Source organism: Thermobia domestica, chromosome 13 (assembly GCF_964235325.1).
Source record: "Thermobia domestica chromosome 13, izTheDome1.hap1.1, whole genome shotgun sequence".
Taxonomy (NCBI): Eukaryota; Metazoa; Arthropoda; class Insecta; order Zygentoma; family Lepismatidae; genus Thermobia; species Thermobia domestica.
Window position 1 is genome coordinate 119,918,654 of NC_137466.1, and position 144,179 is coordinate 120,062,832.

Here is a 144,179-nt window from a genome sequence, read left to right on the forward strand (position 1 = left end):
GTTTCTTTGTTCTAAAAGTTTTAGAAGTTTTCTGCCAGATGACAATGAAATTTTATGTACTTATTTCGTTCGGATCAAGGATGTTATAAATAGAGGATCTGCTCATATGTATCGTCATTCTATTAAATCGATGAAGCCAAAAAACAACCGAGGATCGGCACATGTGATTGGCTACTCTCGTTTCCGCCATCGTCTGATTGGCTACTTTCGTTTCCGCCATGATTGTTGGCTCAAAACATTGCGATCCTATTGGGCGGAGTGGGCAGAGTAGGGGTGGCGAAACTGTGACGTATGGCTTCAAGATTTTGTTGTAAGAGCAGATCCTCTATTTTTTAAGATCCTTGGTTCGGATTTTGTAGCTAACACAATTTCTTCTGTTTTCTCTTCTCTGCTACTTTAGTACATTTCTGGTTGAACCATGGTTTGTTCCTACGTATTTCTGCGTGCTCGAATATTTCTTTTGCTGAAATTTTTATGTTATCTCTAATTTCAACCAAGTATCTTGAACATTAGTGCACTCCGAACCTTCTAAAACCGAGAATCTATTCGACACTTCAATCCGGCTCCCCTCTCACCTGACTGTCCTCTATTTAAAAAAAAATAAACCGCTCCGTTTTCAGATATTGAATATTTCCTTTATTCAATGATAGTCTCTCTCTTACTACCACAATCAACTCCTCTGAACGACCGAAGCTCAGTTGTGCGAGACTGTTCTTTTCTGTCTACTAAAACATGATCAGTTTGAATATGTGTTTTTCCATCTGATGAAGTCCAAGTATATTTATGAATGTCGCGATGTTGGAATTTTGTAATCTTCACGATAAGGTTTCTGGATATTGCACAGTTCACGAGTCTAACGCCGTTGTCACAACCTTTCTTATGCAAACATTTATTCCCTATAATCGGTTTGAAAATACCCTCCGGTCCTACCTTCGCATTGAAACCGCTTAACAGAATTTTCATATGGTATTGCAGGAGATGATCAAATACCCGTTCTATTCTTTCGTAAAAACTGTATTTTTTAAATCGCCATCTTTATTTTCTGTTGGGGTATGTGCATTTAAAACAATATTACACCACCGACCCTTAAGAGAAGTAAAAGAAAATCTATCATTAACAAATTCAACCTATGTAATTGCTGATATTACGTATTCGTTTGTGAACGGAAAGCCCTGTTTCTAGTTGGTAATTTTTAATTTGTTCCCCGTAAAAGAACGTAAAATTTTCCGACTTGACTCCTTCGTTTCCTTCTCATCTAACTTCCTGATATCCTACTAGGTACAACCTCTATTTCTAAACTCACTTTTTTACAAATTTTAACGCGCCTGCCCTATAGAGACTTCTTATATTTCATGCTCCAAATCTCACGTCGATTTTACTTTGCTGAGTTCGTGTCAAGTTATCAGTTCTGATCCGAGGATTCTGCGAACTTATCTGAACATTTTCTTTTTTTTTTTTTTATACAGGATGAGGTTGTTAGCCTCACACCCAATTCTCGAGCTGGATTATCACTCCTTGTCTGTCCGCGACTGCTTACTCAGTATATTCGCAGCTAACCTCTATATCCCAGAGGCCTTCTCCTCTATCCACAACCTGAGGACGCGCCGTGCCGTGGTGACAGGAAGACTACATTTTACGGAAATTAATACAGCTATATTTCAGAAATACAACAGGTACTGATTATCCGAACACTGCTTTAAAACACACAGAAACAATCAATATGCTCGGATATATGGATGCATATTAAGACTGTGAAAGCTTCGATGCCGTAAAAATCGTAAATTAGAGACTAGTGTCAGTGTAGTATTACATAAATGCATCGTACGTTTAACTATCCGAACTATTCTTGATGTATCACATTGTTTCGCTTTATAGCTATATAACTTTATAATATTTTTGTAAGTGATTATACTCTTTACCTGTTCTCTGCCAATAGCAACTGTATGAATTTATAATACAAAACTGAAATACAGAAGAATAAAATTTTAAAAAAATAATGTGATATTTCGCAGGGCATCTTATGTAAAGGGCGCCTTGTATTCTTCACAGGTTCTGTACTACCAGTCAGTATTTGAATTTATTAAACAAAGCTGTTATACAGGATAACTAAAACCACTTATCTATAATGTGATGTTTCGTAGGGCGCCTTATGTAAAGGGTGCACTGTACCTTTCACGGGTTCTTCGCCAACAGTAACTGTGTGTATTTATTGTACAGAACTGTGCTATGCAGAAGAGTAAATAAAATCGTTCACTTTGATGTGGTCTCGGAAGGGCGCCTAATGCAAAGGGCGCACTGCTCCTTTCACGGGTTCTTTACCAATAAAAACTATAAGAATTTATTACTAAAAACTTGTACCTTTATTTAGACTGTGATATTTGGGAGGGCGCACCGGGACACGTCCCGGTGTCCCGGTGGGCCAGCACGGGCCTGGTCCAGGTTGTTCTATTACTAGTACTTGGCTGTTTGTTTTCAAAAGGTTTTCAATGATTTTTTCTTTCTTCTTCTTCTTCTTGTACTACAACATCTACCACAGAATAACTAGTCCAGAAAGGGCCATTTATACAATGGAATAACTTATTATTTTTCAAGTACAGTCTTATGTATATAATCGGTTAAATTTGTGTTTTAATTTCACTCATGAAAAAATAGTTAGCAGCTCATCTTTAATATATAGGCTAGTTATTCCCTAATTGTATGATGATAGCCAAAAAATAAAACTTGATTTTAGTAATACTGTTTGCCAGTAATTCCTTAACAATGTTATGTACTCATTTCTGATTAAAAAAATCTATGTAATTTTCTCCTTAAACTTTGTTTATATTAAATAAATTGCAGTTGTTATGGTTTGAATTTGTTGCATATATTGCTTATAACAAGTGATGAGCAGTGGATGGGAAAATTTAGAAAAATAAGGTGCGGAATTCAAATAGGTTTGTGTTATTCAGCTAATTATTTACATTTTCAACGATTCGCCGTACGTGCAGTCGTCTGCGGGGAAGAAGGGGGATCCAACACCGATTGTTCCGTCCTGGTTTTTTCTTAAGAAAAGTTGGCAACTCTGCGTTTCCCCATCAACTATATTCAGTTCAAATTCTAACCAGTGGTTCTTTTTTGTGCAGCATTCGAAAAAGGGACTTTAATTATAATCACCCTGTACAACTACACGGAATGAATTTGAACGTTAACCATTTCAGTGGCCTTCTAAGCTTAACTCAATTATGGATTAATCCAACGGGATGAATGTACTCCCGAATTAACTTTTAATCTCCTGAGAAAGTAATAAACTACCCCTCCTTCATTGTTAATGCTTTGTCGCAGCTCCAGTACGCGAGCGAAACGTACTTTATAATTTCAACTTCAGGATTAACAGTATGCAAGCGGTCACACGTGAATAAACAACAAACATATGAAGTCTCACTTAATCTTTAGCTGCAGACAGATCCGGGGGTGCAAATACACTTTGAATAATAGAGACGAATTATCTTGCCCAGTTTATTGTTAAAAAGAAAAAGTAAAGTTACAGTTGAAGTCCGTCGGTTAATTAGATTTACAATTGCCGAAAAAGAGATTTACCGACGACTCCCGAGCTACACAGTACGACGTGTGTCTACGAAGTTATATCAGTTTTTGGAGACACATCACATTTATAGTAAATGTTAAAAACGTGACAAGTTTCTGCAACTTACGTCAGATCTTATGACTATTTTGTACTTTGGTCACCAATGTTAACTTTCCATATACACCCTTTTGTTCACCCAACACTATAGCTGCGTGCGCACATAGACTCTAAGTATTTTCCCTTTTCATACACATTTTTTGTTATATTAAAAAAAATGACACATTGATATTCAGTGCTTAAGTCCTCATCACGTGTAAGGCCTGGTGACCATTTCCTAACAAACATCTCCAAAAATCTCTTTCATATCCTGTCCTGAATTACCTCTTTGACTTTGTCTCATCCTTGAAGTCTCTCCTACGATATCCAATGTTAATAGGAATTTTTCCATTGAGAATATTCTATCATTGGGATTTAAGAATATACAAAACACACATATTAAACAGACGAAATAACGAAACAGACATATATATATATATATATATATATATATATATATATATATATATATATATATATATATATATATATATATATATATATATATATATATACAGATGGTGATCAGAAAAATGGAAACACCTGAACGAAATTGCAACTTACCAGATTAACATGGTGTCGGGCCACCTTTCGCCTTCAGAACAGCCTTGATGTGGCGTAGGATGGAGGCATAGAGGTCGTAAATGGTAGCAAGTGGAATTTTACACCATTCCTCGTGCAGGGCATCGGCCAGTTCTGTGAGAGAGGATGGAGGTGGAAATCGTCGCCGGAGTCGTGTTTCCAAGACGGACCACAGATGTTCAATTATGTTGGGCGGGCCAGGGGACGTGTTGAACTTCATCCCGATGTTCCTCAAACCACGCTGCAACAACGCCAGCTGTGTGAATGGGTGCATTATCATAATGGAAGATGGCGTCATTGTCCGGGAACAACATCCGGACCATAGGATGCAAGTGGTCTCCTAAAATTGCGACATAATCGTTGGCAGTGATTCGTCCGCTAAGTGTGACCACAGGACCCAATGAAAACCATGGTATTGTGGCCCACAGAATCACCGAGCCGCCGCCATGTTTCACAGTTGGGCGGAGAAACTGCAGATCATAAGCTTCTTTGGGCGTTCTCCACACATAAACACGGCCCGTGGTTGGGAATAGGGTGAAGGATGACTCATCCGACCATATCACACGTTTCCAGTCCTCAACGGTCCAAGTTGCATGGTCGCGGCACCATTTGCGGCGTTCGAAAGCATTATGGTCCCTGATGAGCGGTTTGGCCCGTGCAACACGACCCCGTAAGTTCATGTCATGTAATTCACGGCGGACTGTGATTGTCGAAACACGGTGGGGGAGGTGCTGATTGAGTTCCTCCGTCACTTGCTCCGCAGTGGCACGACGGTTCTGCGTGACAATGCGCTTTAATACCTGGCGTGACCTGTCACTCATGATTTTCTTCCGCCCACTGTTCCGCTTCCCCAATGTGGTTTTCCCGTGTGTTGTGTAGGTCGTCATCACCTTCGACACTGTCCCACGCGACACACCTAACACAGTAGCCACTGCCGTCACACTCACTCCACATAACCGCGCACCAACAATTTGCCCTCTTTGAAAATCTGAGAGGTCTCCCATTTAACACTATCTCCGTCTGCTGCAGCCATTGGACACTGCTGTTCCACTGCGCCTGACGTAGTATGGAGACCGACCTAACACACCACCACTAGCGGTCCGGCGCTGCGGGCGCCACGACACCACTGCCAACCCATACATCTGACGTGTTGCCAACTGCAGGTGTTTCCATTTTTCTGATCACCATCTGTATATATATATATATATATATATATATATATATATATATATATATATATATATATATATATATATACAATATAAACAATTGGTAACTTCTCAATTAAGAAGGGGAGATCGGCAGTCCTTTTAACATCCCATAGCATAATTAAATATAATTATCCAACAACAACAATCACATAATATTCAATTAAAGAAAAGAAAAAGAAAAATACAATAATAAGATGTACGGCTGTGACAGCTTTTTGTGTTTTTAAGTTAGAAGTTTCTAAGTTACATTTCCTAGAATTTCAGATACAAAGAAATATCTCTTGGCTTATCTTTTCTCTTAAAGTTCGTGAAGAAAAGCACAGGTATCCCATATGTGCACCATTGTAAGTGTTCATAGATCTTACATTAAGATGCTTCGATTGATGTAAGGCCTTGAATAATGTTGTTAGTTAAAGCTGGTACGTGAAATGAAATCTCCAGTTTAACGCCTCATGATTATGTACCGAGTGTAAGGGGAAAGAGTGATGATAATAACGAATGAAATAGTAGAATGAAGAAAGCGGAAGGAAACGAGAGAACCCCGAAAAAAACGACGCACCCCGAAGTTCACTTGGCTTGAAACTGGAATTGAACCAGGGACACCACGCACCACAGATGAGCTCTTCATCATTGGCTCATAGCGACCCAAAACTGGAATGTGCCTTGTTAGTGGTGTGGTTAGAATGATTGGTGATACAATAAGGAATAGCTCTGATTAGAGCAGAGAACATAGAACGAATCTTTCCGTTTAAACTTGAACTTTCTTAATAAATAAACAAGTAAGTTGTATTTAATTAGTTGTATGTATATGGCACCGTACAATTTGTTCTTTCTATTCATATCGATTCATATTACTTTATTATTACGTTGTGTTATCCGAAAATGAAGGGAAACTCCCGTTTTCGGCATTTTTATATAGTGGCAGATCTAGGCCACGGCCCTCCCAGTTTTTTTCAGTGACAAAATAATTTAAGCTATTATCTATATATTTTTGAAAGTTTATATCTATCTATCATAGTCTGGGTACTGGCTGCCTCCCCCCTTTAGTTTTTATCTTCTAGATCCCCCACTGTTTTTAAGTATCCAGTCATGAATGTTCGCACCATTTAATTCCCTAACATGCGTATTTATAGCAGATACAAGACAACCTTGACTACAGCCTGCTAGAGTCATTCGCTCTCCTCTCGCTATACAGAATCGAGCGGGCGGTGACCTTGATTATTTAAATAAAAAATGCAGGAAAGAAGAGAAAGACATGTGATAACATGTTTTCTTGTGCGTTACATTGAATGCCAGACGGGAAAGTCCCGCTTGTTACATAGAAAATCCATACTATATGACGGACGGTCGTTGAGCTGCAGTTGCAGCATTGAAAATGAAGTGAAGAGAAACATACAAATCAAGTAGCTACAGAAAAAGTTTCAGGGAACACAACTTCAAGAAACAAAGAGCCAGATTGAAGACGAAACAATTTCCGTTAAATTGACAGGTAATTTTCTTTTAAGTATTTTTTCTTTATTTTGCCAAACATTAAGAATGAGTATAACCATGTTGTGTACACGGCATCAATGTTTTTAAATCATTTATTAACTTAGGAGTTTTTGTTTTCATTCAAATTAAGTCTTTCAAATGTACGTCCCAGTCCTTTTGGCTAAGGGAGACGCTTGATTAAGGCAAGTGAGTGATAATGGAATAATTAGTGGAATGTGGATGTGGGAGAAAACGGGGACACCTGAGGAAATCTACGGACACAACGTTGTCCACCACAGATTATTGGCCGGGGATCGAACTAGAGACATTACACATTACAGGTAAGCGCTCTACCATTGAGCCACTTTGTCCTCTCTTCTTTGAAATGGACTGCGATTTAAATGTTGTGATTGTACTAGTTTCTTCCTTAAGTCAACTAATATTCGTTGCTTTCTTTCAAAATGAATTTTTATTATATATATAAATTTAACATTACTTCAATTAAATTTCGTAATTAGATGTTGAAATTATTTAACACAAAATTTAATTTTCTCGAAGCAAAGGCCATTTAAATAGACTTGAAGAAGAAATGAATTGTATGAAACGAATAAAAATGTCAGTTAATTTTAAAGAGAAAGAAAAAAGGGAGAAAGGAAATAAAAATAATTCCGCATATACAACATTTTGACTGTAAAATAGAATGTAATTGAATGCCTCCGCCCTGACTTAACAACTGAAGGAGCTTTGCCAAATTGGAAAGCCAAAATTTCTATAGAAATCCATATTTTTTAAAATGAAAATGCCTGAGTAATTACGTAACGTAATAATAATTTGTGTAACTTTCAACTGCTTCTTCCACACAGAAGGCCTATTCAAGATGATAATGCTGTAACAGAGTAAATGGAATAATTTGTTCTTCCAGCATTCAGAAGCTTCAGAAATCTCAATAACATTAACAATATTCATAGTTTTTATCAATCCGGTAGTTTAGCGCTTTGCAGTCCTTGTCGATTGAGACCACAGAAAGGAAGTGATACTGACATTTAATCTTGCTCATTCCCTTCTGATGGTCACGCTATGCGTTTTATGTGGTTGATTTTCTCCCAGGGTTGAGTGTTTGTTGATTTTTTTTATTTGGTATTATATTTGTTGGGCAATAATAAAACCAGTATTTTCATACTTGTTTTCATGGATGACATTAATGTGGTAAGCTTTAACTTTTAAAAAAATAGCTTTCAGATTAAAAATATGGAAGCCACTTCATAGTATTGTTTTACGTAACTTTTCTTGCTTTGAATGATACTCCAATACAATCTTGAGTAATATTTTCTTGGTATGTGTTCAAATAACTCCGTAGCCTATGGTTAATCTGGCAGCAAACAAATATGCCACAAAATAATTATTGTCGCGAAAAATACTAAACTCTTGCTATAGTTTAACTTTATTTTTTTAAATTTTTATTTATTTATTTTTGTCAAAATGGTTAAATTATTCGCCAAGACCTTCTACGGGATTTATTTGATGCATTCACGTAGATAATTTGTCACCAAAAAAAAAAAAAAAAGGCTTTACAAAGACATGCGTAAAGAAAACCTTACTTCCTATAATCTCTATTCTTAACCATTCACAAGATTTTAGCAGATTAGTTATATATATTGTGTTTTTCAGATGTAAAGCATCACGGGCAGTAGCCAATGCTGTGGGATATTCCGCGCGGTGTTGCCGGATTTCGGACTCCCCTTTCCCTTCTCGCTCTTCCTCTAGTTGAGATTATTACACATACATTGGCAACATTATTCACAATGTAAATATACTATTCCAGCAAACTCAAAGATTTTGGCTGTGTATCCTAGAAGTATATATAGCAACTGAATAACCTACCTATTAACTTATTCCAGTGGAACTGCTAAACGTTCGTCTTCAACACTACTTTCACTATCGTCTATGTCAATTAATATTTCGCCATTGTCTGAATCTGACTCTTGTAAATTTTTTTATTATGAGTTCCAAAAATTATAAACACAAAAAAATAATTCTTCGAGCTTCACTTCGTAGCACTTTTTTTTTTAAAGAAAATTCCGCACTTGTACTCGGTTTCCTTAAAGACACTGTCAACTATAATTTTGGAGAACAAATGAACTACCACGAAAAAAAGCAATCTAGACACTGATGAATTCTGTTTATGCTAGAAGAGAAGTTGCGTTCTTACACACACAATCAGCTCCTTTGCTTCCATGTCTGTTCCTATAATAACATACTCTTATACTTGATGTAGGTCTCACAACAACAATCCATCTGATTCGTAAGCAACGCGATATGGTCGAGTTTGTTTTGGGTTACAATAATTTATGACACCACTCAGACGCCTGGTGCTTTTGCATCCCTGCTAGAGGAGAAAAGAAGGATTACGTAATTGGCCACACATACGTAAGGTATTGAAACGAAGAAAAAAAATCATACTGCGTTTCTTCTGTCGAATAAGGAAGAATCTTGCATGAAGGCAATTTCAAAACAATATTACGAATGTCCCATACCTTCTGTTCTTCCACATGAGCTCCCGCCGGGAATCGAATATATATAAATGAATCAAATTGCAGAGGCTTGTTATTTAATTCGATCGCTTACTATTCTCAAGGGTGTAGAAACGGGGGAAAAGAGGGCCTTGACTTTCCAAACTATTTCCAGCCCCGAAATGAGGTTCATCTAGTATATGTTTAGTAAACTTATTTAATAGTTAATGCAAATTAGGAACGTTTATAATAAAATACGATTTTTAAAAAAAGAAAAAGGAAAACATCATCAATACAGTTTCTGTACCTAATTACAAGGACGCTGATTTCTCTGTAAATTGGTGGGGGGGGGTGCATTCAGATGCAGAAAGCATATATGATGATTTTGTGACAAATTGCATTCAAATTATGCCTAATATTGCACATTTACAAATAAAATGAGGGCCCTGGCTCCCTCAGTCCCCCCAGGACCCACCCAACCAGGTACATTCTAGGAACGTGCCATTTAAGTTCCATATGTATCGTTTACGTACCTGGTACTTGAGAAATGTACATTTCATATGCATAGCATGTGTCGCTAGGTACGTGCCTTTCGAGGAATTTCTGACACTTGAAAGGTACTTTTACATACTTCACTGGAATGTGAGGAATGTGAATGGCACATACCCCATGTACCATGGCATGGTTGTGCGTAAGTTGCTTCGTCTTGCGACTAGGGTTGCCAATTTAGCCACTTTGTGACGAGATCTGGCCATTTTGAGAACGTCGTTAGTCACATAATTTCCAAAGAGCCAATAGTGGCTTTTTAGCCATATGCTTTTCACTTCTATAGCCATTTTCTGAGTTTAGCCACATCGTAATATATTGTGTGTGTCATTTTGCAATTTTCTGACGTTTGATGCGTTCTCTAGGTTGTAACATTCTAAACCCCACTCTCAGAATTGTCCTCATAAAATTAGCATTGATGGTTATATTGTGACGTTACACAGCAGAGAATTAGTTCAAAACCTGTACGTTAAAACTAGACGTTAAATAAAATTTTCGGGAAGACGTAAGTTTAAGTATAAACTAACTCCTTAAATAAATTCAGCCTGATAATATAGACATCCTTCAGGAAATGTCACTTTTCAGTGGCAATAAGCTTGAAACCGGTGAAACATCTTTTACTGATTTAGCTTCTTCTTTCACCTTCTGTGGAATTTGAAGATAATATCGACAAAATTGAAAATCAGTGGCGATTAAAAAATCTTCGATTGAAGAATTTTTGCAAGAAACTAGCTGAACCTGCGCTCTCTACACAGCGCATTATTCGCATATGGGCATAAATCGCCTTATCATTCCTTACAACATCTGTACATGTCTCTTTACAGACACAAGTTAAAGACGTATTGATTTAAAAATAGCCAAGGGGTATCATAAAGGGGAGATTTTTCGATTATTTTTCTGAATATCTCGCACCGTTTGCAAGATTTGAGCCTACTTCCGGTTGGAGTTTCTAATTCATGTACGACCAGTGTTTTCTTTCTTCTTGCATGCAGTATGTAATAAGCAAATACATTACATACAAAATTAATATATTGTCAGTTATATATGGTGCTTATTGGGAAAAACACTCCCCAAAAAAGTTCATCTTAGACTGGAGAAATGGTTATCCTTCCTTTTCCATTATTATTTGGCTATGAAACAAATGCCGGAGACATATACAACCCCTATATACAACAGTGTGGTGTTGGAATGTGTAATGATTAGGATGTGATGTTTTATTTTATTTTTTTGAAATTTCAACACTTCCAATGTACCCGTAAAAATGTACTAAAGAAATAGTGCCCATGTTTTTTAAATATTCAATTAGAACTGGACAATCTACATGAAATTTGCAATCGATCAGTGAAAACGTCATCTTTCTAGAGCCTGTAGTTTCTGAGATCTCATTGTCGAGAAACATATATGCGTATTTTAAAAGAGCTCCAAAGATGGCAGCACAATTCATTTGCATTTATTTCGGAGAAGGCTTACTAAAGGCAAAGGCCTTTGAACAATAATTTAAAAGGATAAACTTTGTGAAAAATATTTCTTTTAGTAATTTATTTAAACTACACTCTTTTAAAAATATTTGTCTTTGTTATAAACGTGAAATCACAAATAACCGTAAATCAAAGGTTTGAATGCTAAGATTATAGGTTAGAGCTCGGTGGCCCTATCACATCACTTCCCAGAGCTCTGTTTAGCATTGCTCTGAAGCGCCACTAGAGCTTAGTGACGATTTTTGTTATATCCTATCCTCACTCCTGGTCACTGAAGCTTGATTCCTGTGTGTATCGGTTGAGAGACTTATCTAGCCCAACTCATCAGATACCTACGCAGGTTGATAGCATCTTTGGCCCACCTAGACCACTATCCAAACGGGTGGTCTTCTTCAAACCTGTAACCTTGTAGACGACTTTCGCTATGGCTTCTGGACAACTCTCTGGTCATACCGGTCTACCTTCTGTTGTTGCTCAGGGTCCATCTCTGACGGCGGCAAAAATCGACAAACGGAAAGCCCGCCAAGAGTCAGAACCGAGTAGTCCAACGGCTCACTCTACAACCGCTGCTAGTTTTGCTGCTGCGCTTCAGATGACACCACCAACCAAACGTCATCATACTTTAAGTGAGTCCTCAGCAACATCTAGTAACATGGAGACCGAGACCGCTGATAAAGTGCCACCATCTAAACCAGTTGTTCACTCTTTTCTACTTACGAATTACGACGCGAAGTACCATGATCTAAAGCAAATCTACCTACGTCTGCTTAAGTATGTTCCACGCTCAGACGTTAAACAGCTCATACCTACCAAGAATGGTATTATTATTCGCTCGACCGATCCAAACATGGCCTCTACACTCCGAAACACCTACTCTTTCGAGATCTTCGGCGCCTCTGCTAACATTCAGAAGCTTACATCGAATCAGGCAAAGCAGCCTCCACCTCCTCGCAAGTCTCCTGCTCTGTCTGTTGTCATCCGTGGAGTCGATCCACAATATACAGATGCCGAGATAGCTGACGAACTAAAACTTGATGGCCATTCAATCATTAAATGCATTCGCATTAAGAACACATCCGGATCAACTTACATGGTCCGTGTTCTCACTAATAGTCAAGAGACAGTAGACGACCTTCTTCATAATGGTGCATTTATTTTCTTAAAAAGACATCGAGTAGAACCTTCTCGCTCACCTCCTCCCCTTCCTGTGCGCTGTGAGCGCTGCCAGGCCTATAATTCGCACCATACTAACGATTGCAGGAACCCCTTCAAATGCGGATATTGTGCTGGCCCCCATTCAACTAAGTCTTGCACTAATTTACAGAATGCACCTCAATGTTCAACCTGCCCAGACCAGCATCCCACATACAGTTACAAATGTAAGGCTAAACCCGCGGCAGACTTACTCAAACCTGAACTCACTGTTCCAATCCGGATACATAATACTGATTCTACCACACCACCTCCCAGCTCAGCCCACCAACCGATTACCATCGATCAATTTCTTTCATTTCTTACAGTCACCTTACAGAATATTCATCCTTTCCTCCGTCAGCACATTCTCCAACAAGTACAACTCGCCGCTAAAACCATTCTGCATGTTAATTTCACTGGCACCTATTCCAACAACTATGCTCACTTTTGTTCTACTATTCATGAATCTGCAGTGTAATCTCTCTTACCATCTACCATCATTTCTCTTCACTATGGCCGTTCACTTTTTATTTCTGAACATTCGCTCCCTCCATAAACATAAGCCTTTGTTCGAACAGCTGCTCCTTGAGGAACACATCCATTGTTTTATGCTTAATGAGACCTTCCTCACGCCGAAACTTCCCTGTAAAGTTCTATCCTATCATCTTCTTCGCCATGATAATGCAGTCCCAGCTCGCCGTGCCAATGGCGGTGTGGCTATTGGTTTTCCCCCATCTATTTCTCATCGCTTACATACTACTGGTGACCGAACGCTGCCTGAACATATCATCTCCACTTTATATTTCAAACAATGCTATATCACTGTTGCTACCATCTATATCCGACCCGGCCAACCTATTCCTTTAAGTTTTTTTCAATATATATCAGACCGCTTTCGCAGTTACATTATCATGGCCGACATTAACTACCACAGCCGTTCTGATCACCAAAAGCGCACTTTTCTTCATTATATTCAGACCCACACGACAGGATTCTTTCACACTCTCCCTAAGCCGACACGACCATCCTCCAATACAACCCCAGATATAGTCATAACTTCGCCCAATCTTCTTACTAAGCTTACCCTGACTGTACTTGATCCTTTGGGGAGCGATCATGTCCCTGTCAAACTTACTCTTCAACTTAAAGAACCTCCTCAATTACCTCAACCAGCTTCTCCCCGCTCAGTAGCACGTTTCGATCGTGCAAATTGGCCACAATATAGAGAATTTCTTTCCAATAGGCTTGAATCTGTACCAGCTCCTACCACAGAAACAGAACTCTATCATACCCTGCATACCATCACCGACAGTATACACCAGGCATCCTCTAAATTTATTCCTCAGACCCCAATTACTTCCTATAGACCAAAGCTGCCTCCACAATATCTACCTTTAATACGCCGCTCCCGCCAGTTCTACCGAGATTTCACTCACACAGGAAACCTGGAATCGCTTCGGCAACATCGCCAATACCAACGGGCAGTCCATAATTACATCATTGCATACAAGACCAGAAACTGGATAAAAGCTTGCAATAATCTATCTGATACAGCACACCCCACACAATACTGGAAAAGATTTCATCAGCTCACCGGCAAAAACACCCGCACATCTTATCCACTAATTGTTAACGATACGCCCTTACTCACTGACGAAGACAAAGCCAATGCTTTTGCTACCCAACTCCAAGACGTCTTCACGCCCCTTGGACCTACTCTCTCACTCCGTCCTCATCCTACAGCTCGACTAAATCTTGACTCGCCCTCACTTCAACCAAATGTTCAACATGTTCTGCCAGACGATTCGCCGTTGACAGTTCCTATCACCGTCACAGAAATTACCACTATCGTTGCCCGTAAACGTAATACAGCTCCCGGACTGGACTCAATCACATATCGCCATATCAAAGAGGGACCGTATATTCTCCACTATCTTTTATCTCTCATTTTCACATTTATTCTTCGCACTGGGTTTATCCCTAACGATTGGAAAACATCCAAAACCTTAATGTTCCTGAAACCGAACAAACCAGCACCATCTGTGTCCTCCTATCGACCTATTCAACTCACCCTTGTTTTCAGTAAGATGCTTGAACGAATTCTAGTCTCACGTCTCCACATACATCTCGCCGATCACAACCTCATTCCCATACATCAAGCAGGATTCCGACCGAATTATAGCATTAATGATCAACTCCTACGTCTTACCACATTCATCACTGCTCAGTTTAACCAATCCAAGCCTTCCTGTCTCGTCCTTTTCGATTTAGAAAAGGCTTTTGATAAAGTCTGGCATCTAGGCCTTCTATACAAACTATTTTCCTTCAGATTTCCATTCTGCTATATTCGCTTCGTGTACCATTTTCTCTCTAGCCGTCTCACTTATGTTTCCATTAATAATACTCTCTCTCACCCTGTATTTATCCACTCTGGTGTTCCCCAAGGCTCTGCCCTCTCGCCGCTGCTTTACTTACTGTATGTTGCAGACTTTCCTGCCCTTCCTCCACATGTCAGTATATTTCAGTATGCAGACGATACGGCTTTCTTGGCGATAGGTAATACTATTCAAGATATTAACCGCATCCTTCAAGCGGCCATAAATGATTTCCTTCAATGGTGTGAAACGTGGCGTCTCAAACTTAATGCAAGCAAGACCCAAGCAATAGTCTTTCTGCCACCAGGCAAACGCAGTCGTGTACATCGAAATCCATCCAACCTCCACGTCACGATTGACGGTACACCCCTTGCCGCTAGTCCCACGGTGACGTATCTTGGTATTACCTTCGACTCTCATCTCAAATGGTCTGCACATCTCAAAGGTATCATTCTCAAAGCTACCAACCGCCTGAACCTCCTCCGTCGCCTCACTGGGACAACCTGGGGTTTGAAATCTCGCATTCTTCTAAACACATACAAAACTTTTCTCCGGCCCGTTTTAACCTATGGTTTTACAGCTTGGCTCTCCGCACCTGAGTCTTATTACCGCCGACTCCAGATTCTTGAGCGTCACGCCCTACGCCTTGCGTTTCGCATTAAATTACCAAGTCCCACCAGAGACTTATACGACAGAACGCCCTTTCGCCACATACTTTATCATCTCGAAGATCTCCGGCTCAGGTACGTTGCGAAGCGATTCCAGAACCACCATTCACTACTCTTTGATGCAATGCACCACGAAGCCACTCTTCGTAAGCCATCTGTTACTCTCCGACATTCTCCACTCTCCCTGCTCTTTACTTTGTATCATCATGTTCTTCCGCCAAATAGTCCCGATCTACTACTTCTAGAAGATTTTATCGTTCCTACTCCACCCCCATACATCACTCCATCATATGTTGCACTGTGACCTTCCAATACTAATAGGGCTCCCCCTCGTCTTCATTGCGTCCAGAGTAGCCCCTGGACAGAAGATAACCTACATTCGTCTCTCTAATCCTGTTTATGTTGTGTTGTGTTGTCTAGTGCACCTCATGGTTTCATCCTGCATCACTGTCTTGTTACCACTAATGTCATAATGAATTAAAAGACAGTATTCTCAACCTTTCCTGATGATTATGGTTAACGGCCATAATGACCTGTACTGAAATACACCTAATAATAATAAAGATTATATAGAATCTCCTTGCCCCTCGAAAATACCCCCAAATCAAAAATGAATAGTAACTTCACATCCCAAATAAAGGGCGTAACCCTTTGGGTGGGTGCTAGCTGCGGCTAGCAAAAAAAAAAAAAAAAAAAAAATGGCCCTATCAGCCTGCTCTCGCATACCAGCAAGGTGTTTGAGAGAGTACTGCAGAGCAGACTTCAGCAATTCATAGAAGATCATGACATCATCCCGGACCACCAGTTCGGCTTCAGGAAAGGACACTGCGCGGATCAGCAGCTGGTACGGGTGGTAGAGAAGATATGTGACAGATTCAACGAGGGAGGCCACACCTTGGGGCTTTTTCTCGACATAGAAAAAGCATTCGACAAGGTGTGGCACGAAGGCCTCTTTCACAAGATGATGCTCCAAGGCACTCCGCACTACCTTCTGAGAATCATCAAATCCTTTCTTCAAGGAAGAACCTTTCGTGTTGCCCATGCAGGACACCTAACACCCTCCAGACCTATCCTAGCAGGAGTCCCCCAAGGATCCTGCCTATCCCCAACCCTCTACGCCATGTACACGGCGGACATTCCCACAACCCCCAACACAGCGGTAGCAACATTCGCAGACGACACGGCAATCTTTGCCAGCCATGGAAACATCAGATACGCTGAACTATACCTCAGACGACACGCCGAACTTCTCCACCGATGGTCTGAAGAGTGGAAGATCAAAGTCAGCGAACAGAAGACCTCAGTAGTAAACTTCACACGAAACAGAAGAAGAGTTCACGTCAGGATCACCATGGCTGGAACACCCCTCCAGAACCGAGATGATGCCAAATACCTCGGAATAATACTGGACAGGAAACTTACATTTGCTCACCACATACATTCCATCGCCAAGAAAGCCAGTCAACGCCATCAAGCCTTGCTACCGCTACTCCTCTCCCCATCCCTCACCCTGAAAACCAAACGCCATATATATCAGATGAGCATTCGTCCCATCCTGATGTATGCCCACCCTGCATGGCAACACGCAGCAAAAACGCACCTCAGCCAACTACAAGTCATCCAGAACAGAGTAGCCAGGGCTATCACTGGACACTCGAGAGACACTCGCCTCGAGCAAATACATGAAGATTTGGAACTCCCATTTCTACATGACTACAGAATTCACAGATCAGCCAACTTCTGGAGGACAATCAGAGCCTCACCACACCAACACATAGCCACCATAGGAACGGCCAACCCAAGAAGACGAACTTACAAGATGCCGCACCCCTAAAACGCACAACCACTAAACTGACATAGGAACAGCAAAAGAGGAGCGCGACAGTTGCGTCCTCTCTCACAACAAATACGCACGCAAAACAAAAGACAGTCAACAACACAAATGGAAGGCAAGGGCCCAAGCCCGGTACTTAAATCAACCACAAAAACCGCCAAGAAATCTCTGCTCTGCTCTGCTCTGCTCTGCTCGTAAATGTTACTGTAGTATTTTAATAGATAGTTAAATTGCCATACAGATGCCGGAGGAGGGTATCTATTTTCAGAGTTAGTTGCTTGGCTTTTTTTAAAAGTACAAGTTTCTACATTCGAACGTAAAAATGAAGCGTTAAGGTTTTAGTATTTAAATACTCGCACCCCCAGTTGCATAGCACTGCCCTAAGGAACATTACTGACATGCGTAGTACATACACGGTACGTGATATACACATAATAGGTACATTCCACGGTATGTGTCATGCACGTACTTTTGGGCGGAAGTAACCTTATTCCTTACATGTGTATTTCACATGATTGCTCTATTCACGTACCTATCATGTACATTCCAATGTACCTCGAGGAACATTCTTTACACATGACCAGTATGTACTTGTGTTGGGTGGGGATCTTTCACTACTATATTATTGCATAATAATATCTGAGTTGATATTTTTTCGAGTTTTTTCCCTTTAGTATTTTAACCTACATAAACACAAAGTCGGATAAACAGACGGCTAGAAACAGCATTTGTTTTCTTATGAATAGCTTGTTGATTTATCTCTTACAATCCGCTTTTCAACTTCAGTACTGTCAAGATCCGTCTTTTGTTAAGGTAGCATCGAGAAAACATAATATGTGTATAGTATACATGGTGAGTTAAAATGCTTTCATATCCTGAAAGAGGTCATTTGTTCTGATTTTAATGCGTGAAAAGCTTTCCTCCCCCTGAAAGTAATGTTCCCCTAGAACAACCTGTTGGTTACACCCCTGATTATCCTTTAATAAAAGTTGAGTTCCATTTCCAAATCGAAGAAAAATCCATTGGAAATTAGACGGGACTCAACGCTCGTTTTACTAATTGTTTTATATGGAAACCTTTCAAAGCGTGTATCATGACAACCAGTTATCATAAAAAGATGTAGTTTTCACGTATGTGTTCGTAATTCTTTTCTCTACTTCGTAAAGTGAGCAGTTAATGTGCTAATACAATATTTCTAATAAGCGCCTCTGCTATTGTCAAGATTCGCAGTAGCGCGAGAAGTCAGCGTGCAGAACTGCTTGTCGCGAATTGTCAACACCGCTCAAAGCCAATTGGACGCCGCGTAAAGCCAACTCAAGGCCATGCCGCTTCCCATCTGAAAAATGCTGTAGTATTCTTAATTTTTTTAAAACTATTTTTCGTTACCATAGGCGTCAAAATTTACCATCCGAGGATGTGAATAGAGAGCATTATAAAGGAAAGTGGCTGTTAAATTTTATTATTTTAGTTATGATTATTTAGTTTCGGTTTAGCTGCATTGTTAGCATGCTTGACCTCGGTGTGCATTGTCCCTGGTTGTATTCTCGCTGGGAGCACTAAAAGTTTCTGGTATTGAATCAGCATCATGGCGCAATTGGAATTAAGAAGTAGCGAGCTCTGATCCAGAAAACCAGAAACAACAGTGTCCAGTGTTTCTTTCAGAAAAAATGTTTCGGGAGGGGGGGGGCACGCTGCTGGTCTATTCTATTTGTTATTATACTGTAGATGTATTATTTTGGTATCCTGCGGCGGGGAGCACTCTCAGAGGTCCGAGGAGGCGGGGGGTGCACTCCCAAGAAACATTTCTGGAAGAAATACTGATGGCGTCTGGGAACCGATTTACTGGCCACTCATCACCCAGCTGACCGTAAGGCATCTAGCTGGTCATAGTCCTTCACGGCTGTAGTGTCAGGAAGTTTAATTTATTACTTCATAGGAAATTTCATCGCTATTTTAATAGCTACTGTATAACTTTAAAAAAAATTAAAGGAGTTTAACTTCCTCCTTATCTGTGTAACCTACAATTCGCCTCATTTCTATATACTGAAATAAAATACTAAGCTTCCATTCGTGTCACAAAAGCCCATAAAGTAATCTGACCAACCAATGGCCCACTTTCAGCCGGTGACGCCACTTAATGTTTGATGTATACGAATATGTTTATATATGCACATTTCTTAGTTGCGGCAATTATAAGTGTTTTCCATGATACTTTTCTGGCTATTCCTCTAATCTGTATTGCACTAATTATAATTATAATTATTATGCGTTGACGCTGTTTAAAATTTTCTCTTTTCATATCTATATTACTATGTAACAGTGATCCACTCTTCAACACAACGATCATATTACTATAGCTAGAAATATGAAATTTGGGCCGGAAACTCTCTTGCCATGAAATCAGATGATAAGGAATTGATTTTAAAAATACCTATCCTAAGGGAGGTTACAGGAGGTTTATTTATTTAACTTTTTTTTCCAAGAATAAAATATCTCACATTAGGAAGATTGTAATACTCCTGGATGGAAATTACCAAATTTATGTAATACTCTCTTTTGTAACTTCTATCTGAGTATTATCCTTATGGATTAAGCTCCAAAACTGTTATGCACTAACTTCCAACCTTGTCGCTGAAAGTCGCTAAATTATAACTGTAATGTTCTTACTTTATGGCGTTGCTGAAACTAAATATTTAAATCTAAATAAAGAGCTCGTTACATGAATCGTTAAACGAAATGATAGCACTATACTCAAATTTTAAGTAACCTGTTACTTAAGCGGTATGCATGTTGCGCGTCGACGCATAAAGACGTCATCAGGTACCTTTAAATTCCTTGGCAATACATCCACATCAAGCAACAGTTCTAGATTACAAACAGTGATAACATTTTACATTATAGGCTGAGTTATACGATGGAAAATCATTTAATATTTACTTACGTGAATTCAGGTAAGAATTTTGGCCCCTCACAGCGGAATCGCCACCCATTCACTCTTGGGAACGGGAAAGATCAGAAGAAATCAAGATTCAGGGCAACGTGGAGAGTAACACCAGGAGGAAATTTCGTAAATTATCCTAACGAATTGTAGTAAACAGAAAAATCTTACTGTAACATTATACCAGAACATCTAGGACATTAGTTTATTAGAAATATTCCAGATAAATAGAATAATTTCCGTGGTAATGTTTATTTTATTATAATATTTATAGCTTACGCAATAATATTTCATATTTTATAACGATAATATAGCAATAACATATGATGATTCAATTGATGGATTCTTCTTCATACATGAATTCAGTTAGGCTAAATTTATTTTATTAGTTGTTTTCATACAATTATGTAGATATACGTATATTGTATATAAGTTTTCTTGTTTCCTTCGTTTTCTGATCCTAGGCACAGATTCTTTTACGTAAAACCAGTGGTGCTATTCTAATTTTTTAACAACCGGTTCTCTCTCTCTCTCTCTCTCTCTCTCTCTCTCTATATATATATATATATATATATATATATATATATATATATGTGTGTGTGTGTGTGTGTGTGTGTGTGTGTGTGTGTGTGTGTGTGTATGTGTGTGTGTGTATGATATATATAGTAGACGGATAGGAGGAAAGATAAATATAATTCTCGTGTGACATGCAGCGACCTACACAGCATACAAATAGTGTGACAAAATTATGTAGCACTGCGGATATCTTGGAAAAGAATTGTCCAAGATAGATGTTGTCGAGAAGTATTGGAAAATCTTTATCCAGCAATGGATCGACAACTGTTGATAATGGTCTGTATGTGTTTCAAATATAAATAACCCTTACTACTTCACTCATATGATCCCACTTCTCATTCTTGATATCTGAGCATTTGAGATTAAGGAATAAACGTCTATACTTCTACATACAATAAATGTCGAGAAATTGAATTTTAGTCGTTTTTTTATATATTTAGAACATAGTTAAGAAATAATCTAGGTATTCACTGTTGCCAATTAGCCATTAAATGAAAGCAAATCAACTTGGAACTTTCGATACCTTTTATTGTAGTAAATTATTGTTCTTTTCAGAGTTAATTACAAAGGATCATAACAAAGGTAGTATCAAGTATTAAAGATCCTGTGTTCTAGGATCGTGCTGTCCAAATCATAAAACATTCCAGCCTAGATTGACAACACTAATATGTAAAATAAACATTACACAATGTAATTATAAGTGTATCCAAAGAGTCATTCGCCATGAACACGAATTTCGAGAGAAAGCGATATTAAGCTCCCTATCTACTCCAGAATACACCTGGCCAACGTCATAATGAGACCTAGTTAACTCTATCTTAATTAATCAGTTATGCATACTTGTAATATACGACTTATTGTACTTACATAATTACAACCATTCCTACACTATGAAACAAAATGTAACGACGGGTAAAATTCGCGATTACACAAAGTGACTTAAACACAAGTACACTTTGGCCGTAAGTTAATTCATCTAGGTGAGATAAGTCTCGGAGCTGATTATTTACTTGCCCTACAGACCACGGATGGGTCTTCGCGGGTTATGAAGCGCGATAGATTGTGAAGAGTGATCCAGCTCACGCATGGGTCTGAATTAGGGATGGCCAGATCCGGATATTTTTGGATCCGGATATCCGGATCCACTTGGGTCCGGATATCCGGTATCCGGATATCCGGCCACTGGATCCGGATCCGAAAAACCGGATCTTGGATCCGGATCCGAAATTTCGGATCTTGGATCCGGATCCGAAAAAACGGATCTTGGATCCGGATCCGAAAAACCGGATCTTGGATCCGGGTCCGAAAAAACGGATCTTGGATCCGGATCCGAAAAAACGGATCTTGGATCCGGATCCGAAAAACGGATCTTGGATCCGGATCCGAAATTTCGGATCTTGGATCCGGATCCGAAAAACCGGATCTTGGATCCGGATTCGAAAAAACGGATCTTGGATCCGGATCCGAAAAAACGGATCTTGGATCCGGATTCGAAATTTCGGATCTTGGATCCGGATCCGAAATTTCGGATCGAAACTCCGTGTCAGAAAATTCGGGTGTTCCGAATCAGCAAAATTTTCGAAATTATTGACAAAGTGATTTTCATTCCTATGCTTAAAATAAGATTTTAAGACACTTCTGGTATCTGATCGTGTGACAGCCTTGCGTTCTCTTCATTCCAAATTTGATTGAGTAAAACTGTCGACTTAGGTGAGAGCAATCTCATTGTCAGATTCGATTCTAGTGGAAATACTTGACCGAAAAGGTAGTAAATCTTTTTTAAAGCGGTCGTCCTGATGGAAATTTGTCCTTTGTTTTCTGTAACACTAGTCAAATGCTGGGATGAAACCTTAGTCTCAAGCCCAAGCTTCATTAGACTCAGGCTGCTTACTTTTCTAATTCTTTCTGAGTTATTGTGGTCACTGAATGAGGCCATTTCCTAGTCGTGATGGGCTAGGCCATTGCTAATGGAACAGCCCATAAAATATAGATCAAATCAAATTAAGGAGCAACTTCCTTTTCTTGCTCTTGATGAGCTTTTTTTTTTCTTTCTTTAAAAATACGTTTCTCTGTGACCGTACCACTCCAGTTAGAATTAAGAATTGTAGTAGAGATGAAGTTCTAAATGGCAATTAATGTATCAAAATCAATGTATTAATGTACTGTATGTGTATACAAAATACCATATGGAGGCACGAGCAGTAACACGTATCTTTCTAATTAGTAATCCAGTACTTTAACTCTGCATAGGTTGTATAAGGAGCTATATCATTCATGTAAGCACATAGGCGGATGCAGGGGGAGGGCGAAAAGTCGTTCGCCCCTACCCAGCGCCACCATTAACAGTGTACTTTAGTAGTAATTTGTGGCAATTTCAGATCATCTAAGTAATTTTTCACTGATAGCATCCCCAACCGCCCCCTCCAGGAGTCCGTTCTGGATTCGCCCCTGCGCAAATATAATATACAACTCATTCAAAAGTACATTTTGGTAGCTTTTTAAAATTTTTATCTTAAAGGATTGTCATTTCTCGTGGCTACTTATGCAATTTTGTCCACAGGCATACATGCAATTTCCAGTCATTACGCAAATACATTTTTATACTTAATAGACCTCGGCTAGTTGGGGGTTTCGCCACTAGACCCCCGTTACTAGGGCCTCGCACCACAAAAGCCTCTAATCATAATCAATTTAAAAAGAAATGTCTGGGGATTTGCCCTTAGACCCTCTGATATGTCATTTGATCGGCCTATGACCTCGTACCTCGTAAACCTACAACCATACCGAATCTCAGTTCAAATATCAAATTATATGTAATAACATTCTGGTATCCCGAGACATACCGAATTTCAGTGCGAGTACATGGGGGCTTTCCCCCCAGCCCACACATTTGCTCGGTCTACGGCCTCGCACATCATACGCCTGCAAACATAACGAATTTTTAAGGGGCCGCGGTGGCTCAGTGGTAGAGCGTTCACCTCCGGAGCTTGGGGTCTCTGGTTCGATCCCAGATCGCGCCGTGTGGACTTTGTGGTGGACAAACACCGTGCTCGTGGGTTTTCTCGGGGTTTTCCCGTTTCCTCCCACTTTCTTCATTTCATTTATTTCTCATAATCACCGTCTCCTTTAGCCTAACCGGCATAAACGTGGGACGTAAAACTCAAGGATTTCATTTCATAACGAATTTTTGTTCAAATAACAACTTTCATTTCTCTAACATTCCAGGATTCCGAGATATAAAAGTATTTTCTCCCCGCCCCTTTTCTTCTCCTCTAAGACATACATCAAAAAACGCTTAAGTACATACCTAATTATTTCAAATGTAAAGTCCAAATTCTATGCTCCTAACCTTCAGAGGTTCCCAGAAATCGACATGTTATTATAATAATTACAATCCCCACTCTCTTTCCTTTCCATCTCTTTTCTTTTCCTTTTTACTAAAACGTCAAAAAACACTGAAACACACGTCAAATTATTTTCAATGAGAAATGCAAATACCAAATTTCAAGTCTCTAACCTTAAAGGATATAACATATTAATACAGTAATTGTAATCCCCACTTAATTTTCTTCTCGCCCTTTTTCTTCCCTTCTGGGCCATATATATATATATATATATATATATATATATATATATATATATATATATATAAAACGTTGAAATGCGTATCTAATTATTTTAAGTGAGAAGTCCAAATACCAAATTCCATGTTTCTAACCCTTTAAGTTTCCGAGATATAGGCATATTATTATACTAGTTGCAATAATTGCAATTACCACCCGCTCTTTTACTTCCTATATCTTCCCTGCCCCTTCTAATTTAAGTATCAAAAAGCACTTAAACAAGTATCAAATTATTTTCAATGAGAAACCCAAGTATCAAATTTGAAGTATCTAACGTCAAGAATCATCAATATTTTCCACCCCATTTCCCCCCTTCCTCGTCGAATTTCCCAAAGTCCTTCCTTAGTGGTATCCTACGTCACAAAGCCTATAAACTGTCCAAATTTCAAGTTTGTAGCTTAAGCGATTTCTCCTGTACGGTGATCTGTCACTCACTCACTCAGTCACTCAGGACTGCCCTTTTTATATAGAGAGATTTAAGATTTTATGGGAAAGGCATGGATTTTGTCCTAACGCCGCCAGTGTCTTAGAAATGTAATAGCTTTGCTATAAACTTTAAGCAATCAACTGACTGATCTGCGTCTATATGTATTATGTAAAATACCGCTTATGATATTTATTTTGCTCGTAATTAAAAAAAAATAGAAATGATGAAAATTCAAAGACATCCATGATTTTAGCGTAATGCTGCAGGAGTTCAGATCATTGAATTAATCATAAGAGCCGACTGTATAAGATAGACTACATTAAATTCCAATGTGGCACAAAGAAAATATGCAGCATTACTATGCAGTTTTTCAACGTTATAACTCATTCTGAAAATATTATCATAGGTCTCACAAACAATCGAATTTTAATCCTAACTCGATTAATATATAACAAAAGGCAGATCTATACAACTACTGACTTGAGATGAAAGTGGCATACTTGTAGTACGTTTAAAGATATACTAAAGGCTAAATGATGGGGTGTGCGCAACAATGGTCTACACCCCGAAAAATGTGAAAATGACATTTTGATGTAATCTTTTGTCATTTAAATTGAATTGTCTTCCCACTGAGTTAGATAAAATTCACCTAGTAAATTTTATACATATGGATATTTTAGTTCTGGGTCATTCTAAGGCCTAAAATATTCAAAACAGGAGTCCGAATCTGAACTTTGAAACTTCGGATCCGGATCCAAGATCCGATATTCAGGATCCGGATCCAAGATCCGAAACTTCGGATCCGGATCCAAGATCCGAAACTTCGGATCCGGATCCAAGATCCGAAATTCCGGATCCGGATCCAAGATCCGAAATTTCGGATCCGGATCCGAGATCCGGATCTTCTAGGATCCGGATATCCGAGATCCGGATCCGTCTGGCCATCCCTAGTCTGAATCGCACTGAACCTCGAATGAAGCGAAACAAGTCGTTATAAACCATCTCAATTCTCTTTCACATTACAAACCGTAACTTTGATCCAACTACGTCATAGCCCTGTATCCTATTCCACTTTGGCCAAACTATTATTTTTGATATTTCTAAACTTGGTCATCGCTTTCCATCCACCTTGTAATGTGGACGCTTAGATATGTTTCCGTCGAAGAACCTATTTTTTCTGTTTCTTTTTACTGTGACGTCACTCAAAGACTGTTGTATTTTCTGTGCAGTGGCTGTTAATAGTTTTGCGAAGAATTCTCTTCCTTGTTAAAGACAGTTATTGTTTTTGCTTTGTATTCTCTCTGTTGTTCACTTAAGTTTTTAATGCCTCTCTTTTAGAATTTTTTGAATAAAAAAGGAAAATAAATTTTTCTGGATGTCGTCCCTTTTCTCCACCCTATAGTTGTAAGAATTTCTAAGAACAAAGACATTTCGCCGTTCCTCTCGCCCTAAATTAATCTTCTCGTATGTACAGAGCAAAGTAATGTTCTTCAAATAGGTCAATTCATTTTGGCTGTGAAAAATTTGTATTCTACAAGCTCTCCCTTTCAGCTGAAATTTGCAATGCACACACTTGCCTATGCTAATAGAAATTACAAAATATATTGAAATCTTATCTGCATGGTTTATTTTCGATTTCCGAAAATGGGTTCTGCTACGTGAAGTTGCCATCGCCCATTTTGTTTTTGGTATAAATTGTTTATAAATCAAGAACAAACAAAAAGTTTATGAAAACAGACATGAACAAACAATCTGCAAGGTTTAATTTTCGAATTCTGAAAATGAGTTCTGCCAGGTTTAAACAGATATTTTGTTTGACTTCTTTCTTTCACGCTTGGCTTTGTGATATATATATATATATATATATATATATATATATATATATATATATATATATATATATATATGTGTGTGTGTGTGTGTGTGTGTGTCTGTCTGTCTGTCTGTCTGTGTGTGTGTAGGTTTGTTTATCTCGGTATAACAAACTTTTCTGCGAACTCGAAATATTTTAACAACCGGTTCGCCCAAACCGGCTGAATAGCACCACTGCTTAAAACTCTTAATGGTATTTCATTGTGTGGTGAGTACAAATAATATATTAGTTTCCATTATATTTCTATTATTTAAATCTATTTATAATTAAATTTCTTATTTACCATATATAATTATTTTCATTTCTTCTATATATTTAATAAAACTCACCAAGGTTAACTAAACTCCCACCACAATGATCAACAACTAACTTTTCTGCAATTAATGTATCACGTACTTAACATGCAACATCTGTAACTTATTATGATTCTAGGATCATGTTTCCTTAGGATCATACTTCTTGAAGTTTTATATAATATATTCTAAGAAAACATTATAAATATATGACTTTGAGTTCATGGAATACCCTTATAAAACATCTATAACGGTATTACAGAATCGTCATTTTGTAGGTATGTTACGTTAATTTATCATAGTATACTAAAAGAATATGCCAGGGTTAAGATGATTGTTTATAACACCATCGGTTTTTAATTTATGCTTCAATTTATATTATTAATTATTTCATTTCTTTTCTAGCAATTTGGTGGACGATGATGGTAGGGAGAGGGAGTCTCCCCCGAAAGCATTTCATTGATATATATTTCTCTCCTCCTCAGTGAAATTCACAATTATCTTCTAAATTACCTGTATTTATTTATTTATTTTAATCTCCCATTCACTGAAAATAAACTACGTTGAATATATATATACACGGTGGACAATTTATCTGGAACATCCGTGATAACGGAGAAACCAGAAGAGGGAGAAAAGCGAAACTTTACGTGAATCAACTATAAAAAGGGGCACACCGTTTTACGTATTAAACACCACCAACCAGTGAACAGTGTTGCCATCCCAATATAAAGTTATATTTTTTTTCAAATGGCACTACGTCAGATTATTACATATTTCAAATTAACATGTTAAATGAAAACTTAAAATATCACATTTATTATTCAGTGTTGCAAACTAAGGATGTTATAATATCAGAAACATCCAAAGTTTGGAAGCCTCTATCACACATACAGCACAACCGAGATGGGCAAGACAATGCACATTGGAAGCACCTTAGCGTTAGATACTATGGTCATGGTATGACTTGTTTTGAATGAGTAGCAACGAAGTTACAAGGACTTGAAAATTTGATTTTTTTAAAAGGCTTTATTTCGAAAAAAATGCCTAGATAAGTATCATATCTAGTTACTTGTGTGGTTTGCAATTGACAAACAAATAATTTTGCCGTTTACAGCACTTCGATATCTCAAACCGTTCTGGAGATATGATAAACATTGATGAAGTTTGCAACACTGGTTAAATCATGTAATTGTTGTAGTTAAAGATACTAAAAAAGTTATTCTTGCAATGCTATAAAAGACAAGGAAAACTACAATCAATTTAAATATTGTCCAGAAATATGCCATTTTCAGTGGTGTTGCGAACTTCATCAATGTTTGTCATATCTCCGGAACGGTTTGAGATATCGAATTGCTGTGAACGGCAAAATTATTTGTTTGTTAATTGCAAACCACACAAGTAACTAGATATGATACTTATCTAAGTATTTCTTCGAAATAAAGCTTTTTGAAAAAATTCAAATTTGACAAGCCGTTGTAACTTCGTTGCTATTCATTCAAAACAAGTCATACCATGACCATAGTATCCAACGCTAAAGTGCTTCCAATGTGCATTGTCTTGCCCATCTCCGTTGTGCTGTATGTGTGATAGAGGCTTTCAAACTTACGGATGTTCCAGAGAGAGAGAGAGCGAGAGCGAGAGACCTTGGTTGTAGAAGCTGATAACCCTCATATCACAAAATTTTAGTTCTGTGAGTGAACAATGCGACAAGCTTCTTCTCCGTCTGTTCAAAGTGAAACATTTTTTATTTTCATGTGTGTTTACAAAATCACTAAACTTGCTAATCTTCAAATTAAAATTATTTGTTTATCTTTTTGATTCCAAAAATACTAATTTGCTGTTGAATTTTAATTTCTGCATCTTTGGTTACAGATCGAAGTCCTCATTACTGCTCCCCAAATATCTGTAATGCGCTGAAGTGCAGGTACAATTTAGCGGTGCATTACAAGATAGAACATGACATAAAAGCTTCCCATTAAAAATAACTGAAAATTCCAAATTTCTATTCTTTATTATGAAACTGCCAAATGTAAAAAATCAGTCAAGCTAGAGGAGTTAAATTCGGTATTAAAACTGTTAATTAAAAATACCAAAATAGCGTTACATCCTTTGATAATTCAGCTTCTAATTAAAAAAAAAAGTTTCTATAGAATTCAAATTTCCTTTTCTTTGCTCAGAAAAAACAACTTTAGATGAGTAGTAGGGGTACGTGAATTTGTAATTTCAATTAATCGAAAATTCGCCCTTTTCAGAAGGGTTTCATAAAGGGAAGAAATTCCAGTATTAAAAATTTCCATTATTTATTCCAAAATGTGAGTGTTTGTTTACGTTGGGGACGTGAAATTCGATAGATAAACTTATAATTAAAAATGAGTAAATAGGGACAATAGAAGCAATTCTGTTTTTAAAAGGAAAAGTAGGGACATTTTTACAATATTCAAATTTCCAGTGTTATATTCATTTAAACCTTTTTCTTCCCGTGTGAAGAATGGGCACTTCTATTTGTTCTATTATAAGTATTCGTCATGAACACCTAACAGTCAACTCTATTTGGAGATTGCCGAGAAAGTCATTTAGAAGTCAATCCTGTATTTACTCGCCCAATCCCGTAGGTACAACCCAGAATAGTCCTCATGCAAATGCACCCTGTGATTTCAACAGTAAAATCACCAGAAAGTAGCCTGTATATTCTTACTTTGCACCAGAAATCATTATACAACGAACACTACATTTGAAAAATTAATCTAGATCGGTTCATACAAACTTGAGAAACATAATGGGATCGCAAAGTGTTACGTTCATATAGCTATTTGTTATATAATAATAATAATACAAAACTGGAAAATAATACAAAAGCAAGAGAATTTAATTTCACTTGTGAAATTACGGTAGACTTCTAAACTATGCGAATTCAATTTTGAAACAGATCTGTAACTTCAGTCTGCAAAAGAAGGATAAAATGTGGAATGGAACTTGTTCCTTTGACGCTGAATTCGTATATTACTATACCGAAATCGATACTGAAACCGAAAGTTTATTATCTATTCTCAGCATCTATTCCTCAGATATTAATTCCACATGTGTTGTCTTCTATTATTGTTTCCACTCTATAGAAAATCATATTACACCGGAATTAGTAATTTATTAACATTTCCGGTTGCGATAGAGAAGTACAATCGGAGATGGACACTATTCCTGCGATATTGAATTCACATTAAAAATCTCTACTTCTCATCATTATCTGTTACTGTTTTCCATTATGCTGATCAGCGTTCAAATCGGAAATTCTTGATTTCCACCTCTTCTGGTTTCAGAAGGATAAGGTTAGAAGGATAAAGGTAGAGCTAAACTTATCCTTGGGGCTCTAAACCGAAATGTGGAAGCTATTACTCACTATATTTAGTAGTATATGATCAAGATTGAAACCGAAATTATGAATGTATTTCTACCACTTTCGATTGCAATAGAGAAATAAACTCAGAGATGAAACCATTGCTTGCATTACTAACTCCATAGTTGCAGTACTGCATGTATTCAATCTACTGAGGAACATAAAGTGGGATACACCGTATCATCAGCAAACTGAAGTACATAAATTGGTGGTTCTGGTATTGGCATATCAGATATCAGCAACATACAATTATTATGTGTCTCATCACGCTAGTAATATCATAGGCGTTTATCATGTAGAGAAAAAAACTTTCAACATAAATTCAAGTCCTAAGAAAGAAATTTCTAAAGTTAATCATTATAATTTTTTTTGTATAATTACTAGGTTATAGGAAATGTAATTTTCTAGTTGTTAGACCATTTAAGTTGTAATTATTATTTTACAGAAATATGAGTTCCAATAAATCTCAATATTGGCAAGACCATAAAGCAAACTGGAATGATCGACTACATTACATGTTGCAAAATGGATTGTACACAGATTGCACATTTCTTGTTGGGGACGAAAACACCAACCAAGAGGTAAGTCACGTTTTTCTAGATATTCGCTATGTATATGAGCTAACCTTTTCATTCTGCATACTTTAGCTATATATTTAGAATCATAATAACATAAGAATATTCTATTTGCCTGCAAATTACAGGGTACAATTTCCTCAGGCAGAATAGGAATGTGCCTAAGAGAGAAAATACTATTGTAATATTTTAAGATGGCATCTGCCTCCTTTTATAGGGTATGTAGCTGTTATTTTTTTTTAAACCAGATTCTTGATATTTGCAAGCGTTCACCTCCGGTGCTTGGGGTCCCTGGTTCGATCCCAGCTCGTGCCGTTTGGACTTTGTAGTGGACAAACACCGTGCTCGTCGGTTTTCTCGGGGTTCTCCCGTTTCCTTCCACTTTCTTCATTCCACCATTTCATTCATTTCTCATAATCACCGTCTGCTTTAGCCTAACCGGCATAACCGTTGGACGTAAAACTTAAAGATTTCATTTTTTCTTGATATCTGCAACTATTAGACTTACAATATTCGATTATGAGTTTTCTTTTATATATATATATATATATATTTCTGACAATTTAACGCTGCAAAGTTTTAGATCGATACAGCAAATATGTTTTAAAGGATTATTTAAAATAGTAGCCTATGAGTTCTGGTTGAGATTTCGTAGTGCTTTTTTACATGTTTAGAAATCTTGACTTAGTAAGAAATAGTTGGGTTCGAATCATTGTGTGCTCCTCCAATTCGGTTTGGGTTCCGTGTTAGATTGTAGGTCGGTAATCCAAATAGTTTCGGTGTCAAGAGCATAGATCACCCGTATTGCGAACCTCCAGACCCTCCCTCGGCCTAATTCTGTGTAATATGTCTGCGCCTGGTTCATTACGAATGAGGACCAATTCTCTTTAAGCTTGTATTTGGGTCTTTTGAAATATTTTCTCCCATTATACATTTAAAAAATATAAAAATACAATATTTTATTTTACAAAACGAATTATTTTACAAAACGAAACCCGACCTTGCCTACGAATGTAAAATATGAAGAGGATAGAATATATTAAATGCCAGTCGATCTGCTGCACAGAAATAAAGTGTTAATTCCGGAGTATTAAAAAAATATTTTCTAGGAAAATAATATTTGTTAAATTGTTATAAATGTCAATATGTAACAATCAAATATTGTTAGAATTTAAAGTTTAAATGAAATATAAAACTTAAACGTTTTCTGTAGCATAATATTATTATTATTAGTTTAGCCTCCCAGAACTAGGCACCAAGGCTAAAGGAGACGGTGGTGATGAAATGGATCATAATGATAGAATGAAGAAAGTGGAAAGAAATGGAAGAACCCTGAAAAAAACCCACGCAAACGGGGTTTGTTCACCACAAAATTTGCTTGATGCTTGCTGGAATCGAACCAAGGACCTATTACCAGAGGTGAGCGCGCTGAAACTTAATCACCTCGGCTTCTATTATTATTAGTAGTAGTAGTAGTAGTACCTCTATCAGTATTGAGGTCCATCCCGTTCCCTTTTATGGGTAAACAAATTGCCAAAAATTCTAATTTCGGGTTTTTTTTGATCTTATTTATTCCCTTTGATGAGGTCCTATTACCTTATAGGGTTATATGGGTGTGTACAGGTGTTTATTCCCTTTCATAAGACATTGGTACATTGATGCACCCCCTTAAAATTTTGGGAGATCTACCTTGGCCCGCCCCCTCAATTTTGGAAATTGACGAATTTAAGCATTCGGTATCATAATACAGGAATTCAATATGTACCATTATAAATTTGGGTGATCCACCTCGTTCCCTTTCATGTGTAAAAAATTGCCAAAATATAAACGTAAGCAACACGTTGTACCACGTGTTCGGTTTTTTGGTCCAATTTATTCCTATTTATGAGACTCTATTACCTTATATGGTTAAATGGACATATACAGGGGTCGATTCCCTGTCACAAGACATTGGCACATTGGTGCACCCTTTAAAAATTTGGGAGGGGTACCTTGGCCCACTCCTTCAATTTTGGAAATCGTCCAATTTAAGCATTTGGTATAATAGTATAGTATCTAAAATGTACCACTATAAATTTGGATGGTCCACCTCGTTCCCTTTTATGGGTAAAAAATTGCCAAAATATAAACGTAAGCAATACATTATAATACGTGTTTAGTTTTTGACCTAATTTCTCCCCTTTTATGAGGTCCTTTTTATCTTCTTTGGTTATTGGGGGCCGCGGTGGCTCCGTGGTAGAGCGTTCACCTCTGGTGCTAGGGGTCTCGGGTTCAAACCCTGCTCCCGCCAAGTGAACTTTATGGTGGACAAACACCGTGTGCGTGGGTTTTCTCGGGGTTCTCCCGTTTCCTCCCACTTTCTTCATTCCACCATTTCATTCATTACTCATTATCACCGTCTCCTTTAGCCTAACCGGCATAACCGTGGGACGTAAAACTCAAAATTTCATTTCATTCATTTCACTTCTTTGGTTATATGGGTATGTATAGGGGTCAATTATCTTACATAAGACATAGGTATATTAGTGCACCCTTCTTAAAATTTGGGAGGGATACTTTGGCCTACCCATTACGTTTTGGAACTTGTTTAATTTACAAATTCGGTATCATAGTATAGGACCCCAATGTGTACTGCTATAAATTTGGGTGATCCATCACGTTCCCTTTTATGGGTGAAAAAATTGCTAAAAAAACAAATTTCGGAGGTTATTGGCTCCATTTTGTTCCATTTGATGAGGTCTTTTTACCTTGTATGATTATATGGGCATGTATAGATGTCTGTTCTATTCCTTAAGATATAGGTAGGTACATTGGTGCATCCTTTGAAAAAATTGAAGCAGTACATTGGCCCCCACCTTAAATATTGGAAATTGCCAAATTTAAACATTTAATATAGCACTATAGAACCCTAATATGTATTAGTATAAATTTGGGTGGTCTATTTCGTTCCCTTTTATGGCTGAAAAAATTGATAAATTTCAAATTTGGGAGGTTATTGACCCATTTTATTTCCTTTGATGCGGTTTTATTACCTTATATGAATATATGAATGTGTTCAGGGGTCTATTTTCTTTTATAAGGCATGAGTACATCGATGCTTTTATCTTAAAATTTGGTAGAGGTACATTGGCTCACTCTTAAATTAGGAAATTGCCCAATTTGGTATAATAATATAGGTTCTTAATACATACCACTATAAAATTTGGTGGTCCATATCGCTCCCTTTCATGGGCAAAATTTACAAATTAGTATGACTACGTGTTCGATTATTGACTCAATTTATTCCCTTTGATAAGGATTTAGCACGTTATATGGGTATGTACAGAGTTTTATTACCTTTATATTTTTATGTTCCCTTTTAAATTTTGTTGGGGTACATACAACCAGTCCTTAAATTTGGAAATTATCAAATAACAAAATTCGGTAAACGTTTTCTAGGACCCGTTGTAACTGTTGGTGTCTCATTTGTTCCCTCTTATGGTCAAATATTCAAATTTCAAGGGTTATTGACCTATTTTATCTTTTCTGATACGGCTTTATTATTGAATGAGAACAGGGTTTATTACTCTTTTTGTAAGACGCAGGTATATTTGTGCACCAATCTTAAATTTTGGGAGGGGTACATTTCTTTTTGTTAAATCAATAATTGATAATTGTTCTTAGAATTGGGTGGTTTCTTTGGGTACATCATTATCAAATATTAGTATGGTCACGTGATCAATTATTGATCTATGATGGAATTATGAGTCCAGGACATTGGTACATTGATACGTTTCTCTTAAACTTTGGGAGGATAATTTGAGAATTGTTAAAATGAAATTAAGTCATTGGTCTTGATTATTCCATCTATGGGCCAAATATAAACGTGAGCAATACGATGCACCACGTGGAAGGTGTTATTGACCTTGATGAGGTAGTGCACAAGGATTCATTTCCTTTTCAAAATTTGTGAGTTATCAAATAACGCGTTTCTAGACAACAGCTGGTTTTGTTTTGAAAACATTTTTGTTTCAAAAATTTTGTTTGTAAAATCTTTGAAATTTTTCGTTTCAAAATCGTTTGAAATTTTTTGTTTGAACTTTTTCTAAATTTTTTCGTTTCAAAATTTTTTGTAAAAGTTTTCGTTTAAATTTTTTTTGTTTGAATTTCTTTTGAAAAACTAAAAATTTTGTTTGAAAAGTTTTTCGCTTCAAAATTTTGTTATTTTTTACCGATAAAAGGGAACGGGATAGACGCCAATACTGATAGAGGTACATACCCTGGTCCTAGGCTAACATACCAAATTTTTAGATTTGGCAATTTCTAAAATTTAAAGTTGATTAGTCCTATGTACCCCCGCCAAAAATTAGAGAGTGGGGCAAGGTGTCCCTCCCAAAATCTAGAGAGGGTGGTCCTAGGTACCACTCGGTCATTGACTCCGGGCCAAGGTCATTGACCTTTGACCTATGACGTCACTAAAAATTTTGTGACTCAGTTGGACCAACGGGGACCAGTACTATTATGTTGTATTATTTCTTGATATATTTGACATATTCAGTATTTATCATTTTGTGTTGTGATGTTTTCCAGGATATTTGTTGTAGCATTTGCAATTATTACCTGGTCTTGTATATTTTGCATGATGAATTCTGTTTCTAGGTATAAATCTCCTACTTCCATCCACTAAAATGTCGTGTCTGTATCTAAATGTTCCTAGTTCTCTTGCAGTGGGAATCTCGTAGTAAATTTTCTCTCCATTGTTTCCGTATGTGCTGTGTTGTTTGTAATGTTGGTATTACCTTTGATTCCTCCCCCTGTCTTAGGTGAAGTCGTGATATTTGCGGTTTGCTGTTACTATTGCTCTCTGTATGTTTGAATTTTCCTGTTTTCCACAGAAATATTTCTTTAATATTTTAATTTGTCTCTAATGTATATATTGAATATTGATTAGTCTTCGTCCTCTTTTGTTTGTAGGTAATGACCAGGCTGGAAAAAAAATCATCTTTGTTGTCGTTTTTTATTTAAATCGATTTTTTTCATTTAAATCAAATCTTTCTTCTCATATAATACAAGTGGGAAATTGAAGAAAAATATTAGGAATTAGTATTAAATGTTAATTATACCATTTAAGTCAAAGTATTGGGGTTGAATTTTGAATTAATCCCCAATCATTAACCAACTTCAATTCCAAACTATGTTTCTTAAGCATTAAGGAAAAAGTACAGCAACATTTACCAACATGACACTTTTTTTCACACAAGTTACTGATATTTGGCAGCGGCATATTTAGAAAAAATTGTACTAGCGTGCGGCACGAAATAGTATAAAATACAAAAATTTCGCCTAACTAACTTTTTGACAGGGAGATTTACAATTTGAATGGCTGGAAACTGAGAATTCACTCTGGATTGAATTACTAAAATTTCAGCTTTAGAAAAAGATTTATTCGTTCGGTTGCAGAATATTTTTTGTACAAACGGAATCGTTAAATTTACGAATACTCATAGAAATACTTGATTTCGGTAGTACAGTTACGGATTTCGCCATAAATAAGCTTGCATAAGGTTCACAGTTTTGTCCGACACTGTACTAATGGCATGGCTCTGGGGTAATAAAAATTCAGTAGATTTTCTAAAACATAACTATATGAACAACATGAATATCCTGATTAATCGTAATATGCTGAGGAAGTAACCAATCATTTCCTGAAAGAACGGAAGATGTAAATTCCAATTGGATTTTAATGCCGTTAAGATATTAGTTTCAATGCTATTCCCTGAAACTTCACGGATTATAGTTCATCTGTTAATAAGACAGACATTGGGAGGAAAAACTTCTCTGGTACAAGTCGAAATTCGAGTCTAATAAAGCGTTATATTCTTTATGTTTAATCTGAATTTTGATACTTGCTAAAATACTGTCTCGAACGATAGGTATCGTAATATTGTGTGTCCTAGACACATCTCTTCCAGACCATTTTTCCGTTGTTCTCAGAACATTTTTCTACATTTAAATCCTTACAATTATTTCCCAGTGATTTTGATTGAACCATGTTGCATTCTAATGTTTTTGGGAGGGCAGTGTAAGAAAGAGAGCAGGCATTATAGCAGAATTTCATCTTGTTTATACAGCGGGTAGCCGTGCAAGAGCATTAATGCATCCTAACATACTAGTTCAGGCCGGTTTAGGCCCCCAGAGAGCTTTCCCAGGTTGGACCAAAAGGTCAATGGTCAAATTCTGCTATAATGTCTGATCTCTACTGTGTATAACATTGTCGGTTTGCATCGTTCTTTGATCATGACTACAAATGTCTCGCTTTTTTATAAACAGTGGAAGTGAAACCTTTGGATATCGTTCTGTTAGTGTTATGTGAGTTATTATCTAAGTCACTCATACATGATGATGCGTGGGGGGCGCGGTGGCTCAGTGGTAGAGAGTTCACCTCCGGTGCTTGGGGTCCCTGGTTCGATCCTAGCTCGCGCCGTATGGACTTTGTGGTAGATAAACACCATGCTCGTGAGTTTTCTCGGGGTTTTCCCGTTTCTTCCCACTTTCTTTATTCCACGATTGCATTCATTTCTCATCATCACCGCCTCCTTTAGCCTAACCGGCATAACCATGGGACGTAAAACTTAAAGATTTCATTTCATTTCATTTCATGATTATGCCTGAGAGGGAAGAAACTGTTGATTACAATTCTCAGGTTTGTTGGCATCCTGTGGCACACAACGATGCGTATTATTTTCTTTCACATTGCATAATATTGCATTAATATTGAGTAATTCTAGCCTCTTGCTTTTTACTTCGTGCGAAAAAAGATATGGAATGTGAGAATTTAAATCAGGAATGCAAATAAGCAACAAAATTTTACTCCCCCAAGACAAGAGCTACTAGCTCCATCTCACAATAGATATCATTTACTTACCTTCGGTATGATATTAAATGCTCGCCAGCACGGACTCAGCTATCTTATTGTTAGAGATGACACCGGCAAACTAAGTTTTAATATCCCATCTTTCGATTTCGCTTTGACCAAAGTATTATAGGTAACAACTAATTCAGCAGTTTGTTCTTGCAACAAAAACTCACTACTCGTCTACAGAAGCAAAAGATATTAAAGATAATTTTAAAGTAATGTGGTAATATACTGTCAATCAAAAAATAATTTACTGCAGAACAGGTATCGTTTTGTCAAAACTGAGTATCAAAATCTAACTTTTCCTAAATATACGACATACTGTGTCCATCAATGCTCTGGTCGCGCAACCTTATTGCATTTTATGTTACCTTCTTTACAATGAATCCACCAAACATAGTAATCATTCATGTCATTATATGACAAGTTCAAAAATTTATTTATCTAAGTGAGAGCTAAAAACATGTTAAAGCAGCATCACTTAGCATATATTGGAGGAAATGTCGTTTCTTTACCGCATATAACATAAATTACACTGTATAATTTAAAAAATTCAAAACATATAAAAGTATCATCCCCATTATTTCTATGAAAAAGGACAGGATGTACACTGAGTAGAAACGTATGTGGCGCACATAAAAACATAGGTTACATGTGTAAATTCTGTAGTCTTTAGATTTAACGTAGAGCAAACGTATAAATGAAAAAGTATATTTTATACGTCTATATAAGAATTCGGAATAAACGTTCTTTCCGTAAAAAAAACTGTATATAGGCAGTCAGGATCTCACATACAGATGGACGTATTAACATATAGCTGACGTATATAACGTACATGTACATGTGTAACATACGGAAGATTGTTAGATGTCACACATCCTGCAACGGCATGATGTAATATCTGAGCAAGAAAAAAGGACAGTGCGTATGTAGCATGAATAACGTATGATTCGTACTGATTTCTGTAGTAAACATAAGGATTCCGTATATTGTACAATCCGGATAACGGATTTTTCCGTGTACAGTCGAATCTAGCGACATGAGTGTGCCTGACAAATTACACGCATAATCAACATTTTCATTAACTATAACTACAAATAAATGTCCAATATACACAAATAAAACAAATACTCACTTCAAATATGAATGTCGCCATCTCTATGACCCAAAAATATATATAAATTGCAACGAAAAGCGTTGAAACAGTGGTCCTGCAGAATTTTTGGGTGAGTTTGGTAAATTTTAAAATTCTTTTACCATCAAGAGCTCACAAAGCAAAATCGCAAAAACTTGTCTTTACTAGAGGAGCGAGACTCAAAATTCAATGGCAAAATTACCACTGAAAACAGACTTAAATTTGAAAACGAATTGGGTTGGGATTAAAATTTGAATCATGAATAACATTAGCATGGGCATGCAAAAAATAAACCAGACAACCAAGAGGCTGGTGGGCAGAGAAAAATATAAGAGGGAGGTATACTTCATACTGTCGTGTGAGCAACATAAGTAGAAATTCAATAACACACTAGCGTAAAATTATTCTGTAATTGGAATCGTAACAAAGGTGTAAGCCTCACACCATTTTTCGCTATGTGCAGCGACGCACATTAGTAGAGGGTTGGAAAACTAAATCCACAGCATATTCAGTTACGTCTCGTGAGTTCTTGTAGCTCAGATCATCTAAAGTAAATTTGAGTGTTGGGGATTTAAAACTGATAAGCCGTACAAGATTTTGTAAACTAAAATTTGGAGAGCAAAAGTAACTAGATCATACCTGGGTTCATTTGTCAGTGAAACAGAACACATTTAAAATGAAGCAGATTGTAATGTTACTGGGGATGCAAAAGGGTGAAAGAAAGTAAGGATATGTTTAGGATAGGATTGATCTACTGGGCACTTGCCTGACGTCAGTGGCGGCTAATATTAGTGTTGCAGCGTTGCGCAACGACCAAAGTATTTCAAGAAAAAATATTATTAACAATAGTAGTAAAGAACAGAAGGAAATACTCTCTAATACTCCCATATATACTTCAAATAACAGATTTTTTATTTCTGTAACTGTCCGTTCCGTTAATCCGTTTTAAAAACCGAAAAATAATCCGTCAGAGTCTCTAATTTATATTGCGTTGCAGCGAGTATACAACGACCAGATTCCTTCAGCGTGGCAATTCGAGCGAATGTTAAGTCTCCTTTCCCCTATCTCAGAAGTTAAAGGCTCTGGTCGTTGCAGTGCTTCTGCAACACACCACAGCTTCCAGTGAACGAGAAGGTTTTTCGCGCTAAATAAGATTTCTGAATTTTATTTCACTAGCAATTAACAAATGGAATTTGTTTTTATGCATTCATATTTTTAAATTACAGGACTATGCTGAAGCAAATCAATATAATGACAATTAAAAAAGGTGATTGTACAATTACAAAATAACAGGGTGGATTGATTTAAATCAGTCTGATTTAAATCACGATTTATATCAAGATTTAAATCACTTGATTTTTTAAATAAAAATCGTTGATTTAAATCAAATTCCAAAGTACTTTAAAGTGAAAACAAGTAAAGTCCCATTTCTGTTCTGTTATTCCGATTATGGAAGATGATAATCATAATACAATGAGACTCAAATGTACAGTATGTATAGCATAGTATGAAAACAAGTGTCATGCAGAGGATGATTAGGGAAAATCCCGTTTTGAACGGGTAACAGGGCAATCCCGGTTTCTTCTCTTCGTAACATAGGGTTTATATTGTAAATCGTTAACTATTCCAACGGGGATATCACCATCGACATTTAAGACGAAGATTCTTTTGTGTGCGCGTCTATATATTTATTCCCAGATAATAGGGCGTATTTAGAAGTGTCCTATCCCTTTTTTCTTTCTTTCTTTCTTTCTTTTTTTTTAGATTTTATAACTTTAGGCAAAATTTATGTATTTCATGCCGCAAGCTAGTTACAATTTCCTTAAAAATATGCCCCTGCCAAATATCAGTAACTTTTGTGGAAAAAAAAAGTGTCACTTTGATAAGCGTTGCTGTACTTTTTTCCTTAACGCTTAACCTTTTAAATTATATCACCTATTTTTAGGTGATAGGATAAAATATTCATTATTCGATTTAAAAAGTACCAATAAAGCTTTTTACTTCGGTTTTTTTTTCAGGACTGAAGGCATTGTAGAGCACGTTACATGTGCTTTCACGCCTCTCTGCGTCGAGACATAAGATGTGATGACGTCATAAATTTTAAAAAAAAAATTGTTGTGCCTATTTTTACTATTTTTTGGCGGGCATTCAGAAGACTACATTTTGCATTCAGAAGACTGAAATTCTGCACACTCGTTCAGTGCACCCTTAGTATTTTTCAGATGATTTCAGATCTCTACGTGGAAACTATCGGGTCCAGAAGGGTTAAAAAAAATGCCTTCTTCGCCACTTTCATGCCTAAGATGGAGACAAATGAGTGGTACCATCTGAAAGGTTGTTCTATTCTGAAGAGAATGATGTATGAACCATAATCTTAGGATAAATATTAATGTTTCAGGAAACTGTTACCTGAGATCCTGTTTTATACGGGAATCTGGGATATTTGGGGATATTATTTTTCGCGGGCTTACTTTTGCATCTAGAAGTTTGAAATTTTGGACACTGATTCACTGCACCCCTTAGTATTTTTTCAGATTTGTTTCAGATCCTTGCCTTTAAACAGAGGCGGTACAGAGGGGTAAAAAGTAAAAAAGGGGATATTTCTTAACAGAAAATCCCTTTTTTCGTGATTTTCCAGCCCCAGATATCCTACAGGATGGAGACATTTGAATGGTACCGTTTGAAACTCTGTTTTATTGTGAAGAGAATAATGTACAAATCATGATTCTAGGATAAATAGGGATGTCTGAGGAAATTTTTATATTACATCCGGGTCATCTGTGGTATTGTGGGTATGTTCGTAGCTTATTGTTAAATATTTTTCCAGCCCTTAGTATTCAAGATAGAAGCTTGAAATTTTGTACATACATTTAGAACACCCTTAGTATTTCCCAGTTGATTTTGAGATCTGTGAGTTAACATAGGGGAGTCCAGAAGGGATCCAATTTTTTTAAAAAAAATTAGAAAAAATCCCGACTTGTCTCAAAATTTTCCGCTTCAGGGACATGATAGGGAAAATGTGAATGTTACCGTTTTAAAGGCTGTTTTATTCTGAAGAGAAGGAGGTATGAATAATGATCCTAGGATAAATAGGGATGATGCTTGACTAAAAGTCTATAATTTACCAAAAAAAAGCCATAATTTAAAATTCTTAAGGAACATTGTTTGGGATTGATATAGGTTAACAATTGGGGATTAATTCAAAATTCAACCCCAATACTTTCACTTAAATGGCATAGCTGGCATTTAATACTAATTCGTAATGCTTTTTCTTCAGTTCGCGACTTGTATTATACGAGGAGAAAGATTTGATTTAAATCAAAAAAATCGATTTAAATCAAAAAATCATCAAAAATGATTTTTTAAAAAAGCATGATTTTTTCACCCTGCAAAATAAGAAAGAAAATATGTAGTAGAGCAGAAAACAAATGAAAGTAGACCCGCATTTAAAGTTAATTCTTAGCTTATTAGATAATGAAGGCTTCTACTACAGTAATTTGTTAACCAAATGTTAATAAATCAACATATAGAGTCCTCCCTCCGTGGATAGTATTTTAGTATATACATATTTCTTTTATAAAACAAATGTATTTTATGTTCTTGATAACTTTCCACATAAAAGTCTATGATATGGAACACCAGATTGAATTTGGGACTAGTTAGAAATGCTCAGGGGCGTAACCACGAGGGGGGTCGACCGGGTCCAGACCTCCCAAAAATTTCAAATTTGACTAACATGTGTGGATTTCCCTAACGCACTATACTTGTTTAACAGAGAAATGATTGATGTAGGCTAAATATTTTATTTTACGCCTCGACATGTACTCTTTCTTTTCTCATAAAAATAATCGTTCTATCATTTTTTCTAAAAATACAGGTGACAGTAATTAAGAATTACTTATCGTCTTTTCGGGTGCAGTATAAGACAGGTTCGATATTACATAGACGTATTGGACCTCCCTCAAATACTTCGGACACCTCCCAGCTAACATTTTCTGGGTCTAGAACTGGCACTGCTGTTTGTTTTGACGTTCTTTGATTTTTGGCTTCTGTTACATGCTGATCTACATCTGGCGTGTTTCAAGGTTTGCTTTCCAGAACGTATCACATTGATAAGCAGTTTCCTCTCGTGTGGAAGTATATTGTGTTCATCGTGCATTGCGTAACAACCAAGATGGATGATTTGGAATGTAGTTCTTTCTTTTACGCACATATGTGTGTGTTGATGTATGAATCTGTGATATTCGGAATTCATATACCAGTACCTCTTTTGTATTAGTTGTTTTGGTTATTAATTGAATTTAATTTTATTGTATGTGTTTTATTTCTGTAAATAACTTACAAATTCTGAATGAATTGTATACCATGACCTCTGTAAATAACTTACAAAACATGCCCAGCTTTCAACTAAGAAAAAACTTGCAATTAAGGCTTAGACAAAACAACCAAAGGGCAATTCAGGAGAGTGTTCGAAAAAAATCCGGTTTAAATTTACAGGACATTATACGGCAGTGATGTTGTTTGCACTAGATACATTCCCGCAATTTATTTTAAATTTTCATAGATAAATTGTTAATACAGTGTGTTCAATGTACATTTTTTATAACTGTAATCTCTGCTACGAACGCTGCAGTCTACTCTGAAGAGGAATTCAGATCACTGTCAGGGACTGAGTTTGCTAGAATGAATTGATTGTTCGCAATAATCTAGAAAAAATATTTAGTGAATCTAGAAAGCTTCTGAAATTAATATTAACTCTACCTACGGCGTCAACGAAAGAAGAAAGTTTTTTTTTTTTTTTACATCAAAAAGAATTGATACTTTCAAGGAATTGAATGTCCCAAGAACGGTTATCACCATTTGTTATGCTGTCCATCGAAAAGACCTGGCAATAAGAATACCGGAGTTCAATCAGCATGTATTAGGCAGATTTGCTCCAATCAAAGAGAGGAGGATGAACTTATTAATTAAATAAGGTGATTAATCAGATAAAATGTTCTGCATTTTTTATTTTTTAAAAACAGAATTTTATTTAATTTCACATGTCACATAGCATTTGCATCTAAAGTTATGCTAATTAGTCAATGAGTCCATTTTATATCTTCTGTCTCCGATCGTTCGTACTGCAACACCAGAAACCACAATCCACCGCCCGCCATTGCCTGACGTTCTCGGTGGTCTTCCAGCCATGACTCCTCTGATGAATTGTTGTCCTCTCATTGATGTCTGTTCTAGATGATCGGTGGTCAGATGGTTCAAACAGAAGTCCGGTGCGGATATACAGAGAAACTAGCGTTTCAGCGACGATGTACTTTGTCAAAATAAGAACGTTCTCTCAAATGTTGAGACATCCTCGTCAGATATTCAACAATGTAATGAATAAAGATTATCCTTTTTTGACTAGGGTAAGATTCGAACTTCCAGACTGAAAATCGTCGCCCGCTCGTTTATATCCGCGTCATATCGAATCTAGGCTTCAACTCACTCATGTCCACAACATTCAGTCGCTTTTATTCGCGTCTTCGGCCATTCGCTCCGCAGTTTAATGTATTACCACGTTGATAATTAAAATGCAAGCTATTTAAATTAATCTCAAGGATTGTTCGAACATGGATAAAGGAAACAATCTGCAGTATTGTTAAGTGAGAAATACACGTACAGAAACAAGTCAACAGAAAATAGTTTTTTTTTCTGTGTCTCAAATGTAATTGAGCTGTTAATGCACTGAAAAGAAATTAAATATAACTTGGATAATGGTGATAATTAAGAGTTCATAATTTCAAATAAGTAATATTTATCACTTTCGGAGAATTGAGTCCAATAGTTGTATCCAAAGTTTGTTGTTGTTGTTGTTATTATTATTATTATTATTATTATTATTATTATTATTATTATTATTATTATTATTATTATTATTATTATTATACATAATTCATCGTGAGGGCACGATACCTGCACAGTCTTGCAATATCATCGAGGTATAGCACATCCTTCCGATTAATCAACGTTGCCTCCCTCAGCTGGAAGGTATGTTGCACTCGTTGCAACTGCTGCGAATACAAATCTGCAGTGATGATGTGGCTTAGGAGTAGAAGTTTGTAAAGTATCACTTGTCAGCTAGTCAAACAAACACAGATAATGATTTTGTATTGATGCAAAGGTGATCTTGGAAGTGTGAGGTACAGGGCCAAGTATTAACAACCAATGTCAGGTACGCTTGGGAATTTCATACTAGACCCACTTGTCGTCACTCATGAACACTTAAAGAAATGTGGGTGTATTGCTTTGCCGAGATAGTAAAGACATACAAGCTGTCATCACTCATTACTCCTTATCGTACGCTGTCAATGTGAATCGTTCTCACTTGCGAAATTTGTGCTCCTTCCCTACGTGGAGAAGGTGAAGTCTGACAATTTCCTCGAAACCCTGGAAGGTCAACAAATTTACCACACGTTTGACAGCTGTCCTGTATCGCTGCATTCATGGGCTCGTCCTCCAACCCTGTGTATGACCAACGAGAAGTTCATGAAGACTCAGGTTTCCCATTTGAATTTCTAGAAGCAATGACTGCTGTCAGTGCGTTCATTCGCAGCATTCTTCTCCAAATGCAAGGCGTATTCCACGTCTTGATGCAGGTGCTCACAGAACCACCTTAAAGTCATATAGCAAACAATCGCGAACCAGCCACTTAGATCGCTTCCATTTCTCTTCAACATTGGATGAGATGGATAACTGTGTGTGCGAAGCATGCTTGGATCGGCAGAGATCAATTATCACACTAACCCACTGCTTTTTCATAAGACACTTGTACCCTTTGTGTGAGTGTTTTATGCAATGGGATGTAAACAAACGACAAGAACATTTTCAGCTACTTTGTATTTAGGTAAATAGAAAATTCTACTAAATTGCCTCTTCCATATGAAAGCTAATGGAAATGGAAGTCATTCAGTTACATGTTTCAGTGCTAAATGACTGTAACTACAAAAGTGTAATTCAAATCTATATATAAAAAACTGCTTTGCAGACAGTTGAGACTACAGCCATACACTAACAAGACATCATATTACATGATTAATTATGAACTTACCCCTATTTCGCTCATTATTCCGATAACAGCTCAAGTCCTGATAGTTTTCAGACACGTCGCATGTCACTTTTCTGGGATAAAAATCCGGCAGGGATAGTTTGTCGTTGGGGTGAGCTCTTTTCGGACGATTTTCTGAAAAATCGCTCAGGTGATTTTGTTCTTGGGTCATTCCATGTCAAGCGGACCAGTTTTGAAAAAGTTCCCACTCCAGCATCTCCGATTTGTTTCAAATTTTGCACAAATGTTACCTGACACCAACAATGAAGAATGATCAAATTTGAGTTGAAGATCTGTATTGGTCGCGATAGTAGGGCGTTTTCAAAATGGCCCCTGTCTCAGCAACAACGAGTAGCAAACGTCTTCTCCCATTTTGGAGTGCCTGCCATTTTGAACTGAAAGCTCTTATAACCTTCAAAATTTGTTTCCTAGGAGAACTTTTAGAGTAGATGAAGGTTAGTTTTTCACAAATTCCCTTGGGTATTCAGAAGTTGTACAATAAATTAACAAAGTTGGCTAAAAAGTGTGTGCACGTTTCATGTGTGCCATATTTAGACCCCCATAAAGTTGGATGAAGTCAAGTCAGTAAATTGATATTTGAAAGAGATAAACCATAATATACATACTTTAGAATATATAAAATATTTAGTCTTTTGCGCATATGGTTTAAGGGATATGTGGCCTTAGAAATAGGAAAAAAATGAAATTATGTGAAAAATGGACCTTTTTGGTACCCAAAAATGGTCATGTTGCCAACCTTACACCAACTTGTGACCATAACCAATGCAAAGAGCATGTTCTGATATAGTTAGGAATGAATTTTGGTGTTGGTGCCTTGTTCGGTTTTTGGATGATTGTAAGTTATATTCTAGTTCAGTTTACAAAATCACCACAGACTTAATTTCTACAGTATATCTATGCAAGTAGTAATTTTATTGAACATTTGCTCTTTGTTATCAAGTTACATTAAGATTTTTTCTTACAGATAATATGGCCACATCAAGAGATATCGGTCTACGAGATTGTACTATATAGGCAAAAATGCATGTCACAGAAAAAGTTTTCTACAAGTTGTGCGTTTAAAATGTGTGCAGACTTTACAGAACAGAAATAATTATTATTTATGCGAACAGAGTATGAAATACCACCAGATGATGCATTTATGTGTCTTCACCATGAACACCTGCTACTGGTTAAATACGAAGACCTACAACTCCACTTTTGCAACCCGTTCGATTACCATAAATCAACACTACCAAAAAAATCACTTCGAGTCATTGATAAAAAAGAAGTGGCTAAGATATTAAACCGGGACAAGCTGTGTGTAGGTTGTAGGGTAAAAAAAACTTTCAATAGAGAAATCAACTGTAGGGTCAGCCAATGATAGAAACACATCTGGATTCAATCCTCCTGAGTCTCAAAGGAGGAGACTTGACACAAATGTTGTCGAACTAGATATTTCTCCCCTAAAACCTAAAAGAGTAAGTAGAAGAGATTTGCTCTGATATGTCAAGAGGAAAATATGCGAAGCACAAAAGTCCCTTTGTCAAGAAATGCATCCGTTACTGACGTTAACGTAGAAGAAGGATCTAGCACAAGTCAACAGAAGTGTATTCATTGGAAAGATTACCGGAAACTGCTGGAAGAATTGAAAACCAAAGCCGCAACATCTGACAAACAAACGAAACTTCAAATTCTAACTCTTATCCCATGTAGTTGGTCTATAGAAAAAACAACAAATATATTTAGAGTTTCTAAATGAATGGTTAAAACAGCTAAAAATTTGAAACCACAGCAAGGTATTCTTGCAATAACAACAAAGATGGTAAGAAAATGATTGCCTTCTGAAGTATCAATAAGAGTACATCAATTTTATGAGGAAGATGAATTCAGCAGGATACGTCTTGGCAAAAAGGGGTGTATGCCGGTAAGAATTAATGGATAAAAGGTTTAGAAACATAAACGGCTGTTGGAATATAACTTGAAAGAAATGTAGAGTGCCTACAAAATGAGATATAGACCTGAAGTAGGTTTTCCCAAGTTCTGTGAACTTTGACCAAAATGGTGTGTCACAGTTGGCGTTACAGCTTCACACAGTATTTGCGTCTGTACTTATCATCAGAAATATCAAGTTCTAGAAGACTTGTGTTGAGTTTCCTCCTTTGAGACTCAGGTGGATTGAATTCAGGTATCTCTATCACTCGCTGATCCTACAGGTGATTTCTCTATTGAAAGTTTTATTTACCCTACAACCTGCACACAGCTTCTGTCCTGGTTTACTATCCCTCCCACTTCTTTCTTTTAACATAACAGCTGTTTTTGTATCAATGACTCGTAGTGATTTTGTTGCTAATGTTGATTTATGATAATCGAACGGGTCGCAACAGTAGAGTTGCAGGTCTTCGTATTTAACCAGTAGCAGGTGTTCATGGTAAAGACATATAAATGCATCATCTTGTAGTACTTTTTACCTTTTCGCATAAGTAATAATTATTTATGTCCTTCTGTAAAGTCTCTACACTTTATAAACCCACAACTTGTAGAAAACTTTTTCTGTGGCATGCAGAGCCTTCATTTTTGCATATATAGTACAATCTAGTAGACCGATATCTCTTGATGTGGCCATATCTGTAAGAGAAAATTTATTAACGTAACTGGATAGCAAAGAGCAAATGTTCAATAAAATTACTACTTGCATAGATATACTGTAGAAATTAAGTCTGTGGTGATTTTGTAAACTGAACTAGAATATAACTTACAATCATCCAAAAACCAAACAAGTCACCAACTCCAGAATTCATTCCTAACTATATCAGAACATGCTCTTTGCATTGGTTATGATCACAAGTTGGTGTAAGGTTGGCAACATGTCCATTTTTGGGTACCAAAAAGGTCCATTTTTCACATAATTTCATTTTTTCCTATTTCTAAGGCCACATATCCCTTAAACCATATGCGCAAAAGACTAAATATTTTATATATTCTAAAGTATGTATATTATGGTTTATCTCTTTCAAATATCAATTTACTGACTTGACTTCATCCAACTTTATGGGGGTCTAAATATGGCACACATGAAACGTGCACACACTTTTTTAGTCAACTTTGTTAATTTATTGTACAACTTCTGAATACCCAAGGGAATTTGTGAAAAACTAACCTTCATCTACTCTAAAAGTTCTCCTAGGAAACATATTTTGAAGGTTATAAGAGCTTTCAGTTCAAAATGGCAGGCACTTCAAATGGGAGAAGACATTTGCTACTCGTCGTTGCTGAGACAGGGACCATTTTGAAAACGCCCTACTACCACAACAAATACAGATCTTCAACTCAAATTTGACCATTCTTCATTGTTGGTGTCAGGTAACATTTGTGCAAAATTTGAAACAAATCGGAGATAATGAAGTGGGGACCATTGGTCCACTTGATATGGAGTGACCCTCTTACTTAATTAATAATGCTATAATGTTGCGTAAGTAAATTCTCATATTACAATCTAGGAGTACTGTACTCTTGCAGGCGATATTTTTTCAGACAAAGTTTACAACAACGGATTACAACTTCCCTCTGTATTATTAAGTATTTCCATGTTAGCTAAGTCATAGCTTAATTTAATTTAAGGAAAGGAAGCAAGAAATTTCAGTGTGATGGTCCGTAAGTTTTATTCGCATGTTAACTTATCGCAGGTTTTGACAATCTCAAACTTTCTTTAAAAAAATGACCTTTTAGTGATAAAGGGATTTATTATACTATTATTTGAGAGCTTATTTTTGAACATGTAAAATTGCGTATGGAGGGTTCTTTTTACGCACAAAACAAATATTTCATTCACTTTTCCTAATTTCCTATGAAGCTCACCTTTTAACATAGTTATTTCCAACTGAATTCTATGTGATGTCACACTTTACTGCTCGTATTCTTTCTTAGAGTGAAGGAAGCTGGCAGGTAACCTGGAGTTGATTTAAAAAACAATAATGACAACCAATCAAGATCATCAATAACATAGTTGATTTTCCACGTATGCCACTCATGAGTTCATGACTACGTGCAGTACAGTACATTTTTATTCAATTCTCCTTCCCTCTTTCCTTCATTGTGTTTCTCTCTGCTCTTCTGAGAATGTAAAACCGTACTTATAGGCACTCAGTTGGAAATTATTGTGTTAGCGAGATAGGGTTACTTTTATTCGAATCATTTTCCTTTTACATGTGAATCGTTCTTCAAGAAGATAAGAATTTGTTGTAACGGAATATTTTTATAGGCTATTCGAATATAATTATCATTTAGTGCGGTGATAATCAATTAATAATGTAATGCAGGCCAGGAAAAATCGAGAATAATATTTGCTGACCGTTTCCCATTTTCTTGCTCTCTGAGGTGATGGTTCACTAAATGTATGTAAGTCTTAAGTCTACTGAAAATTTATTATATTCTAGGTATCCTTTTTGCTTCATGTGTCTAGGCCAACTAGGGCTTGACTTAAGAATATTTACAAGCAACTATGAAACCTGCATTATTCTAACCAATGCCTTATTTTGCAGATTGCACCTGCTAACCATGGTTTAAAAAGATATTAGGTTGCCGCGAATGAAAAGATCGCTTTGGCATCTGGTAGGAAACTTATCTCAGATATAGATTATGGTTGTGCATCTAACGTTACAAACTCTTTACATATCCAGAAAACAGGCTGGGGTGTACACACATTCAAGATGAAATGCATTGTTGAATAGTGCCGTATGAAACTGTTCTTTAAAGAACGTATGAAGAACGTCAGTGATGTTTCTTTGCGACTTCAAACTGGAGGCATTCTACATACCAAGACTCAAAAATCGTTTACAGTGTATTTAAACCAGTAATAGCGAATGAGCGCATCATTTGACGTTGTTTGTCTAGTTTCATTCCAGTAACACAGCATTGTAAAATGAGCCACGTGGGCACCGACCAATATCCTATTTAAATGAGATTCTCAAAATCACTGACGAAGCAGACCCTCCAGATAGTGTTCATGCTGTTGTAAACGAGTTAGGCGTACACCATACAAGTTCGATGGTTCCGTACAATCGGTAAGGTGAAAGAGGTAACTGCCACATAAATTTGTTACCAAACGGTTATAATCGAAATTACAGTCACTCTTTTCTTAATAAAATGCTGGTTCCCTTACGAAGCTATTCATATACGTATCAATTTATAATATTTATTTTCTACATCCACTGGATATAGTTAACCTGAACCTAAATTATTTTAGATTTCCGGGGAAAGTTTTAAAATTAAATTATGAACTGACCGTGAAGAGTGAATTTTTCGTGGGTAAGGTACCTTTAGGTTATATGTAGAGGGACATTTAATCTATAACCAGTGTTTTTTCTTGAATCTTCAGCATTTGCGATCGTATGGTCCGGGTTGATGGTTTTTGTACTTCTTTTTTCGATCAATAATTTTTTTATAAGCGCCAAATCTCGTTTCCTCATCGGGAGCTATAAGGATCCACAATGTTGCATTATATTTTACAGATTACTGATTTTCGAACTTCAAGTATATTATTTGAAAAAAATCTTCATCTCTTGAAAGTCTTAAATGAGATTTTTTAAAATGTATTCTTTTCTTGTGTATCTATCGACCAGCTACTAAAGTTTTATGACAGAAAAGTATTTTAGAGTATGCGCTTGTTGATATAACGCGGTCGTCTTCTGGTAGGGACTCATATAATATTGAGACTTCAGTAGTGATATTAACAGTATGTGGATTGGGTGCGCGTTAGCAACCCAATGATACATATACTTACACACACACACACACACACACACACATATATATATATATATATATATATATATATATATATATATATATATATACGTTAATTTATTATAATATACTAAAAGGATATGCCAGTATTAAGAAGATTGTTTATAACACCATCGATTTGAATTGTATTGCTTCAATTTATATTATTTATTATTTCATTTCTTTTCGAGCAATTTGGTGGACGATGATGGTAGGGAGAAGGAGTTTTCCCTTAATAAATTTTATTCTAGCACTTCATTGTTATATATTTCTCTCCTCCTCAGTAAAATTCACAATTATCTTCTAAATTACCTGGATTTATTTATTTATTTTATTTTAATCCCTCATTCACTGAAGATAAACTACGTTGAATATATATATATATATATATATATATATATATATATATATATATGTGTGTGTGTGTGTGTGTGTGTGTGTGTGAAAATTTATTGACACAAATATTAATATGAATAACTTGAGGTGTATTTATTAATGGATTGATATATGATACGACGTGCTTTGCTATACCTACTCTTGTTTACCCCGACTATGTTATATGGTGTCATATTTTATTATACCGCAAATATCAGTGCATGCTGATTGTGTTTGAAGTATCTTTTTGTAAACTTGCGTTCAATGGTACTTACTAACTTGCATGTATGGGAATATAAGTAACGTAGCAGGCTACGGTGAAATATTTTTGAACCAATTAATCAAATCGTGATCCAATGAAATATTCAACTTTCTAATTTACCCCACTTATTATGTAATAAATATCCGAAATATAAGTGATTTTCAGTAGGACAATGTGAAAAGTGGAGATACGTAAACCAATTAAATTCAGTAGCTTTCTTACTACGGAATCCAATTACATTTCGACTTACTCAAGGAATTTAGTGGATACTGTTCAATTCAACTGGTGCTTATTCTTGAAATTCCCTAAAGTTCCCTGGATATGTATGACACCTATATACATAACTACTTCCCTGGAAATAAATTAATCAAATATCTTGAACGTGAAGTTAATATCCGGAAGTGACGTATATTACCTGATTTGTGATAGTATAGGCTACCTTGCCTTTTTAATTAATGTTGACGTTTGAAACTAAATTGTGACGATTTAAATTAAGACTGGAGGAAAATTTTAAAGTAAAATCCTAAATGCAAGTATGCAAACGGACGCTATGTTAGCAGAAACTATATATTATTAGTTTTACCCAGTAACATGAGCGTTAAAGACTCAAATAAAAGATTTTTTATTGGACGATGATTTGCTCTGTAAACACCCATATTTAATTTAAGAGCAAAGGAGAATTCTCCCTATCATTTTAGATTATAAACGTTAGGGTTCTAGCTACCTTCAGTAGCTCAAATTTATTTTGTATTTTATTAATAATTCCACTCATTTACTGTGTCGAAGTTCGATTTAACTTAATTACTTATTCAAATATGTTTAATTATCTTGCCAATTTTGTACTCTAGTCATATGTAAAATACTCATAATAATAACATTCCCATGTGTTGTTTGCAACTAATGTGAATATTACTTCAATTGTCGGAATTCTCATGCGTAAAGTTTGAATTCTAGAGATTCGTTTAAATTATGTTGTTATTCAATTATTGGAAACAATCTGTTCAAATTAAAATGCTTGTAAATTACTATATTTTCGTGAAATATTTTAAGGATTATAACTTGATATTGTTGAAAGTTAAATTGTCACTTATAAATGGACTTTCTTCTTTCTTTTTTCTTTCTTTCTCCTTTTCCTTCTAATTGTATTAAATTATTTGTTCAACTGTAGTTAGTACGTCTTCTTTAAGAAACGTTTGAATAATATACCTAAATATCTGTTGTTTTGCGGAGTGAATGGTGGTATAAATGAGGTTTAGTTTTAAGTTTGGGAACCTAAGATAACATTGAATGACCAAATCTATTTATTGTGTGAATATAAATCAGAGATAATACACGTATTCTCACGAGTTAAAGGTTAACAGAAATAACTACCAGTCATGCACGAAATCTCCAATGTTTCTTTAATACATGTTGATCAATTGTGACTCTTAGTTTCTAATGGAGGTAAATAAATAATAATTTATTTACCTCCATGGAAACTAGGGACAATAGCTACCAAACTGTGGAACTCTACTAAGAACTTATGGTGAGTCATATCTTGTAATATTCAGTTGTGGAAACTACTTTAAGATTTGCTATTTTAACTTAGAATACTTCGTTAAACTCTGTTGAAGAGAGTGCAAAATTGTTATCCTAAACAATCTGTTTATGCAAAACCACTACGAAGAGTGATGTAGTTTCTCATCGATTGAACTAGATCAAAGCAAGCATTTTTGTGGATTGGTTTTGATCTGGGTCAGTGTTGTATGTGTTACTATGTGTCTTGTTGTGACAGGTTTATGGATGATATCTTTTTACCCTTTTGATACTCTACAGAAAGACTGATAAGTCTACACCACATATAACGTGTTACATTCTTTTAACTATATTTTAATAATCATCTCGATATCTCTTCTTTATTTTCTTCAATCTTCCCTTTTCTTTAATATTTCTTCCTTTCACATTTTTCTTGTAATTCTTTCTGTTACCGTTTTCTTTACCTACTAAATGGACTATCCTTTTAAATGGACTATTCTTCAACAAGTCATTCTAGTCTTTTCTTTTCCCTTCTTCTTTCCTTCTTCTAATTAGCTTTACTTTCTTTTTCAATTTTCTTATGTATATCTGTAGTTGTTGCCGTTATGGTCGTGTATCTTGTACACGGTCTAACATTTAACAAAATAAAAATCTTCGGAAGTCTGATGGCTACTGTAGACAAAAAGATTAGTGACCTTTCACCTGTCACAGAGTAGATGAAGCTATAGAAAACAGTTACTAACAGATATAAAATTGGCGACGAGTTCTTCATCATTGGTACACGACTCCAAATAACGACAACACACAATAGATTACAAATTAACACCAGATAAGAATCACTGTCTAGTGGTGTACAATAGTATAGGCGTAGAGAATAACAGGAATAGTTTCATTACGTTGGATGTTACTTCAGGATTTTAAAAAGATGGCTATGCTATGACAATCATAACAGTAAGGACGATTGAGTCGTGATCAACGTCCAGAATTATTTCTAAAATCCCCAGATGGTATAGTTGCTAGTATGTTCTTAAATGATGGAAGTAGTCCATCATGATATTTCTCAAGCCGAGAAGCAATCATTAATGCGAATCATTCAAGTGCTGAACTCAACTTAATACACTGCAAATGTTTCTGCAAGCATCCATCTATATCCGCAAATTGGCGTTAAGTTGCGCGAAAGTGCTTGCCCGTCTTGCTGGTGCGAAAATTTCATTCGCATCATCCTTATATTTACACAGTAAAAGTTAAATCTCGTTTCTAATTAATTAAGAAGACCTTTTTTCTGTTATGCAAAGAAATAAGGGAATAAATCATACATATTTCCATTTTTATTTTGAGCCGGATGAAATATGCTCATGAGTTAATGGGGAACACGTGTCACCATTTGACCATCACTGATTTAGTGCAATAATTCATATGAATTTTATTTGAAATGGTATACGAATAGACACGAAGTTTGATATTTTGTTACTATTGCTTAAGAGAAACTAGATGTGATTCACTTGCACCAACTCAAGTGAGGCACGCAAAAGGAACGGTTTTAAATTATTTACTAAAACCGTTATTAGAAAGCGTTTACTATTATCTCATAGTTATTGAAAGTTTATTGTTCATTAAAGTCATACAAAATTAAATTCCCAGTAAAAAGTAGCTATGTTCGTATTCCAAAAATCTGTATCTTTCTAAAATTGCAGAAGATAAATATTTCTGGTAGACTACAGTATTACCAACACATCAAGCCTTATGTCTTTGAGTATCTAAAAATATATTTTTCTATATTTTCAGGTTATAAAGGCACATAAGCTTCTACTAACGGCGTCAAGTCCAGTGTTTGAAACCATGTTCTTTGGATCTCTTCCTGAAACAAAAGAAATCAAAGTAGTGGATATTGAACCCTGTATTTTCAAGAAGATGCTGCAGTATGTTCGACACTTCTTTAAAGTATACATTTTTAATTCTTTAAAAGGCAAAAGAAAGATGAATATGTTAAAAGTACATATTTTTGTAAATGCTCAGTTACAGAAACCACCTTAACTTATTCCTGCTTTACCTAACATATTGCAATAACTAAGACATAATCAACTTACCAGATATAATGAGTTCGTACTAATTTTACAGTTTATAAAGAAGATTCAACTAAGATTGTGGTTCATCCTATACTAAAACCATTACAGATATATAATATTATATAACCTGACTTGGGAAACGTCAAATTCAACAAAGAAAACAGACTCAGTTTCGGTAATTTAAGACAATATTTGTTATTTCAATCGCAACAGACAGACTATAACTGATCAGATTTCAGCTACAAGTGAATTTTTAGAACAGTCAGCAAAAGAAAATTTGTTACTTTTTATCTATAATAAGAAAATTAACTTCTTAGTCTTCAAGTCAATATTCCTCACAAAATTATGTTATTACCACAATTATAGTAAGAGAGAAAACTGAATCTACTTATTTTATTTTTTCATTAGAGGTCAAGAATGAGATGTTAAGTTCTAAAACGTTCTCCTGCGCACTTCAAACACATAAATCACACACTTTGATAAAATTATATCACTCACGAAAAGAGGGTCTATTGTTTTGTCTGAGTCTGTCCACACTCCTTATAAGGCACAATAGGTACGTTCATTCTTCGTAAATAGTTGCGAGTGTGATTGCCAATTTTCAGCCTATGGGATGGCGAGCCGATTGAATTTAGTTGACTTGAAATAATGCTGCATCTGTTGTGTAGCAATTACTTTCCTAGCTCAAATAAGCTAAGCGTTATCCTGAAGTCGAACTCTGTGCTTTTTCATTGGGAAGATCTTAATGTCCAATGCGTCTTATCACATATTCTGCTTAACGCTATTATTATTAGTTAAAATATGCTTTGGTCAGAATTTGTCTTTTATTGTATACAAGAAGTTCCAAAGCTAAAATGATTGTTTTTCAGATAATTCTGCTATATGGCACTCAGTGTAAGGTTATGAAATTTTAAGGTATGTACTTTTACATAATTGGAACTGGCGAATTAGAATGAAGTCCAAGGCACACATACATAAGCTGTATCTTCGCTCCCAATCACAATGAAATTGCGTTTTCTTCTGTCTTCGTTCGATCTTATATTAAGATTTAAATTGGTCTGTAAGCTTCGTTTCCCATCTTAATTTTCTCTTTGATTTCAATGTTTTGATATACTCTAATTGACAGCAGTTCCATCGCAAGGGATTGATGAAATTCTCAGACTTAATGATTTAGTTCCATGATTTGCAAATCTACTACAAATCTACTATTAGTTCCATAATTTACTAAAAAGTTAATCATTTGTGTTTTATTTCATTTTAGTTCATATTTCTCAAATACTTTATAATGGCCCATGGTAATATGTTTATACCATCTTCTAACATACATCTTTTATCACCTACAGAACTTAGTACTAGTTCGTTAACATTAACCCTATATACTTTATACTTATAACTTATAATTAAACACATTTTCTTATAATATTCCCTTTTATTAAACAAACAACTTTTATAATTATCAAATGTTAAATCTTTATTCATAACATTGTTCTTAATTGCTTTTGTTTTTCTGCTTTTAATTACGTCAAGTAGTGCTATAATGATGACATTCTTATAGGCGCATATTTGTTTATTGCTAACTTAAAAATATGTATTCATAAGAACCCATCCAGGTACTCTAGCTTTTAACTCATCTATTTTAGTTCTTAGTTTATGTTTCCTATTATTTATAAATCCATTTAAGTTTTCTTGATTCAAGTATTTCTGCATTATATGTAGTGAAGTAGAAATTGTAAACTTTTCAATTTTTCTAATGTTTACAACTGAATGATATATTTACTTTTTGACCATTATGTTTGTTTAGACTTATCTGTGTTCTGTTCATAGTTGCTTTGTATGTTTCACTTACAAAATCTTGTAGAGGGTCAGATACAACATCTTTAAGTCTTAATACGCGTATTTTTTTTATGTAAATCTCCATGTTTCTATTCTTGATTTAAATGAGTTGTCGTGAAATTGTATATTTATTCATAATGTTACAGTTTTCACTTTATGTTTTTCAAAAACGTCTTCTTTAAATGAGAATAAGTTTTTCATATGTTTGCTTAATGTTAATCTGTTCTGTTCATCTCCTTTACATATATTTTTAAAATTCAAATACAGTATGTTTACTTAAAACTCATTACCCTTTGTTTTTTACCTTGATCATTTGATTTGATTTCTTTTTTCATGTGTTCATTCTTAACACTACTACTGATAAAATCCTGTTATTAATTATAGAGAAAATTTTCATTTCAGTGTTTCATTTCAGTTTTCTAATATTACAGTTAATATTCGTATGACTCTCTAAATCGTTATGTTTATTAATGCGTTATATTAACAATAAGACTTTAGTGGGAACGTCCCATTCAAGGCAATAATAATTCAATGTAAATCTGATACATTTTCAAACATATATGCATTTAAGAACCTACCTCATCATGAGCGTCGTTCTCATTGACGGGTTTATTTTTCATTTTTATTATCTCAATTTGATTCTGGTGTATACCTTTCTTTTACAATCATTTCTTGTAATTCTAATAGTGTTTCTTTTTCTTTTAAGAATGCGTGTTTTTCTAGTAATGCTGTTAACAGTTTAATGTCATTATGAATTAGTTTAAATCGATCATTTATTAAATCACAATATCATTCCATATTTATTATGTAGAAAATCTTCGTTCACAATTTCAACTTTATAAATAAATCTTCGTTGAAAATTTCAATTTCATAGAATAATCTATAAAACTGAATATCACTCTACGCACATAAAAAAACAAATTACTAGCTTTCTTATATCTTCTCTTTTCATATGTCGACCGATATGACGCTTCTGCAAACACTTTAATATCCAAGATGTTATTACTAATTTCAAGTTTATTTTTACTTTCCTTATTACCTGCATCATTAGACAGATTTATATTAATTTTTATTACTTTCTATATATCGGACTATTACTACTTTTCCTTAACCATCTAACCAAACATCACTTACAAAATGCATGATCACATATTGCTTTTACTTTTTGTTCTTTCGATTCATATTAAATAGAATGTTTCGAATTATTTTGTGGTGCTTCTTCGTAAGGTACTTTTCTTAGTTTACATTTAATTTCTAAAGACAAATTTTGTTTCTTAAATATATCTTACCAATATATTTTATCACGAAACTCAAAAGTAAATTCCTCTGAAAGTTTCTCCTTCCAAAATACAAATAAAGTAATTCACTTCATCTTTGAATTCCCTTATAAAATTTTGTGAAAGTTTTTGACCATATGAAATTTCTGTCTATTTAACTTTGCCTTCTAATTCCCTTATTAAGTGTTCTGATAAAGTTTGGTTTATTGAAATTTCTGTCAATTCCACTTTGTTTCCAAATTGCATAATAAAGCTTTCTGATAGTTGATCATAAGCAGATATATTCATGTAATTTATTTTCATAGTCTAGAAAATATTCATTAAACAATCAGTTAATTTTTTATCATCAAAATTTCTTATCAACTCAAGTACTGGTAAACTTTTTAACATTTCTTCTTTCTCTTGATGTTTAAGATTGTTTATGTTTGTTATTAAATGTTCTCTTAACTCGCTGTCATATTTAAGTTTTTAGACCACATATAACTTGTTTTTTTCTAAGAGCATGATAATAGAATCATTTTTAGGATTTAATACGTATAATCCTTTACATGTTTTTATCTGTGAACTTATTTCGAGTTCATGATGTTTAACTAGTTTAATTAGTTATACTTTTCTTAGTCGATAATATCCTTTGATTTTCTTTCCTTTCCATAGCGTTTTTAATTCGACTATTCCATATCTGTCCATATTCTTGTTTTTATCTTGAAAGCTTTTCTATTTGATTTCCTTCACATTTTCTTTCTTAAGACTCACTAATATAATTATCTCTTGTTTTTCTCTTGAGTATTTACTTTTTATTTCACTTTTCCGTATTTTTTTTCTTAACATTTACTAATATAACTCATATCTTGTTTTTATCTTAGGAGATTATTTCTGATTTCATCTTTTCACGATTTCATATTCTATTTTTAACACTACTCGAAGTACTTTTAATTCAAAAACGTACCTTTTTAAATATGTTTAATGTTTAACTACATAAAAGTTTAAACACATTAAATTACAACACATTACTTTTATTTATTCAACCAGTATGAGAATAATCAAACACTAACCATTTAACGCACATTTTACCACCTTTCTTTCTTTATGTTTTTTCTGCAAGATACTATTTTTATATTCAGTTTTAAATAATTATGGTTGATAAAAATATTTCTTTAACTTGGTTGTTTAAGTCTTTTAACCTATATGTCGGTAGATTGGAACGTGGGACCTCATTAATAACAAATACTTCCATTGCAAGTTGAGACTATATCCGTTTTCAAACATCTTTCGAAATGCTTATACCAACATAATATCCAATTTTTTATTTAGGCTTAATATTTTTATATATTTCTTATACACCTTTTCACATATCATTTACTCATTTTTTATTTAGTACTAAAGGTTTCGTACCAATTGTTCTTTGAAATTTATTATTAAAGTACTTAACCAATGTTGTTAATATCTTAAGTCATTTTTTTGACTAGTAAATTTCTTCCACATGTTTTATTTAATACTTTTGTTAATCGTACTACGGGAAAAGTTTTTTTCCAGTAAGTTGAATAATGATTGGTATAATTTAACCAATCCTTCATAACCTTTGTTACAAGTTCTCTTCCTTATCTGTTTGTAAATTTTTAGTTTTCTAATTTTTAACATATTTTTAATGTGTTTGCAACAACAACAACGGTCTCATCTTTAACTAGAGCAGCAAATGCGTATTTCGAAATCATATCAATGTTTATCATTTAACAATAACATTTATGTTAGTAAATATTTATAATCTTTAGAAATCCCTTTTAATTATCAACTGTCCATTTCAAGAAGATCTGCTTACCACAAATCGTATAATCCTTTTGTAATAATGGATTTAATTTACAAAGTTTTCTTTGATACTTTAAGTATTTCTTCAATCATTTGTTCTCTAATACTTTTACCTTCATCTTGTCAATCCTTTACAAATTGTGTTGTAATAATACCGCTTGTATCGCGTACACCTTTGTTTATATATCTTTCATTTTTCGTTTGTTTTATTCTAATGGTATCTTTCTTTGTATGCGATTGCTTCTTACACTTAACAGTACATAATTGCTATTTATTTAATATAGTGTTATAATAGTTCTCTTTATGTACGTAATAATAAATAATAGTCCTAATTTTTAAACGTAAATATATCGTTACTTTTAAAGACGAAAGGAAAATTTTCAACTGGAGTTTTGTTTTAAAATATGTTTAGAAAGTATTTATCAAGACTTAATTCCATATTGATTATTTTTCCATTACAGAGAAATTTATAAGCTTTATAAAATTAGTTATTCAGGAGGTTAGATCTTTAAAGTTTTTACTTCTCAGTCGACATAATAAGTTCATAGTTTCCTTCTGCATAATAAGATTAAAACTTTCTTCATCACTTCAAAGTCCTCTTTTGTATAACAAGCATCTTAATATCATCTTTCTTTATATATGTATCTTATGTTGACCTCAATACATCTTCAAATTTGTTTCTATCACTTTCCAAATGTTTATTAATATTACTATTTATTAATTAAATCTGTTCAAATGTTACTGCATCTTGTTGATGAATACCATTGGGTATATTAAGAATTATTTTGATAATAAAATGAACCCATTATTTGTTTGCTATGAAGATTTTACCTGGTTCGGATTTAAAGGGATAACGATTTAAAGAGTTTGCATGTGAGTGATGGTTAATGCTTCTGTGTTTATCAAACTCTTGGTTTTGGACAACCTCATCTAAATTCTTTAGTAGTTTTAAATGTTAAAGTTAGTATTTGGAACATTATTTTTCCTATCTATTCAGAAGAAAATTAATACAAGATTCCACTATTTGTATACTTATTTATAATTATCATGTAGTTATCGCGTAAAATGTAAGTGATTTTATGGTTATAAAATCCATAAAAGCTGAAATAATTAATTTCTAAATTTTATCCTTAACAATACACAGACATCAATGCATCGAAAATAGAATTTTAAATTCTCTATTGTAGAATTTTGATTTTCCAAATTAGTTAATAAATAGCCAGTACCGTATGTTTTTTTTGTAATTTTATCCTTAGACTTATTCACCCAGCAACACACTCAGTAAATTGTGTTTTAATTTTCAATTGATTGTCGTTTGAATTTTTAGAATCCATTATCGGCCAAATAGCAAATAAACCTCTGGATTTTTACGTGATTTTTTTTTGTTTTCGGAAAATACTATTGTCTAGAAAGGTCTTAGTGTTTTGTCACGATCTGCTTTTTGTCAAAAGCAAATCGTATCATTTGGAAATCAATGTTAAATATGTTTATGTTTATTGTTAGGTATAAAAGTTCGTTTACCTTTGCGCGTTTAATGTTAGCCTGTATTTAATATAAGTGTTTATTTGTTATATGGATAATGTTGATCTGCACTTAATATGTTATTTATTTGTTGTATGTGTAATGTTGACCTGTGCCAAGTAAAAGTTGTTTACTTGTGTGCCATTAACGTCGACCTGCGCTAAATCACTACAGAATTAGGTAATATATAAACCTAACTAAGAGATTGTACGAGTACTATATATATATGACTTGATCGTGCTGGATGATGTGTTGTACGTAAGCGGACATTATCCATAGATAATATAGAAATATATTTATCAGTTGCATGTTACTCGAGTAAAAAAATAAAAATTATATAGGATTCGATTTCGAAAAATAATTTTTAATATAGTCTATAGCTTCAATTCAACGAATTTATTTAAACTCCATGAGATTTCGTATTATCATAATTATACTGTTTGTGTCAATAGATGGCGTAAGCGCAGTAAAAAGAAAAAGATAGTGAAATAAAAACATAACAGGTTCATCGTATAGTCTGGGCCCGACGATTGATATCAAATGTAAAAATTTGGACTATAAAACCTGTTTAAAAAGGAAGTTTGGACATCGACCAATGTTTGGATATATTTAAGGGCCAGGCGGGCTTAGAAAGTAACGTAATTAAAATTGTGAAAAATTCCATTAGCCAAAAGTAATGAACATATACCTTACCAAGAAACCTAGCCTCTCTTGTGTCTGTTATTGTGTCAGCGAGGACCAGGTATTGCAAAACGTACCTGTGAGCATAACACAAATACTGCACTTAGGGGATTGACGAAAGTTCTCGCTTTCGAAGGGTTACTTGATTTTTGAACTTCATCTAATCATCTTTTCATCTCTGTTTGGGCTTCGGCCCTAGTACTCTTCAACATTATGGCGGACTCAGGCAATGCTCTCGGACAATCGAATCTGGTTCAGACATCTCCGTTAAATATTGGCCCACATGGTCGGCAAAAAACGCAACCGCGAATTGTTACTGGTACTACACGTCTAGTAAAATCTACCACAGCTGTTCTTACAAGTTATGCATCATGTGTAACTAATGGACAACGCATTCGTTCGCGATCTCTTTCCGATGGTGAGCAAACATTAGACCCAAAGAAACAACGACTTACACCCATCGCAGATCCTATTGCTGCTAATAGTGTCAGTACTAATATGGATTGGGCGTCCACTTCTTCTGAACATCAATCAATGCCACACCAAGAAACAATTTATAACTTCTTGTTAACCGATTATGATACAAAATACGACTCAGTACGTGCTGTATTTCAACAACTAGTAAAGTACGTTCCTCGTCCAGAAATACGAGAAATCATTAAGACACGTCGAGGCATCATTCTCAAATCGACCAATCCAAACTTCGCCACACACTCCGGAACAAAGCCACTTACGAAATTTTTGGATTGAAAGCAAAAATAGCAACTTTAAGTTCCAGCGGACGGAAAACACCACCTCCACCACGGCGTCCTCCAATGTTATCTGTTGTCATTCGTGGCGTAGAACCCGACTTCACCGATGAAGAAATTTACTCAGAATTGCATCAAGAAGGACTACCTGTCAAACGTTGTATACGTATTAAGAACAACCAGGGTCCAACATACTTAGTCCGTGTTCTTACTGATCAACAACAGTTGATCGACCAACTTCTTCTCAACGGTGCATATCTATACCGGCGTCGTTACAAGGTTGAACCATCTCGCACACCAGCACCTTTACCTGTTAGATGCGAGAAATGTCAACAATACAATTCTCATCCGACATCTGAGTGTCCAAATACCATCAAATGTGGCTACTGTTCACTTGAACATTCTACAAAAACTTGTCCAAATCTTAAGGAACCACCACATTGTGACCGATGTTCTGAAAGACATCCTACTTATAGTTACAAGTGTAAAGCTAAGCCTAAACCCGACCCCGCTAAGCCAGAGCTTGTTGTACCGATACGTTCCGTTGACACACCAACCCCGCCAGCAAATTCTTTACGCCATCCAATAACCGTTGAAGACTTATTACGCTTCCTTACTATTTCTTTACAAAATATTCATCCTTTTGATCGCAACCACATCCTGCACCAGATCATATACGCAGCCAAATTACTGTTTAACTTACAACTTCATGCTACCTATTCTGGACCTACAGTTCACTTTCAAATTCAACCAATAGAAGTCTACGTTTAACATGGGTACTGCTACCAACACTTATATGCTACATATAATTATGGCTTATAGCTTACTTTTTCTTAACATTCGATCAGTCTTAACACACCACGTGCTCTTTACGCAGCTTCTTCAAGAAGAACAAATTGCAACCTTTGCACTTAACGAAACGTACCTCGCACCACATCTCAACTGTTACTTTCCGAAATATCACTTACTCCGACATGATGCTCCATCTGGTCCACGAGTCTATGGAGGAACAGCTATAGGTGTTAGCCAACGCCTTCCTTATCGGGAAGTCACGGTTCCATTAACGCTCACACTGCACCTACCTGAGCATAATGTCACGACTATTTATTTTCGAGGCCGCACTGTCACCTTTGTTACCATATATTTTCGTCCAGGTAAAGCACTCAACTACGACTTCTTTCGATATATCGATTCTATCTTTAGGCACTATCTTATCATGGCAGATCTAAACTTTCATAGCCGATCACAGCGTGACAAAAATAACTTTCTCGACTTTCTGCAAACTGAAACAGTTGCTGAGTTCCATGTTCTACCGAAGCCTACACGCCCCGTCAGCAATACTACTCCTGATGTTGTCATCACATCAACATCTCTCTCACAGAGTATTCATATCGATGTGCTTGATTCAATTGGTAGTGATCATGTGCCTATCAAACTTACACTTCACTGCTCTCCTCGCTCTCAATCTCAACTACCTCCTCAGAAGGTATTCTGCTACAAACGCGCTAATTGGGAACAATATCGCTCCGATCTGGACACTGCTGTCAACAAATTGCTCATGCCTACAACACAATACGATCTTGATCACACAATTGTTAATCTTACCGAATCTATTCAAGAAGCAGCACAACGTTCTATTCCTACAACAGAAATACAATTGCATAAACCAAAATTGCCTCCTCATTATTTACCTTTCATATTCGCTTCTCGTAGAGTACATCGCGAGTATCTCACTACAGGAAATCTTGAAGCGCTTCGGCTTCATCGCCAATATCTTCGGATTACACATAACTATATTGTTGCATATAAGAAGCGCCATTGGATTCAAACTTGTAACACACTTGCAAGTGAATCACACCCTAGTAAATATTGGCGCAAATTCCATCAACTCACAGGGACAGTTTCCCGCACACCATACCCCATTGTTCAAAATAATCAGGCAATCACCACTGATATGGATAAAGCTAATACGTTTGCTTCATTCTTTCAAGATATTTTTACACCTCTCCCAGGTTGGCATACACCGCAACGCCTACAAAAGTCAATAAACCGACTTACAGATCCATCTTCTGCTTTTCTGCGCCCATCTATCAACCACTCTTTGGAACCCAATAATCCACTTACCACTCCGATTCAACCAGACGATATTCGCCAAACATTATTCCGTAAACGCAACAACGCCCCAGGATTTGATTCTGTTACGTATGTTCTCATCAGGCAAGCTTCACCTTCTTTTCTTCTGTTTCTCAGCACCATATATACCTTCATCCTCCGAACTGGATTTTTTCCAATCGACTGGAAATACTCAAAAGTACTTCTGTTTCCGAAACCTAAGAAACCTCCGTCAGACGTCCAGTCTTATCGCCCTATACACCTCACCAGTTGCCTCTGTAAAATTTTGGAACGAATTCTAGTCCGCCGCATGCACGCTCACCTTGCAACTCATAACCTACTTCCTATTCACCAAGCCGGTTTTCGACCTCATTTTAGTACCCTGGATCAACTATTAAGACTATCCACGGCTATTTATAATCAATACAACACAGGTTTTCCTTCTTGTCTGGTAGCCTTTGATCTAGAGAAAGCTTTCGACAAAGTTTGGCATCCTGGTTTACTTTACAAACTCCATAACTATCTACTACCATCTTCATATATCAGGTTCATACATTCCTTCTTATTAGGGAGGCTAGCATATATCTCTATTAACGGAACACTTTCTCATCCGATTTTCCTACAATCTGGCGTTCCTCAAGGTTCGTCACTGTCTCCTATCTTATACTTACTGTATGTTGCCGACCTTGTTGTCCCACAGAACATAAGCATATTCCAGTTTGCTGATGACACCGCCTTTTTCACGACGGCCCGCACAATGCAATCAATCAGTAAAAACATGCAAACGGCAATTGACGCATTCGTTCAGTGGTGTAATATATGGCGATTAAGTATTAATTCTACGAAAACTCAGGCTATTGGTTTCCTGCCACGTAGACGCCGTTACCGAATATACCGAAATCCAAGTCGATTAAACATTCAAGTAGATCATACACCTGTCGTGGCGTCAAATACACTGACTTATCTTGGTGTCATATTTGACTCCAAACTTACCTGGAATCCACACCTCACCAAGATCGTACGCCAAGCACAAAATCGGCTCAACCTACTCAAGCGCTTAGTCGGTACAACCTGGGGGCTAAAACCATTAACAGTACTTAATACCTACAAAGCCTTTATGCGCAGTACATTAACATATGGACACACTGCCTGGACATCCGCACCGCCAAAATTCTATCAGAAATTGGCTATCCTAGAGCGTCATGCTCTACGTCTAGCACATCGAATCAGCTTACCGCATCCGACACGGTTACTTTACGAGCTGATTGATTTTCCACCTTTATTGCATCATCTCGAACAGCTTCGTACTCGGTACGTTTGCATGCGAATTGACCAGCAGCATCCCATGTTACTTGATATCCTACGGTACGATCGGGATCACGACGCACCTTCAACTTACGTCGATACTCCTCTCCAGCACTTCATGACCTTCTATCATTTACAACTAGATGATGCTGTAGTGGATCCCGAAATCTTTCACATCTATGAACCACGTGAACTTTCATCATTCATCTACCCATCATATGCACCGTAACTACCTATTAACATGGGCTTCCTCTGTCTTCATCAGTTCCTGAATCGCCCCAGGAACAGAAGATAACTTGCATTCGTCAGTACTAACAAAACCCTGTGATGTGGCGTCCAGAGCACTCCATTCCATCTTCATCTACTTCTCTGCCCACTGCACCCTGCACTACAATTATTCAGTTTCGCATTCACCATCATTCATCACGGCATGCTAATACTGTATTTTTTTTTAATATTATTGTGGCACCCTTGGCCTCCCATCATATTATATTTGATCCTCATTATATGTTATTTTTCACCTTTCAATAACCTCTCTGTGTGTATGTGTACTCAATAAATGAATAAATATCACAATATGTACACCTCTTAGACCATCCACATTAAAGTGCAATCAACTCTTCTATATATACAGCACTTACCCGAAGAAAGGGCAAAACCCTTTAAACGGGACGACGGACAAAAAAAAGTAATGAAGATCGCCATCTTGCTAATAGTTTTAAAGAGGGGGCTGTTATCTTAAACTTTTAATTTCGTAAAAGGTGAACTGGAACTTCTTTACAAGAATTTATTCATCGGATGTTGTCTTCTACAAGTTTGATGGGAATATGTGTTATTACTATGACTAATTAAGGTAAATTCGTGGTTGCACGCATCTGATCAGATTATAAGGGGACATGTTAAACATTTGATTCTTAAGTGATGCGTCTTGGCTTCTTATCACTAAATTATAACAAGATGTTGCAGTATATTATCTAGTGAAACCAAGTCATATAATCAAACGGGAAAAGTAACAAAAATGGCAAGCAAGCTGTTACATAAAGAACTTATTGCAACAGAATAACGATATTTACCGAGTTATGTTAGGTCGACTGATAGTTGACATTTGCAGCTCGTTTTCGTTGGAGTAGCTTCTCAACTGAAGTGTTGGCAATTCATTATTAATCACTATGAAATCGAGTTTCAACATTAAACTAATAGAATACCACATCTTCTTATTTGATCTTTAATGATATGTATATTAGGGTGATTTATGCAATCTATGCAGTGGTTATCCAACCTGGAGCTAATTATTAAGGGATGATAAGATTTAATGTTAGTATCTATTAGTGCTGTTGAATTTTTGTGACATTTGCGGTTTTCGGTTTTTGAGAAAACCGGTTTTCTGAAAACCGAAACCGCAAAAGCGGTTTTCAAAACCGAAACCGCAAATGCGGTTTTCAAAACCGAAACCGCAAAAGCGGTTTTCAAAACCGAAACCGTAAATGCGGTTTTTAAAACCGAAACCGCAAATGCGGTTTTCAAAACCGAAACCGGAAATGCGGTTTTCAAAACGGAAACCAATGTTTTTAATTACACCTTTTAACAATTGTGAAAGCATCTATCGATCGAGACATCTATTGATTTATGTCTGTGTTTCAACATTTTTTATTTGCTCCCGTTTCCTCCCACTTTCTTACGGTTTAGAACTCCGTAAGTACTGATGTGAACTTGTGTGTTACAAATACTGACCTGGGATCATTTGCACTTTTTTTTTTAGTTACTTCTTTGATGACACTTCCAAGGTATTTTTCGGTTGCAGGGAAGCAAACTGGACCCCACCTGATTTTTATATATTTTGTAAAGTAGAGCACGAGGAACACGAATCTTAAGGAATTTTGACATTCCGACTTCCCGAACTCGAGATACTAGAACTTATACAGTAGTTTTACATAGTATGTATAAAATTAACGAAGAAAGTTCTGTCGCTTTTTGACCTATCACCTTAGAACATCGATATGTCACCTAAGACCAGGGGTGTAGCCAGCAGGTTTCTGTAGGAGGGGCCCGTCGTTTTTGAAGGGGAACAGCTACAATCTTTTAAAAAATGTGTTACAACTAGTGTTTTTGAAGCCTGAAAAAAACTGGAAAATTTTGGTTTCCTTCCGGAAAACTAAAAACACTGTTTTAGCTTATTATTATTATTATTATTATTATTATTATTATTATTATTATTATTATTATTATTATTATTATTATTATTATTATTAATAATAATAATAATAATAATGGTAATAGTAATTTCATAAATTATATTACAGATAGTTTGTATTATGTTTAACCAAGAACTACTGCCCCCGACCAAACATTATACCTTTGTGCATAACTATTTCAATACACAGAACCGATCTATATAGGTAAACAAGAAAGTTCTATCGCTTTCTCACCCACCACCTCCGGACATTCATATGTCACCTAACACGTATCTGGAAGATCAAGAATAGATCGACAACCTTCTGCAAACGTTCTGGAGGGCCATTTATCCCATCGCGGTACAGGTTGGTGTTCCGTGAAGTGAAGAAGTTATCAAGTGCATTTTGCACCTCTACTTGGGATTTGAGCTGGCATCCTTTAAAGTGATTGTCCAAGGAAGGGAACAGATGATAATCGGACGGTGCAATGTCCAGGGAGTATGGCGGATGCAATAGTGTTTCCTATCCAAGGCGTAAAATGGTGTCCCGGGTCATCCTAGCCACGAGGGGCTTAGCGTTGTCCTGTTACATAAGGACCCCTTTTGGGATTCAGAAGTGCTGGCTCCAGAGTTTTGAGTTTCTCTTGAACACGGCTCAACTGCTGACAGTACACAGTTGGATTGATGCGATGACCAGCTGGTAGCAGTTCCCGATGCACGATGCCACGAGCAGTTCATCAACACACAGGAGGACTTTCTTCTGGTGTAGTACTGGTTTCGGCTGTCTTGGAACCGTTTATGGGATGCTAACCAATTATGACGGCGCCGTGGAACTTCGTACAGGACCCATTTCTCATCACATGACAACACCTTGTCCAGAAATGGCTCCTTCCTCAGACGAGACAGCAAAGAAACACAGGTGTCTGCTTGCGTTGCCTTTTGACCCGGAATCAAGTTATGTGAGACCCATCGACCCAACTTCTAGTGTTTCCTCAGTTGATGAAGGTGCTGCTGAATGGTTTCGCCACTCACACTGAATTGTCCCCATGCCGTAAGCGTCGGTGGACCACAAATGGGCAATTAGCGACATCACGCCAAACATTGGCGGCGCCGCAGCGACGATCCCCGGTGGCCCCTCTATCGTTTTGAAAATTATGTCACCAGCGGCAGAGATGCCACAAAACGCCAATGAACTACAAAATTAACTAACTAACTAACTAACTCTATGGCCTATGGAACCCGGAGGTTCAGTGCCGCGTTCACAAAAGCTCTCCACTGACTTCTATCCTTAGCTAATTGCATCCAGTTTCTACTTTGTATTCCTATCTCTGCGAGATCCATCTTAATATTGTCCTCCCGTCTGCGCCTAGGTCTTCCTAATGGTCGTTTTCCTATGGGTCTACCAGTCAAGACTTTGAAAGCGTTTCTACTTTCTTCCATTCTAGCTATATGACCTGCCCACCTAAGCCTCCTAGACTTGACGACCCTAACAATGTTGGGTAAACCGTATACACTATGTAGTTCCTCGTTATGAAGCTTCCGCCATTCCCCATTCCCGTTCCTCTTGGGTCCGAATATTCTTCTCAGGATCCTGTTCTCAAATACTTTCAGTCTATGTTCTTCCCTCAGAGTAAGCGACCATGTTTCACAACCATACAGAACAACAGGCATGATTATCGTTTTATATATTTTAAGCTTCAAATTCCTCGATAGAATTCGCGACGACAAGAGATTTTGAACCGAATAGTAACACGAATTCCCTGCTTTTAGTCGACATTTAATTTCTTCGTGAATATGATTTTCGTCTGTTAATATTGATCCTAAATATTTGAAAGTATCCACTTTATCAAAAGCATTATTTAATATTTTAACGCCTCCACAATTTGCCGTATTACGGTCCCGACGCACTTCCATGTATTTAGTTTTCTCTGCATTTACTTCTAAACCCATGTCCCTGCAAGCGTTTAATAAGATCTCTGCATTTATTTCTACTGTTCTCCTATCATCCCCTATTAAATTTACATCATCAGCATATGCCATAACCTGGTGAATGCCGTTCAACTCTAGGCCCTGGTTGCTATCTTTGATTTTCCTTATGGCGTATTCCAGCACAAAGTTAAATAATAATGGCGACAACGCATCTCCTTGTTTCAGGCCATTTTCGACGTGGAAGCTCGTGGACAAAAATTTTCCTACCCGGACTTTACTTTGGGATTCACTTAAACATATCTTAATTAATCTAATTAGCTTTCTCGGTATTCCAAGTTCTGTAAGAACGTTGTATAATGTTTCTCTCCTAACCGAGTCGTAAGCCTTTCTAAAATCAATAAATAGTTGATGTACCGGGGTAATGTATTCCCACTTCTTTTCGAATATTTGGCGAATGGTAAATATTTGGTCGATAGTTGATCGATTTCGTCTAAATCCGCACTGATAATCTCCAATAATTTCATCTGCGTATGGGGTCAATCTTGCTAACAGAATATTTGAAAGGATTTTATAGGATGTTGACAGAAGAGAAATGCCTGGATAATTATTACAGTCAGTTCTGTCGCCTTTCTTGTGAATTAGAACAATGATTGATTCTTTCCACTCTTGTGGCAATTCTTCCTTGTTCCAGATAAGGAGAATGAGTTTGTGTATTTTGTTCCTCAATTTTTCGCCTCCAGCTAAAATTAACTCGGCCGGAATTTCATCTACACCCGGAGATTTGTGTTTCTTCAATTTCTTTATAGCGGCTTCCACTTCTATTCGATTGGGTTCTGGAGTATACGGTTCTGCGGTGTGTATCTCCTTTTCTCCACGCTCATTATTTTTTGGCTGCGTGTTCAGCAAATCGTCAAAGAAATCTTTCCATCTATTTAAGAGGCTATCCGTATCGGTGAGAACTGTTCCGTCAGATTTCTTTAATATATAAGCACGAGATTGATAGCCTTTCTTAAATTCGCTGATCCCCTTATACATGTCCCGAATATTTTTATTTTTACTATTATCTTCAAGTTCCTTAATTTTAGCTTTCAAAAAATCCCGTTCCTTTGTTCTAAAAGTCTTGGAAGTTTCCCGCCTGATATCTGCGAAATTTTGTGTAGTTGTTTCATTCGGATTTTGTAGCCACCGTAATTTTGCCAGTTTTCTCTTCTCTGCTAGTTTAATGCATTCTTGGTCGAACCATGGTTTGTTCCTACGTATTTCCGCGTGTCCCAATTTTTCTATTGCTGAACTTTTAATGCTATCTCTAATTTCAATCCAAGTATCCTCAACACTAGTGCACTCCGAGTCTTCTAAAACCGCGAATCTATTCGAAACTTCAATCTGGTATTCCTCTCTTACCTGGCTCTCTTCTAATTTCTTTAAATTAAATCTCTCCGTTTTCGGACATTGAATATTACCTTTATTCAACGATAATCTCACCCGTATTATCGCTACTACCAGGTAGTGATCAGTGTCACAATCAGCCCCTCTAAACGACCGGACGTCAATTATGCTAGATTGTCTTTTTCTATCTACTAAAACGTGATCAATTTGATTATGTGTTTTTCCGTCTGGTGATGTCCAAGTGTATTTATGAACGTCGCGATGTGGGAATTTTGTACTTTTCACGATTAGGTTTTTGGATGTTGCAAAGTTCACGAGTCTAACACCGTTGTCATTACTTTCCTTATGCAAACTTTCGTTCCCTATAATCGGTTTGAAAATATCCTCTCGTCCTACCTTCGCATTGAAATCCCCTAATAGAATCTTCATATGGTATCGCGGGAGTTGGTCAAATATCCGTTCCACTTCTTCGTAAAAACTATCTTTTATATCGTCACCCTTATCTTCAGTTGGAGTATGTACATTTAAAACAATAATATCACACCACCGTCCCTTAAGAATAATAAAAGAAAGTCTGTCAGTAACAAATTCAACCCGTTTAATTGCTGGTAATATTCGTTTGTGAACGAAAAACCCTGTTCCTAACTGGTGATTTTTATTTCCTTCCCCGTAAAAGAACGTAAAATTTCCGGAATTCTCAGATCCATTTCCTTCCCACCTAACTTCCTGAACTCCTACTAAGTCCATCCTGTATTTCTCTAACTCACTCGTTACAGATTTTAACGCGCCTGCCCTATAAAGACTTCTAATATTCCATGTTCCAAATCTCATGTCCATTTTCTTTTGCTGATGTCGTGCCAAGTTATCAGTCCTTGTCCAAGGCTTTTGTGAATGTTTCTGAACAAGTACCTTTTTTTACAGGATGAGGGTGTTAGCCTTACCCAAACCCCCAAGCTGGAGGACCACTCCTAGTCGTCTGTCCGCGACTGCTTATTCAGTATATTCGCAGCTAACCTCTATATCTAGAGGCCTTCTCCTCGATCCCCAACCTGAGGACGCGCCATGCCGTGGTGACAGGAACCCACGTTACACGGGAACCACAAAATTACTCCCCCAAAATGTTAAATCGGCTATATGTGTGATTTAGTTACATTAAGGTGAGTCTAAAAAACACTTTTAAAAAGTACCAAAATATTACCCCGAAGGGGACTCAAACCACCAACCTTATGATTACTAGGCAAATGTTCTTCCTACTTCGCTACGATGGCGATGAAGGAAACGTCGCTTGTAAAGGGATAAATCGTTAAGATCTTTTTTATTTGGTCAATCACAGTGCTCCTTTAACCGTGTATATTCGACGATAACTGTTTGGAATTAGATAAAATGTGTTCGCCATGTAATTTTGTAACAAAATGACGCGTGTCTATTTACTTTATTTCATAGTTCTCGCATACTCACTTTCTAATGATCGACGACAGTTGTCATCTAAATTCATACAATTATCGCACTTATTTCAAGATTTTTCACGTCATGATGTTGAGGCAGAGGTTATTCTTGACCCTCGGAGCTCACTTTAGGAACAATTCGTCAGCAAAAAATAATATATAATAATAACCGCATACACATGACTGGCGACAGTTCGTGTTGGTCCCTTCACGATTCTCCGCGAAGAATCTAAGAAGTGCGGACCAAGACGAAGTTCTCGCTGGTCGCTGCTACGCGGTGGTACTTCAACACCCCGACGCGAGATATATATGTTTCGACTCGACGAAACCCGGCCGCCAGTGAGGGCCAACTATCGCAGACCTACGCAAAAAGCGACAGAACTTTCTTGGTTAATTTTATACATAAGGCTGATTTTCTTTGAAATTGCACTTAATTTATTTTAAGATTTTCTGAGAAAAATGTGTATTTATTATTCGTGACTAAAAAGACGTAATTATTTTATTAACAGCTATATCTCACTTCCTGTTTTACAAGAAATAGCATTTTAAAAAGCGAATGAAATCCAAACTGAAAAACTGAATAAAAACGTTGCTTTTCACCAAATTTTCCATCTGATAAAAAGTTCTCTTGAAACACTAATTACAGCATATAAATAATATAGTCTAATGTACTTACGATTTAGTATAGTACCATTGTTTTATGATAGAATTTATAGTGGGAGGCGCGGTGGCTCAGGGTTCCCTGGTTCGATCCCAGCTCGCGCCGTGTGGACTTTGTAGTGGACAAACACCGTGCTCATGGGTTTTCTCGGGGTTCCGTTTCCTCCCACTTTCTTCATTCCACCATTTCATTCATTTCTCATAATCACCGTCTCCTTTGGCCTAACCGGCATAGGCGTGAGACGTTAAACTCAAAGATTTCATTTCATTTCATAGAATTTATAGTACCTTGTCAAAAAGTTTGTCTTCAAACTGTTAAATACAAATCGCCGTAAATTGTGTAATCTACTGTCACAAAAAGTATACCATACTATTTTCGGATCGCTATAAGGAAGAAATACCATACTATTTTGTGATCGGTATGGTAAAATACTATTTTTCCGTACTATTTTACCGTAAATTATTAATTATATGTAAACATTGTTATTTTTAAATGACTGAAGCGAAGTAATCTCACGATGATGTTTTAACATCTGGTCATTAGGGGGGCCAGGAAATCATTTGGGGAGCCTGGCACCGATGGGCCCCCCGTGGCTACACCCCTGCCTAAGACGTACCTGGAAGATCAAAAATAGTACCCATCAGTATCAACGACCTTCTGAAAAATGTTCGGGATGGGCATGGATTCCTTCGCGGTAGAACTTGGTTTGCCGTGAAGCAAAGAAGGTATCAAGTGCATTTTGCACCTTTACTACGGAGTTGAACTTTAGTTCTCTAATGTGAGTGTCCAAGAAATGGTTCAGGGATAATCGGACGGTGAACTGTCCAGGGAGTATGGCGGTTGCAATAGTGTTTCCCATTTAAGGAGTAGGATGGTGTCCCGGGTCACTCTAATCATGTGGGGCTTAGCGTTGTCCCGTAACGGGAGAACCCCTTAGCGATTGAGACGTGCTGGCTCCAAGGTTTTGAGTTTTTCTTGAACACGGTTCAACTGCTGACAGTAGACAGTTGCATTAATGTTCTGCTCTGACAAGCCGGTAGCAGTTCCCGATGCACGATGTCGCGAGCAGTCCACCAAACACACAGCAGGACTTTCTACTGCATTACTGGTTTCAGCTGTTTTGGAACCAGTTCATGGGATTTTAACGAATGGTGACGACGCCATGGAGCTTCTCATCACATGTCAACATCCTGTCCAGAAATGGCTTCTTCCTCAGACGAGACAGCAAAAAAAACACAGGTGTCTGCATGCGTAGTCTTCTGGCCCGGAGTTAATTCATGTGGGACCAATAGACTCAAATTGTAGTGTTTCCCAAGTTGATGGAGGTGCTGCCGGATGGTTTCTCCACTCACATTGAATATTAGCCCCAGTTCCTCACAGGTCTCTCCACTGTTCGCCTCAATTGCTACCTGAAGATCTTCATTTTGTAAATGTGTTGGTCTTACGGCACGTGGTGCGTCTTTCGTGAGTGTTTTGTCACCGTCCTTAAACTTTCTAAACCACCCTTGCACTGTCTGCGTAATCACGACACCCTCACGAAAGGCCTGAGATATCTTCCGCCCCACTGCAGTGGCGTTTGATCCAAGTTTGAACTCGTACAGCATACACACCCTTATGACGCTCTGTGGAGGTTCCATATTCACTCTGTCCTTACACAAGTTCACGTTGTAACTGAACTGCCACAAGCAGGTAGAATGTTGCATATACCCACACCAACATCTGACCTTCGCCTTTTCTCCATTCGCATTCAACTCACGATGTAAGGATCAATTGAACACAGACCTCCACAAAAAGCGACAGAACTTTCTTGGTTACCTTTATATATCTCACAGGACATAATATGTTAAGTATAGAGAATATATCTATATTAAACTTAGTTTTAATATCTCGAGCTCCGGAAGTCGGAATGTCACAACTCCAGATTCGTGTTCCTCGTGATCTAGTTTACAAAATATATAAAAATCAGGTGGGGCCCACTTTGCTTCCCTGCAGCCTACTTTTCAAACGAAACTAAGTTTTCCAGAGTGTACATTTTGCTTCAAACTGAGTTCTGCCCTGGCTAACATACGTAAATTCGCTTCTATAAGTGTCGTTAAAGTTACACTTGAAATTGTCGTTCGGCATTCTTGTAGCTTATGAAGGCATGAATAATTCAAGTATGTTTGTCACAACATCTACAAAAGAATATTCATTCGTATAGAACCTCCAATACATTACATTAAAAACACATGAATTACACAAAGAAAACTATTGTGCATTAGAGCAGATCTCTTATTAGCGAATGGCCCTACACCCGCGCACTGCTCAGATAGCTCACAGCCTGAGCCTGAGCGCAATTCCAAATTTAACTCAATCGCGATTAAGATTGTCAAAGGTGTAGCGGTTTACGTTGAATATACCAACACTTTATTCACTAAGTCGTCTTAGATTTTTCTCCAATCCCAAAAAGCAGGTGGTTTTTCGTGATTAAGATAGCGAGGGACGAATATAGAACCTGACAATCGGGTGGTACCCGCAAAAATCGGGTAATATGACAACACTAAGCTAAATAGAAAATAAGGTATATCCCTATTTAAGATCACTACACCTGCAACTCATGAAATTCAATTTGAAATCTCATCCACTTAGATTGAGATCTTTTATATTATCATTATTCTTTCACTTTGTTTCTAAATAGTACTGCCACTCTTTCTTTTGTTAACAAAAAAAAACCACCTCCCTTTCTTAGAAAAAAGAAAAGAAAAAAATTAGATCGCAATTCACAATTTTATTGTTGATTTGTTGCCATTCCGATAAATGTGAATGTTGTGGTTTTGCATGTGTTGACTGGTTTCTTATCGCAAGTCCCAGACACCTGCAATAGTTCATACGTGAAGGGAACACCGATCATATTTTATTCTATATCTTTTTACTTCCCAATAACGATAGCCGTGCCTCTTTGTGACAAACTGCAACTTATTTTTTTTATTCTGCCAATTGTAAAAGAATACTAAACAAGAATTTCCCTACACGTTAAGACATTTTAAGAAAAAATATCTTCTTTCACCTCTGCAAATTTTGAGCATTTTTTCCCTACGCCGGGGAAAATTTCCCTCCATCTGGCAACTGTGAGCCGAAGATGGGAAAGATTCTTTGCTGTTTCCTCGTCGTTATTTGATATTAGTGCTGTCGAATTTTTGTGACTTCTGCAGTTTTCGGTTTTTGAGAAAATCGATTTTCAAAACCGAAACCGCAGATGCGGTTTTCAAAACCGAAACCGCAAATGCGGTTTTCAGAAACCGAAACCGCAAAAGCGGTTTTCAGAAACCGAAACCGCAAAAGCGGTTTTCAGAAACCGAAACCGCAAATGCGGTTTTCAGAAACCGAAACCGCAAATGCGGTTTTTAAAACCGAAACCGCAAATGCGGTTTTCAAAACCGACATTTCGGTTTTATGAAATTTCACTTTTTTCAAAAACCGGTTTTCGGTTTTTTCAAAAACCGATTTTGACAGCACTAGTATCTATATTAATCACGTCGAAATTTATTTTATTAGTAATAAATGAATAGGTTAAGTTAGCTAGGTTAGTTATTTTAAGTATAGTACATGTATAGCATTTTAGATTAAATAGACTAGTTATTAATTGTATTATTGTTGTGTTAATTGTATTAATTGTCTTATGTACTAAAAGGATGATGGAATTGAAAGCTTGTATTACTGAAATTTGAACTGTGATAATAATATGGAAAATAAGTTGACAGAGGAAAAAGTAATGATAATCGAAAGTGAATGTGCATATATTGTTTCTGTCGTGAATGTACACTCATGTCCAAAATTATTGTCGCATATCTATAAATGTGTTGTTGTAGGAATATAATTTGATAACATCTTGTTTGAGGATCGTAGATCACTTATATATTTCTTCACGTTGTTCACAATTAAATCTGTTTCCCACATTCAGACCATTGTTGGATGCATTTATTTTTAAAAAATCTCTGTAGCCTGGATGCATAGAACTCAGCAACGAAAGTTTACAGGTCCTCATCGTTTCTGAAGATAATGCCATTTTTGAGTAATTGAGTAACTCAAATAAAGAAGACAGTTTTACAAAACTGCATTTAGTTTCTTTTTACATGGAACTTTTATGAATAATGACACGGCAAAACGGATAATAATTTAAAAATTTGTAGAATTGCGAACGCACTTAATAAATATTACCATATTTATATCTAATAGTATCAAGATGGTTATTCTCAGATCATAAGTTTCCAAGTGATATCTCCAAAATAAAATTAAGGCAATGGTCTAATAAAAATTAGACATTGGCAATATTAAACATACAAATCTGAAATTATATAAACTTTTAAATCTCCATTATTTATTAATATATTTTTTTAAAATAAAACATTTCAAAATTAAATTAAGAAACGAAAGTTTCTCCATGTAATAATTATTTGCTACATATTAATATAAAATTACAAAACTTAAATATCTTTGTTATTTATTACGAAATTTCAAACATTTAACTTCTAGCATGATCTCGTAAAACTAAAACGTACTCAGATTGTCGGCATAAAAAATGCTGATGAAGAATCATGCATTAATATTTATTCTTATCTCCACAGAAACAAACGGCTATATTTGGCAACAGTTACTTCAACTGCATAGTACCAGATTGAATGAAATAGTCTTGGCCGTGATAGCCATCTTCAAATTCTCTCCTTCATCCGAACAACCACCCAATCAAATAAACAGATCATGGCTAATGTAGCCAAAAGTTTTTTAAGCATACTCAAAATTTTTAATTTACGATTTTAAAATCCAAATTGTTTTTATATGCGCAACGGCTATTTATTCAAATTTATAAATGAATATTCCAGGAACTTGTGGTAGTGCCACTCCGAACAAGAAACCTCAGAGCATCTTACTCACTATAATATTAAAGAAACACAATTTAAAATATATATATTTTACAATACAAAATACAATATATGTATTTTAAAATATATATATACAATAAAAATATATATATTTTAAATTGTGTTTCTTTAATATTATAGTGAGTAAGATGCTCTGAGGTTTCTTGTTCGGAGTGGCACTATCACAAGTTCCTGGAATATTCATTTATAAATTTGAATAAATAGCCGTTGCGCATATAAAAACAATTTGGATTTTAAAATCGTAAATTAAAAATTTTGAGTATGCTTAAAAAACTTTTGGCTACATTAGCCATGATCTGTTTATTTGATTGGGTGGTTGTTCGGATGAAGGAGAGAATTTGAAGATGGCTATCACGGCCAAGACTATTTCATTCAATCTGGTACTATGCAGTTGAAGTAACTGTTGCCAAATATAGCCGTTTGTTTCTGTGGAGATAAGAATAAATATTAATGCATGATTCTTCATCAGCATTTTTTATGCCGACAATCTGAGTACGTTTTAGTTTTACGAGATCATGCTAGAAGTTAAATGTTTGAAATTTCGTAATAAATAACAAAGATATTTAAGTTTTGTAATTTTATATTAATATGTAGCAAATAATTATTACATGGAGAAACTTTCGTTTCTTAATTTAATTTTGAAATGTTTTATTTTAATAAAATATATTAATAAATAATGGAGATTTAAAAGTTTATATAATTTCAGATTTGTATGTTTAATATTGCCAATGTCTAATTTTATTAGACCATTGCCTTAATTTTATTTTGGAGATATCACTTGGAAACTTATGATCTGAGAATAACCATCTTGATACTATTAGATATAAATATGGTAATATTTATTAAGTGCGTTCGCAATTCTACAAATTTTTAAATTATTATCCGTTTTGCCGTGTCATTATTCATAAAAGTTCCATGTAAAAAGAAACTAAATGCAGTTTTGTAAAACTGTCTTCTTTATTTGAGTTACTCAATTACTCAAAAATGGCATTATCTTCAGAAACGATGAGGACCTGTAAACTTTCGTTGCTGAGTTCTATGCATCCAGGCTACAGAGATTTTTTAAAAATAAATGCATCCAACAATGGTCTGAATGTGGGAAACAGATTTAATTGTGAACAACGTGAAGAAATATATAAGTGATCTACGATCCTCAAACAAGAGATGTATGTATGGATTCCAAACGACACGAACTAATGAATCCACGTAATAAATATTCACAATGTACTATGTATTCAGAAGATGTTAAATTAAGACGATTAAGGAAACAGAGTATGTTATAAATACTACATTGAAATCATATTTGTAGTTGAAGTATAGATAATTGGAATGACTTGTGCAACTTTAAAGATTGATAAATGCTCTTTCATTAAATTTAAGTCACTTTATTAATTTTATATGATGAATAATATAACAGTTAAACAGTGTTTGACATGCAGTACTTGACGCAACTTCTAGAGTTTACTTAGCTGACCGGAACAGATTTATTCGAAATTTAGGTCCCATTTAACTATAGTTTTCAAAACTCACCATATGTATTGTTACTAGGGCTTTTTTGAAATCCAATATTTGCCTATGAAGTGCATTCAGAAAAGATAGAGTATACAGAGGTTTCCTATAATCCGCATTTTGAAATTTTCAGACAGCTACGAAGCTCAGTTTTGAATATGTAAATGAATTGTTCGCAATTATTTGAATTTTTTTGCTGAGTCTCAACTTCAGACGATGTCCCGAAAAATTAAATCATTAATGCTTGTCATGAAATTTTTTTTTCTTTTTCTCTACTTAAAGGTTAAGATAAGTTTTCTTTTTAGAATGCTTTGTATAATATTCTGTATCTTCTTCCACATTAATAATTTCTAATTGGTTGTTGTGTGACGTCACAGTTTGACTCTTATTCTTATTGAACTACACGTATGGAACAAAGAGAAGACAAGAAACTTGTCCTTGATAAAGGCAGTGTTGACAGGCGAACAAGAATATCGATAACTTAATCGATTGTTTTGTAGATGTTTTATTCGTCGTACACTACTAACCTTTGCTTATTCCATTCTTCCATCCCAACTCCTTCCTTTCGTTGCATTACCTGTTCCCTTTGTTGTTTATCTAATTATCAAAACGTGTTGTTACGTGATACTTAAACCAGCAATTCCCGTTGGTTAGTAGCCTGTCCGTGTGCCTTTAAAATGCGTGACACGGATTCGAGTTTCGGTTGGAGATCCTTGAAATTTGAACGCACTGGGTCGTTCAGGTTCCATCTTAAAATGTAGGCCTGTTTCATAAACTCCAATCCAGCTTCAATTTCATATTTCAGCTTGTTGGAAATGACTTTCTACAATTTATCTGTAGACTATTTTTACTTTTCAACTAAATGTGGCTATTACAATTCTTCTTTCACAACTATCTAGATATAATCCTAATTACACGCTGTAGTAGAATCCTACAGTAGTATGAACCAGAAGATAAAATAGTTATATTTGTTTCTTGTAGGTGGATATACGGAAATCAGATAACGTTTGGAAACTGTAATGAAGCATTCAAATTCATTTACGCAGGCAAGAAGTATGGTTTACAACAGCTTGTTGATAAAGGTTCCAAATATGTCATAGAGAAACTGGATGCTATTGCTGCTATTCCAGCCTATGAGTTTGCAGATTTAATTGATGAACCACTGCTGAAAGAGTATTGCTTGAAGGTGGGTTTCTTGTAATTTTCTTTACTTCAAGGAGGTACATGAGAAAACTATTTTATAGTAAATAGCAACTTAAGAACTAACCCCAAATTAAGAGGAAACATAACGATAATAAACTATAGTAGAAAGGCTTTGCTATATTAGTAAAATTTTAGAAAGTTAATTATTTTGTGTACTTTCTAATCTGATCAAAGTAACTAATATTTCTATTAAGAAATATATCAAATTGTACACAACCACACACTAAGCAAGACTATGTGATAATATACAAAAAGCACAATCATGTAACAGTTTGGACACAATAACTGTGTCTTCATCAGACTTCCACTCCTTCTGGAAACTTGGGAGTTGATCCTCTCTTATATACTTTTCGGAGATCAACTTTTAATTAGGCTACGCCCCTTCATTAAAAAATAATACTTGTGTTTTTTACTTTCACTTCTTCAGCTGCACATTTGTCAAATTAAAAATGTACATTTTTGCTGAATACATTCTTGTCCTCTAATTATCCTTGTGATGTTCCCTTATTAATTTGTTCTCTTTCTTTCTTCTTCCTTTTCCTTTCTTCTTCTTTAAGTAGAATCTTCTCCCATTCTTTATTTATTGTGAATACTGCATTCCAATTCCTCACCTTATCTTCTCCTTCATGATTTTCCTCGCTTCTTTCTATTTTCTCACCAATGTCCTGTTCTGTGCTTCTATGACTTCTGCTCCTTTCCACCCTATTCTGTAGCTTGTATCTTTCTGATGCTTATATATTGCGTTGTTGTCTCTTTTCAATCTTACGTCATATTTGTGCTGTTTTATCCCTTCTTCCATCTTCTGTTTTTGTCTTCTATGTAAATTTTGTTTCACCCCGCGCATCCTACTCTATATATTACCACTTTGATCTTTGTCCACTATTGCTTTTCTTTTGTTTTTCCCGACTACTTCAATTATTCTACTTCCTTCTTTCCAGTACGTCCTAATTCATGCTTTCTGAAGTATCCTGCTTTCTGTTTCTTTGCCTAGGCTCTCTTTACCAAACCATTTTTGTTCTTTTCTTCGTCTTCCTTCCTCTCTGTTGCTATGTTTCTTTCTCACTCTATCCTCTTCATTGTATCCATTTCTCCTTAGTTGTGTCCAGAACTTTATAAAATATCTTTTCCTTTTTTCTTCGTCAATGTTTAGGTTTCATATTTTTTTCTCCATCCTTTTTATGAAATCCTTTGTATTCTCATCTAAATCATTTCTTTTGTAGCAATACACTCCCGCTGCAAGTCTTTTTGATACCAAGATGTAAATAAACTCTCCTTCTACCGACTTCTTTATTTTTATATCTAGATAGTTTATCGACTTGTCTACTTCTATTTCATTCTCTAGTCTAATACCTTCCTCTTCATCTTCCACGACTCTTATGAATTTCTCCAGCTGCCGTTTTGTAATTTCCATATTCCTAAACATTTATCTACATAACGGCAAGAAAGAATCAGTCTTTCTCTTCCTCTTTCTATTATCTCCTTCACCCAATGATTCAGTACTATATCTGACAGCACTGGACTCAAATAAGACCCTATATAATGTCATTCCTTCATTTTAAAAATCCTGTCTCTCATTATACAGTAACCATTCTCCCACAATGCCTCAAATCCTCTTCTTACCTTCTATCCCCATCTTCTATTTTCTTTTCCATCCATTTCTTCTTCTATTATCTTCAATATTTATTTTCTCCCCAGGCTCTGGAACATACTCTTAACATCAAGGCTCTGGAACATACTCTTAAATAACACTCTGCTCCCCTTTCTTCTCTCTGATTTATATATTATCCTCTTAAGCTCTTGCGCATTCGCTACCCTACTACTGTCCTTCTCTCATTGCCTCAGCTATCCTCTTAATCTTTTTCTCCAAAGGTTCTAACATATTGTTTCTGCAGGTATGCACCTGCCTCAACTTCACTACTTCTTTGTGGATTTTTAGAAATGCTTTTATCCTAGTTGACGTTCCCTCTGTAACCAAGTTCTTGAACCCTTTCTTCTTGTAGTACTCTATAATCTGTTTTATCTCTTTTTGTCCTTTTGCTACCACATCTTCGTATGTCTCGTCTTTCAGATCCCCAATTTTTTCTTTATACCATTCTTTATTCATCACAACTATAGCATCCCCTTTGTCTGCCTGTTCCACAGTTATTTCTCATTTTTATCCCTTTCAATCCTATCTTCTCTTTGTCATTCAGATTATGTCTTTGTCTTCTTGAAAAGCAGTAGTGGACAAAGATCAAGGGGGGGAATATATAGAGTGGGATGCGCGGAGTGAAACAAAATTTACATAGAAAACAAAAACAGAAGATGGAAGGAAGGATAAAACAGCACAAATATGACGTAAGATTGAAAAGCAACAACAACGCAATATATAAGCATCAGAAAGAGACAAGCTACAGAATAGGGTGGAAAGGAGCAGAAGTCATAGAAGCACAGAACAGGACATTGGTGAGAAAATGGAAAGAAGCGAAGGAAATCATGAAGGTAGGAGATAAGGTGAGAAATTGAAATGCCGGATTCGCGATAAAGAATGGAAGAAGATCCTACTTAAAGAAGAAGGAAAGGAAAGGAAGAAGAAAGAAAGAGAACAATTAATAAGGGAACATCACAAGGATAATTAGAGGACAAGAATATATCCAGCAAAAAAATTATATTTGTAATTGGAGAAGTGTGCAGCTGAAGAAGTGGAAATAAAAAACACAAGTGTTATTTTTTAATAAAGGGGCGTAGCCTAATTAAAAGTTGATCTCCGGAAAGCATATAAGAGGTGATCAACTCCCAAGTTTCCAAGAGTGAAAGTCTGATGAAGACAAAGTTTTTGTGTTGAAACTGTTATGTTATTGTGTTTTATTTATATTATCATATAGCCTTGCTTGCTGTGTTGTTGTGTTTAGTTTGACAAGATAGAAACAAGGCCTGATAAAATAGTTATAAGAAATATATAGAAACTAAAGCCTTTCTCAAAGATTTTTTTCTTTTCGTGTAGCAATTTCCAAAACAATTTTAAGTTTGCATCCCAATTTATAACTTTTGCATATCATTTTACTTAGCAATCTAAATGGAATTTATTTCTTATTTTACTGTTTTACGTCGATATGAAATAATAAAAAATATATAAAAAATTATATAACAAATACACATGATAACGATAAGTAAAATAGAATAATGTTGCAATAGTTTTTTAAAGTACTAAATTTGTTATTCTATTGATTTGTCATCCTATAATATCTGGTTTTGAATACGAATGGAGCTTTCCATTAAGAACTGAATTTGTAATGTCCTTTAGAAACGATAATTGTTATTACACAACCCACGAAGTAAACTTATATTTTTATGACTAAACACAATGATTTAAATTCACGTGTGTTAATTTCCTGCAGCCAACTCATGCCCCGATCAAGTTTTTTTTTTTTTTTTCAATTTTTAAAGCTATATATCCAAAACTACTTTTCTTTCGTAATTTTAGCGAAAAACAAAATGAAGTAGCAAAGTAATATTTCTGGGTCAGTGAAATAAAATAAATATGCAGATGTGTCATTTATAAACTGCTTATCCCAGAGATAGGACAGAAGGGGAATTGTGCTTAAGTTCAGTGTTTCCGATAGATGTCTAATTTACGAAAAGTAAGCTAAGGCCTTGCATTTCGAAAGATAATTGAGGTGCTTTATTTCTATATGCTATAAAGTGTCGAAATGTACACTCATGTCCAAAATTATTGACGCATGTCTATAAATGTGTTGTTGTAAGAATATAATTTGATAACGAATTCGTCCGGTATTTCTTCCAATGTTAGTATGTGTATAATCTGCAAATACATGTATGGGGCAAATTTCATGTCAAAAGAGCAGTAAATAAGAACAATAAAACGAAAATAAAACTTTCTTGTTCATTTAGCAATATTTTTTTTTTACTCATTCTAATTTTCGTATTTATGATTCTTTTCCCATGAAATTTACCACAAATATACATTTCCCGATTATACACATAGTATCAGTATTAAAAGTACTCTGCAAAATCATTATCAAATTATATTCTTAAAAGAAGACAGTTATAGATATGCGACAATCATTTTGGACATGAGTGTACATGATATCTTTCTTGATAATTCTACTACCAGTATCGAGCTAGAGGTCTGCACGGACTCGGCCTGAGCCCGCGGGCTTGAGCGCGACCCGGCCTGCGGGTCGGACTCGGGCCTACAAAGCATATACCACTTCGGACCCGAGTCAGGCTCGAGCCGTAAATTTCTAAATATAAAACCATATTTCTCGGGCCTACTTTGTAAATATACTATACAACCATATTTATTCAACCGTTCTTTCTGGACAACTTTTTAAAGCACAACTGCAAAACTAAACCTCTAATTGCTGTAAATAAAAATGTAACTTAGCGTTCGTTATTAAGTTTCTGTAATTCGGACTAATTTCGGGTTCATTTTATTATCGCACGAGCATGGGCTGGGCTCTGGCCTAAATGATAAAACATACGAGCTCGTATTTCGGACTCAAATCGGGCCTCACGTTACAAATTTGCGTGCCAGGCCGGGCTCGGGCTAAAAATTCCGGCCCATGAAGATCTCTATCTCGAGCAATATGGTTTTAGTACATAGTAGATTTATTTATATCATAGAGAACAAAAGAGGCACATATAAGGAAACATAGGGTTTTCGAGGAGAGATTTATTACACTATATACCAAGGATGTTATATAATAGAGGATCTGCCTATACAACAAAATCGTGAAGCCATACGTCACAGCTTCGCCACACCTACTCTGCCCACTCCGCGCCACTAAGATTGCAATGTTTTGAGCCAACCATCATGGCGGACACGAGAGTAGCCAATCAGACCTTCCAGCTCGGACGATGCTCGGTTGTTTTTTGGCTTCATTGAGCTCATATGATGAGGATACGTATCGGCAGATCCTCTATTTTATAACATCCTTGCTATATACTATATGAAATCAAAAGAGAACCCTTCCGTCATAAAGAAAAATATATTATTCTGTTTTATTATGTAAAAATATATATTCATAGATTCATATATATAATTAACTAATGTAATGTGTTTAGTTCATTTCCCTAGTATATGATACCCAATAGACATATTTAAATATAAGAATTTATTATGTTAACTTATCATGAGGACAAACGATGCACAAATCAGCTTTTAACCTCTTGCTGACTTAGTATTCTGTAAAAGAAAGAACATTGTATTCTGTCAAAGAACGTCGATGTTTGAGAATCATGGTTTATCCAATACTTATCATTTGTCTATTAGAGACGCAGCTCAAACATGCTTAAGAGAAAGCTGAATTTCTGTCTAGAAAACTTTGTAATATATTTCTTTGACCATTACGAAAGCCTCCGTATATCGAAAGCCATTACGTATACGAAGCAAGCGAAACTATTTATTTGTTTTGTTTTGGAAGCACTAGAGGACTCCAGAGTTAGGTACTTCTATAAAAGGTACTCAGAAAATTCTACATGTACTACGATATCTTTACCAAGTTTAATCGTCATGTGGAATTGGAATTTATCGTCCCAGTACTGAGGCTATATGAGAGGTGGGCCTATACTTTAAGGTGAAATCAGAACTAGAGCAAGGTGTTAAAATTTTAAGGCTCTTGCTCCGGGAATCGAACCTGGGATTCCGTGCATCAGAGGCATGCGCTCTTGTTTCTAGAACAGCAGAAAATTTGTTGAAATACATTGTACAGTTATTACGTATAAAGATATAGAAGAGTTTTCAAGGAAACATTTTTGTAGCAGATATAACATTTGAGAGTAAAAGCAGAGATATAGGTCGATAGGCGAAAAAAAAAGAGAAAATGTGGAAGAGTATGCTTTCATATGCATTTGTGGTCCATAAAGTTATGTGTAAAATGGGTTGCATAACTCTCGTGTTTATCTAAGTATACAATATGACAACGAATGTCCGTGATGCATATGCTGCATCACTGATTTCGTAAAGAATTGCATAGCCCGTACATACAATCTAATCACGTACATCATGTAAATACCAGTGAAATGACATCTATAGACAAGCAGAAACTCGAGTTGTACATAAACAACGATGCATGCTTCTGTCCAGTGGCGTATACTGTTTTGATGGCTTGGGCTACCATCAAACTTTATAACACATTATTATTATTATTATTATTATTATTATTATTATTATTATTATTATTATTATTATTATTATTATTATTATTGAAGTTTACTTTTCAAAAAAACCTTACAACACACTTTTCTTTTATCCAGGAGATAAAAATGATTTTCTCTTCACTAGCATTCTCATCCTTACATTTTGCTTTGGATAGGTGGTAATTCTATTCCACCAGAGTAAATGGAAGCTGACCGACTAATAACGAACACTGAAATAGGTGATTAGTAGGGTTAGGATTTTGTTGCACTATAAATGTGGGGAAAATGCAAAATAAAAAATGCAGTTATGCACTAAAAATCTAAGAAAATGCACTATAATTTTTAAAAAAATGCTTTCACAGAGAATCATCCGTTACTATTTATTAGTGCATTACCTATATATAAACAACAAAAAAATATGAAGGTTGGTTTTCGAACTGGAATGCATGGCGGTTCTCTGCAAATAACGATTTGTACATTGAAAAGGTTCTTTCAGTTTCTACAGAAACTACCGTAGCATATTCGAAATAGACCATATCACTAATTCCTAGTTCACTTTCTAATTTGGGCAGTACAAATTTTCTGCCTGAAAAAATGTCCACTATCGAACAAAACATGGTAACATGAGTTTTTTTCGATACATCTGTCATTTTTCTTGACAATACAAGTCCTACTTCCCCAGGAACACTTTCTAATGCACTTGCTGTATTTTTGATTGAGTCAATTGAAGTCAACTTTTCTCCAGATTTCTCTAAAGAAGTAATCACACCTGGTAGAAATCCAAAATTAGATTGAATGTGCACAAGCTTACCTTGAATTTCAGGATTGACCAGTATCTCTTGTGCAGTTCGAAACGCGGAAATTTCGGAGGAGTTGAAAGAGTCTATCGTTTTCTTCACAGCTTCGAAGTTTTGACAATAGTATTTACAGGCTTCTAGCCACGTTCTCCACCTGGTAAGAACGGGGCTAGGTGGTAGAGGGAGTTCAGGATGCTCCGACTTAAAAGCAGCTACACGTGGTCGGGCCTTACTGAACACTTTCTTTACACTTCCTATGAGTGTATCAACATCAGGAAACTGCACACATGTCTCTTCAGCCACTCTGTGGCAACCATGCGCGAGGCACGTAGTGTGAATCATTTTCGAGTGAGCCTGAAGTGAGTTCGCTGCTTTTACCATATACGGTGCAGAATCGGTTACAAAGAGCAGCACGTTTCCGTGAAGAACGCCATTAGGCCATAAGAGATGCATTGACTTATCAAATAACTTACTGATCGTGGAATAATTGACCTTTTCCAGAACTTCGCAATTCAAAAGAAATGTTTTACCCGGCCCACCCTCATGCATCACTCCAACAACATTTACTACATTTCGTCCCTCTGAATCACAAGTTTCATCCATGGACACCCATATTTTCTTTCTAGCCATTTCTTGTCTAATGCACTGCATTGTTTTTTCGTAAAGTTTGTTCACGTAATTCTTCTTTAATGTCGAAGAATCGGGAGGGGGTTAACAAGTATATTTTTCCAAAAAGGCACGTAATGTCACGTTGTCCACTTTGTTCAACGGAATGTCAGCACAAATAAATGCTTCACACAAATCTTCGAAAAAAACAGAGTGATTCTTGGATGTATCACACTGCGGGAGAAGTTGTTGCGCGGCGTTTGCCTCTCGTTTCGCACGTAACTTAAGTCCCCGTGTGTGTTTGTCCCTTGAAACATGCTGTTCAATGGTAAATTTTCTTTCGGCTGAAACTGCAGTACAGAACACTTACATCTGTTGTAAATACTTCATATGCTCCAAATTCACTCACAAATCGTTTAAGCTTGGAAGCACTATTCTCTTTTATCTTCGGCATTTTAACCAGATAAACTGCAGAATTAGGCGCCTACCAACAGCTCACCAAAACAGTGAATGCAACAGTCACTGAACTCTCGCTCCTTGGCTTCATGTGACTAATCACCAGAAACTGCAGTCTGCGGACATTGGTCACGCCTGCTCCAACGAATCTTCGAAATAGAATCGTGTAGGTGGAAGCATTCTGCTTCAATTTATTGTTTTTATAAGAAAAATGAGAATTATGCGGTTAAAAGTAAGAATAAATACTAAATATGCACGTAAAATGCCCAAAAACTTTAAAAAATGCACTTATAGACAGAAATGGGCAAAAAATGCAAAAAAAATGCACAAACAAGTTTGTCTTAAATTACTTCTTTTTAATAAAACAGGATTTATAAAACAACGAGCAATGTTTATACTAATCCAGAAAAAAGATGCAAAATCATCAAGATCCTAACCCTAGTGATTAGTCAACGAAGGAGCCTCAATCTGTAATAGCCTTGGCAACGAAACTCAAATAATGAAACAAGTATTTATAACAGCTATGCTAATTATCGCAAAATACTATAAAACACAAAATTTTCCCACAGGCTCCCAAAATGCCTTGTCATTACTTGTATAATTTCCCTTTACTCCTCGCTCACGCCGAATAAATATATTTCTTTAGAGGCAACTGCTGTTGTCTGGCAGTTCGTTCGTATGTTGTGGGCGGAGGTGGAGCGAAGGAAAATGCGCTTATACGATTCTTGCTGTAGTAGCTAGAGAGTGGTTTCTACTGCGTTGTCATATCAAAGACCTCTTAAGTTAGTGAGACAGACTGCATACACCCGACCACAAAAGTATCTCTCTCCCCCCTAAGCGCTCTAATTCCATTACTTGGGGTCCAGGTCATTTGCAGATGTGAGAACGCCTAGACAGATGCAACCCAACTTACACGTAACTTTTCTCGCACTGACAGGAGTTGGTAGATCTGATCCAGGTGTTTATGCAGATATAATTGTAAAGTATTTGACTAACAAAACAGTTCTCCATTCTAAGATGAATCTCTATGGTTCGGATCGTGTTTTCCAAAGAACACCATATATTAATCACAATATTATTGTGTATGTAATGTATTATTTCTTTATATGCTGTATGTTTAGAGAAATAAAAATACTGACCACGCATTTATCAGGAAATGCTTGAAAGTAGATGAAAATATCAAATCTAGAACAACTGCTAGAAATAAGTTTGTAAATGATTGCCTCCATTGAGAAACCTTCTCCAATTCTCCTCATTTCAACATCATTTTCTGTCTGGAGAAGGAAAGATCTTTCTTGTCACACTGAGTATGTATTAAAATTGAAATTGAAACATTTGAAAAAGTTTCAACCTGGCCGGTATTCGACCCCGGGTCCGCCGAACAGAAGTTCAATACGCTAACCACTTTCCTACCGCGCCACTTAACCTTTTATCTAAACTTTTAGCTAATTAAAATCGTTGCATCTAAGACTATACAAAATACTAATGCTCGTATGAGAAGACGTTCCTTATGAGTGTCACAATGACTTACTCGAGATTTCCTTCTTTAACACAAAAGCAAGTTATATAGACCTTCGTCAATGAGGAAAATATCACGAAACATTCTTCAAGTTGAAGGTACCTCATCGTTTTTAACTGCTCCCGATTTACATTACTAATATTCTTCCTCATCGTAACTTCTAATTTCCAAAGAAGAAGAGCCGGCAGCATTTACACCGATCCCAAGAGTTTCATTATTCGCGCGCTACCTTAGCCAGCTGTTTGAAGTTGGTCATGTAAAATGTACAGAAAAATTTGAGCAAGAGAACAGAACCTAACCAACCCCTGCGCGGCTTCTAACCCGTTCCTCCTCCTACTCCGCCTACTACTACTACTAGTGCTGCTGCTGCTATTATTACTTTTACTATGCATCCGTATAGTAAAACTGCAAGCTTATTTTAATGAAAAAAGAGTTATGAAAATTTAAAAAATCCTTGGGCAAGGTTTGAACCAACGCCAAAAACTATTTTCATTACTAGAATGTTGCCCTAGAACGCTCGGCCACGAGGCCGACAGCAGTTGGCCTTAATTTCCGCTATATGTAGGTCATGACTCTTGATGTCCTATCTATATCGGCCAATAAGATCAGATGATATCTGATATTCTTGGAATTCGCGAAAATGCAAGCCGGTAGACAGGCACGTGGCCAGGATTTCGTAATAGCGGGGTGTCTGTGACGAACTATTGAGATTATTACACCAGGGGCTGGGTCATTCTAAACTATTTTACTGGTAAAATATTTTGGTTCGTTTAGCCAGGATTTTGTAATGGAGAAGGGGGCGTGACATGAAATATTGTGGTTACCCACAAGAGGCTCGATCAATCTAAACTATTTTACTGACAACGTACTGTACCTATATGGATTTGTTAGGACAATAAAATCAGGATATGTTAGTAATTATTTTAGTAACAAACTATGAAGAAATCTCGAGTAAAAGGATATTTAAAAACTGAAAAAGATATAGTCTTCCGAGGTCTTTTGAACTCTATTCTTCTTGTATTTTGTTCTTCTTTTTCTTGCCTTCGGTTAATGCCGTTAAGGATAGCAACGAGATCTCTTTCGGCAGTGAAAACATCCTGCCGCGAAATGGATTAGTGTTGCCGCAAAATTGAAAATTTCTTTAACAAGTGTCACTGGAATCTATGTTGCCAGGCTCATATTATTGGGGATTATTGGCATTTCTTAAGTTCTACCTGAAAGTCTATCTGATCGTCATTTGTAGTCCATAGGATTAGCATGGAGCTAGATGGAATTCAGAATGCTCCGTTACAATAATATCCATTTTTAACTTGACTCCTCCCCCTGTTTCTCCCCCACACAAAGCTCCCTTAAGAAAGAGTAACCTAACGCTTGCTGTAGCTTTATATTTTTAACGCTGATTCTTCTTTTTCTCGTTTCTTTTTGTTTCATCTTTCCTTATTTTTTTCATTCTGGTTTCGAAGGGGGATCCCAACCCCCGGACCCACCCTTTGGCTACGTGCCTGCGGCAGACATTATTTTCGCATTCTTTGAATTGCATCAATACGTGTAGAAAAAGAAAGTTTTATTTTTATCTTCCGTAACTACTAGTTTATTATTTTATCTTTGTATGAGGAATTTGTGGTAGATTGGCAAATTATGAAACTCGTATGGCAGAGACACGGGTTCGAATCCCGTCGTAGCAGCGCCGTAACTTAGATTTTTTCTGGGGAGGAGGCAAGCATTAATATGCGTATTTGCGCCCGCTAGAAAATGTCGTTTTCCTAATTCTTGGGCCTCCTGTTTTAAACCTTCTCTTACTCTTTATGAACCCCGGGAGCCTGTGGGCCCTCCTGTACTGCAAGGTCTGCGGAGTCGTTAGTTACGCCTCTGTGCCCGTTCCATACACGACAAATTAATTAAGGGGACAATATTGACAAATCTGACAATAATATACGAATATATATTATTTCTAGTGCCCTAATAATAGACATTTATTTACTGAAATGGGTCCACGACTCATTTTTGTTTTATTTACCTTTTGTGTGCTGTTCTGTTTATATAATGTAGTGAACCTGTTTGATGCTTCACTTATAATTTCATCTTCGTATCGTATATGGAGTAAGAACATTTTGTCTTAGAATGGGAACCCCTCAAACGGTGGGGAGCTTCCCTGGGGAGCAGTGGCCCCCTAGTCCTGCACAAGTTACGGCCCTGCGTCGTGGCAATCAGTTTTCTTAATTGGAAGGTATTGTTTACGTAATTGAGTTTGTAATTCTTTTATTCCTTTATTATAATTATTATTATTATTATTATTATTATTGCAAAGTCGAGACTTGGCTACATATTTTATATTTTATGAATTTTCTGATTGGATTTCAAGTCTTTTTGTTGAACAATCAACACACTCCGTCTTAGGGGGTTTGGGGGAGGGAAATATTATCCTGTTGCCTTTTATCTGTTTACTTGCAAGCTACAACAAGCCTGGATACTGCATTTCACCTTTCTATATCTACGGGAAATACCCTAAAGGTTTTGATGATCATAAGAGAGTAAGTGAATAAGTGATGAGATCAATGAACTTTGTGTATTAACAACATTTAAAGTATCAGGTTGTCAGAAAAGTCATGACATATTTCGGTAAAATATGACAAATGATAGTTTGTGGATATACTAGAGTTTTTCGGATCATGCAATAGTTCTGTCATGAATAGCTAAGATCGTGAGCGTTTTGTGTATTAATACTGCTCTTTGTTTGGTTTGGTTTTACATATTTGATCAGAGATGGCGTGGGTCAATGAAAACTTGACCCACGACCCATGATCCACCACCCACCTTGGCTTACTCTGCCCACTACCCACCATGACCCACTCCGACCCACCAAGCTCCAAAACACATCGTCATCAACTCTGACACATGATCCACGGTCAGTTTCCTACCGATTAAAGAGTTTATACCTGTAATAAAACCACGTTGTCAAATTCTAACTAATCGGAGTTTGAATTTCTACGGTCAATCGCTCAAGCATCGGTCTGTTATAATAATGATGGATCTGACCTTTACGATATAAAATGGTAAAGTGTTTGTCATGGGCAAAGTTACGATGAATTTCAATTAAATGATCATGGTCTAATTATCTCCTTGTTGAATTATCGATACTTTTCTGTGGAAAAACGGATGAAATTTGAAAGTCCCAAATCAAGGTACGTAGACCAACATACAGAAGCTTTCATTACAAATTTAATGTAATGAGTTGATTGCCCTGTGCTCTAAGTGCTCCATATAATAAACAAGCTTCTGCAATTATTATAAAGCGCATGGTAAGCATATATGGATATATGATGCGAAGCACTGTATTTTTTATTGAGTTGAGTTGAGTTTAGCGTCCCTTTCACAGCGAGGCTATATGAGACTTGGACCTACCCCATGTCGTAAACGTCGCCAACACCTAGTGGCTCACTTGCGGGTAAACGTCGATCGTCAATATACCGACGAGAGGATTGCCGCTAGTGTCCCACTGGCGGCAGGGTTTCGTTAAGTCGAAACAGATATCTCACGCCGGGTGTTGAAGTTACCACCGCGTCGCAGCGAGGACTTCGTTTTGGTCCGCGCTCCTTCGATTCGTCGCGGAGAATTGCGAAGGGACCAACACAGACTATCGCCAGTCATGTGCATGCGGTTATTATTATATATTATTTCTTCCTGACGAATTGTTCCTAAAGTGAGCTCCAAGGGTCAAGAACAACCTCTGTGTCAACATCATGAAGTGAAAAATCTTGACTGCGACAATGGACATTTCCTTTTTGACCAAAGGTTGTAATTTAAAGACAGCATCGTGTAGAACTAGTCTTCAGTATACCACATACCAAAAATTTCGGAAAAATATTTCTTCGTTACGGAGACACAACGCTTCAAACAATGGAAAAATGACTACTTAGGTCACGGCAACACAGACGAGGGTTTTGGCGTGACGTCGCAGATTCGTATCGCTCTGTGAGTTGCATTTTAAGCTTCAAGGAATGTTTTCATATTACAGTTTCTTACTGCAAACTACAAATAAATTTAGTAGAATAGTGAAAGGAAAATGGTAAAATAAGTAATACACTTACTGTATATAAACGTAACGTGTTAATAAGACCTATTTCCCTAGTTTGAAATATATTAATGGTCATTTGTAATGTTCTATTATTACAAATATTTTAGATACTTACAGACTTAAGTAGGATTACTTTACTATTGTAGTACCCCAAAAACATTAGCGTCTAAGCACTATATTAGTTCATGCGCAGATTGAGAATATCTAGACCATCATATTATAGCTTTTCTTTATTTTGAAAATTTGTCGTGAATCTCCATGCTATTATACTACGGCTACAAATAAGCACTTTCTGTACCAGAAAGCTCTTAATCCCTTTTAAAATATTCATACCCTATTACATCCTTTCATTTTTTCTACTATTTGCTCTGCATATTAGCAATTGGTCGCCCCACACCATTGCTACAACTAGTCTTATCTTAATGCTACAAGAATCGTATTATATAGCGCTTTACTTTCCTACTATATTTTTACAAGGGAAATGCTTTTGGGGTCAACGCTGTGGTTTGAAGCTGAAGAAAGCTGTAGGGAATAGACGCAGACAGATGGTTAGGCTGCCGAAAGACCATCATAAACAAAATAAGTGCTAGAGAATTTTCCTTGTGACCTAGGCGCGGGTTCTCAAACCTGGGTCTTCATAATTTTATTTTTGATTTAACTTATTTAGAAGGCAGACTCCTATTTCCAATCACATTGACTACCTGGCGTCTAGGATTTCCCGAGAGCCTGAACAATAGTAATAGTGGCAGAAATTAATTGTGTTACTTATGTTGTCACTTTGAAACTTCAGTTTTTTCTTTTCAATAACCTCAAACGAAATAGTGTTGTAAGTATACAAACATAAGTTTATTTATATTCTTTCTCCCCTTCAGATAGGCCCGTATCCACGGGAAGCGACCCCCCCAAATTTTTACTGCCCCCTAAAATTTTCAAGGTAGGCTTGCAAATAAACTATAATATGGTGATGAACTATAATATGGTGGGATTACCCCCAGTAACTTCTACCGGGCGCCCCTACATTTTCAGTGGCTACGAGCTTGCCCTCAGCTCTGAGATGATTAATGTTTGACATATGTTGATACCTTTGCTAAAGATTATATCGTGAAAGTATTGCGTTTTGTAAAAGCAAACGCTTGAAGAGTTCAGCGTTTGATAAGTTTCGTCCAGTAGATTGATTTCTATTATATTGTTTCACTCACTGTAACAGAATATTGTGCACATTGCTCGTAATGACATATCACAAACATTCATTATCCAAGGACACAGTAGACCAATAGTGGAGCGCTCACATCTAGTTTGAGGGATACCTGGTTCGAATTCAAGCCATATGAATTTGTGGTGACAACATCGTGTCCGTGTGTTTTCTCGTGATTCAGACGTTTCCTCCCACATGACAACTCCACCGATTCTTTTATAATCATTCACTCTCATTAATCATCCGTCTCCCTTTGCCCACAGGACATATTTGTGGAACATAAAAGTAAAAATTTTATTTTATTTTATTCAGTAATAAGCCACTGTAACTAGTTTGTTATCATTACTGTGAGACCACAACTGTTTATTCATTGGTCTGAATGTTAACTCATTTGCTCAAAACACTTCAACCAATTTGTAAATGTTCACATGCACTAGTATAAACAATTTACGAGTATCATCCATGGGCTAAAGAAAACGATAGTAAGCGCAAAAAATATTATTATGAAATAATATTGCTAATGTATAAAGTAGTTCGATAATAGCACTTGTAAATTATTAGAATGCTCATGAACATAGTTATCATCATAAGCTTGTGCGTTCTTGTGTTGAACACAATAAAGAATTTAGATTATTTTTACTTAGATAAATGTTTTTTCATTTCCTTGGGCCTCCCTCTGAGCTAGGCTGACCAAATCGTCAACTAGAAAAAACGGGACTTTTTTTTACTTTTGAATAGGTTGCTCCCATAAATATACATTTTTGCCTCCGTTCTCTCTCTCTCTCTCTCTGTATCTCTCACAAAATTGCAAATTTACACTTTTTCGTTTTAAATCCTATTGAAAAGGTTGTGGAATTAATTAAATAACAAGCAACTATCGGCAACTAACGAAAAATGAAATTTTGAAAACATTGCTAAAAATATATGAAACATTCATCAATATCTGTCAATCAACAAAATCTGTCACCGGTAGAATTTATAACGAACTACTCTCAGCATCGGATTCCAACTCCCTTTATTTGTTTTTTTCTTACTTTTCAACATTGTTTCATTACAACTAGTTTTCTTTTTATTTCCATTTTTATAGTTCTATACTTTTGTTCCCCTTTCGTAAATGACAGTATGTTACCACTTAGTCAAATCACGGAAACACTGTACTGTACTGATGACAGAGAATTAGTCTTCCACCGCCCGAAACAGTGAGTAAAAACAGTTTGTTTTTCATGTCGTCTGCGGAGTGGGAGTCTTGGAGGAGGAGGCCTGGGAGGGAAAATAGTGCAGCCACTACATCCAATATCGGAAACGTCGTAATGACGTTGCTCACTAATTAGACATATTCCAATATAATCACATAGCTTAGAAAATAATAATATAAATTAGGAAATTTTAGATTGAAAAGTTTCTTTTGCACCCAATGTACGTAAATACGGGACATTTTGGCGTCCTGGGAAAATTTTTCGGGACACTGGAAATGGTAGTAAAAAACGGGACAATCCCGTTTTTACGGGACGGTTGGTCACCCTACTCTGAGCGCATAACCATCAAATCCACGATGAACTTCCATGTAAGAAATTAGCACTCTACTATCAAATAACTATGCTTTTATAGTGTTTTTTTTTTCTTAAGAATGAATAGAATTCGCTTCATAATGTCAGTGGGTTACGGAAACATGAGAATATCAATTAGTTTCTTACCTCAGGCTACAAACAATTTCAATAATATAGCGAATTAGTACACTTTAACTTTGTTCTAAGATATTTAACTATATTCAAATAATTGGTAATAAATAAATAAATAGCTTGCTTTTTAAATCTTAAATTCTGTTACTTTTCTTATTCTTTGTGTTATTAACAACGTCGTACACATTTGAAAAACATGCATCATATCTTTCGCTAAGCCGTTTCCCTAGCGAGCGGCGCAGAACTCTCACCTGTGCCGAATTCTGACGTACAAACATGGTGGTCGTTGTTTTAAGCGCACGAGTAGCAGACCGGAATTCAATCGCAAATTTCGACTGGATAGAATCGTCACATGAGCAAAATGAAGTGTTCTCCGTAATCAGCTAGCTCTGAAGTATCTTTTAGAGCAATAAAAAAAAATCAGTGGAAATATCCATTGTATGAATTTAGATGGCAAGTGTCGTCGATCATTAGAAAGTGAGTATGGAAGAACTATGAAATAAAGTAAACAGACACGCGTCATTTTGTTATAAAATTACATGGCGAACGCATTTTATCTTATCCCAAACAGTTATCGTCTCATATACAGGCAGGGCCGGCCCTAGCAATTTTGCCGCCCTGGGCGGTGCTTTCACATGCCGCCCCTTTAATCCGCAAACCTTATTTTGATAGATGACGTTCGTATCATTTAAAAACATGTATAAAATGGAAAAGTAAACAAAGGAAATGCACTACCTTTTTGGAATGCTTATGTAATATTTAAACGACTCTATACTGACACAATATTCAGTATGCTCGATTTCGCTGTATATCTGTAATATACAGCAGCGCAGACAGAAAATAAAATTTTAAAAATATACTTTAGTCATGACTAAGAATTTTAATTTTAGGTTTATTTTATATCAAAAGGCGTTTTTGATAGAGTATGGAGCAAGAAGATAATTAGTCAATCAGATATTACGGTAAATCTAAGTGATTAGCCTAAGCCTTATAATGCACTAAAACACAATAAAGATACATAAATTTAACATACCTTAATTGAAAGAAACTTCTTTTATCACATTCGCGTAGCCCAATGTTTTAGCCAATTTGTGTTCTATTGATATCATCGCTAGACCACTCAAGCGTGATTCAGATACGGAAGAACGTAGATAGTTTCGAAAAACTTAAGCTTAAGTTTCGAAAAACTTCTTTCTCCACTTGCAACTGTTACCGGTAAGCTTAACAAAATTCTAAGTGCAACACTGACATTGGAAGCAAAGTTATGTTCACTGATTATTTTTAAAGTCTCTTTTGGTGAACTTTTAGGCTTAATTATAGCGGATAACACTTTCAGTCCGTCTTTCAAATCACTGGGGTTAGTATCTTTCTATTCTTCGTTTGTTAAAATGCTGGCAAGTTTAGTACACTTTTCAGACAAGAATTCAGGTGGCATATCTTTAAAATTACTTCTATCGTAAAGTAAATCGAAATACTCGTCGTGATATTTAAGTTGTTCAAACCTTTCTCTTATAGCTAAGCGTTAGACCTTTGTAATAAAAATCGATCTGGTATCTTGTTTGTGGATCTTCAATAGCTTCATCCTCTGTCTCGCACTGAAACTGTCTCTTCTTCTTTCGACTTCGAGCTTGCACTCTATTACATATCCGTGGAGCATCCATATCTAATGCTGATGCCAACTCTGTCGCATCAACTGAGTAAGATTGAAACTTTGCATCATTTCTTCTCTCAAAGTACCCAGATATATCTTCAAGAAATCCTACTCCATCCAACTGATGAGAATCAATGCTTTGAAGATTTTTGCTTACTATGTTTATGTGGAGTAAAGTCATATCAGACAACGAGTGAGTAAAGGAAAGGAAAGTAACGCAGCTGGTTTGCTATACACAGAGCATCGTGGGCGATCATTCTATCTGTTCTATTGTCATTACTTATTTGAAGTAAGGCATCATAAACTTCCCCTATTTGATAACTGAGTCAGAGCATCAATTCGGCTCTCCCACCTTGTGGTGGTTAATGATATTGAAGTGAGACTGCTAATATGTTCCTTTAGTATGGCCCAACGTTGAACTGACGCAGAAAAAAGTCATAAACTTTTTTATCTATACAAAAAATGAAACATTTCTCAAGAAAAAATATGCTGTACGATTTACTACATTCGGAATGAACAATTTGTAAATTGGTCAAAAACTCGCTGTTAGAACCTAAATATCTCTAGATGCTACAGGCTAGAACGGCCTGTCTCAAGTGGGAGTGTACCTTTTGCATACTTGGAGCGGAGCGTTAGAACATTACTGAATAGAAAAAATATAAAAAGACACCTTGTAATATTATGCACTCTAGCTCAAAATCTTGTCTACGCCGCTGCAAGGGAAATATTGAACGAGATACCTGTGGCTAGTAGTTCGATAATTGAAAATGAGAAGCAATGCTCTGAATTTCCTGAGTGAGTATTTTCTTAAATGTGAGTGAAGTAAGTTCAATTACATTCTCAGGTGAACACAATTTTATTTTTCTATGTGAGCCTATTACGAAGCATTATATTTTGATAGTATTCTTTTCTTTTTCAAATTTTGCCGCCCATTAGACTTGCCGCCCTGGGCGGTGGCACGGCTCGACCCCCCTCGCGCCGGCCCTGTATACAAGGTTAAAGGAGCACTCTGACCAAATTAAAAGTTCTCAACGATTTACCCCTTTACAAGCGACATTTTCTTCATCGCCTCCGTGGCGAAGTCGGAAGAACACACGCCCAGTAATTATAAGGTTGGTGATTCGATCCACTTCCGGGGTACTTTTTTTACTTTTTTACTTTTTCTGGTACTTTTTTAGTGTTTTTAGACTCACCTTAATGTAAACAAATCACACATATAGGGGATTTAGCATATTTTGGGGGAGTAATTTTGTGGTTCATTGGCGTTTTGTCGCGTCAGAAGATGCTGTCTACAATGCAGTGAGCAGAGAGGATCGGTGGGTCAGAGTGCGTCATAGTGAGTGGTGGGTCGCGGTGGGTGGTGGGTCGCAGTGGGTCACAGTGGATGATGAGTCGCAGTGGGTCACATGCTGTTGACCCACGACTCACTGACCTACTCAGAAAACTTGATCAATTTGACCCACTCCAACTCTGGATTTACCACCACAGAAAATGGATGACCAAAAATTGCATGTTCACCATATTTTATTGTTTTACTTCAGGCAAGGGAAGAACGCGCGAAAAGTGTTTGTGATTTTTACTATTCTCCATGTGTCTGTATTTTTGTACCTGTTCTTAAAGAGTTAGTGGAAAAACTGTAAAAATGAGAAAAACGCGTAAAAGTAGGAAACAAGGTACTGAGGAAGGTTCGTTAAATTTGTTAACTTTTAAAATAATAATCCAGTGCCCTGAAACACCAGATTCCAATCAATATAAGTATCTGTCCAATGCCGTGCCGTGAAAAATCAGGGCCCGAGGCGAGAGCATACGGAAGCGCCTCCGTACATATAAGTTGTAAATTTAAAGATGACTTCTCTTGACTACTATTTCTGCATAATTCTTTACTATTTTATCATGACTGAAATCAAAAAGTTTCAGCATTATTACACTGGAATCGTAAAAGTGTGTAATTTCTGAATTCACTGCAGCTCCATTTTTTCCTTCTCCCAGAACAGTGATGTCAGAGTAGTGGCTTAAGCGTTAGTTTCATAATGTTGGGGACGCGAGTTCGATTCCGGATGTGGCAATTCAGGAAATGTTCATAATCTACAAAACTGATACTTCTGATGTATACTAACATGAAAATATTCAATTACTCTGGGTTTAAGGGTAGAGACATGTCGAAGATACATCGCGATCAAGGTCGAGGTTTAAGTCGCGGTCGCACCCTCGATGCTGGCACAAACCTATGGATTCAAATGAGTAACCGCATATCGAAGGTGCACGCTACATCTCGACCTAGAGGTCGACCGCGAGGATGAATTAGTGGTCGCGATTATGAACAACTGAGTTTGTTTTTACATCGATGTTCAGCGGAAGCATCGCTGTGGCTCGTGTTCTTATTGGCTCTCCCTGAAGCACTCAACGGAATAAAGTCTCCATTTGTTTAGAATTTCGTGTGCAGTGGATTGTGTGTGTACTCTCGAGAGGTTTTGCTACACTATTATATGTGATTATGAAATACATATTAATAGAACTAATGAGGAATGTTTCAGCAATGCGGAAAGAAACACAAACAACATCAAAATAGGCACGTTTTAAATAGAGGATTGAAGAAAATAGCAACTGAAATGGGAATGTCAGATAAGTTATTAATTTGAGAATTATACTGGAGCTTATTATTATATAAGGCAGTGGCGGTCACAGGGAGGGGGCTTTCGGGCTGAAGTTCTTAAATTATAGAATTTATAAAGAAAAAAGAAGCTACTGTTAATCATATCTATGCTTGAAAACATCCAATTCGGAGATTAATAAAAAGACTTTCTTCTAAATTCGTTATTGATATAACGTAAAGAAATACCTGTAAAGGCTGGCACGTATCCATAGGGAGGAAACGTCGAATAACGGAATTTCAGTGCCGAAACTTCATTTGCTACAGTTAATACCCCCTCCACCTCGAACCCTGAAGATATACTTGATTTATTTATTTACGAAATTTTACTGGGTAACGCTTTCTCGCCTTAATTCTGAAAGTAGGCATTTCTTAACAGAAAACTGAATAAAAGGTAAAAATCTTTGATTTAGAATATTGATTGAGATGAACAGGAGAAGAGACTCAAATGATGAACAGGAGAAGAGACTCAAATAATTTTGCAGGGGGCACGGTAGCTCAGTGTTAAAGCGTTCACCTCCGGTTCTTGGGGTCCCAGGTTCGATCCCAGCTTGTTCCGTGTGGACTTTGTGGTGGACAAACTCCGTGCTCGTTGATTTTCTCTGGGTTCTCCCGTTTCCTCTCACTTTTCATTCCACCATCTCATTCATTACTCATCATCACCGTCTCCTTTAACCTAACCGGTATAAACGTGGGAAGTAAAATTTAAATATTTCATTTTATTTTTTTCAAATATTTTTGTGAAACAAGGGACGAGACTTTGGCATTTCTCATATCTCGTCTCGCGTCCATCTCTATTTATAAACTGTTTGGTCCTTTCAATTTCAAAATGTGGTTATGCACTGACGGAATAATTTCATATGCGTTACAGCATCATTTCTCCTTAACAGCGAGGGTGCTACCTCCTCGCTATGTGCGCCCTTTATCCATCGCGACCTAGACATCGAGGTAGCGACCGCGACTTAAACCTCGACCTCGATCGCGATGTAACTCCGGGTTGCATTTACCCTAAGAGTTGAGACAACTTCCTTTACAGGAGAAATGCCAACATCAGAAAATTACGTCATCCGCATCAACCTTTGTTCGTAACTGTCTGGGAAGTAACGTGTTTGCACAAGAATTGATGAACACATAAGGGCTAAACACGTCCTTACTACAGTAGTATGGTCCAAAAATGAGTTCCAAGGAATTGTTCCTAACTGTGCACAAATTGCAAATAGTGATCAAACTTACAACTCTAGTCACGGGAATGATACTATTTAAGATGTCACCTCACTTTTCTACTTAGAAGAACGGCGAAACAAAATGCATTACTGTTATCAGCTAACAAATTTGTATATTCCATTTCTTGTTGTCATAAAATGATAATTCTATGTGTAAATCCATAACCGTAATAATATTATTGCGTTCATGTGTAAACGTAAGAAATATCTGAAATATTCTATATATTTTCTGTTCCTATGGATACCTTCTTTGACTTTGACTGTTAATTTTTCTTTCCATCGTGGTAATAATAATATTATTAATAATAATAATAATAATAAAGGAATAACATAATTACAATACTAATTACATAAACATTGTCCTCCCATTCAGAAAAATTACTAATTACCACTACGGGATTTCAACCCAAGTTGCTGCCATAGACGTTTCCTGCTTTCACAATTTTTTTAAACAAATCGCCCCAACCGGAGTATTGTTCGCCACTGGCACCTCATGTCCTTTCGAATTATTCTAAACACTACAGGAACACGAACAGAAATACTGAGGACAGTTAAAATTCCGACCTTGCTCTTCAGAGGAATTCGAATCCCTAGTGAATTGCGCCTCATGATCAGAAGCCGAACGCCCGAGATCACTCGGCTAGTGCCACCGGCTCAATTTGCCACAAACTCCTCATATGAATATAAGAAAATAAACTAGTAGTTATAGAACATAAACATAGAACTGTCTATTTCTACACGTGTTGATACAATTCAAAGAATATTTCGTCTTTTCTTCTTTGGAAATTAGAAGTTATGGTAAAGGCGAAATATAATGTAAATCGGGACCACCCTTGCAACCGATGACCAGCGCCGAACATAGATTATTTTCTGGGTGGAGGCAAGCATTAATAATCTTTCTTGGTCCCACTAGAAAAAGTTGTTTTTCTAGTTATTGGGCCCCCTCTTTCCAACTTTTTTTAAATCTTTATGGGCCCCGGAGCCTGTGGGCCTCCCGCACAGCAAGGTCTGCGGTTCCGTTAGTTACTCTCTGGGCCCATTCCATACGTGACAAAATTATTAAGGGGACAATATTGATAAATCTCAAAGCCATACGAATAAATATTACTGAAATGGGTCCACGAGTCACTTATGCTCTATTTACCTTTCATGTGCTGTTTTGTTTATGTAAGATAGCGACCCTATTTGATACTTCATTTCTAATTTCATGTTCGTATCGTATATGGAGTAAGAAAATTTTGTCTCAAAATGGGCCCCCTCGAACGGCGGGGAGCTTCTCTGGGGTGGACAGTGGCCCCTCCCACAAGTTACGGCTCTGCCGATGATGTAGCCTCAACTTGAAAAACATTTAGTGATATTTTTCTCATTGAGCAACGTTTATATAACTTGTTTTTGAGTTAAGCAAGGAAAACACACACAAGTTGCTTATATTTTTTATTTATATTTTTATTTATATTTTGTTTATATTTGTTTGTTTTTATTATATTTGAGTATCTTGTTTATATTTTTCCATGAAACGATTTTAACTAGGTATTAGTTTTGGTTGAAGGTTAAGTAGCACGGTAGGTGAGTGGTTAGCGCATTCAACTTCTATTCTGTAGACCCTGGTTCGAATCCCGGCCTGGCTAAAACTTTTTCAAGTGTTCCTGTTTCAATTTCAATGCATCTCAGTGTGACAAGCAAGATCTTCTCTTCTCTAGAAAGAAAAAGATGTTGGAATAAGGAGAATTGGAGAAGGTCTGTCAATGGAGACAGTGATTTACGAACTTATTTAAAGCAGTTGTTCTAGATTTGATATTTTCGTCTACTTTCAAGCATTTTCTGGTTCATGTGTGATCAGTGTTTTTATTTCTTTGAATTACAGTATATAATGAAATCATACATTGCGTACGCAGCAATATTGAGATTAACATATGATGTTCATTGGACAACACTCTCTGAACCAGAGAGATTAATCTCAGAATGAAGAAATGTTTCGTGCGTCATCTACTCACAATTTTACTTCCATACAGACTTGAGTCAGGCTACCAATTGCTGTCCGTGCCGAGAAAAGTTACGTGTAAGTTGGGTTGCATCTGTCTAGGCGTTCTCACAACTGCAAATGACCTGGACCCCAAGTATTGGAATTAGAACACTTAAGGGGGAGATACTTTTATGGTTAGGTGTACAAAGAAGTTAGTGGATCTCTCTAAATACATACAGTTCTCAGAATCTTGTGTCATTGAAAGAAGATAATAAAGTATAAAATTATCCATATAATTTAGTTTATATTATAATAATTTTATTTTGTAATATTCTAGGGTTACCACCGGTAGGCCAGGTAGCCTACAAAATGCGCCACTGCTTCTGTCGTCTTGAGTATCAGAATTGACAGAAAGGAAAATATCCTACTTAAGCTGTTTTATAGGATGAAATGCAAAGAAAAGGTCGCTTAATACCTAGGTATTGTAAGATAGGGAAATATTGATGAAGTTTCTTTGTTTTACTGAAAGTTTACTGATAAGGGCGAAAGTAATAAGTGGTTTGCATGTCTCGCTAATTCAGCAAAATTTGGGTAGGTCCAGGAGTGCGTCTCTACACCCCTCCAAACAGAAGGTCCCACAAGATGAGACAAGACAGAACTTTCGTGGCGAGATACAAAACGTGACAGGTTTTCTAATAAAAGCAGGTGCACTTTTCAAGATGTGACACTATGAGCTGTTACGGCGAAACCACGATCCTCTTTGACGCAAATGCATTGTGAAATTAAGGGTTTAGTTCTCGAACTGTATTTCGACTCAAATAATAATTATAGAATTAATAATAATTTTAGATTACCTACAAGCACGAGGGAGTTTATACTTCTAACGCATTTGAATTCGCTTTAATGTTTCCTTTTCTAAGCGAAATGATTGTTTATATTTCAAATAGTGGCAATTAATCTTGTCTCTTAACGGGCGATGTATATGACAACGATGCTCAAACTTTTAACACCGCCACCGCCACTAACACTTATTAAATCATAGGTGAAATTATGACAATATTAGGATAGATTTAAAGTTAAGCTGAAATAAAGATCTTTTCGCTCTGTATATACATTTAATGACTTTTTTATTTTCAAAATCTGTATTTACTGTGAAGTATAATGTAATATATCATTCCAGATTATGAAGGAAGAGGCTTGTAAAGTAATCAATAGTTCAAATTTCTTGAGCATGAAACAGAAAACTCTGTTGGCTTTAGTTGACAGCGACGATTTAAATGTAAAGAGAGAGGCAGATTTAATCATCGCTGTCATTAATTGGGCAGCAGCAGAATGTATCAGGCAGAAACTGGAAAATAGTGGCAGAAATAAGAGGAAAGTATTGGGAGATGCTGTTATAAGTAAAATAAGATTTCTTACTCTTTCTCTGGAGGATTTTGATAAAATCGTTGTAGAATCGGGGATACTAACAAGAGATGAAGAATTAGTTACTTTTAGATGTTTGGCTTCTCCTGATAAGAACAGACCTACTGGCGTTATTTGTAATATAAGGAAACAACGTGGTAATTTTAATGTGCCCCAATTCGCCTCTTTGGAAAGGAAGGATTGGATTTTTAATGTGTCAAATTATGGATTATCGTATCGTAGCCATTGTAGCCAAAATTACTCGGAGAATGGAGACATAGTCTTCAGTTCATTTGAGAACGTAGTTCTACATGGCTTTGTGTGTTGCGGTAGAAACGGATACTCTCTTCGCTGTATTAATGTAAAGCTGAACGATGGTTGTAAGGACATCATTGGTCCAGTCGAATTAGAATTAAGAAGAGACAACTCTAGAACAGAATACTTCACAACGGAATCTGGAAATCAAATTCAAATTACAAGAATGTATTTTCCTACATCAGTGCGTCTGCACTCTGGTGTTAAGTATACGTTAAGAATCACTTCTAGGCAAGAGGTATTTAACACGTACCGCATCTCTAGTGTACCACTGGATGCAAAATTTAAAATTTTCAGTACATTAACAAAGGAAATTCGTGGCTTTATATTTAGTGAAATTGAATACTAGTAACTATAAACTCTACAATAAACACAAATTCAGTAAATTAAGCCAGCTTATCTTTGTTACATTGTTAAGTTGTCCATTGTTTCAAATTGGGTTTTCAAAAGAAATATGGAATTAAACTGCTCAGTGCTACAAAACTCTTTCTAAAAAAGTGTGATTTAGATATAGGTCTAGGTTCAAATCTAAATTATGTACAAAACATTAATAGGTTTTAGAAAAAGCATGGGAAAGTTAAAGTTTTAAAAATCCATTATAGCGGGTCTCATGTTCCATCAGATTTTATTCCAGCTTTACACATGATTTTCTTTCAAAATTAAAAACGATTTAGTTTTAGTAACCAATATATTGTGTAAAAATGAATGAACAGATTACTGCAGGACCAGTAATGGAACGGTTCATGGGTCACCAGGTCACTTGGATCTTTTGCGTCACGATTTTTTTCGGGTTATCCGGACCAGATCTGACCCAATGATCCGGAGACCAAGGTAAACCCGGTAACCTGGATAGACAAGTGGCTTGAACAGACTCAGTGATCCGGAAGCAGCCAAAATATCAGCTCTGCAGGATTGCTCCACAATTTCATAGTGGATTAATGGTGTCCACTACTCTAGCTTGAACATTCACGTGTTTGATTTCTGGTGTGACACTTCTTAATCAAAATTCTATGTCATCAATACTTCAAATATGATTGTATGCTTATTCATCTTCCTTTATTGAAAATTAATACAACGATTTAATAAACCTGCACTTAAAAAAAGATTGAACAAAACTGTTGGGCTCAGCAGCATTTTCTCAATGGTAAGTTTTACAGTTTCACTCGATTAAACCTCACCGATCCCTCATAAGAAAAACATATAGCTTAATTTTTCTGTGATTCGGATACTTTTATACTCTTTTAGAAATAGTAGTTATTCTTCTGTGTAAAGCTTTGACACACTTAAGTACCATACAAGCAAAAAAAATTCTAAATTTAGAGAAAACAGACAAAGACAGGGAGAGAGAGGAGAGAATTGTTTTGTTAGAAACACAATATCAGCCTGACATACTTCCAATGTGTAAGAGGATGTTCCATCGTCTACTGGTTGTATACCAGATCTGCCCGAGTTACTCTGGATCATTGGTCTGTCTGTGTCACCGGATCTTTCGAGTGATGGGTGACAAAGTTTGTGGCCCGTTCCATCACTGGTAGGCACAAGATTAATATTTTTAATCGTCTCAAACATTCCCTTAATAATGTTATTACAATACTATTAAAATTACTATTTCGATGCATGGTATACTTTTATTGTGTTTTTATTAATTGAGTATGTGTGCTATTTAGGTAGTAATGCAGGATTCGCTGTTACTACTACAGCAATACTTATTTGAAAGCTCTTCTCCAAGTTGTATTTTGTTCATATTTGTATATGACTTTTATGTAATTCAAATCATTGTTTTCAACCAGTCATCGTAAGGCATTATTAATATTTATACACTACACGGCGTCTAAATTAAAAGTTATTAAAACATTTGTATTTATTACAAGGATTATTAAACAGTGTTTATAAACAATGTGACATTTACATTATTTACAATAAAAGAATGCGAAATAAAAGTAAATAAAGAAGTACATATAGATAAAAAATATGATAAAAGAATATAGTTTACTTGGAAACGAAGTACAAAGATTGTGATATATCTTATGGTATTATTAAGGAATTGAAAACTTCAGAAGTTAAAACTTTAGAAACTTATGCTCTTTCTGGAATTAGTATGATGTGTTATATAAACGTAAAATTTGAGAAATAAATTTTATGACAGAAAATATTTACCAAAGAAAGCTTTTTATTTTTAATCGTATATACTATCAATTTTCCTAATTTTAAAATCCACATACAGTAATATCAGTAGATTGGATTTCTCTTGTAATGCAAATATTACAAGATTGTCCTATTGGTCCTATATCTACTGCGTGTGCCTTTGATGCACGTGGTATTTGGTACGATTCCCGTTGAGAAAGTAAAAAAATTTAATTTCACAATCATTCACTTGCATTAATTATTCATCTCCTTTACCCTAAAGGGTATTACCATGGGCGTTTAAGCAAAAATTTCATTTAATTTCAAATATTTCACGTGTGTCTCAAAAACAATATTATTTGCCAAAATAGGAAGAAGAGGCAATATTTATATATTTTTAAAAGAACATTTCTAATATAGCTACTAAAACGCTGGTTTTATTCTTACCGGTAGATAAAATTAGATGAAAGAAATATGAATCTTATTTGACTAATTTAGATCTTTAATCAAAAGCAAAAATATTAAAACTTCGTACTGTCGATTACGAAAATATGGTCTTTAAAAAATTATTTGTGGCTAGGTTTTATTCAACAGGACTTTACATATCCACAATATTCACGAAATGATACCGCAGCTGTTTTCTCTGAGAAAAAGCGGAATTCTTAAACACGAAGTTTGGCTAGCAAAAAGTTCGACTTAAGAGACAGCAAAAATATGCACTTAACGAGAGATAATGTCCCAATGAGTTGTTGTATAAGGATTCGAGATAAGTACTCTGTTAATAGTTTTACAATGCGATGCACTTTCAACCTGTTACGTGTCGTAACTTATTTAAATAAAAAAGTAATTATGAATTGTATTAACGTTACGCTTTTGAGTATTTTTGTTTTACTAGCTAATCAGCGCCGCCAAGTGGTTGGTTGTCGAACTAAACTAACAGGTATGTGAAAAACGTAAAACACAGCTTCATACTAAAGTTGGTGATATCAAGTGTAGAATTAGTTACCAAGAGTAAACCAAATTTTTACGTCGAGTTGCGCAGATTTTGTAATGAAGTTGTGTTATTTCACTTCGCTTGTTTAATATGAGTGGGATTACTAAGTATACATAAGGTTGTGCTACGAATTATTAATGCTGAATAAGAAGACTATTGTGAACTATTAATAGCTTTTCCGTGATTCTTTGCACGGTTAAATGGAAGGCGGTAAGTCGCTTATGATACATATGTTTGTGGTGGATAAAAACTCAATTGTTCCGGTTTTGTCAAGTTATTGTACATACGTTAGTTTGAATAGTTCCTATAAAGATATATTTATTCATAAGAGCTTATCATTTAACCTGAATGAAAAACTTAGTGAAATAATCGATTTGTTACAGTTTGATATTTTTGTGGCGAGTAATTAATTTTTCTGGTGAAAGAAAGTTTTGTGTTATATGGTCTATGGTATACTCCGATAAATTTCGTGAACACTTGTCTGTGTCTCTCTGCTTCAGCTGCAAAATTTAATAAAAACAGAACGTGGGGTGATTTCTCGACTGGGATCACCTTACCCTATGCGACTGTCTATGCTTACTTCGGTAAGATCACATGAGCACAGCGTAACAAACCTGAGATCCGTTGTTTAGAATAATAAGATTTCATCCGTTTCTAGGACCAACTTGTTCTCCAAAGCATATAGTGAAGGAGCGTATAAAAATATCACATTGTAGGACTAGATCTGTTAATTCTTCAAAGCTGTGTCATTTTTGTGTGAACGCCACGAAAACTGCACTACATCGTTCATTATAACTTCAGAAATATTTAATATGTATTAATGAAACAAAACTAAGTATGTTAACAATATTTGTTAACAATTTAGAAACAGGACATGAAATATATTCGTAAAAAAGTATACAAGGACAGGACTGGAGATGGAAAATTAAAATGTAATACGGAAGTGGAAAGAAGCTCAATGTATTACGAAACACGGCAAGAATGTACTGAAATGATGAATTTCGTATTTACAAGAATGTCCTAGAATGACAAGCGAGCTTATGATCCATAAGTTATGGAATGCTGTGCTGCACAAAGTAGAACAGAAATAATTAAAAGGGAAGAACTATGCACGAAAACAACATTATTATAGAGGCAGGTATTCAAATTTAGAACAGGAGTGTAAATAATTGTTGAAAGTGTTTAACAAGACTTTAATTTAAAAATTTACATTTTTTTACAGGTGGATGTTAAAAGTAAGCAGGAAACTTAATTGACCCTGGGTAGAGATAGCCTAACCTTTCTCTTTCTTCTTATATTTAAGTTGTTATCCTTAGATTGATCTTCCATAACGTATCTAATGAATGCGATGTTAAGTTATCGAAACAGTTACACAAGTGTTATTAATATTCATAGAGCTTTGGTCGGTTTTGATTTATTAGTACAGTAACTGCAACTATCTTATTTGTATATAACCATACAAACAGTTTTTTCTGTTTTATTTAGATATGGTATGAGGTTTTTCAAACTAGAGCAAGACTCATATTATGTGAATAACTTATTCAAATATATTAAGTAAAATATTTCGTTTTCTCCACAAAATTCGCACCAGAAAACAAACATTTGTTCCAAATTTAACGTTTATCCATGTAAAATCAAGGAAATATGCAAATGTTGTAGTATTTGTAGCTTACAATAGCAAACGCTTATACAAAATCTATGTTTCTCAAAATTCTATTCCCAATAACATTGTTGTAATACCACCATAAGCAGTAGAACGGAAGATTGTACAATATAACGTAGTTCAGAATGTTTAAAAAAATCTACGTAATACATCAATAAAGTAAATTATTTTTTCCATAAAGCTTCACATATGATACCATAGAAATTAACGGCAAACCTCGCCTTTATCTATTTGAAAATCAACGCAATTTACAAATATTATAAAGTTTGTAGTTTACAATAACAAACTAGCTGAACCTGCGCTCTCTACACAGCGCATCATTCGCATATGAGCATAAATGTCCTTATCATTCCTTACAACATCTGTAATGTCCCCTTCAGAGAAGAATACAAGTACGGGGTGAGGAACCGGGGAACAGAAGGATGTAGTTGTTGCCCTCTGAAAACTTCTACGATAGTTTATTACTCTCCAAAGGCAAACTTTTTCTCAGAGTTGCCAGGTATATGGTGAATGCCATGTTTGTGTGAAATCCAAAGAAATGCTCCCTTCTGATCATTTGGAGGGAGGAGATGCTGTAAATCAAGCTTCAGTGACACCTGACACATAGCTAGCCAGCAGTTAAAGAGCAGAGAAATTCCGTCTTCGTCTTTAAAATGAAGGACGAAAAAAAAAAGCGTTTGAAAAACTTATCAATGAATATATTGTATTTGAGAATAAATATGTTACTCATTTTGCTATAGTTTAATTTATTAGACTACAGGGAAAATCTGGAGAGATTGCTTGAAAAAATAAATACAAATTATTTGACACATTTTTCAGTCTCTATACTTCCGTAGCCAGAAAATAAAATTATAAATCAATTTACCTCGCATCACCATTGAATTTATACTTCTTGCAACTAGCATTCATTATCGACTCAAACAACTTTTATTATTATTATTATTATTATTATTATTATTATTATTATTAATATTATTATTATTATTATTATTATTATTATTATCTCTTATATTTTAATTTAAAGTAGTTTTAAACTTAAAAATTTGACAGGATCTGTGATTACTGTTCTTCGTGGTGATTACCCGTTTGTTAATTTCGTAGCTTTCTTCCTCAAGAAGAATATCATCATGGTTTATTACCTAAAGGAATTAGCTGTTATTCTTACAGTTCCCAAACCTTTCTTACAGCACTTACGAACATTAATAATGGAAATGCAAATATCGGGATAATTTATACAAAACTGAAGGGTAGTTACTGGGATACATATAGTATGTAGTTGAAACATTAATTCAAATGTTTGCATTTGATTGGTCAAAACAGGAAATTGTCAACAAATCTTTATCTTGTCGTCTAACAGCTGCCCACAGTTTTTAAAGGAAGTTTTTCCAAACATTTTTTAGTTTGTTTTAACAAAATTTCAATAACTAATTGCTAATGGTTACTCAAAGTTAAAATATAACCTCCTTTCTTTTTTAGTATCGGATCGAAATACTTGTAATTACGGTTATGAAAGAACTATCCAACAACTTATGAACGTGAGCGATTTGACCCAAAATTATTCATTTCAGTTGCAGCTATGCTTGGCTATCAAGGGCAAATTATGGAGCAATTGATCAGATTTGACTCTGAATCTGAACAAATTTCAGACTGATTAAAATTATATACATATTAATAGAAATACTTATCAGGCATACAAATAAGCAGTAGAATTTAGTACTAAACGGAAAGAGACATTCTCAAAGATTAGTGAAAAACAGAAATTAAAAAACTCGAGCAGAAACAGAAAGGTAACAATCAAATGATATTTTTGTTCATACTCTAAATATATGTCCTTTAACGTACAAACTATATATTTACTAACATTCGGATATAAGAAATAAATGACAAATTAAGAGTACTTTTTAAAAATGCTCACTTTTTAAAGGATGAACAAAGAAGGATTAAGAATGGAATACAATGCAAGCAATTACATACATTATAACCACCCCACCCGCAGCAATAAAAAAAAAATCTTTCTTTAATTTCAGCCATCATATCTTAAATATATGCCTCTTTATCTTAAATATAATATAGACTACTTTTTTTCGATTATTGAGTGGTGCTTTGTTGATGATTAACGAAAAGTAATTAGAAAACTTTTTCGAGTTCATCTTTTTAGGTTATGTTGTTTCAGTTTGCGGCTCACATAAAACCAAAGAGTTCTTTAACTCTAGACTAAATCATAACTAAAGGGAAAGGCCAGGCCGGTAGCCAGACCAAAAATGTAGAAATTACGGAGGCCCGATCCAACCATATTATAGTTCATTTGCAAACCTACCGTGAACATTTTAGGGGTCTGGCCCTCCTACATCCCCTTGGATAAGTATAAAATAACTAAGAGGAACTTACGATAGAGCAAAACCCGTGCAACGATCTGACGGACAGCTATGTCTAATAAGTACAGCAAAAAGAGTTCCCTAAAGAACTTTTTTACCACACGACCGGGATCAAGACATACTTTTTTCGGGGGGGGGGTCTTAGAAAATGTTTTGCATTTATCTATTTCAATTGCACTGAGAGAAATTTTCATAGAAAATTTAACAGTAAAGACATGTAAAGTTGATTTTTTCGTGATTCCGTACTTAAATTACGTACATTTGGACTTGAAACCATTATAATGTTAATTTATCATGTGACGAAGTGGAAATACAACATGCTGCATTTTGTCTTTTATGGAAAATCTGTAGTACGCAATAAATGTATGTAACGACAGGAAGGTTTTCAGTTCTGTAATGTTAAGAATACTTTCCAGACTGGACAGAAAATGTGATGTCATCCACGAGAGATAAATGACTTTCAGGAATGAAAATATTACAGGTTATCCTATCCAGTACGTATTTTTTGACATGAGTAAGGAAAATATCGCAGGAAGAACAAATAGTCATTGTAATGCTTTTTTTTTTTTACATGATAATGATAAAAGAAACTCAGTAATGTGAAAATGTTCGTAGTAAACTGCAAACTTCACGTCAGTAATGAAATGTTGTCATGATAATGAGACCTGCCCATTCTACACTGCAAAGATCAAACAAATCCGTACTATACAGACATTATGTAAGGAGACGAAATGTTTTATCATTACTTTTAAAAGATAGTCTAAGGAAAACATGATTACGTACAACTGACCTTTCACTCGGAAAGTGCGACAAATAAAGTAGGTAAAGGTATGATAGAAAGTCATTATAATGTTATATATCCCAGAAAATGGATAAAAATACAATTAGAACGAGTAATTTACAGTAAGTAATGGAAAAAAGTCCTGAAACTCTGTGGAATCATACAGTTGTTTGCTATTAAAGTCTGTATTGTCATGTTACTTTAATATTACCATACATACAGTAACGCATTACTCCAGTTATAATGGGTGGGGAAAAAAAGAAACGCAAACACCCACAATTCCACACTATATGACAAAACCGAGATGTTTTTGTGCTAGGACACAAGAATAACAGATATGGAAAACAGATGGCAGGACTATTGTCTTGTAACTTTTATCCAACAATTCACACGTTCACAAAACTATTATTGAGACAGATGGGCATACAGAAAACATATACCATTATTTGTTACTTGGTATAAGTGCCAAAGATACTGCGTAAACCTTTGATTATTTCAAACAATAAAATCATGCTAATTTTCACAGCCAGTAGATAAGTTATTTCTGACATGCTCGGAAGACATGCGTTAGGTGTCGGAACTGGCCACCTGAAATCTCTAACCAGGTAAAAAATAGGGTATCCGTAGCTGGCGGAGAAAAATAAGCGAGTCACTGAATTATCCATCCCCATCGCGAACTTCTGAAATACGGTTGGATTACTTGCCTCACTGAGGATTAAGGAAACAACCGTCAAATTGGTTTAATCCTCTACGGAGGCTAAATTATCTAATTGACTTTACTGTTGACGATCTTGCAATTCTCTTGGGCTAACGATTTGTTTTTGATATTCTCCTCTTCGGAGGCCTATATCACCGAACCTAATTGACGACTTTGGCACCTCCACCGGATACCGATTTTATTAGTGCTTCCTCTTCGGCTTTGGCCCTAGAACTCTCATCCCTATGGCGGACTCTGGCAATGCTTCCGGTCCATCGACTCTTGTTCAAACAACTCCATTGAACATTGGTCCACATGGTCGCCAAAAAACGCAACCGCGTATTGTTACCGGCACTACACGGCTAGTACCAACTACCACCACTGTTCCTACCACTTATGCAAACTGTGTCACTACCGGACAACGAATTCGATCCAGATCCCTCTCTGACGGCGAACAAACCTTAGATCCCAAGAAACAACGGCTTACACCAATAACAGATCCTACTGCTACTAATGTCAGCAACAATATGGATTGGGCATCCACTTCCACTGGAAATCAATCAACTTTACACCAAGAAACAATTTATAACTTCCTACTAACTGATTTCAATCCAAAATACGACACAGTGCGCGCTGTCTTTCAACAACTAGTAAAGTATGTTCCTCGTCCAGAAATACGAGAAATCATCAAGACGCGCCGGGGTATCATTCTGAAATCGACAAATCCGAACTTCGCTACACATGTCCGCAACAAAGCTACTTTCGAAATTTTTGGGTTAAAAGCAAAAATATCAACATTAAGTTCCAGCGGACGAAAAACACCACCTCCACCACAGCGTCCTCGAATGTTATCTGTCGTCATACGGGGAGTGGAACCTGAATTCACTGATGAGGAAATTTACTCCGAATTACACCAAGAAGGACTACCTGTCAAGCGTTGTATACGTATCAAGAATAACCAGGGTCCAACATACTTAGTCCGCATTCTTACTGATCAACAACAACTGATCGACCAACTGCTTCTCCACGGTGCCTATATATACCGGCGTCGTTACAAGGTGGAACCATCTCGCACACCAGCACCTCTGCCTGTTAGATGCGAGAAATGCCAACAATACAATTCCCATCCGACATCTCAGTGTCCGAACACCATCAAATGTGGCTACTGTTCACTTGACCATCCCACAAAAAGCTGCCCTAATCTTAAGGAGCCACCACATTGCGTTCGATGTTCTGAGGGACACCCTACCTATAGCTACAAGTGTAAAGCTAAACCTAAACCCGATCCAGCTAAGCCAGAACTCGTTGTACCCATACGCTCTGTTGACACTCCAACACCGCCAGCAAATTCGCTGCGCCATCCAATAACTGTTGAAGACCTATTACGCTTCCTCACTATTTCTCTACAAAATATCCATCCTTTTGATCGCAATCATATCCTGAATCAGATCATGTATGCAGCCAAATTACTGTTTAACCTACAACTTCATGCTACATATTCCGGACCTACAGTTCACTTTCAAATTCAACCACTCGAAGTCTACGTTTAATATGGGTACTTCTGCATACGCTAGAATAATACGTATCATTATGGCTTATAACTTACTTTTTCTTAACATTCGATCAGTCTTAACACACCATATGCTCTTTACACAACTTCTTCAAGAAGAACAAATTGCAGCCTTTGCACTTAAAGAAACGTACCTCGCACCACATTTGAACTGCTACTTTCCGAAATATCACTTGCTCCGACATGATGCTCCATCTGGTCCAAGAGTCTACGGAGGTACAGCTATAGGTGTTAGCCAACGCCTTCCTTATAGAGCAGTCACGGTTCCACTTCCGCTCACACTCCACCTTCCTGAGCATAATGTCACGACTATTTATTTTCGAGGCCGCACTGTTACCTTCGCTACCATATATTTTCGACCAGGCAAACCGATCAACTACGACTTTTTTCGATACATCGATTCTACCTTTCGGCACTACATTATCATGGCGGATCTAAACATTCATAGTCGGTCACAGAGGGACAAAACTAACTTTTTAGACTTTCTTCACACTGAAACAGTTGCTGAGTTCCATGTTCTACCGAAACCTACACGCCCCGTCAGCAATACTACTCCTGATGTTGTCATCACATCAACATCTCTCTCGCAGAGTATTCATATCGATGTGCTTGATTCAATTGGTAGTGATCATGTGCCTATCAAACTTACACTTCACTGTTCTCCTCGCTCTCACTCTAACATACCTCCTCAGAAAGTATTCTGCTACAAACGAGCCAATTGGGAACAATATCGCTCCGATCTGTACACTGCTGTTAATAACTTGCTCATACCTACTACACAATACGATCTTGATCACACAATTGCTAATCTTACTGAATCTATTCAAGAAGCAGCACACCGTTCCATTCCAATAGCAGAAGTACAATTACATAAACCAAAATTGCCTCCGCACTATTTACCTTTCATATCCGCTTCTCGTCGAGCACATCGTGAGTACCTCGCTACGGGTAATCTTGAAGCGCTTAGACTTCATCGCCAATACCTTAGAATTACGCACAATTATATTGTTGCCTATAAGAAACGCCATTGGATTCAAACTTGCAACACACTTGCAAGTGAATCACACCCCAGTAAATATTGGCGCAAATTCCATCAACTCACCGGTACAGTATCCCGCACACCATACCCCATTGTTCACAATAATCAGGCAGTGATCACTGATATGGATAAAGCGAATACGTTTGCATCATTTTTTCAAGATATTTTTACACCTCTTCCTGGTTGGCATACACCTCAGCGCCTACAAAATTCAATAAACAGACGTACAGATCCAACATCTGCTTCTCTGCGCCCATCTATCAGCCACTCTTTAGAGCCCAATAATCAACTTACCACTCCGATCCAACCAGATGATATTCGCCAAACATTGCTCCGTAAACGAAACACTGCACCAGGCTTTGATTCTGTTACCTATGTTCTCGTCAGGCAAGCATCACCTGCTTTTCTACTTTTTCTCAGCGCCATATATACTTTCATCCTGCGAACTGGATTTTTTCCAATCGACTGGAAATACTCGAAAGTTCTTCTATTTCCCAAACCTAACAAACCTTCAACTGACGTACAGTCCTATCGCCCTATTCATCTCACCAGTTGCCTTTGCAAAATATTAGAACGCATTCTAGTCCGCCGCATGCACGCTCATCTTGCAACTCATAATCTACTTCCTATTCATCAAGCCGGTTTTCGACCCCGCCGACCTTGTGGTTCCAAACAACATCAACATATTTCAGTTTGCTGACGACACCGCCTTTTTTACGACAGCCCGCACAGTACAATCCATTAGTAAAACTATGCAAACGGCAATTGATGCATTCGTTGACTGGTGTAATGTATGGCGATTAAGTATTAATTCTACCAAAACTCAGGCTATTGTTTTCCTGCCACGTAGACGCCGTTCACGTATCTACAGGAATCCAAATCGATTAAACCTCCAAGTAGACCATACACCTGTCGTGCCGTCAAATACTCTTACTTATCTTGGTGTCATATTTGACTCCAAACTTACTTGGACCCCACACCTCACCAAGATCATACGCCAAGCGCAAAATCGGCTCAACCTCCTCAAGCGCCTAGTTGGTACAACCTGGGGTTTAAAACCGTTAACAGTACTTCATACATATAAAGCATTTATGCGCAGTACATTAACATACGGTCACACTGCCTGGACATCTGCACCGCCCAAATTCTATCAGAAGTTGGCTATCCTAGAGCGCCATGCTCTACGCCTAGCACATTGCATCCGCTTACCGCATCCGACACGGTTACTTTACGAGCTGATTGGCTTTCCACCTTTATTGCACCATCTCGAACAGCTTCGTACACGGTACGTTTGCAAGCGAATTGACCAGCAGCATCTCATGTTACTTGATATCCTACGGTACGATCGGGATCACGACGCACCCTCAGCTTACGTTGATACTCCCCTACAGCACTTCATGACTCTTTATCATTTGCAACTCGATGATGGTGTAGTGGATCCCGAAATCTTTCACATCTACGAACCACGTGAGCTTTCATCATTCATATATCCATCACACGCACCGTAACCACCTATTAACATGGGCTTCCTCTGTCTCCATCAGTTCCTGAATCGCCCCAGGAACAGAACATAACTCGCATTCGTCTGTACTAACAAATACCTTGTGATGTGGCGTTCAGAGCACTTCATTTCATCTTCATCTACTTCTCTCCATATTGCCTCCTGTACCATATTCATTCCAGTTTTGCACTCGTCTTAACTCCGCACTACATGGTAATAAACTTATTATTTTCAACAATATTGCTGTCTCATGCTTATAGTATGCTTGTACTTCATTAGATGTTATTGTCACCCTTCCATCTCCTCTCTGTTGATATGTATTTAATAAATAAATAAATAAATATTATATACTTGTGCACCTCTTAGACCGACCACATTAAATTGCAAACTACATTTTATATAAAGCACTTACCCGAAGAAAGGGCAAAACCCTTTAGCGGGACGACGGACAAAAAAAACGTTAGGTGTCATACCTTACCAAGCAACCTAGCCTCTCTTGTGTCAGTTACTGTGCCAGCGAGGACCAAGTATAGCATACGTACTTAGGGGTCTGACGAAAGTTTTCACTTTCGGAGGGTTTCTTGTTTTTTGAACCTCATCTAACATCCTTTTCATTTTTTTCGTCTTCATCTGGGCTTTGGCCCTCGGCTCCTCTATCACGATGACGGACACTGGCAAAGTTAACGGATCTACGAATCTCGGTCAAGATGTAGGATTACAACCTCCACCGCTTAACATCGGGCCTAATGGTCGCCAAAAGACGCAGCCAAGGATTGTTACGGGAACACCTCGTTCAGACCGTAACTCTATTCCTTCCTATGCTGACTGCATCACCAAAGGACATAGAATTCGTTCTCGATCTTTCTCTGATGGCGAACAAGCGCTAGATTCAAAGAAGCAACGAATTAGTCCCAGTGTTAATCAGACTACAACTGACAGCCATTGTATGGATTGGGCATCCACTTCTGCCGATAATCATCATCAGCAATACCAGCCAGATCCCGTGTATAACTTCTTGCTAACCGACTACGATCAGAAATATGACACTGTTCGTGCTGTCTTGTACGTCCCTCGGCCTGAAATCCGTGAAATTGTTAAGACTCGCCGTGGCATCATTTTGAAATCCACTAACCCAAATTTCGCCACGCATGTTCGCAACAAGGCAACTTATGAAATTTTTGGGACGAAAGCAAAGATTTCTACTTTACAACCGAGTACACGCAAAACTCCTCCTCCACCACGGCGGCCTCCTATGCTATCTGTAGTTATTCATGGTGTAGAACCCGATCTTACTGATGACGAAATTCTTGCTGAACTCTATCAGGAAGGGCTACCTATAAAGCGTTGTATCAGGATCAAGAACAATCAGGGACCAACTTATCTCGTACGACTGCTAACCGATCAACAACAGCTGATTGATCAACTTCTATCCAAGGGCGCATATATCTATAGACGCAAATATAAGGTTGAGCCCTCTCGCACGCCAGCGCCTCTGCCTGTTCGCTGCGAGAAATGTCAACAGTATAATTCACACCCAACAGCTGAATGCACAAACAACACCAAATGTGGCTATTGTTCCCGCGAACATCCTACAAAAAACTGTCCAAACCTTGAAGAACCACCACGTTGTGATCGCTGCTCCGAACTTCACCCAACGTACAGCTATAAATGTAAAGCTAAGCCTCAGCCTGATCCAGCTAAGCCTGAACTCGTTGTCCCCATACGTTCACTCGATGCACCAACTCCACCAGCAAATTCATTGCGCCATCCAGTTACTGTCGAAGATCTACTTCGTTTTCTCACTATTTCACTACAGAACATCCACCCATTTCTTCGCAACCATATTCTAACTCAAATCATGCACGCAGCCAAACTGTTATTTAATCTACAACTACATGCAACGTATTCCGGACCAACAGTGCATTTTCAAATCCAACCACTTGAAGTTTGTTTGATATGGACAACTCTACCTACGGACTTATATTCACTTTCATTATGAGTTACAATTTACTATTCCTTAACGTACGATCACTGTTGACGCACCAACTGCTCTTTACACAGCTCCTACAGGAAGAACAAATTGCCGCATTTGCTCTTAATGAAACTTACCTTGCACCATATTTAACATGCTATATACCGAAGTATCACTTACTTCGACATGACGCACCAACTGGACCACGTCTCTACGCAGGCACAGTTATTGGTATTCGGGAAAATCTTCCTTATCGAGCAGTTAATGTTCCACCTGTTCTTCACCTTCCTGAACATAACATGACAATTTATTTTAGAGGCAAAACCATTACCTTTGTTACTATTTACTATCGTCCAGGCAGAGCTTTCAGCTATGATTTCTTCCGCTATATTGATACCAACTTCCGGCATTACATTATCATGGCCGACCTCAATTTTCATAGCCGTTCCCAACGTAACAAAGACAACTTTCTCGATTTTGTTCGGAATGAAACACGAGCTGAATTTCATACTTTACCGAAACCTACACGTCCTATCAGTCGCACTACTCCTGACGTAGTCATAACTTCATCTTCACTATCTCAGTCTATTCACATATCTGTACTTGACTCCATAGGTAGCGACCATGTCCCCATCAAAGTCGAACTTCATTGTTCTCCCTACACTCAGCCGAAGCCTCCTCCTCAGAAGGTCTACTGCTACCGAAGGGCAAATTGGGAACAATATCGCACCGATTTAGACACTGCTGTAACTACGCTCACAATGCCTAGTACGCAATACGAACTCGATCGAACAATCACTGGACTCACTACAGCCCTTCAAGACGCAGCACAACGTTCTATTCCAACAATCGAAGTTCAGCTACACCAACCTAAGTTACCTCCGCAATATTTACCATTTATTTCAGCATCCCGGAGAGCTTTCCGTGAATATCTCGCTACGGGTAACCTTGAAGCGCTTCGGCTTCATCGCCAGTACCTAAGGATCACTCATAATTATATCGTTGCCTTCAAGAGACGCCACTGGATTCAAACTTGCAACACACTAGCTAATGAAACACACGCTACAAAATATTGGCGCAAGTTCCATCAATTAACAGGTAGAGTCTCTCGTACGCCTTACCCCATTGTTTATAATCATCAAGCAGTCCTTACGGATGCAGAAAAGGCTAATATTTTTGCTTCCTATTTTCAAAATATCTTTACACCTCTACCCGGTTGGCATACACCAGGTCGCTTGCAATCAACTATAAACCGACATACCGATGCAGCTTCTACTTTCTTTCGTCCGTCTGCTGATCATGATTTAGAACCAAATAATCCTCTAACCATGCCGATTCAACCCGAAACTATTAGTAATACACTTAAAGGTAAACGGAATACTGCACCAGGATTTGACTCTGTTACATATGTACTCATCAGACAGGCGCCTCACTCTTCTACTCTTTCTTAGCACCATTTATACCTTTATTCTGCGAACTGGATATTTTCCACTCGACTGGAAATACTCAAAAGTGCTTCTTTTTCCTAAACCAAAGAAACCTCCATCAGAAGTCACATCATATCGTCCTATTCACCTCACTAGTTGCCTATGCAAAATCTTGGAAAGAATCCTTGTCCGTCGCATGCACGACCATCTTCACTCACATAATCTTCTTCCAATACACCAAGCTGGGTTCCGGCCAAATTTTAGTACTCAAGATCAATTATTCCGTCTCACCACAGCTATTTACAATCAATATAATACAGGTTTTCCTTCTTGCCTTGTTACGTTTGATTTGGAAAAGGCTTTTGACAAAGTTTGGCACCCTGGCTTACTATATAAACTTCGTAACTATCTTCTGCCAACTTCGTACATCCGCTTCATACACTCCTTCTTAATAGGACGATTAGCTTATATCTCAATTAATGGAATGCTCTCTCATCCTATCTTGCTGCAATCTGGTGTACCACAAGGCTCATCATTGTCTCCTTTATTATACTTACTGTACGTCGCTGATTTTGTTATTCCTAATAACACCACAATATTTCAGTTTGCTGATGACACTGTTTTTTTCACAACTGGGCGCACCGTACAATCTCTCAATAAAACCATGCAAGTAGCCATTGATGCATTTGTGCGATGGTGTCATGTTTGGAGGTTAAATATTAACTCTTCCAAAACACAAACCATAGCTTTCTTACCACGTCGACGCTGTTCACGAGTACATCGAAACCCGAATCTACTTCGCCTTCAGGTTGATCTTACGCCTAATCCAGTTTCAAGTAGTATTACGTATCTCGGTGTCATTTTTGACACTTATCTTACCTGGATTCCACATCTCACCAAACTCATAGGTCAAGCGCAAAATCGACTTAACCCTCGGATGCATGTGTGGGGTCATTTTGACCCCAACATGCTTTTATTTCCTAGTATTACAAGGAAATCTCACTGAAAAATCCTGATGTTCTGTGACATCTAAGCAGGATGCTTCAACTACAAAAGAATGTAAACACATTTGTTTTGCAAGTTATTATTATTTATTTGTTTTACCATTTTTTATCATTACCCATCTATTACATATGTGGGGTCAATTTGACCCCAGTTTCAAAATAGTTTAGAAACGTTCAAAATAAAAAGTTTGGCCTGGATATAATGTTCAGCTATACCCAAAGTAGAGAAAATCTTTTAAAATCAGTATTCCCCGGTGGATAAGTGGTTACTCTCACCGCCTTGTAATCAAGGGGTCCCGGGTTCGATTCCCGGTGGGGACACATGTGATTCGGATCCCACGTTAAACTGTAGGTCCCGTCCTTAGGACGTCATCATCATCCCATGGAAGGCAATGAAAAACCACCATGGGCTCATCTTGCCCAGGGACCTTCGGGTCAAAGACCTGCCTTAGGGCAGAACAACAATCATCATCATTCGAATTATCGAGGGATGATGATGAATCTTTTTGTAAAACTGGATATTTTTTATAAGTTTTGATTTCGAGATCTTATTTTCTCTGGGAATAAACTTATGCTCTTGTAAAATTTCCATAAATTCGCATATTGCTGCAAGTATAGTAAAAATTTGTCGCGAATAAAAGGTTGTTTTATCTTATTTGAAAATATTTTTTTCCACTGTAACCTGACAACACTGCAATCAGTTGTTGTTGACAGACCGCGTGTATAGTCGGACGACATTTCTACAGTGCTCCGCTCTCATGTTTGTTTGTGTTGCAGAAACAATTGCACACCGTGTGTGAAAGAACGCCGCATTTTAGGTTTGAACAAGTGCATGCTTATTGCTTTTACGTGATTTTATAAAATCCTGTTTATTAGACTGAAAGTGCCATAGACAGTAATGACAAAAAGGGGATTGTCTCTAAATGAAATAAACGAACTGCTTACGGAGGAGGATGATAATGGTGTTGCCAGCAACTTGGACAGTTTTGACGAAGATGATGGAGTTTCAGAGGAGGAAAACATTCCGAGGGAAGACAGTGATTTTGAAATGGATAATGGTGGTGATGATGAAGAAGAAGAAGAAGAAGATGCAAGGGATGAGCAAGCGTCTTTCGGTATGATTTCGAAGAATGGAATTGAGTGGAAAAGCAAACCACCCGGTGTTCACCAGACTGCTAGGCACAACATCGTAAGGAATGTACAAGGTCTCCCGCGGGGCTTTGTCTTGACGTCACCCAAAGATGCCTTTGATTTGTTCATTTCCCGTAACATTTTGGAGGAAATTGTGCAGTGCACGAATTTAGAAGGAAGAAGAGTGGCAGTGAAATCAGTGAAAAAGTGGACTGACCTAACATTAGAAGAGCTTCAGGCTTTTATTGGCATCCTTCTTATCGCAGGTACTGAGAGAAGTTGGGATGTTCCTATTCGCGAACTTTTTCTCAACAAATTCGCTAATCCGAAATACAAAGCAACTTTTGGCGTGAATCGTTTCGAAGATATCAGAAGACTGCTCCGGTTCGATGACAAGCGAACCCGCGCTTTGCGTCTGGAAACTGATCACATGGCTGCATTTCGATATATCTGGACACTTTTCATAGAAAATTGTCGAAAAGTTATGGTTCCCGGAGTTTTCCTCACGATTGATGAACAGTTAGTGCCTTTCCGTGGGAGATGCAAGTTTGTGCAGTATATGCCAAGTAAACCAGGTAAATACGGCATTAAGATCTTCTGGTTGTGTGATGCTGAGAACTTTTACGCAAAAGACGGTTTAGTGTACTTGGGACGACAGCCAGGGGAACCAGTTCAAACTAACCTCGCCAGCAACGTCGTGAAGACATTGTGCTACACGCTGCGGAACTCCGGCAGTAATATCACAACTGATCAGTTTTTCACAAGTTATGATTTAGCTAAGGAACTGTTGGTACAAAATGTAACTATTGTTGGTACAATAAAGAAAAACAGACGTGAAATTCCACCTGCGCTGGTCAATGTTAAGTCAAGACAGCCTAGCACATCACAATTCGTCTTCAATAAAGATGTTACCCTAGTAAGCTACGTACCGAAAAAGAATAAGAACGTCATTCTACTCAGCACCATGCATCATGACACAGGCGTGGATGAGGAAGATTCCAAGAAGAAGCCAGAAATCATAAAATTTTACAACCAAACAAAGAGTGGAGTTGACGCCATGGACAAATTGGTTCAAACATACACCTGTAGGAGACAGACGCGTCGCTGGCCAATGGCCCTCTTTTATAATGTAATCAACGTAGGCGCTCTCAATGCATACACATGCTACTTATCACAACATCCGGATTATCATTCAGGGATCAGTCACAAGCGCCGTGTCTTTCTAACTGAGTTGGCGAACGAACTGATTCTTCCTCACATCAGGCTGAGGTGCCACAGTTTGAACCTAAAGAAACCAGTGATTGATGCGATGAAACTCTGCGGTGTAGAGAGGGAAACAAAGGCATTGGCTCCTACATCTTCGAACAAGAGAGTAAGATGTCAGATCTGTACAAGGGAAGAGGACAGGAAGACATCACAGCGTTGCAGCAGATGTGAGAAGTATGTGTGCAAATTTCACAGTAGTGTGTTAGTAGTGTGTTCTGAATGTCAGTGATGTGTATTGATGTGACAAAGCCAAAACATGGGTACTTTCTTCATATTTAGTGTTGTTTTCCTTGCTCAAGAAATCTTTTGTTTCAAGTAAGATTATGGTGCTGAATTGCAGCTCGGATAAGTGTAAGTGAACTGTTACTCATATTAATATGAAGAAGAGTGAACTATTTTTAACTATTCGGAAAGCGAGGAAGAGGAAAACAGTTAAAATATCTGAACAATATTTGTAATTGGTTTATTCCTTATATTAATGAATAAAACGCGATAACCTGAACTATATACCTTGCCTAATGTAACCTAATCTAAACAAACTTAACATACCTCCGCATTACCTAACTTAACCAAACCTAACGTAATCTAATTAACCTAACATGCATACTATGTTATATTATTATCAACCAAATATTGCGTGGGGTCAAATTGACCCCACATATGTAAAAGTGTAGAAAAAAAGCGACATGCATCCGAGGGTTAATCTTCTCAAACGATTAGTGGGCACAACCTGGGGATTAAGGGCACATACCGTTCTCAATACATATAAAACCTTCATGCGGAGTACATTAATCTATGGACATACAGCCTGGGCATCTGCGCCCCTAAAATTCTATCAAAAACTTGCTATACTAGAACGCCATGCTATACGCCTAGCATACCGCATAAGCCTACCTCATCCAACACGTTTACTTAATGAGATGATCGATCTTCCGCCATTATTAACGCACCTCGAACAACTACGTATACGTTACATCAGCAAACGTATAGCACAGCCCCATCCTATGATACTTGATATACTCCGCTACGACCGTGACAACGATGCACCACCAACATTCATTGACACCCCTCTCCAACACTTCATGACATTATATCATTTACGGCCGTGTGCACCAACGAAGTTCAACTGTTGAACGAGGATCATAACCAAGATCAGTGTAAATGTCTGTTACACCAACAACGTTCAGGGCTAGGTCTCGGTCAAATGGTGGTTAAACTTGGTTTAAGCTTGAACGGCCAAATTTGGGGGTTTAAACTTTGATCCAGGTCAATCCCTTGACATCCAATAGTGTCTTTTATTTTTCCACTAATGAAATTACAATACATTTCTCGTGTTCGGATAAAGTAAATAAATAAAATAAAATAAACGGTGTAGATCAGGAATACAGTTCTTTTTTAATTTTCAGGTAAAGTCTGTTAACTCGCAAAAAGAAATAAGGAGGGTATGTAGGTAGAAAACCTGCGAGGCTGTAGCTTTACAATAGAGAACGCACTAGAAATAAACTACATATAATGTGCTTTTTTTTTTTTTTTTTTTGACAACATCAGCTCATAGAATTTTCGACAATGTATTTTCTAAACAATTTTCCAGTAAAGGTTAACCTTAGGAGGGCATAAAAGCTATGTCTATAAATACAGTATTTTCTTGTCAAAATTCCATGCAAACAGCGTAAGACTTATTATCCAGTTAATATCATCGTAACTCTCAATATCTATCTAGTTACTCCTCGAGTGGTATCAACCAATTGCGTACAATTGTATAAGACACATACAAACTTAGCTACATATAGTGAAAGCCACACGTATCAAAACCACGCACCAGACTTTGCAATCTGTTCGTTACTAGCTATTTTTGAACCTATTGAGGTTTACGCCAAGGTGAAGCTGGAGGGCTATAGTCGAGGTGCGTCTGTAGGGAACAGGCGAATTTGCGATTGTGGGTATGTGTAAGCAAATTAAGGGTTCATTCGAGCAGACAGTTCTACCAATACCAAATGGTAAAATACGACGTGAAATATTTTTCATGAAGGAATAAGTAATTAATAAGTAATTAACATCTATCACAGCATATTAAAATGAATTATTAGTGATAAAGAAATTATTGTATGTGTAATTGTGCTCTTCCACTGTCCTTAATATGCATATACCCCGTCGTCGACGCGCCTGCTCCCTATGGACGCAACCGCTCCCTGTCGCTCGGGCCTCTCTACTGCACTCCTACTGTAACTCGGTTAGATAGCACTCGTGCTTTTTGGTGGCCACGTAGCACAAGACAGTTCATGTTTTATACACAGTAGTTTTTATGCTGTACGTCCACACTTTATTTATACAAAACTGAGCAATCCTGAAGTCAACTCGCAAGTAGTAATGGAGCTCTTCGTTTAGTGCATGCTCTGCTAAAAGAAAGCTCTAACCTAACCTGGAAATGTAAGAACGTGTCAAAATTTGGTAGAACCGTCTGCTTGAGTAATGAACAAATCAGAACAAAAAATACGTATCAATCTGTAGTAGGTGATCACTAGAAGCTAGTTTTCCATTATAATTGTATAATTATGAACCATACATTTTAATGCTCACATATTACTTACATGTGTAATGAATGTATTTTGAGAAATTGCACCGGAAAACAGGAGATTGATATTTTCCACACTTTTCTTTCCTTATGCACACACCACCATCGCTAATGTGTCTGTTTTCTCGGACAAAATCACGAGCGATCCCTCAAATTGTGCCCTGCTTGGAATTGGAATAGATACAAACTCAGGTTGTGTTGGCCACTTAGCACAGATTTGTGCGTGGTTTTTGCACTTATTGTATTTATAACATATAAGTTTGCAAGCATATTATAAATGTGTATGCAGCTGTTGGACAGGTGAGAAACTAAGAATGCAGAAGACGTTAGATCATAAGTGGAAAGAATAAATGGTAGCGCTCCTCAACTTTACATATGCTAACTGGAAATTGTAGGCAAACGCCAACAAGGAAAAGGATGTAAAAGACATTAGAATAACATTTCCACGATGAAATATGTATAACTGTTGAATCAATTTTCCCCATCAGTGGATTACAGAAGTTATTATTTTCTAGTGGTGTCGAATTTCAGTATACTGGGGATGATATGTATTAGTAACGAAAATACTGGGAATCCACATTGAGCATAGGATATATGGTCCCGAGGGAATTTCATGGTTCTCGGGGAGAAGTCCCCCTGCCAATTCCTGAAATCACCACTGGTCCACATAGATCAACATTATATTTGTTCCTTGTTGTAAGTTTAGTGTAAATTAATGCTGCAGTTTTACTATACGGATCCACAGATTGTGAAATATACTGAAAAAATTGCAGAAGTCGTTAATTTGCCCATTTTATGTCGAGAACAGCGTGCAGTTTTACTTTACGTAGCCATGGGTTCTGTTCTGGACATAAAATGAGCAAATTAAAGACTTGCCCATATTTTTCTATACATTTTACAATCTGTGTATAGTAAAACTGCACCGAGAACAAAACCCAACAAACCTCTGCGGGACTTCTACCCCTTTCCTACTACTACTACTTATACTATGGATCCGTATAGTAAAACTACAGGCTACAATTTAATCTAAAATTTACTACCAATATTGCAACACCAAGTATCACTCATTTATTTTATTATAGTTAGAATTTATTATATTATTCTTAGATGCATTCAGTCGAGATGCATACAATCGCGAAAGTCCATAACCCCGGCATGCGGTATGCTTTCTTCATTTGTTACTCTGTTAAACGAAGGTTAGAGACAAAAGACGACAACCAATCAGAGTCGATTTTACAAATTGACCGAAGTTTACTTAAACGAGGTTTACTGAACTTCGATTTTCAATGGTGCAACAAAAGTCCGGGAACCAAGTTTAAACTGGAAAGTTCAATGTTGAACGCGTTTAAGTGAACGCTCGTTTAAACTTCGTTGGTGCACACGGCTGTTACAGTTAGATGATGACATATTGGACCCCGAAATCTATACAATCTACCGACCGCATGAACTTTCATCTCATATCTATCCATCATATGCACAGTAATACCTATTAACAAGGGCCCCCTTCGTCTTCATCAGTTCCTGAATCGCCCCAGGAACAGAAGATAACTTCATTCGTCTGAACTAACATAACCTTGTGATGTGACGTCCAAAGCACTGCATTTCATCCATTCATTACAGTTGTTCATTTTATTACTGCAGCCCTAACTTTCTTTTCCTCTCATATTTTGTGTTTATGTAATAATAACTGCCAATATTCTCTTCTAACCATTAGCCTATTAGTGTTTGTGTTATATATATATATATATATATATATATATATATATATATATATATATATATATATATATATTTCTCCTGGAATCATTTCAATCCATGTATGTTTCATATTAATGTGATGAATAAAGAAATAATAAACCTGGCAACCCTTAGACCACCTACATTTCCATAGAGACACTTGATCTACAGTACAACACTTACCCGAAGAAAGGGCACAACCCTTTAAACGGGACGACGAACAAAAAAAAACGTTAGGTGTGTCGCATACTGAATCAAGAGGCCTAACCTCTCTCGATATTAGTTAATGTGCTAGCTACGATCAAGTGTTGTAATACGCATTTGGGAGCACAGCACACATACGACACTTAGAGGGCTGACGGAAGTTTTCACTTTCGGAGGGCAACTTGCTTTTTGAACCTCATTCATCTTCATCATCTTTTCTTTCTTCTTCATCTTCGTTTGGGCTTCGGCCCTTGGCTACTTTATCACGATGACGGACTCTGGCAACACAAACGGTCAAGCTCACCTAGGACGACATATAGGATTACCACCTACACTTCCGACGAATCCAAGCACTTCCCGCGATCAACCTACATCTATGGGATCTCGCAGCCGGACTCGCCACTTTTCTTGGGGAAGTCAACCGATAGCAAGCACATCTAAAGATAGGCATCCTTCTGCAGAATCTACACAATCTGCTAAACGTGTTCGATCAAGGTCCCCTATTACATCAATGGATGTCGAGGGCAATCCACAGCATACTAATAAAATAGCGGGTCCTGTAGATCATTCCTTACCAAGTTCAACTTTCGATCCTGTTTATCACTTTCTACTGACAGAATATGACACTAAATTCACAAATTCCAAAATGATATTTCTGCAAATAATGAAATACGTTCCTAGGGTACGGGACACTCTAGTTCAAATCGTTTCCACTAGGAATAGCTACATTTTGAAATCGAAAGATCCGAATTTTGGAATCACCATACGGAATAAAGCTTCCTACGAAATTTTCGGGAAAAATGCTAAACTGACGAAATTGACAGATAAGCGTCAAAAGCAGCCTCCACCACCTCGACAACCATCTTTTCTGTCTGTTGTCATTAGAGGAGTCTCACCTGAACTAACAGATGCAGAAATACACGAGGAACTAGCGCAAGAAGGGATATCAGTCGATAAATGTCTTCGCATTCGAAATAATAATGGTCCTACATACATGATCCGCGTTCTTTGTAAGCGGCAGGACACTATTGACTATTTATTGCGATATGGTGCGCCTATTTATAAGAAAATACACAGAGTTGAACCATCTAAAACTCAAGGACCGTTACCAATTCGTTGTGAAAAATGTCAGGTATACAATGATCATACTACCGCTAAGTGTTCAAATCCTTCTAAATGCGGATACTGCTCAGGGCTACACGAGCCCAAGGCATGTCCCAATCTACAAGGACCACCGAAATGTAACACTTGCAGTGGGCTTCATCCTACTTACAGTTATCGCTGTAAAGCCAAACCAGCACCGACCCCTGAGCATCCAGAACTAACGGTACCGCTAAAAACGGCTGATAAAACAACTCAACCGACTCAATCCATATTACCTCCGCTAACCGTCGAAGATCTCCTTCGTTATATCAGTTTGGTGTTACAAAATATATTTCCATTTCAGCGAGCTCATATCTTATACCACATAATCTCTGCTGCAAAATCCATTTTTCACATCAATCTCCATGCAACTTACTCTAACAATTATGTTCATTTTCACGTTGAACCGCTGGAAACTGCTGTTTAAAGCCATGCATATGTTACTTTACATCATGGGGATTACTTTCCTATTCGTTAATATTCGATCCTTTTCACAACATAAGCTGCTATTCGAAACATTATTATATGAGGAACATATTAATATATTTGCACTTAATGAAACCGCCTTAAGACCGAACATGTTAGCCCATATTTCTGGTTATCAACTGCAGCGTCACGATTATCCCAATCATATGGCACGTGCTCAAGGCGGAGTTGCAATAGGTTATTTTTCCAAATATCCAGTAAGAGCATACACTCCTCAAGTTTTTGCCGATATGCCGGAATACTTACTTTATTCTATATATTTTCCATCATTAATAGTTAATTTTAGCACTATCTATGTTCGACCACGCCAACCCATACCATTACAGTATTTTGAATACATAGCCCATAACTTTCGTAATATTATCATCATGGCGGATATTAATATCCATAGTCGTAGTGCTCGCGAAAAGGCAAATTTTCAGCAATTCTTAACTGAAAATCTACAGCTGCATCTTCATGTCCTTCCTAGTCACACTAGACCAATCAGTCAGACTACACCAGATGTCGTCATCACATCTATAAATCTTATTAATGACTGCCAGCTTGAAGTTCTCGATTCCATCGGAAGCGATCATCATCCAATTAAATTAACTCGAGGACAACCGCAACGACCGGTAATAGCCCCGCGAAGTGTTCCTAGATTTGACAAAGCGAATTGGCCTCATTTTCGGCAAGACATCGAACACTCTCTTTCAAGTGTAACAGCACCAGCTACCGAGCCTGAGTTGGCTTCGTGTCTTACTACTCTCACTGAGGCAATACGAACCAGTGCTCATCATAATATTCCAACTGTTCAAGTAACTCTCCATAAGCCAAAATTACCACCGACGTATGACACTTTAATACACAAGGCTCGTCAACATCTCCGTGAATACTATCGAACAGGGATTGATGTCTATCTACATCAACATCGCCAATGGCAACGAGCGGTTCGCAACTATCTTGCTGCATATAAACGTCGCAGTTGGATTAAGACTTGTAATACCTTATCCGAAGAAGCACACCCATCTCGCTATTGGAAGAGGTTTAATCAACTAACTGGCAAGAATACGTCAACAACTTATCCTCTAATTGCAGATGGCACTTCTCTCTTCTCCGACGAAGAGAAAGCAAACGCATTTGCTAGTCAGCTACAGAGCGTTTTTACTCCAACAGCTGCCTCTAAGATCTCTGAACGGATAGACATCTCTTGCATTCCTGCTTTACAACCTTCTGCCGATCATGCCATTGATCTGGAACATCCACTCACCGCACCCATTACTACTAATGAACTCCACATAGCCCTCAAGCGGAAAAAGAACACAGCTCCTGGCGTTGATAACATATGTTATCGACATATAAAAGAAGCCCCGCAATCACTTCTACTACTACTGGTGGCGATATACAATTTTATTCTCAGAACTGGTTTCTATCCTCCAGATTGGAAAGTCTCAAAAATTTGCATGTGCAATAAACCAAACAAGCCAGTGCATTCTGTTTCCTCTTACAGACCAATTCAACTGACATCAGTATTCAGTAAAATATTTGAGAAAATTCTTGTCTACCGCCTTCATAAGTATCTTGAGACAACTACTCTACTACCCATCCATCAAGCAGGCTTTCGGCCTAATTTCTCCATAAATGACCGTCTCAGCACCATAATTACTAACCAGTATAATAAAGCCTTCCCTTCTTGCCTCATTCTTATGGATTTAGAAAAGGCTTTCGATAAAGTTTGGCATTACGGCTTAATTAAAAAATTGCAATCATTTAAGTTTCCACTTTGCTATTTGAGGATAGTATATTCTTTCCTTACAAATCGCATTGCTTATGTTACAGTGGGTAATGCTCTATCTTGGCCTATCTTTCCGCTTACTGGAGTTCCTCAGGGTTCGGCTCTCAGCCCTTTATTATATACCCTTTATGCTTCTGACATCCCTACAGTTCCACGTAATGTTTTTACTTTTCAATACGCCGACGACTCAGCTTTTCTCGCTCTTGGTAAAACTATCCAACAACTTAATACTCTTTTACAACAAACTCTCGATAATTACATCAGGTGGTGCAAGACATGGCATTTAAGTATTAATACTGAAAAGACGCAAGCAATCGTGTTCTTACCTCCGAACAGGCGTTCCAGAGTTTACAGAAATCCAAATCTCTTGCAAATAAATGTTGATGGGTACCGAGTACGCCCTTCACCTACTGCTACCTACTTAGGCGTGGTCTTTGACTCAAAGCTCACTTGGAATGCTCACCTGAAAAAGTTAACAGCTAAGGCTAAAATTCGTTTAAATCTATTGCGTCGTCTCACAGGCACAACTTGGGGTCTGAAAGCTGAAGTGTTACTTCATACTTATAAGGCGTTTCTCCGTCCCATTCTCACTTTTGGACACACCGCCTGGAGCAATGCTTCTGCGTCATATAACGAAAAACTCTGCATAATGGAGCGACATGCTATTCGGCTGGCGTATCGTATTAAGCTTCCTTACCCTACATGGCTTACATATGAGTATATCGTCTTCTCAAAACTCACGAAACACCTCGCAGAACTACGACTAAGGTATATAATTTCACGTATAAAAACTGGTCATCCGTTATTCTTGGACATTCTGCAGACTGATGCTCTTACTGATGCTACATTTCGATATAAACACTCACCTTTAAACATCTTAGTATCACTGTTTGTTCAAAATGCACATCTGACTGCTGATGAACGGGAAATATATGATATTTACCTCATTAATGATCATCTTCCTCATATTTTTCCATATTAGCACGTAATCCTCATTATTAACAAGGGCTTCCCCCTGTCCTCATCAGTTCCGAGTCGCCCCGGGACAGAAGATTTAACACTGCATCTGTCTTGCTAATACAACAGAAGATTTAACACTTTGTGTCGTCTCTGCACTTCCTCTCATACCTCATCATCATCGCTCTAAATTATATTACTTTAGTGATACATTTTGTTTTCCATCATCTTAATACCTTAGCACCTCGTATACATATATATTTTTTTGCACATATTTATTCTACTTTTCATTTATTGTTATTATTGTTCTTATTATTATTATTATTATTTATCAGAATACCTAGTTTTCCTCATGTTTATATAATTGCACTTTGACCATCCCACAATGTTTAACAATCCATGTATATCTACTGACACGTATGCCAAAGAGAGGGCGTAACCCTCTAATGGTTGGGAATAAGAGTACCATCTTCACCAAAGCAGTACATAATTGATGAATAAAGATTTATCCAGTTCACTTATTACCTTATTCCCATACCCCTAAAAAAAACGTTAGGTGTACTACAGCTGCTCATCTACCTCACATATGGCCATCATACGCACAGTAATACCTTCTGTATTAACAGGGCTCCTGTGTCTTCATTAATGCCTAGCGTCGCCCCTAGGCGAGAAGATAACCTGCATTTGTTCCACTAACAGAACCTATGTGTTGTGATTTGTTTCGCACTTCATCATCTCACATAATATCATTACCGGTTATTACTTCCTTCACTGAAGTATGTACCTACCTTACCTCATGTTTATGGTTAAATTCCATAAAGACCGTTAAAGTATGTGCAATAAAGTTTTTGGATCTACCCATATCCCCACCACTGATTTCTGCACATCGTACTACATTTTCTTGCATCTCTTCCCCTACAGAGGGCGTAACCCTCTTCGGGTAGTAGCAAGCGTCCGCTAGCTGGACAAAAAAAAAGTTAGGTGTATACTTTTCCAGAGGTTTTGCCTCTGAAGCGCCACCTACCTAGAACGGTGATGATTTTTGTAAAAACCTTCCTACTCCTGATCCTGGACTTTTCTCCGCGTTTTTACAGGACACTGTTCATCAGACTTATCTCAGCCAAGGGTGTACAGTGTCACTGCATTAATAGGCGAACTGTCTTACCTGGACTACTATCCAAACGGGTAGTCCAACCTTGCTATCATTACATTACATTACATCTCATCATATCCACATTATCGTATTGTCTCTGTCTCCTGGGCATTAGCCCACCGGATAGATCTCCATATGGCGGACTCTTTCACGAAACCTGCCAAACGAACAAATGGCCGACATCAAAATTTACCTTCTGTTGTTGATGGACCATCCGTTTGTTCCACGAAAGTGGGGCCACAGAAGGGGCCATCAAAATCACAACAAAGCACTTCAGGCTCTCGCCAACGGAGAGACTCTCAAACTTCCGGCACATCCGTTGCATCTTCTGCTTCAGTTCGATCCGGGTCGCCTCAATCCAAGAGTAGCTATGCCGCCAGAGTACAAGACTCACCTCCAAAGAAAAAGCATCACACGGAATACTCTGATAATGACACCATGGATACAGTAAACTCACCAGCAGCTTCTACTCTTCCACCTGCTCCATCAACTTTTTCCATCCTTCTTCGTAACTATGATACCAAGTTCTCAAATGAGAAATTTGTTGCTCTTCAGCTCAGGGAATACCTTCCACGTGCTTCCATCAAGGAAATCGTGCACACAAGAAACGCCTACATCCCTAAAACATCTGATCCTGATCTCTACAATACGATTCGGAACAAGGTTCCTATCGATACCTTAGGGCCACAAGCCGAAATCACACATCTCAACACTTCGACACGAAAGCAGCCCCCTCCACCTCGGAAGCCGTCCCAACTTTCAGTTGTGTCGAACCGCGGAGTCGAACCGTCTAATACGGACGAGGAAGTTCACGATGAACTAAAACTGGATGGTTTCACCATTTCCAAAGTGCTTAGAATCCGCAATGACCGGGGCCAACCTTCATGGTTCGCATTCTTACCCCCCATCAAGAGACAATAGACGACCTGCTAGCTCATGGAGCTTACATATACAACCGGAAACATAGAGTCGAACCATCACGATCAATGGCACCTTTACAAGTACGTTGCGAACGTTGTCAGGCATATAACACCCATAGTACAGCTGAGTGTAAGAATGACTTCAAATGTGGCTACTGTGCAGGACCACATTCTACACGCATATGTACTTATTTGCATCAGCCGGCAAAATGTTCTACATGTCCTGACAACCACCCCACATATAGTTATAAATGTAAAGCGAAACCGGAACCAACGCCGCAACATCCAGAATTGGTTGTCCCATTACGTGTAACGTCCATTACTCCCCCCACCACGCCTACAGTAGATACTCCAGTTACCGTAAATCAACTTCTCACCTTTCTCACCCTTGCACTACAGAATATCCACCCTTTCATCCGTCCACACATTTTACAGCAAATCACACTTGCAGCCAAGGCAACATTTCACATTCACTTCACCGCAACATATTCTGGAACTTCAGTGCATTTTCATGCATCTCCAACAACTCCAACCAGTTAAATTTCATTTCATCATGGCACTTAACTTTCTATATTTGAACATCAGATCCTTTTCAAAGAACAAACTACTGTTTGAAACTCTGTTACTCGAGGAACATATCACAGTTTTTCTCCTCAATGAAACATTTCTAACCAAATCAACTCCATGTCGCCTACCGGGATATACAATTATCCGCGCTGACAATCTCCTGCCTGCGCAGCGAGCTAATGTGGGTGTAGCGGTTGGATTTTCTCCTCATTTTCCTTATCGCTAGTTCTACTGCGCTCTTACTCCGTTACCCCAATACATCATTACCACTGTGTATTTCAAATCTATTATCATTACTGTTCCAACTATCTACATCCGGCCTGGGCATCCCCTTCCACTACAATTTGTACAGCACATTTCAAACACCTATCGCCATTACATCATCATGGCAGATTTCAATATGCATAGTCGCTCCGATCTCGATCGTACCAATTTTGCAGCTTTTATCACCACACACACTACTGGAACTATTCATCAGTTGCCCAAACCTACTCGCCCAGAGTCAAATACCACACCTGACATCGTTATAACATCTAGCAATCTCCTAACCCATAGCAGCATTGCAGTACTTGATACACTAGGTAGTGATCACGCTCCTGTTAAACTCACCCTAAACTTCCATTCTTCTGCATCATCTCGCTCGCAACTGCCTTCCCGTACCTGTTTTCGATTTGATAAAGCAAACTGGATCAGCTATCGCTCTTACCTCGCTCAACGCACCAAACACCTATCATCCCCCACTACAGAAGACGATCTATACACCACAGTTGATACACTTACTCAAACCATACAGGAAGCTAGCACTCTCTTCATTCCCACTAGCAAAAATATCCCATATCGACCTCGACTGCCCCCACATTATCTGACTATGATCTCACGCTCTCGTCAACTCTATCGAGATTACATTCACACTAGAAATCCTGAAACCCTACTCCATCATCACCGATTGCAAAGAACTGTGCGTAACTACGTCTAGGCATATAAACTTCGTTTTTGGGTTAAAACCTGCAATACCCTGTCTACCACCAGTCATCCTACCAAATTCTGGAAAAAGTTTAACGCTTTGTGCGGCAAGTTCACAAAAACACCATACCCAATTCTGATCGGCAATTCTGCTGCTCAAACAGATACGGAGAAGGCAAATGCTTTCGCAGACCATCTCAGACCATCTTCACCCAACCGCCCCCTGGAACTACACCCCATGTTGCAGACAGTGCTGACACCTCTGCATTCTTGCAACCCAACACCATGCATGAACTCAGTGTAAACCAAGCTATTACTTCATCTATCACTGTCGAAGAGGTCACAGATACTATCAAATGTAAACAAAACAAAGCGCCTGGCTTTGATAATATTACCTATCGCCAGATCAGAGAGTGTCCACCTACATTACTCATCCTCATTGCCAATCTCTTTACCTTCGTACTGCGTACAGCTTACTTTCCTCTACCCTGGAAAACATCTAAAACTCTTATGTTTCCAAAGCCACATAAGCCTCCTCACGAGATCTCCTTTTACAGGCCAATCCAGCTTACAAGCACATGTAGCAAAATTCTCGAACGCATTCTCGTTAAACGGCTTCATACTTACCTCAACACCAGAAATATTATTCCTCTCACTCAAGCAGGCTTCCGTCCTTGTTTCTCCATAAACGATCAACTCTTACGTCTCACAAGCCTTATCACTACGCATTATAATAGAGTGAAACCATCATGTTTAGTCTTATTCGATCTCGAGAAAGCTTTCGATAAAGTGTGGCATCTCGGTCTTATTTATAAACTGATCAGGCTCCAACTTCCTCCAGCATACATACGACTTATCTTCAACTTCCTCTCAGGTCGTATCACCTATGTTGCCATTAACGAACATTTGTCTCATCTTATCTTCTTACTGTCAGGAGTTCCACAGGGTTCTGCCCTCTTCCCGCTGTTATAAATTCTGTTTGTTGCTGACATGCCACGTCTCCCAGAACAAGTCTATTCTTTCCAGTACGCAGATTATACTGCTTTTCTCGCTCTAGGAACATCCATCCAGCATATCAATAAGATCTTACAAACAGCCATCTCTGACTTCTGGGTTTGGTGCCGCCACTGGAAACTCACCATCAATGCTACAAAAACGCAGGCTATCATCTTCATTCCACCAAAGAAAACAAGCAAAGTCCGCAGAAACCGACGTTGCCTATCTCTCCACGTAGACCAGGTTCCTCTGCAAGCTACAAAAGCAGTCACATATTTAGGCATCACGTTTGACACACACCTCACCTGGATGCAACACCTTAAAACAATTTCAATAAAAGCTTACAATCGTCTCAACCTGCTTAAACGTCTCGCAGGAACCACCTGGGGTCTCAAATGACACACAGTCTTGAACACCTACAAAGTCTTTCTTCGCCCTACTCTCACCTATGGTTTCACAGCTTGGATTGCCGCATCAGAAAAATTCTACCACAAACTTCTTATTCTCGAACGCCATGCCTTCCGAATTGCTTATCGCATCACATTACCTAGCCCCACACGAGAATTATATCAGCGCATTACTTTTCCCGCCCTGCAGTACCATCTCGAATCCCTTCGACTCTCATACATACGCCGCCGATTTCAAATCCAACATCCACTACTTTTCGACACAATGCACTATTTAGCACTACATCCTACACCTACCCGTTATCTTCACACTCCATTATCTCTTTTGTTTACGTTATACCATTACACCCTTCCTCCTGATGATCCCTCACTCTTGCTTCTGAACGATTACGTCACTCATGCTCATTTACCTCTCATTTTTCCATCATTTCATGCACAGTAATATTCTCATACTAACTTGGGTTCATCATGTCTCTCATTATAGCCTAGAGTCCCCCTAGGCAAGAAGATAACTGCATTCGTCCGCTAACATTTTCCTATGTTGTCCTGTGATTGCACCTCATCTCATACTTCATCCTCATCAATTATATAACTATAATATTACATTACTATCACTTATCTGTTAATCTCCTTATCGTGTTTATTGTATATTATTAGTGTTCCTCATTTAATATTTTGTAAATCATTGTTCATCTACTTTCATACCAGCTATGTATGTATGTTTTATGTTAAATATATGTATTTATGTTTATCTCTCCACCTAATGTCAAGGAACGCAAAGTTCCTTATGACCATTACTGCTATGAAATAAATAATAAAACACTTAGACCAACCACCGCCCTAAAAACCAACAATCCTTTCAAATCACTTCCCTAAAAGAGGGCGTAACCCTCTCAGAGGTAGCTAGCGAGCCTTAGCTAGCAATGTAAAAAAAACGTTAGGTGTCGACATACTAAACCAAGAAGCCTAGCCTCTCTTGTGTTTCTTACGGTGTCAGCGAGGATCAAGTATTGCAACACGTACTTGCGAGCATAACACAATTAGGGCACTTAGAGGATTGACGAAAGTTTTCACTTTCGGAGGGCACTTGCTTTTTGAATCTCATCTATCATCCTTCTTTTCGTTTGCATCTTCATTTGGGCTTCGGCCCCAGATTCCCTACGCATCATGACGGATCTTAGCAATGCTTCCTGCTCATCGCATCTCGGTCAACAAGCTCCAGCTAATATAGGGCCAAACGGTCGACAGAAAACTCAACCCCGGATTGTTACCGGAACGGTACGGTCAGGACTTACCACCACTGTTTCTACTACTTACGATGACTGCATTACTAAGGGGCAGCGCATTCGCTCTCGATCTCTCTCGGATGGTGAGCAATCCATAGATCCGAAGAAACAGCGAGTTACATCTATTATTGATCCAAGTATGAGCAATAACATGGATTGGGCATCATCTAATTCCGTCGGTAACTCAAACTCACATCACCAACCAGAACCAATATATAACTTCCTGCTGACAGATTATGACCAAAAGTATAACATCCTTAGAGCAGTTTTTCAGCAGTTGATTAAATATGTGCCTCGTCCTGAGATACGCGAAATCGTCAAAACTCGCAGAGGCATTATACTAAAATCTAGCAACTCAAATTTTGTATCGCATGTGCGAAACAAAGCCACTTTTGAGATCTTTGGACCAAAGGCTAAAATCTCCGCACTAACTCCAAGTGCACGTAAAACTCCTCCTCCTCCTAGACGATTGCCAATGCTATCCGTTGTTATACGAGGAGTTGAACCAGATCTCACCGATGAGGAAATCTATGAGGAATTACATCAGGAAGGATTTCCTGTAAAGCGATGTATCCGGATAAAGAACGCTAATGGTGCAATATATCTTGTACGGGTTCTCACCGATCAGCCACAGTTGATAGACCAGCTTTTGTCCACTGGAGCTTACATTTATCGAAGACGTTAGAAAGTAGAACCTTCTCGCACACCTCCTCCTCTTCCGTTAAGATGCGAGAGATGTCAACTGTATAATGCACATCCCACATCCGAGTGTACTAATGATAATAAGTGTGGCTATTGTTCATTACAACATGCTACGAAGGATTGCCCCAATCAAAAGGCGCCACCACAGTGTAGTGCGTGTCCTGAAAAGCATCCAACATATAGTTACAGATGTAAAGCTAAGCCACAACCGGAACCTTCTAAACCAGAACTTGTTGCACCCATAGGGTCT

At 36.9% G+C, this 144,179-nt stretch overlaps 1 protein-coding gene across 1 annotated transcript; it reads left to right on the plus strand.

Moving 5' to 3' along the window:
* The first annotated feature begins 6,794 nt into the window (after nt 1–6,794).
* On the plus strand, nt 6,795–110,661 carry LOC145668453 (BTB/POZ domain-containing protein 2-like). Its single transcript, XM_081736333.1, has 5 exons — nt 6,795–6,940; nt 31,096–31,231; nt 56,061–56,194; nt 82,623–82,827; nt 107,980–110,661. Exons 2-5 carry the CDS (start codon nt 31,100–31,102, stop codon nt 108,865–108,867), a joined length of 1,359 nt encoding a protein of 452 aa, XP_081592459.1. The 5' UTR covers nt 6,795–6,940; nt 31,096–31,099; the 3' UTR covers nt 108,868–110,661.
* The last annotated feature ends 33,518 nt before the right edge of the window (nt 110,662–144,179 follow it).

What these genes read in the sequence shown, in the direction of transcription:
- LOC145668453 (XM_081736333.1), top strand. Translation starts at nt 31,100, where the DNA reads ATGAGTTCCAATAAATCTCAATATTGGCAAGACCATAAAGCAAACTGG. An exon ending in ACGAAAACACCAACCAAGAG is followed by an intron (nt 31,232 to 56,060) that starts GTAAGTCACGTT and finishes CTATATTTTCAG; the next exon opens with GTTATAAAGGCACATAAGCT. An exon ending in TGAAAGAGTATTGCTTGAAG is followed by an intron (nt 82,828 to 107,979) that starts GTGGGTTTCTTG and finishes ATATCATTCCAG; the next exon opens with ATTATGAAGGAAGAGGCTTG.